General features: G+C 33.0%; 1 protein-coding gene, 2 long non-coding RNA genes and 1 pseudogene across 5 annotated transcripts; 2 read left to right on the forward strand and 2 right to left on the reverse strand.

Moving 5' to 3' along the window:
- The first annotated feature begins 3605 nt into the window (after nucleotides 1-3605).
- Nucleotides 3606-121082, forward strand: LOC126738026 (protein winged eye). Of its 3 annotated transcripts, none has more exons than XM_050443185.1 (14): nucleotides 3607-3986; nucleotides 33111-33253; nucleotides 42498-42650; nucleotides 50936-51213; nucleotides 53183-53372; nucleotides 56529-56669; nucleotides 69955-70113; nucleotides 76814-76936; nucleotides 76991-79305; nucleotides 98658-98886; nucleotides 98949-99499; nucleotides 108561-108740; nucleotides 116169-116330; nucleotides 117101-121082. In XM_050443185.1, the coding sequence occupies exons 2-14, from the start codon at nucleotides 33154-33156 to the stop codon at nucleotides 117329-117331; spliced, it is 4812 nt and encodes a 1603-aa protein (XP_050299142.1). In that variant the 5' UTR covers nucleotides 3607-3986; nucleotides 33111-33153; the 3' UTR covers nucleotides 117332-121082. The 3 variants fall into 3 exon arrangements, with proteins under 3 accessions (XP_050299144.1, XP_050299142.1, XP_050299143.1); XM_050443186.1 differs by having other exon boundaries at nucleotides 3608-3986; nucleotides 76994-79305; XM_050443187.1 differs by lacking the exon at nucleotides 69955-70113 and having other exon boundaries at nucleotides 3606-3986.
- On the reverse strand, nucleotides 3980-6002 carry LOC126738029 (uncharacterized). Its single transcript, XR_007661195.1, has 5 exons — nucleotides 5857-6002; nucleotides 5638-5798; nucleotides 5068-5184; nucleotides 4867-4971; nucleotides 3980-4805 (listed from the first exon to the last, which is right to left on the reverse strand). It is a non-coding gene; the product is annotated as an uncharacterized LOC126738029 (long non-coding RNA).
- LOC126738027 (uncharacterized) lies at nucleotides 16382-18396 on the reverse strand. Its single transcript, XR_007661194.1, has 2 exons — nucleotides 16994-18396; nucleotides 16382-16934 (listed from the first exon to the last, which is right to left on the reverse strand). It is a non-coding gene; the product is annotated as an uncharacterized LOC126738027 (long non-coding RNA).
- Nucleotides 98288-98438, forward strand: LOC126738074 (U1 spliceosomal RNA; annotated as a pseudogene).
- Nucleotides 121083-131506: the final 10424 nt, after the last annotated feature.

The following is a 131506-nucleotide window of genomic DNA, read 5'->3' on the forward strand; positions in this document are numbered from 1 at the left end:
GGCAAGAGCCTAAATTTAAAGAATGAGCACTACAGTGCACATATATTGCTGCTGGATATTTTTCTCTAATTATAGCCTGGACACCTTTAAAACTTTAAAAAGTAAATTAAAAAAAAAGAGTTATAGTTACCAGTCGTTTCAGTTTTCAAAAACCCCCCTCTAGATACGGCCCTGGATGCATACGTTTACAATGTTGCAAAGTCTTTAATGATTTCTAAACTACAGGCTAAAAAAATCACAAAACTTCATTCTTAGAAATATCGTTTAAATTGGAGAGTTTTACTGTATTTATAGTCATTTTTATTTTCTTTGAGAATATTTGCACGAATTAATTGGAATATTCTTAAACGGGTTTTGTGGGAAGAATATGCATTTCTTAGTCAATAGTTTCATATATGAACGTTCCTTGTACCTCTTCGCGAACTTCTTGTATGTACCTCCAAGTTATTGGGAATTTTGTCAACGGAATTAGAAGTCCTAGAGTCTAAATTGGACATTTTTGAACACAATATATCTACATCAAGATTTTTTCATTAGCGGACATTTGTGGGCATAACCTGGGAACCAGCCAAGATATTTAAGTTTTTTTTTTTAATTTTTGAATAGTGAAGGTTTTCTTATATGGATTTGGTTATTAAGTTTTAGTTGGACCATTATTTTTGCTAATAGTCATGCCAAAAGTTCACTATTCTTGAGAATATTTTCACGACTTAACTAATGGGAATATTCTTAAAAGGATTGAGGCAAGAAAGAGAATTTCTTAGAGACAATTTTGTCAACGAAGCTTGGACCTTCAAAACACTCATAATTCGCCAAGGATCACAATAGAGTGATACGTCTCATATAAATTACTCCACGCATTCCCAATGTTTTCAGAATTTATTTAATACAACAAATGCTCTATAGGCTATTTGACAAGTACATTTTTTATCTCTTCAATCGTATGTGAAAAGTCACGTTAATATGTTCTCTTACATATTTCTAGAAGTTTTCAATATTTTCGTTGAACACTTTCAAGGTCTTATTAATATACTTGATAACCTGGACACCAAACATTGACGCAATATTCAGGCTTTGCTCTTACTAGGGCATAATAAGAGTCTTTTGAATATGTCTAAGTGAAAATGAAAATACCTTATTGACCGCAATATAAACCCTTAAAACTTTTTGTAGCTACATCCTCGATGTGTGAAATAAATGAGAGCTTAGGATCGAGTATTATACCAAAAATCACAGATTATGTCTGGTCTATTAAGGATTCTATTATTTATTGAATACGGAAACTCTATTTTATTATATTATACTATCGAGGTTCCTCTGGAAATTTTCACGGTCTTGCAGCGTTTTAATCGAATAGTAAAGTTTAAAGTCATCAGCAAAGGCTAAGTAATCCACGGATTGATCCAGACCGAAGTTATTTACAACAACGTCAAAAAAGACCCTTTTGGGATGTCTGCTGTTGCTATAAATTTAATAGACATAGCTCCAAATACAAGCACATATCTTTTCCAGTCTTTGTTTTCCTGAGAATAGAGTGGTCAAGTCTGTCGAACGCCTTTGTAGAGTCTGTGTAAATGATGCCAGTCTGACTATGAGAAAGAAACAGAAGACGTATCTTGGCAGTAGTAACAGATTCCTGGCATTTGATGGAATCACCTGTCTTAAATTTCCCAGAGATTGTTAAGATCATTCTCTCTCTCTCTTCTTTAGTTCGTAGATGAGAGAGTTATAAATAATATTTTACTGATTCCAGGCAGTTGATGATTTACAGAATCAATTTTCTGATCCCCTGAAATTTCCCATTAAACGACGCTTGTTCAGACTTGTTCGTGTTTGGATCTCATTCTACTCAACTGCCTGTAAGCGATAAAAAATTTATATTAATTCAAGAAAGTTGATATAATCATTTCTTTTTGTTCTCTCTCTATATGTATCAAGTGCCTGAACGAGACAGAGATATTTCACTATTTCCAGAAAGTTGATAAAAGTGATTCTTCCAGCCCACCATTGGATTTCCAGGGGAAACAAGAATAAAGCCAAACAATCTTTTATGGCCTGTTACGTCTAGGGATCGTCCATAAATTATAATATGTCTCTCCTATTTTTTAATAAACACAGCACTTTTTTCAACACCTCTTCCTTTCTCCCTTTGAGATGCTCTATCTCTTTCTCAACTGCCTGGAAGAATTAAAAAATTTATACCAATTCCAGGCAGTTGGTACAATCATTTTTTAATCTCTATATCTCTCTCTGTTATAAAGATGTCTTTCAGGCCATTCTAGGCTGATGTCTCTTTCTTGTCTAACTGCCTGAAAGGGATAGAAATATTTACTCAATTACAAACAGTTGATGGAATTATTTTTCTGATCCTCCCAGAAATTTCTTAGAAAGATAGTCACTTTCAGGCTCATCTTAGGTTACTTTAGAAGAAGAAATGTCTTACAAATACCAGGCATTTGATGAGATCACCTTCCTTAAATTTCCCTGAATACCCAAAAGATGTTTAGATCATTCTCTCTTTATCTCTACTTCAAGTTCCTTGACGAGATAGTGATAAATAATATTTTACTTATTTCAGGCAGTTGATGGTTAACAAAATCACTTTTCTGATCCTCTGGAATTTTCCAGGAAACGACGCTTGTTCAGACTTGTTTGTGTTTGCATCTCCTTCTACTCAACTGCCTGGAAGAGATAAAAATTTTATATTAATTCAAGGAAGTTGATATAATCATTTTTTTGTTCTCTCTCTATATATTTCAAGTGCCTGGACGAGATAGAGATATTTCACTATTTCTAGGAATTTTCAGAGGAAACGAGAAAAAAGCCAACACTCTTTTATAGCCTGTTATGTCTATGGATCGTCCATGAATTGTATGACTCCTATTTTTTAATAAAATAAAAACCACGTCACAAATTTTTATCATTTCCCCCGTCCATTTGGATGCTCTATCTCTCTGTCTTTCTCTCAAGTACCTGGAATAAATATAAAATAATTGGCAATTTCCAGGCAGTCGTTCTTCTGCCATTTCCATCTTTCTCAGTCTTTCCAAGCAGTTGAAAGAGGACAACCGTCCCTCCCTCAACTATCTGGAAGTGATGCAGAGATGCTTTGACTTTTACTTGGAACATTTTTCACTAAATGAAAAGAAAATCACATCTGAAAGAGAGAGAAAAAGATACTGCTTGAGTAACATCAGAATTTCTGTTTTTCCCCCTTTAGTGTGTTTAGTTCTATAGAAAGGGCTGGATGTGTTCTACGTACTCATTATTTTATATTACCAAGTTAAGAATGCGATTGTGTGCGTTTCCAATTAGATTGCTCTGTTTACAAAAAAATTCTTATAATCTTAGTTTCTCTTCATAACTCATAAAACAAAAAACCATCATCAACAGAATTCCTTTAACGGAACTTCACTTTGGTCTCCAACAGTTGTTGTTCTACCATCACTTCTCTCTCTCTTTCTTACACGGTATACCAGCCGGTCCCCCGTCCCACCCTCCCCAATACACCCATAAACCCGACTTTATTCAGCTGTTTTGTTTTTACTGCTGTACGCTAGAGATGTAAAACCATAGTAAGAATCTACAGGCGGAGTTACACGAAACGACCCGATCGATTCCGGCTGCGAAGTTCGGCCCTCCGTTGTCGGTTTCGTCAGTGATCGAACGCCATGCCCGCGATACGACGACGGTTTACGTCGGTTTAAATGCGTTTTTTCTTCACCCTTTCAAATTTAAATCTAAATTGGCATTTTGTGAATTTAATATTGAACTATTTTTACGCGTTTGAGGATTTTCGAGGACAGCGTTATTCGTTGTTAAAAGCGCGTTTTACGGGATTTTTGAGGAACGTGTCGTCGGAAGATGTGACATCAGTTCCTAGTGGCAGTTGTATTTTTTTTAATTTTGTTAATGAGTGGTTCCAATAGTTTTGTGCGCTAGTGGATTAATTTATATCAAGGGGGTTTAGGAAAATCAGTTACAATGTAAGTCCAGGCACTATAAACCGTTTTATTTGGTGGAGGAATAGTTACTGTAGCGATTTATGGAGACAAATCGTTTTTGCATAACCCACTGATCATGTAGATTTTCCTCTGAAGTTAGTTATTGGGTGCCAAAAGTTTTATGTTGGGCGCCAAAAATGTTTAACTTAATTTAATTATATTAAGTCTTCCTTTTTTTGAACAATATATGCATGTATCATTGTTCTAATGATACTAACCCTTATAGCACAATTTATCTCATGAATTATCCAGGATCATTGAATGTCATGTTCTAGGTCATCACTGTTACCTCCTAAACTAAGATTCCAAGTTTATTCTGAAAGAAACATTCCAATAACAATTTCTACAAGGCTCAGAACATTCTGTTAATGTTCCTTAAACAATTTGTTATTAGGGGATAGACAAAAAAAATTATAAATTTCTTCTGATTTAAGGAAGGAGTTTTCCCGAAATTGCTTTATAAGCGAATATTTTGATCATTTAGGGTATGATCTGTGTCAGAAGCAATTTAAATATTCCTGGAATAAAGGAATGATGTCATATGTACTACCACTGTTATCTGCTAAGAAAGTACTTAGTTAAAAAAGTGACTTTTCCCCTGTTTGTATGACTCAGTGGCGTCAGATTTTCTGTATAATATGTTCAAAGTGTGTATTGAGAAAAATAAACACTCCTGGTCTATTCAGGGATTGTCAATAGCAATGATACCAAGGATATCCGTAAACAAACATTCCAGGAACAATTTCCTTAAAGCTCAGAACATTCTTTTACTGTTCCTTAAACAACTTGTCAGGGAATAGTCTAAAATAAGGAAGAAGTTTACCCAATAAGTCATATTGCACTTTCTTCTAACTTTATTTACCTAAGGTTTTATATAAACTTCCATATAAACCTGTATTCCTTTGTACATTAATTAGTATCATCTTCAGGGTTGCTGTGCAGCAATATACACATTTTTACTGCAATTCTTCATGTAGATTATTAAATTGAATTATATGAAGCATATAACAGATAAAAATAGTCTCTGTGTAACATAACAAACTCTATGTTAAAATGTACTTACCAACCAAAATATTAGAGCTCCTTTATTATATATTTAGCTTGATGTTTGGTGTTCTGATTGAATTATAAATGAATCTGTGAGTGTCATTACTTGCTATGAACTTAACTGCATATAATACTAAAAATAGATCACTTTCTAATTCCCTATATGATTGCCTACTTACCAACCAATATATTTGGAGTTACAACTCAATTATTTACTTAAGTCTACTCATGCTTGCATCAACCTCATGTTTTAACATCCTGTAAAACATTATTAGCATTACTTTAATGGTAATTTAACTTACAAGATGCCTAAACATGAAGGTTTCAGAGCCTTTCTGGCAAGAATTGTACAGATTTCAGCAATATTAGTGACAAACTGTGTATTTATTTATTATCTCAAACTTTTTGAGGTTATGTCCAAGGAAATGTAGGGTTATGTTTCTTCATGGTGTTTATTTATATGATTCTTCAGGTAGATTATTGAATTATAAAGGAATATTTCAGTTCTATCACTTTATGTGAATTTAACTGCATATAACACTAAAAATAGATCACTTTCTAGATCCCTATGTGATTATGTACTTACCAACCAAAATATTTGGCCATTAAAACTAGTTTATTGTATATGGCATATATTTTTGAGGTTATGTCTGTGCGGTTTCTTCATGGAGTTTATTATATAATTCTTCAGGTAGATTATTAAATTATTAAGCAATTTTTGAGTTCCATGACTTCATATGAATTTAACTGCATATAACAGTAAAAATTTATCACTTTCTAGATCCCTATATGATTATGTACTTACCATCTCATGTTTTTAGGCATTACAACTAGTTTACTATATATTTACATTATTAGCATTAAATTAATGGTAATTTAGCTTATAAAATACCTAAACAGGTCTTACTCAAGGTTTCAGAGCCTTTCTGGCAAGAATTATATAGATTTCAGCAATATTATCGACAAGTTATGTATATTACATTGAACATTTTAAACTTTTTGAGGTTATATAATATGACATTATGTGTGGTTATGTTTCTTCAGGGAGTTTATTATATCATTAGATAATTAGATTATTAAATTGTGAAGGAATCTTTGAGTTACATCACTTTATGTAAATTGAACTGCATAATATAACACTAAAAATAGATCAACTAGATCCCTATGTGATTATGTACTTACCGACCAATATATTTCGCCATTACAACTAGTCTATTATATATTTGTACATTATTAGCATTAATTTAGTAATGGAATTTATCTAATAAGATGCCTGAACAGGTCTTACTGAAGATTTCAAAGTTTTTCTCTCAAGAATTATTCAGATTTTAGCAATATTAGTGCCAAATTATGTATATATTTAATATCTCAAACCTTTTGAGGTTATGTCACAGGAAATATAGGGTTATGTTCCTTCATGGCGTTTATTATAATTATAATTAATTCTTTATGTAGACTATTAAATTATGAAGGAATCTTAAGTTCTACCACTTTATATGAATTTAACTGCATATAGCTCTAAAAATAGATCACTTTCTAGATCCCTATGTGATTATGTACTTACCAATCCAAATATTTGGCCATTACAACTAGTTAATTAAATATTTGCATTATTAGCATTACTTTAATGGTACTTTAGCTTATAAAATGCTTAAACATGTCTTACTGAAGGTTTTAGAGACTCTCTGGCAAGATTTATACAGACTTCAGCAATATTAGTTTAGTGACAAATTATGTATATATTTAAAACTTTTTTAGGTTATATCATACAAAATGTAGGGTTATAACTTAAGATAATATAACCCTGTAGATACTTGACATAAGTCACGTTGACAGCTGTCAAATTTGACAATAAATGTCCTGTTTTCCTTGTTTTTTTCAGGTTCTGAATAGTTTTTTAAATAATTAGTGAAACAAAGGTCCTTACCCTTTTTCTTGCTTCCTAATGTTCCAAGAGAGAACCCAGAAGCAAAAATATGAAACACCCCATAAAGGGTAGTTGCAGTAAAAAGTTAGTGGTGGTCACCTGAAACCCTCTAATTTAACAGAAAAATTTCCCTTACAAGGCTCCAAAATACCCTGTCGAGGAGGGTAATTTACCTTCACAACAAGAGTAATAAGGACCCAAGATAGTTTTCAAAGAAAGCAGCTTATCATTTAAATTCTTATATGGTCCTCCTTGTAAGGCAAGTAGAATTTGCAAAGTGCACCACTTATGACTATTATTATATTGAAATCAATGCAGATTTTTCTTTGACACTTTTCAAAATAGAAATTAAGTATAAAATTCCTGAAAAGAACCCTCTGTATTAAGCTAAAAAGCCCTCCAAACATAATAACAACCATTATGATAATGCTAAACCAATCAATGATACTGATACTTTGGTGGGAAAGTACTATTTAAAGTCATATTTACTTATCGGGCCTAAATATTTACTTAATAAATAATTTGTTTCTATAGAGCTTTCATTGAAAACGGTGATGTAACTCAAAAATGTTAATTTGATGTTTGGGTTCTGGGGGAGTGTAAGACACCAACCTCTATTTGATAGCACACTGATTTGTTGCTATAACAATAAGTTATTTATTAAAAATAAAATTACATTTATCCGGGACTAAATGGAATTTATTTCTAGTTTGGTAGGTAGGTATTTCTTGAATGGATTCATACTGATTCTCATAGTACAACAATAGGAATTCTTAGGAAGTACTTTAGCAACATACATTACATTTGAAATTCCCAAGTAGGTACTTAAATCCTCTATATTGACTGATCGGTTTTTAATCTTTAAACTACATCCTGAATATTAAAATCGAACAAAAATATCTCTGGTGGTCTGTCATCTTATCTTATCCCCATGAGAGACTTGTACAGTAGAACCATTAAAAAAACCGTCATTGCTGCTCCGCTTTATATTCATGACTGGTAGTATGGAATCTTTTGAGTCCTATATAATACTGGTTAAGGAATTTTAAATATCTTCAAAGGAGCTACTGATGCTACTTTTTTAGAACATGAAACAGCACTGTAATCTTTGGCTGTTTACATTGAAAACATACATGCTTTTTAGATAAATATGTTATCAAGTGAAATAATCTAAGGAGTGATTTTTGATTTAAAAAATGAAATAATTATGGTTTGACCTTAACTGAATTTCATAAAAAGAGGCCTTTAAATTGTTATAAAATGCAAGGTTAAAGACTAAAATTTAATCATGAAAATAATTGGAATTCTTAGTTTTTATAAGATTATTTCGGGTTTACTCTGAAATAGTTTATTGGAAAATGTTCACCACAAAAGCACTTTTATTCTGTATTTATTTAACTGTACAAAAATAGTCATTGTTTAATAGTCGGGGGGAAAATATGGGTAGCCCAAATATTTACAAAAAACCCCTGTCTATTGTTGATAAATAAAATTTTGTGGGGGAATTTAAATTTTAAAAATCGTTCAAACATTTTTTAATAATAACATTGAATGGGTTTAAAAATGTGCAGCATGCAACTTAGTAAATTTATAAATTTTTTGTTTCTCATCAAAATTCCAGACATTTTCCAATTATAATTGAACAGTTGAATAAGGGAATATCCTAATATGGAAGAAATATATACCTTCCAAATTAATAAAGAAAAGAAGTAAATAGAGACCTAATATATAGTGAAACCTTGATTCTGACTTTACATAAAGAAACTGGTACTGCAGGGTGCCATCTATTCTATGCAAGCAATTTGTGGTCTACTCATATTGTGGTCAACACATATTGGAATTTTAAAAAAATACTGATTCTCCTTACTATATAAGTGCGATTTATTGATTCAATTATTTCGTTCTTAGTTTTCAACTTACAGGGCCAAACTATTTAAAACGGAAAAACTGTTTAAAACATAATATATCCTTGTACGAATATCCCTCTTATTTATAGAAAAAAGTCACGTCGCGGGAGATTAGAAGGCTGCCACGGTCGTATGCTCAAAGTTGTTTTTTTTTTAATATACAGCAGTCATTATGACTGATAACTTTTAATTGGTATTATAAAACTGACTGTAACGATATACCCTCTCACATATGGTTAGTGAAAATGGTCGAAAATAAAACGTACTTTGTAGGAGGCGGCCCGATAACGACGACGAAAGTCGTTTTATATTGCGATAGTTTAATCATAGTCATTTATGTGTCTTGGAGTTGGCAGTTGTGTGATTTTTAGGCATTTGGTTGGTTTCTACTTGCACTTGGTTCAGAAATTGCCTTGACAGGTTACAATCAAAATATATTTGGTTTTAGAGCACATTAAAATTGAGGTATACCAATAAAAATCGTCGTGCTAATATTGAAAATAATACATACATTCAATTTGATAATAACCGGCTTGCTTTTGCTAAAAGCGTCAATATTCTGGGCTTAACTATTGATTCCAAGCACTTCCAGAGGTTTTATTTACAAGTATTCATTAACAAACCTATTTTAATTTTTAGGATAAGAAACAATTTCTCAGTATCATTAGTGTTATCTATTTTAAATTACTGATTTATCGTTTATTATTCTTGTCTGAATAAAATAACCCTGCAAAGCAAACGTGTCAAAATGTGTGTACAAGTCTAGGTATATTATAGGTATATATCCTATTGATTGCAGTGGCTAAAAACGTCATTTCTTTTTAAGTTGCATTTTCTTACATTTATGTATTGACTCTATAAAAATGAAAGACCAAAAAACCTGTTAGAGAAATTAATTCAAAGAAATGCTATTCATGATAGGAATATGAGACACAAAACTCGGATATTGCCACATCATACTACAGCCCTTTTATATTTTCTTATACATCTAATGCTGTAACAATTTATATATGACTTAGATCTAATTTTTCACTTTAAATAATTATAAAACTTTGTTGTTATAGGAACAATAATTGCACAATTACTGTTTTTTGTTAATTTTATCAAATTTGTTGTAATTGTAATTATTATTAAGCTTAAGAGATAAAAGTGGCTTTGGCTAATCTTCACCTTTTTGTACAAATGTAATAAAGACATATTTATTTATATTCCATAGAATATATGCAATTCTTAATACACTTAATGGCATATATAAAAATTTAGATATGAAAGGTAATGTGATGATTCTCGAGGACCACAATCTTATCAAAAGAGTTCAAATCTGTCTTGAAAAAATAAATTAGTACATATAACTAAAGGCCTGTGACTATGTTTCACATAATGTCCCTTTTTCCAAATTGCTCCAGTATAGTTTTTAGGCAGAAACTACCTAATAACTTCATACTTGTGAAGTCGCACATAGCCAGTCCATTTTAATGGCATTGTTTCAGATCCAGAACTAGTAAGACATGGATTGCCTCAAGGATCGGTCCTGGAGACTTATGTTTATGAACGACGTTGCTGAATTACTGGGAGTAGAGTATACCTTCTATTAATTCGTCATCCTAAATAAATAAGGAATTAATAGAAGGCTGCTGGTTTCTTGCAAAAAAAATGCAATCCATAAGTAGACCACCCTTTGCTGGAAAGCAGCTAAGAGGAGGTCAAAGCTCTTAGTGATTCCTTGGACTCGACAATGCCATGAGAGTGTCAGTATATTTAGCAAGTTTTCTAAGGCTGTGTAGTTACTGTGTGCAGTGTCCACTGAGGTTATGCAATTCTCAAAAGGAATCATTCCCTTCATACACACACAAGTTTTAAGTCAATTTCGTTTTATAAGGTTCAGAAGTGGCACTAGTTTCTATGACTTAATTTTTTTAAAAGTGCATCTAAGACTTTGAAGAAAAATACAGTTTTTTTTGGACTCCCCAGCACTTCATGGCCTAATTATTAAGGTCCAGGAAGATATTTTAACAATCTCAACAGCCTAGAATATAGCAGCATTTGAAAATCATCTATCTCGTCTATACCCGAAAGTTGTAGAAGAGATAGATGATTTTAGAGTAAAAATGGAGCGAGCGACATCTCTGGGCAACAGTGGTGTACCTAATATATAAGGTGCCCTCGCCGCTAGGAGGTCAGTTCAAATCTAAGGCGCGAATTTTAAATGGAAATAAAGAATAGGAAGCAAATATGGTGTAAATAAGTGATTCTAGTAGTCGTAAGTCATTGTGTTTAGTTTGTACGTGCATGTGTAATAAATCAGTTGATTATTTTTGTGTATTAAGTGTTTTAATTCACGCCTAAACCTACAGTAAAAACAGTACAATATACATTTTTTAATTAATAATTCAAAGCACTTTAAAACATCATATTTTAAAGTAATTACAGGCATTTGAAGAAACATTTCTCTATAAGGCGGTGAAAACAAATCTGCTGACAAAATGTGCATTATTTCTGTAACCTTTTATTGAATAAAATAAAATTTCAATACGACATATCATGATACAGGGAAAATATTAATTATTTACTACGCTGAGGAAGAACAAAGTAGACCACCCTTTGCTATAGAGCTGCCCTGATAAGGGTTAAATTTCTAGGTGTCTTCTTGGGCTCAACATTGACATGAGAGTTTCAGTACATTCAGCAACTTTGCAGCAAGTTTTCCAAGCCTGTGTCCACTGAGGCTACGCAATTCTCGAACGGGATCATTCCCCGCATACCACTGAAGTTTTAAGTCAATTTCGTTCTATAAGGTCCAAAAGTGGCACTAGTTTCTATGACTTAATTTTTTTAAAAGTGCATCTAAGACTTTGAAGAAAAATACAGTTTTTTTGGACTCCCCGGCACTTCATGGCCTAATTATTTAAGTCCAGGAAGATATTTTAACAATCTCAACAGCCCAGAATATAGCAACATTTGAAAATCATCTATCTCGCCTATACCCGAAGGTTCTAGAAGAGATAGATGATTTTATAGTAAGGATGGAGCGAGCGGCATCTCTGGGCAGACAGGGGTCTACCTAATATATAAGGAGCCCTCGCCCCTAGGAGGTCAGTTCAAATCTGAAGCGCGAATTTTAAATGGAAATAAAGAATAGGAAGCAAATACGGTGTAAATAAGTGATTCTAGTAGTCGTAAGTTATTGTGTTTAGTGTGTAATAAATCAGTTGACTATTTTTGTGTATTGAGTGTTTTAATTCACACCTAAACGTACAGTAAAAACGGTACAATATACATTTTTTAATTAATAATTCACATAATTCAAAGCGCCTTTAAACATCTTATTTTAAGGTAATTATAAAAAAAATTTCTATATTGGTGAAAAAAATTCTGCTGAAGAAAAACGTGGATTTCTGTAACCTTTTGTTGAATAAAATTAGATTCCAATACGACGTAGGAAACATATTAGTTACTTACTATGCAACCATAATATGTAGTAAAGATCAATGCATTTAGACGAGTCTATACAAGCATATGTGTAGAACGTAGACTAAACTTTCGAGAAGAGTGTCGAGTGCGTTAATAGCTTATGCGTAGACACTCCAATTTGTTGGTGTAAGTACCAAAACACACAGGAGATAAAGCATCACTCTTTAAAGAACACTACAAAGCAATCACTCCAGTATACAAAGTACTATATAATGATCTGCCCGCTTCAGGTAAAATTCAAGTTAAAGTTTCAAAGCAATAGTACCTAAAGTCTGTGGAACCTAAACCAACCTTCAATGAAAAACATGGCACTTGACTGTATACTGTAAACCTATGCGAAGTTACTGATGCTGCAAAAAAGACTCGATTGTCCTTGAAATAGTCCAGGAAACAGGAGCAAGGAGAGGAGTATGTTGTACCAAAGGGGAAAATATACAGTACAAAAAATCTGCGATATCCGTCGCAGTTTTTTCTTAAAAACAACCCGACGGATTGCTTTGGACTATCTATTTTTAATAATCATTTTTTTCAAAATGGTGCCATTACACTTTAAGAAAGAACTACTCTTTTATTCTATGCATCTCGATTTCCGAGGTACTTACAAGAATGCTCTACAGCCTCCATTTTGTATTCAAGAGTCGAGTCTATCAGTAGGCGGATGATATATCTATTATAATAATTAAGTAGCTGAGTTAGCTGAGGATTACAAGAATGACCACTGAATGTGAATATAGAGGATGAACTATCATATTGATTGTTGCACCTCTTAACTTAGTTAGAATTGGCCTCTTTTAGGTCTTGTGATTTACATTGTTCATAAAGCACACAGAAATATGTGGACATAAAATGCTTGCAAGAAGAGGTTTTCAAGGCTATATGAAACACTAGCTGCCTCTAGGATACAAGCATTGGTTAGTAAAAATGTGTAATTAGAGAAAGTTTTGAGGATTGAATAATATAGTTGTCCTTTATGTCTCAACAACCTTATCCCATTCCCTTGCTCCATCTTTTTTTGTCTTGTGCAGAAATATGATTCTGTTTTTAATCATTCCAAGTTGGCACAACAGTTTGACGTATCGACTTACGCAAAGCAAGCAACATTACGCGTATTAGGCAGAAAAGGTAATGTGATGATCTTTTACTAAATATGATCTCTTACTAAAAGGAATAATTAATACCATATTATGTTATAAGAAAGAACAATAATTTAAATATATCTAATAACAGGATCATCAATACAGAGAGAGACGTTCAAACCCCAGTGAAAATCCTAGATTTTTATTTATAACAGAACACTGGATAAGCCTCGAATGCAGAATAATTTTTTTAGGTGCTACACGCCTAAAACCATAACGTTCAAGGTTCCTCAGCAATATATCATTACTGACACAATTAGAAGCTTTGGCCAAGTCACAAAATACAGCTGCAAAGCACCATAGGTAATCGTTCAAAAAAGTAAATCGTCAGTAGTATTCCTACCTGATTATAACAAATTAATTAGTTATTCCAGGAAGTTGAAGTTAATATTAATTAAAGTGCCTGAGGGTTTAAAAAATCTAGGGCTCAACTATCTAGAATTTTAAGGTCATTCTAATTTAAATAATATTAATTAATTAATGTAGTTATTATTCCAGGCAGTTGAGACCTAGAGTAAATTTTAAAAAAATCTACGGCTTAACTGCCTAAAAAGGAGGAATCATGCCTGGAATTGTAAATCAATTATTATCATCAATTAATTATTCCTCATACGGATTCAGGAAGAAAGGAAGTCATGTCTTACTCAGAGTCTAGTTTTCCAGTATGAGGATGACACATCTATGAACCAGTTGCTGTATATATTAAGGATGAAATATTGCATTAATTGTTGCACTTTTTAAAATCAGAAATTAATGAACTTTCAATATTGATTGAGACCCAGTTATAGCGAATCTCTTTTGCTTCTTGAGATTGACATACTTCAAAGAGCACACAGGAGGATGTGAGTGGGTTTTCATGACAGTTATATGACACACTAGCTGCCTAAGGTACAGGCATGATCAGTTAGATTCATGCAACTATAAAGGAAAATACATGTGAGGTGTGTTATTTAATTAGTATTTGTGCGTAATAAGAGAATAGTTATTCTTTATGTCTCATTCCGTTGGTCTCCCATTGTTTCTCTTGTGGAGAAATCGTCTAGAGTGAAACGTGTGCCTGATCCAATATGATTCTGTTTTTAATCATTCCAAAGTTGGCACAACAGTTTGAAATATCCACTCCCCCAAAGCGAGCAACCCTAAGCGAAATGTGCCCCTTCAAATTGGTTTTCTCCCCCGAAATTATCAGCTAATTGTATTATAGTTAGACTCCCACTTCCCACTCGACAAGAAGATTTGATTTTTTCGCTCTCATTTTTCAAGTACCTTTGCCTCACGTTTATTAGGACTATTAGAGTTTACATTTCAAGAGCCTTTCAGACAATGAAGATGCAATTAAAAAAAAGCAATGTGGTAATAAGTTAATTATCGCTTACCAGTAAAATGCCATTTTAAACAGTAAGTCATTGTTTCCGACCATAAAATACGGTCAAAAATGGCCTGACCACGAGAACCTTCTTAGAAATCCACCCGATGGTATCGGATTGTACCTATAGAGGTAAGGAAAGGTGAAACCCACCTTTGTGGGTAGTGGTTACAGATAATGGCTTTTCCTTTCAATTTATCGAGAGGTATTCTCGGTTTTATGGGTCTTATGGCCTTTTGGCCCAATGTTTTAAATAATTTACTTGGAGATCTCTTAAGGGTCTTTGAGAGCCTTTCAAAATATTTAATTTTTTATCCGCATTTTGTTCCTCAATCTTTTGGAAATGCATGCGGTTTAGAAGCTGAAAATCCTACATTTTCTCTTCTTAGTTACTTAATTTATCTATTTATACACATTTAATTATTTCTCTTGCATTTTATTTGGTTCTTCCAGATACTTGAGGTCATTTTTATTCCTTCTTTGATTGCATGGAAGATTATTTAGGAAATCTTCAACTGCCTAGAATAAATTAAAGATTTTTCTCTTCCTCTTCCAGAATATATTCCCAGTTAGTAAAAATTCCTTTAAACTAGTTTTATTTGGTTCTTCCAGGCACTTCAGGTCATTTTTATTCCTTCTTTGATGCATGGAAGATTATTTAAGAAACCTTTTCTTGCCTGGAAAAATTAATTAATTAATTATTATTATTTAAATTAGAATTATCTTACAATTCTAGGTAGTTTGATTTTTTAAACCTTCAAGCACTGCTGGAAAAGTCGAATTTTCATTTACATATCTCTATTTCAGTCTGAAAATTCAAAGAGTATGAAAAAAATCTAATGGAGTTATATCCGGTGACCTTGGTGGCCACTCAATCGATCCTCTTCATCCAATTCGTTTATTAGAAAAAGTTGCATTAAGAAATTGTAGAATGGCAATGGCAAAGTGAGGAGGTGCCTCGTCAGCATCTTGTGAATTAGGGAATAAAACAAATAAAGCGGGGATAAGTTCAAACTGTAGAAAGTCCAACTAGCTTCCATCATGAGTATTTCAATTCATATTTCCTCAGATAAATGTGACAATTATACACACAAATGCATGACAAACCATTATTAAGTAGGTTTGAAAATTGGAAACTGTTTGAAAAAAATAAGGTCTGCTTACTTTTTAAGAAATTATATAAAAAATTTATGTTGGTGTCATAGTTTCTATTTGAGACACCCTGTAATGAAAATTTTCGATGACTGACATCACTCTTGCGATGATCATCACTAATCAACTTATCAACATCCCAAGGAACGATTTTGACACTTTCAAAGAATTCATCTTGCAATGGTGGGTCTGGAAATATCCCGAAAACTCATAAGTCCTCTAAAATTTCAATTGAATCAATTTATTTTATTCTTCCAGGCACTTGTGGTCATTTTTATCCGTTCTTCAACTGCCTGGAATAAATAAACGATTTTTCCTTCTAGAATCTGAAAATCCTCTCAGTTCTCAATCATTCAATAAAAAGCCCCTGAGCCAGTTATATAGAAAAATCTATTCCGCGACTAATTTAATAAGAAAAATTGCCAAAAAAATCACTTATAGGACCTATAACCGACGCCGTCGGCACAACCACTAAATTCACAACAAACATGATCATAAACACTTTAAGAATCATATAGATCCTCCCGGTTAATCTCTCCAATTCCTGAGTCAACTTTTCCAGTTTTTTCACACAATTTACAAACTCTTGCATCGAATTTCTCTTGGCGTCCTCCATACCGTCAACCATCCTGGGCCGAAAGAACTCTCCCAAAGTTAAATTAACCGTTCGGCCGATATTGTCGATGATATCCTTTATCCTGTGATGACTGATATCGCTCTCGTGATGGTCATCATCCAAAACCTGGATGTCATCACTAATCAACTCGTCAACATCCCAGTGGGCTATTTCGACGACTTCAAATGATTCGTCTTGTAATGGTGGGTCTGGAATTATCCCGAAAACCCTTAAGTCGTCCAGCTCCTGATCGTCTTGATCCGGTTTGGAGGGTTTCGGTCTCAGTCTGGTTATTTCCACCATCTTTGCTGCTCCTGCAAATAAAACAACTCAATCTTGAGACTGAAAACTGAGCCTCTCAGCTTACCACAAATCCTTCTTTAAAAAACTCCTTTTTTCCATACAAAATCGTAGCGATGATCCTCGGTTTGCGATCCTTTGCTGCACTTCACCGGTGCTACGGTCAAAGGATCTTCCTCGTCGTACGTTTGTTTCAAAATGTCTTCGATTATGTCCCGACAGACGGTCGCTATGTACTCCTTGGACCTGTAGTGAATTCGCTCTAAAGGTAGATGGTTCAGATTAACGGTTTTTGTGAAGTTTGCACTCATAGCCAGTCTAAATGGCCAACATTTAGGGGGGTGGTGGTAGTTAATGTGAGTTTTTATTTGACTGAAATTTTGACAATGACAGGTGTGTCATTTTTTGGTGTTGTGGAGAGAGTTTTTTTGCGCGAGGTGAGCAGGGGGAGGTTCAGGTATAGTTGGAATTTGAGAAGAATAGAAAAAAAGTCGTCTTAGATGCCTAAGAGGTGCAGTGCGTCAGTTTTTCCAAAATCTCAAAAGAGTTCCTTCTGTAGAATATTCCAATAAGAATTATTTGTTTATATTCTTTTTATAAACATCGAACGTTTTCTCTCAAAAACACGTACAAAATAAAAATTTGGCAACGTCCCAAGCAGCGAAAGCTCGCCTTACTCGCTTTATAGGCAGTTTGGAAGCTCGGTGGGACCTCGTAGATTTTCCTTGAGACGAGTGTACTATACCGGCTGTCCACGTAAATAAAATTATTTCTTTAAAATTAATTTAAATTAACTGTTAATGGTTATGGCGCCATCTGTATGAAATCCAAAAAAAAAAATTAATTTGGAAAACAATTTTTTGACCCAGGAGTCCAGATGGCATGCAGGCACAGGGTGGACCAGTTTAAACGTCATTTATACGTGATAGAGAATTTAAAAACAAATAGGCTTTCATTATAAAATTTTTCTCAGGAATGTTTAATAACAAAGATACAGGGTGTTAAAGTTAAGAATAATTAATTGTTTATTTATCGTAACTTTTAAGCTACCAGCTCAATTTTAATTAAATTTCGTATGCAGGTTATTGTAGTGAACTATCAATTACTGATGAAGCCAATTTAAAAAAATATTGCCAGTGGTGATGATACGGAGGGACTTGATCTGCGAGGTGATAGATTCTCCATTTAATTTGGCAAAAAAAGTTGCTCTTGCAAAAATATGATTTAAGGCACTGTTTTTAAAATATCTTAGTTTAATTGTACAGAAACGCCAGTTAAAATGCTAAATGGCGTAAAATTCATACAACGTGTAAAAAGCTTCATTTTGCAAAAATTCGTCCTAGACTTACGGTCACTTTCAGTAAAATAAATCAAGAGGTAAATGATTAAAAAGCTTCCTGCCGCCGTATATAAATAAGGTAGGGCCAGAGAAAATGTTTTACGAATATTGTATTCAGATGAAGAGTTAAATTGAACACTCGCTATATTATTGTGAGCTGATTAGAAGAAGTCAAAAGAAATAAAAACTTTCGTCCAGGAAGTCAAGTGAGAACCTGATGCTATGGATACCTTCTGTGAGGTGATTAATTGGACTCAACTGCCTGGAAGAAATAAAAAATGTCTTCCAGGTAAGCAAGTTGGAACCTATTGTTATCTATAACTGATGAAATGCAATTAAATACTTTGAAAAATTCCAAAATTCTTCGAAGGGAGTTAAAATGAACACTGCTGCTCTGTTTATACTATTGTCAACTGGTTAGGACAAGTCAAATGTGTACAAGTAATAAACACTTTCGTCCAGGAAGTCAAGTGAGAACCTAATGCTATGCATACCTTCTGTGAAGTAATAAACTGTACTCAACTGCCTGGAAGAAATAAAAAATATCTTCCAGGTAAGCAAGTTGGAACCAAGTGAATTGAACACTGCAATTAAATACTTTGAAAAGTTCCAAAATTCTTCGAAGGGAGTTAAAATGAACACTGCTGCTCTGTTTATACTATTGTCAACTGGTTAGGACAAGTCAAATGTGTACAAGTAATAAACACTTTCGTCTAGGAAGTCAAGTGAGAACCTGATGCTATGCATACCTTCTGTGAGGTGATTAATTGTACTTAACTGCCTGGAAGAAATAAAAAATGTCTTCCAGGTAAGCAAGTTGGAACCAAGTGAATTGAACACTGCAATTAAATACTTTGAAAAGTTCCAAAATTCTTCGAAGGGAGTTGAATTGAACACTGCTGCTCTGTTTATACTATTGTCAACTGGTTAGAACAAGTCAAACGTGTACAAGAAATAAACACTTTCGTCCAGGAAGTCAAGTGAGAACCTGATGCTATGCATACCTTTTCTGAAGTAATTAACTGTACTCAACTGCCTGGAAGAAATAAAAAAAGTATTTCAGGCAGTCGAGTTGAAACCCATTGCACTTAAACAAGTCTTTCAAGAAAGTCCATAACACGAGTTTTAACCAGTCCCTCTATTAGTTTGCCAAGAGTCCAAAGCAGAATTATTGGCCTAAAATTTGATGAACTATTGTGATTCTTCAAAAGAGTCAGGAAAAGATCCAAATCAGAAAGAAACATTATTTATAATAAACATTAATTTGTTGTGTTGTACATTAATTCTTTTTTCTTGGACTGAGATTGGCAATGCTAATTTCATTAATTTCTGTTTAAATTTCTTGCGTTCTTTTGGTTTGTGACTCAGTTATCACTTCAATTGTGGCTGAATTCGGATTAATTACGTATTTGTGAATAATTCTTTTGGGGTTTTATTAAAAGAGGGCTGTATTAAAGGTATCGAGGTGGGAATTGTTATGCAACTTATTATATTAATCTTTCTGGTAGGACATTTCTTTGGACATGTAAATTTTACTAGTTCTCTCTTAAATAATATGATTCTTGGTTGAAACTGTCTTCAAAAAGAACATGTCTTTTGACAGCAAAGAGCAAATTTATAGGATTATTTGTAAGAAATTGTGAATTTTTATTATTCGCTGATCATTTAAAATTGTTTTTTCTATTGATTCTAATGTTCAATGTCAATTGTTACAAGATGATTGCATAATCTCTATGAATGGTGCAACCTTAATGGTTTAGATTTAAATGTTCCGAAGTGTTATTCAATAACTTTTGGAAGAATTCGCAATCTTACATTGTATGATTATAGTATAGGGTTCCACTATTTTCAAAAGGGTAACGGAAGTTAGGGATTTCGGAGTAATTTTCGATTCTAACTTGACATTTGTGTCTCATGCTGAAAAGTTAGTTCATAAAGCGTATAGAACTCTAGGATTTATAACTAGATGCAGTCAAGACTTCTCATGCTCTGTCTATAAAGTTCTGTACTGTTCGTTAGTCCGTTCTGGTTTGGAGTATGCTAGTCCCATATGGTCTCCATTTTATAAATCGCATATTGAAAATATTGAGAAAGTCCAAAATAAATTCTTAAATTGTCTTTTAAACTTAAGGTTCCATTAGCTAATGGTCATACTAATTACAGGTCGGTCATGTCAGTTCTGTCTTTGGACCCATTTGAGTTAAGGCGTAATAAATCAGACTTGTGTTTTAATTTTAAATTAATATCTGGCATGACTGATTGTGATTATCTTTATCAAAAATTGACTAGACTGAAAAAACTCTTCTATGTAGATTTTGATAGAAGTTCTTATGGACAGCATAATCTATAATGCAACGTTCTTTCGATAGGTATAGTCTTGACTTGCACGTTTCTTTTAGTAGTTTTAGGAGTTCTCTTAAATTAATTAGTGACTCGTTACTTTAACAGGTTTCTTTAAATTAATTTGTAACTTTGATTGATTTATGTTTTACTATTATCTAGCTTAAGTTGTATTAATATTAGTATCTTTGTGTTATTTTATTTTTGTAAAATTGGTGGATACCGTTAAATAAAATAAATAAATAAATAGATACATCTTAGAATATCTGGCTGCTTTAATATAAAAACCGAATTCGAGGACGACCGGTATATTTAGTTCTTTAAAGGCGATAGAACGATCGCTTCGTGTGGGAACGAACGGTCGACTTTAAGCCGCCAGGATGGGGTCGAATATTCAGGCGGGGATCGGCATCGCGTAAGGCCACGCGTCCGTATTTTCGAAAATAATATTTTCACCGTAGGCACCATTAACTTATGTATCATTTTTTTTTGTTTCACTCAGAACTACCGTTACTGCGGTATACCACAAAAAATGATTTAAGTTTAAGTCGATTAGGTTCTACCGTCGGACTGCTCACATCACTAGCGAATTGTGAGAAAATATTCGATTGTATTGGCCTCAATAGGTAACTACTTATGGTTTTCGAATTATTCCTAGCATAAAGTCAGGAAAAATACAATTTTTAAATTAATTCCAGTTTTATAAAGAAATGAAAGGAGGATCCAGGAAATTAAGTGAAAAAAATTAATCGAAGAGCCTCGTTCAAAAGTAATACCATCTAGGTATTAGATATCCGTTGTAGAATCTGCATCCTGTGTATACAGGTTGCCTGCAAAAGGTTTAGCAATTTCAATTTTAAGACATGTGATCAAAATATATGAATCGATCCAAACATACCTTTAGTCCAAAACTTGACAGTTTGTGAGATATAGAGTGTCAAAGTTAAAATTTTATTTTCTATTATTATCTTCACCGTACGTACCCCAAGATGTATTATGTACTAAAGTCAAAATTATACCCATTTGTAGTTACGTCATCCAGGCGAGAAAAAACGTATGGCGTAGATATTTTTGCCAATCAATAGTAGGTTAGAAACTTTACCATCGCCTTCAGAAATTAACAGTCTGCTATGTATTTTTATACGTTCAGAAATTAACAAATGAATTATTTTAGCAGCATATTATTATATTTTTATATTTGTGTATATACTATCATTCCCAAAAAAATTAAAAAAATCTTGTAGTATTTATTGTATTATTAACCAAGTTAACAATTAACAAATATTATTATAATTAATCATAAATAATGGGACATGAACAAGTCCGAAACGGAATTGCACTTCAAACTGAGAATGTGATAGAGCGAGCCGCAGATGCAACAAAATTGAGCACAACAACGATCGCAAATATAAAGAAGAATAGGATAAAATCAGATCAGGATTACGCTGCTCATATATTTTCCAAGCAAGAGACCGCAAAAACCAAATCTACAACATATTTGAAAAGTAGAATTCGGCACGAGCAGTAGACGTAACAAAACCGAGCTTACAAAAATTGTGAATAATGGTATAAAATTATTTTAACTCACTGGGAAAAATTTAAATACTGACAATTTAATTTACTTGTTCATGAGAAAAAATGCTGCTTGAAGGAATATGTTAACACATTAAAATGAAAATACCATTCCAAAAAATAAAACATACAAACTCAAAAAAAACACGCCATATTGTATTACCAAGTTAATGAAATTACAACGATATGATTGAATACTTAAACGACGATCGTAAAATAAAATTTGCTAGAACAAAAAAAGCTTAATCAATCTCGTCAGTATTGTCAGAGTCAGAACTGAAATCAGAGATATTGTCTTCGTCAGTCGTAATCACAAGTGGCAGAATGTCATAGGCATCACACACTTGTATTGCCTCCCAAGCCTTTTCAATTACCTTTTCTGTGTGAAAAACATATTTTTGCCAATGATCTATAGAAATTTCGTTTATTACCCTTTCCCATGTAGTCAGAACTTCTGACCCCTTAAAATTGGAAATATATTGATCATATTTTCGTTTACATTCCGACCATACAATTTCAATTGCATTAAACTGGCAATGATATGGTGGCAGTCGCAAAATTTTGTGTCCTAAAGGTTTAACATATTCATCAAGGAACTACTTTTTTTCACTAGGGCAGTTTCTGCGTGCAATACTCCATATTTTATCTTTCATGGCTTTTTCTGGAAAGCCAATATTCTTTTTCTTCAACCATTCGGTCAGTCTCTGCTTTGTCCAAGATTTTCTCGGGATTTCTTCTAATAAACCAGAATGGTAACTTGCATTGTCCATGATTATAAATGACTTTGGGGGAAGATTTGGAACCAGCTGAGTTTTAAATCAGTTTTCGAAGTTTTTCCTGTTCATATTGTCATGATAATCTCCCGTCTTTAATCCACTCTTGAATATTAAATTTGCACCCTTGATGAAGCCATCTTTGGTTCCTTAAAAATAAAAGATAATTAAATTCTCTTCTTTTAGAAATCATTCTTCCAGAACATAAATTTAATATAATTAATAAGTAATGTTCCATGCACATACGAGTAGTGTATGGAGTTAAATTCCCTCATATTGTCTTAGAGAGAAATTATATGAAACTATGAAACAGATGAAATTATGAAGTTAGAGGACCCTTACAAGGGCAATAGTTTTTATTAAAAAAAAAATCTAAAAAGATAACCAGATAATTTTTACCTTCGCTGTTTTTCCTTGAATCCGTGTGCTTGGTGTCATCTTGCCAGCTACTACGAAATGATCCCTTGCTAAAAATCCACGTCTCGTCAATGAAAACTGGAGTAAATCCTTCCGGACCTACATTTCTATTTTTGATATACTCCCTTTAAAAATTGATTCTTTTATGAACAATATTTGGCAAGTCCATCAAATATTTTCTGTTATTTGATTTTTTCCACTTGAAGCCTATACTATTGATCCATCTTCTTAAGGAGTCAATGGAAAACTCAAAATATTAAATTTCTTCCCTGAACTTTTCTCTTATTGTTGCCAATATTACATATTCTTTCCTGGCGTGCATTGAATAAATTGTGTCCCGAATTCAATGTTTCAAATATGTTGTAATTTTGGTTTTTGCTCTCTTTTGCTTGGAAGATATATGGGCTGCGTAATCCTGATCTGATTTTATCCCATTCTTCTTTATATTTGCGATCGTTGTTGTGCTCAATTTTGTTGCATCTGCGGCTCTCTGTATCACATTCTCAATTTGAAGTGCAATTCCGTTTCGGACTTGTTCCTTTTCCAGTTGAAAAAAGCCAATATATTTAAAATCATCAGCTGCGATTGTTCATTATACCTATTATATCTTTTTTTCGAAAAGATAACACTTTTCGAAATACCTTTGACAAACCAATATTTTTGATTGACAGTGACGGATATTTCACATAACCTAGTATATAAAAGATGAATAATCATCAGACACCATTTTTTTTCAAAAGTTTGTTGTCGCCGCTGTTTGGAATATGCTAAACAAAGATAAACAAAAATGACGTCATTACAAATATGGGTATAATTTCGACTTTATCAGGACCACTTTCCGCAGGATTCTACATCATATTTTTTAGGACATTTTCGTTTATATATTGGACCTAATATGACTTATCCAGGATGTTTACACAACTCCTTTTCTTTTGTGCTAAAATGTATTTGGGAGAAAAGATAAATCATTTATAAAAACTGAAAATATATTGATTATAGAAAAAATATATAAAAATAGAAAGAAAAACACGTATATGTCTAAAAAATAAACGTTTAAGAAAATTTAAAAAAAAACATCGTTTGTTCTTCGCAACTATTGTGAAAACAGTGTTCAATTTGCTTTGTGCTTCCAATCCCTGCTTGTAGTGCTGCACCTTAAAATAAGCAAAAATATGCTCTTACCATGGGCTAGATCGTAAAAAATCCTTCCTATCACTGAGTGAACAGTAAAACTAAATTCAAAAGTATTAAGTAAATGTTATTATAAGCCGAATTTTGATAAATCCTAAATTATTCACAAGAGTGTAGACTTTTGACGTTATTACAAAGGGACAACCGAAAAAAAGTTAATATAAATTATTTACTCAAATAGTGCTGTAAGGGGCGACGCCCTTTAAATTTGGACAATGGGTTTTTTTTATATGGCAAGTGATAAAATAAATAAAAATTATGATTTTTTTTAGCAAATGATCGATATAACTTCCATTTATCTGAATACATTTTACTGATGAAAGATCGCCGAATTTTTGATAATAATTGCTCATTTAGAAATGACTTAGCAGCAGTTAAAATTCTTGTATCCCCATATGCAAAGATCTCATGGGTTAAGTCTGGACTTCGCGCAGGCCAATGTCATTGACTTCTCCGTAATAAGTAAGAAAAAATAATAATAGGAACGCAATAAAAGGTAATAAAATAAAGCTATTAAATATGTGAGTTTGAATTTATTTAACCACTAATCAAAGTAACTGACAAGAACATAAACCCTAACATAGACAATGACATTTGTAATAATTCGTCTTGTCAGCCTAATTGACAAATATTTTAACCTGAAGTAGGAAAATTAAATTTAATCTTGAGCGCATTGAAAACTTTAAATGTAAATATCTCAAAAAGGGTTAATCGTAACGAGATTTGTGACATGTACCTTTTTTAAGTAAAACTGTTTGAACAATCCATATTTTAAATAAAAAATTAAATTATGCCAACCCTAAAAAAGTTACGGAATTTACAAAAAAAATCGAAAGGCTGCTGGTGGTGTTTATGGTCAAAATTCAAGTTTATCAGCCTGTATCTTGGTTGTCTTTGATTTTCGGACTAAAAAAATTTAGCTTAACCTCATTTTTTTTTAAAGGAATCTGCTGTTAAATTATTAATGGGACACCCTGTATATATACTTGCTTGACTTGGCTTGGTTAACGATCACGCGCCTAAATTATAAATAATATTTATTACAATTTAAACAAATGTATATTTATTTATAGAGATGACAATTGTAAATTAGAACCTAGAAAAAAAAGATTAAATCACAAAAAATACAACAATGATTTTAATTAACAAATAAATAAAATATTATGTTTGATATATTAGGGGCTATTTGCTTTTACAGGGGGGCACTTAAATTTAAAAAGAAATATATAAAAAGAGAATAGAGAAAGATTTGCAGTTATAAATATGAACCCAACCCAATACCTTATCAAAATTCATCTTAATCTAAAGTAAAATTTATAGAAAAAAAACTGTATGTATACTCCGCTTGCTACTATTATTACTATTATGGTCACCCTCAACCCTTAATATAACCTAAAAACACGATTACTACTATTAATTTCATTATTTTCTTTATAAAAGGTGTAGGACTCGTGTATATTGTAGAGACAGTTTAATGTTTTAGTAATGTCTTGTTATTAAATTTAATTGTAGATAAAATCCTTATTTCTCTCGGCAGTTTATTTAAAAAGCTTGTGAGGATAATGTATGGTTACATTCCAGGAAGTTTTTAGTCTTGTTAAATAATTAGGTGATTCTATTGATGCTCAATAGTCTCATATTTTTGAATATTATTAAGGGCAATAAATGTGCTTCATAGGTATCAACCTGTATGCATATTGGAATTATCAATAAATTATTAAAATATGAATCGCCTTAGTTAAGAAATCCGTACACACCTACAAAGTGTACTAAAAAGTGATAAACCATTAAGCTACTCTAATTTCACAATAGGTATATTCCAGAAGCAAGATTTTTAAATATGACATGGACATGCCATTCAAAAGTCAAATTGAATCAATAAATCAGGGACGATCGCTATAAAATGATAATCTTCATCCGTACTATACTAAAAACGCACATTTTCCAGGAGATCCATGTCGTAAATAATAAATGAGAATGGATTGTTTAAATAGGGTAAAAAAACTCATTGATCATTCTTAGATCGTGATCTCAGTCTTAAAGAATGGTAATAAATTGATGTTGTCTCACTCACATTGGGTAAATTATACTAGAAAAGCACAATTTCCGGGAGATCTAGGCCATAAATAAGAAATGAGAATGGGATGCTTAAGCAAGGTAAAAAAATCATTGGTTTTTCTTACACCGCGCTCTCACTCGAGCATATCTTAAAGAACAGTAATTAATTGATGTTGTCTCACTCACATTGGGTAAACTATGGTAAAAAAAACACAACTACGTTAACTTTTCAAGGTGATCCTGGACGTAACTGAGGATAAAAATAAAGCAAAAACCCATAAATTGCACATTTTACCCACTTTTTGGCCTATATCTCCATCTCAGACCCACGAATCCAAGACGATAGCAATAAAATAATATTCATTGTCTGTCAGACTGTACAGACGAGATACTTCCTAATTTTGAACCGGTTCTCCTAACGTTTTAAGAGTCCTAACATGTTTTTCAATATTATCAACAAATCCCTGTAGCAATTTATGTGATTCCCTGTTAAATGAAGGTGTGTCAAAAAGTGATTTCAAATGATAATAGGCTTATTATAAAATCTCTTTTTTAGTAAATCTATCGCTACTACGTAATTATCATTGGTTATCTCTAAACATTCTAAAACTCTCCTAGCGTCTCCCTCTAGAGAATCCAATAAATAATAGAATTTTAATATTATCGATATTCTTCAAAGGTTTCAAGAAATTGCGGAAATTTACTATATTTATTACACTTCTTCTAAAAAAATATAAATTTCAAACATATTATTGTTTGATTAGATGCACGTTTATTTTTTAAACGATCTCTAGTTCTAATTGACACCAAAAGGCCATCATGGCTTAATTCTCCTCCTTGTACTGAAAATATTAATAATATAGCGTAATAATTATTTAATAGTTTTCAACCGTTTATAGCCGAAAAATAACAAAAACATCATTAAATAACCGAAACAAGTTTCTTAATTAAACTAAAAATTTAGAAATGAATCACTCCACAGTAGTGTTCCATGACCTCCAGAGGCACTAAAACCGAGTTTATAAGTTGAAAATATTATGTAAAAGATCGATGGCCTGACGTGCATTTATGTGCGCCAATCTATCAACTTCTTATCTGATGTGTGGCATTTTATATTCACTTAACAAGGTAAACAGTGAGGGCCCAACTTAGTATTATAATATGACGTATTTGTTTAATAGTTTATAAAAAGTAGGAAAATATCCTTGTATGTGTCATCTTCATCTTGAACAATTGAATTAAAAGGAGGTGGGCTTTATTGGAACTTTTACTAGCGCGGTGTCATCAGCAAATCATACTTGAGAGGTGGAATTTTAAGAGAATAGGTTCCAATACCGTCCTCTAAGGAAATTTTTTTTCTTCTAGAACCAATAAATAAAAAAAATCCTTATGAAAAAATTATGTTGCCAAGTTTTTCGTGCGATTTTAAAATTCCATCATCCTCGTGACAAAAGAGGTAAATTGCGTCAAAAAACAGACCGCGATAATCGACGGGTTTTTGTTATGAGTGAGTGAGTGAACGTTTTGTTTATGCCTATCGGATTTAAAAATCTGTCAAACGCAGAACGAAGCCCTTACGGTTGGGAATTAATCCGCTTAATAGAGACGGTGCTAAATACGTCACACCGTAGGCCATTTACACACACCTATTAAACGGTTTTTAATTGCGTTATTTTGATTAGGACAATAATAATAATAATAATATCTGCGTTTGATTTGTCCGGTAATTGAATAGAGATGGTAATTTAAAAGGTGTCCGCCATTCTTAATTATTAATAAATGAAAAATTTTAATGTCACTCGGTGCAACCAAATAAGGAAAACCCGACTCGTTTATCGGGCAAAAATGCACGATAAAAATCTTGGAAATAAAACGGAATTGAGGAAGAAGTTGGGCGATGTGCCTTTTAAGGTAATAATTAAAAAAAAAGAGGATGGAAATTAATTCCCCTTCGAGGAAGCGGGCGTGTACAAGTGGAACGGGGCACCTGTTGCTGAATTTTGTAATTTTTTGATTCATTGGGTCATTCGGGTTGATTATACGAAATATGCAATGGAACAACTGATTTATTAATTTATTTATTTATTATTACAGCATCAACAAACAAATAGGACTAAGTAGAAGCATTAAATAAACAATACAGAATTCTATAAATAGCTCTTAAATCCTGCATCTGAGAAGCATACAACCCATCATTTATAATTCTAGTTTAAACTCTTAAACTTTCTAAGCTTATCCAATCTATGTACGAGGGTGGTCCCAGAAGTACCCGTCCTGACCTAGACATGTCGGTAGTAGTTTTAAAAATATCAGTGTATTAGAAAGTATACAATCTATAAAGCCTATGTTTCAAGTTTGAAGACGCGACGTTGTTTAGTATTTGTTTGGCAGCCATCAATAGTGAACGTTTTCAGTGAATTTGTGAAAATGGAGAAAATGGGTCATCGTTATTACTTTTATATGAAAGGCCTCAGCCCAACCAATATAAAAGCTGAACTGGATTCTACTCTGGGTGAGTCTGCTCCTTACAGTAAAATATTAGGTACTAGCTAACGCAAGCGTTACGTTAGCGTTGCGTTAGCTAGTTAAATCTGTGGTTACATCCAGGATGGAGGTGAGCACTCAGTTTGAAGTCCAATCTAAAAAAATACTTGGAATATTCTTATGAAGCAAAAAGCATAGCATTCTTTATAAATGTTGTTCTATGCCCAGAATAGTCCAAGTAGTCCAGTGATATTTATCATTTTCAAGTTGAGGTCATACTTTAAAATCAAATATCTCAAAAACAGAATAAGAAGAATATTTCCTGCAATTGTTGTTTGTTGGGTCCAACTTAGTCCAAACAGGAATTCCAAAGATATTTACCGTTTTAGGCACTAATGACTCAAGGACAATGGCTGATCTTTAAAGTGAACCCTCAGTTTGAAGTCCAAAATCTAAAAAAATACTTGGAATATTTTTATGAAACAAGCAGCATATTATTCAGAGGAATATTCTTTACAAATGTTGTTTTATTTCTAACTTAGTCCAAGTAGGAAGTCCAGAGATATTCGTCATTTTAGGCAGCGGTGTCTAACAACACTGTTTGATCTTCAAGGTAACCTCACACTTGAAAGTCAAATAACTTAAAAACCAGTTTGACTATTTTTATGAAACACAAATCATGTTATTCATCAGAAGAATATTTTCTTCAAATGTTGTTTTGAGTCCAACTTAGTCCAAGCAGTAATTTCAGAGATACTTGCCGTTTTAGGCACCAAAGACAATGTGTGCACTAAATTTGAAGTCCAAAATCTGCAAAAATACTTGGACTATTCTTATGAAACAAAAAGTATGATACTCAACAGAATATTCTCTACAAATGCTATTCAGAGTCCAAATAAAATCTTTAACCAAAAATTTCGCCTCTTTTTTTGCTAAATGAGTTTTCGGAGAGATTTGAACTTCAGCAAAGAAATGGGACACCTGGGAGACTTACTATATACTAAAACTACATTACGCTTTATGTTCTACTAAATAAAAATAAGAAACCATCACTTTTTTATGAAGAAGATAAAAGAAGAGGGAAAAAACTACCGACAAACGAGCTTTTCTAACTTTAGAGAGTAGCTAACATTTTTTGGTTGTATCCCGATCGTTCACGATTTGTGGGTCTAAGATATAAATTAGCCCAAAAGGGAAACACGCTTAAACTCCCGAATTATAATTCCCCGAGTTACGTGAAATATTATTCGGGAACATGACACCCCAAAAAGTGGACAAAATGTCCAATTTCCACAGATTTTCATTCAATTTCTCCATAAACGAAGCTCATATATTACTGCAATAATATATGTAGGAGTCCCTGGAACCAAATACAATAAAAAGACATTTATTTTGTTTTTTAAATAATCAATTAGGCCTTGCCATTGCTTTACACCTTATAATAATTATTGTAATTCGCACTAAGATGCGGTTAAGGGTCTTCCAACTTCTTCACTCTCCTCTACACCTTTACCTCCTCAACCTCTCATGATTAATAAATTCTTATTTTAAAGAAAAATGACCCGATAAAAAAAAACGACCTTTTTAATCTATCAAAGAAAAACATCTGCTAAAAAACCAGTTACATAACGATTATTATACATTCTGAACATTCTTCACGAGAACGCCATTAAGAAAGAAAAAAGAAGGAGTTCGAGGAAACGCGATAATAACCATCGATGGTCTGTTTTCTTTTTGTATTTATTATTTTGTGTGTTAATTCGATGCTCTCTCTATTTTTAGAAGAGTTCTATATAGTCAGGGCATTATAATTAATTAATAATACATTGGGAGAGAGGTAATCAGGGTACATTATTTAAGACACAATTAAGAGTGGGTGAGTGTTGCACTGAATTGTACATTAAAAAGAAAAAGAAAAGGGATTAAAAAATATGAAAAACTTCTCTTTTTTAGTCACTACCCATATACAAATGTATACATTAAGTTTGGCTTAAAATAGCACTGAAATAATACTCTTTGAAGTGCGCTCGGTATATTTACTCTAAAGTCCATTATAAGGCGCCAGTCCTGCGGATTCTTTACGAACGAACCGAAAACATTTAGGAATTAACGTGATTTTTCTTTGGCGGGTTTTTCCCGGTCTCTAATTTGACAAGAGAGGCCTCATTTAAAAGGATAAATTGGAAAAACGTGTTTGGGAAATTTAATTTACTGTCAATCAATAGTTTATGCCTAAAAACGTTGTTTTCGGCACCATACCTAAAAATTGTGTTTTTCTTGCATAGTTTAAAAAGGAAAACCGTCATTTTTTACCATTCTTTGAATACGTCAAAGTGTTAAATAACAAAGCAAGGAGAAATAATGCACAGAATACAAAATTATTCACAAAAGATAAATCTAAATATATTTACGTTAAAAAGAAGAAGTGATAAATATAAAAGTAATAGCTAGCGAATTAGAGCAAAAGGTGTTAAAGGAGAAAGAAAATTAAATAAGAAAAATTCAGACAAAACACGAGGGACTATATTTACTTATAATGTATTAGATATAAACATTTTTTCCAGATCAAACCCTACAATGCCACAGATGGAACCAAATCCAGGACTTAAAAACAATCAACTAATTTATTTACACACTTATAGAAAATACGATCACGACTACTATCAATAGTTATTCTCACTGTATTTATTTAGATTTAAATTTCGCGCCAATATTCCGAACTTTAGTGCACTGAACTGACAACTGACTCCCAGCCACAGAACACAAATATAGAGAAATGCGTGTTGCCTAATGAACAGACAGAAATTCCGTTGACAGCTTTATTGTTGACAAAGACGGGGGCAACCATTTTGGGTGGCGTGTGGCGGGAAATTTAAGCCCGATCTATTGCCTAATATTTAAATTTGAAGTAATTTGCAGAATTACAAAAGTTGATGCGTTAACTGAGGGGTAATGAGAGACATATTTAAATAGAATTTTATTTTATTTTAAAATTAACAATACGCTTATCAGTTTACGCTTATCAGCTTGCCCACATTTAATTAAAATCGTTAATTTTAAATGTTGAGAAAAAAATAAAAATATTGCATCTCAGACATGTCTCATCTTAAAGTGATCGAGAATTAACACATCAATTAAAATATTATTTATTTAAATTTGGTTTTGAAGACATTGCTTATTTAGGACATTTAAGATATTTAGCTATAGATACTTATAGAGTAATATAAGATAATACCAAGAATTATAAATTGGCACGATAGGTATAATGGGAGCAAATTTTAAATAATAAAAAACAAAACTAAATTGTCTTTTAAATATTTTAATTTAAGATGAATTAAAATAAATTTAACAAACGATTTTAAAATGCATAGAAATAATTACAATATATTATAAATTAATTTTAATATATTGTAATTATTTAGTATAATTTTCCTTTTTTTTGTTTCCATAAGTGTATAAAACATTATAAAAAATTAAACATATATATTTTTTAACCATCTATACAATTGTAACAAAATAATATATATTCACATATTATGGAAAACAAAATATAAACTCTTATAATAACAGAAACTGAACCTATCTCTTGAAATAAATCTGGCTTCTCATTATAAATAACTTAATTAATAATGACTAGATAATTATAACACAAATACACATGTACAAGTTAATATGCATATCAATCAATCAATCAATCATTAGTTTAGTTTGTGACTGACTCTATATTATACAAATGTAATTAGAAATAACAATAATAGAACCGACCTTAAGCCTGAATCCACATTGATACGTAATTACAGAATTCAGGCTAAGAGTACCATAATTAATGTAACAAAATAATAAAAAAAAGTAGTCTTAGAATTAAAAATTAAACTTGTCCGCATTTTCTACATAACCCTCCGGACCTTCTGGAAATTGTACGTTTTCTGGCAAAATCTACGTTTTATTATAATTATCACGTTTTACGTCAGACCTAATCACGTCTCTAATAAAGTTTCCATTGATTCCAGATCGGATCCTATTTTCGCGGGGTGCTGGCCGGCATCAGCGAGCATGCTCGGCAGCCCCGCTGGGCCGGGGGGAGCCCCCCAAAGGGGGCTATGGCCCCTGGCCCCGGCACCCGCTCCTACCGCTACTACGTTTTCCACTGATGGTAAGTAACAATAATAATAAGTCATTTTATTGTTTCAAAATATTGACATATTAATATCAATACATTGAGGACGCGCAAGTTGGAACAAATTCATTTAAAATTCAGGAGTGTGTTCGAAAAAAAAAATTTTTTTGATGATGAATTCATGTATACAGGATGAACCAAAAATAAGCAACGACCAACAACTTCAATTTTTTAAATTTGAATTATGCATAGAATTCTAAGTATATTTTGTATACCATGTCTTATAGTTAATACTAACATTATTAATAAATTTACAACTGTTTGAGTCATTTCATATTCAAACATGTTTTTTCATAGTTTTTTAACAGGTATATTTGATTGTTGATTTATTGATACCTTGTCACCATTTAATCGCATAGAAACAGTATGTATTACTTTACGTAATTGTCAGTAAGTGCAGTTGCAAATTTTAAAAGTATGGCGTGTTTAACTGAAAAACAAAAAATTGAAATTTTGATGATGGTAGGATATATGGTATATATATATATATGGTAGACGCCACTAAGAAGCACCCGATTCCCGGCGGTGATCGTGTATCTTCGGAGAAAAATTCGGTCGTTTGACGTGAATGACAAGAATAACGACACGAATGTTCCCGCGTTTGTTAGTTGTTTACTTTCGTAAAAAAGCTCCAACTAATTTGATCATTTATTGCGGTTATACTGAACTTGTTTCTTTGTGAAATATTGACCATATTGTTGCTTATAGTGTTTTAAAATAATACCTGAAAAGCTGTATTAATTCCAATTCAGCGATTTTAGCTGTAAAGATGGACGGCCCTACTCAAAACTATCAGAATCAGGACCAAACTATCAACAAAAATTTGTGCCACTTATGCAGTAAAATGTTTTCTTCCATTTCAGCTAAGAACAAACATATTAAGGTTATTCATAAGCATCAGCTCCCAGATAACCCAAAGTCACACATTTCTTGTCCCTTATGCAAAGAGACTAAGTATTCTTGTGAGACTGATCAAAGACTAGAAGCTCATTTACAGGTCAAGTCATGATATCAAAATAGAGTCCTCAACTTTCCATTTTTCCAGCGAATGAGGAATGGTTAAGAGAGCATAAAATAAGCACAAAACTATGCACTTGTTCGCACAAGGAAAATTGAAGACAAAATTGAAAAAGTATATTGCAGTATATTGCGCAGCGATTTTAGAGGTAATTTGTAGCAATTTCAATTGTTCATTATGGTGTGTGAGCAAAGGAAGGGAAGCGATTCTGTTTTAGGTGAACTCCTTGGGGAATGTTCTTTCAATAATATTGAAGCTAGCCATAGTCTAGAAATTGAAACATTTGTTAATGAGAAGACGACTGAAAATCAACAAGTAGCAGTACAACGATTGAACAAGCAATCAACAAGAGAAATTGAAATTGAAAGTGTATCAAACTTTTTAAAATCTTTAAATGATGAAACTTATGATAAGTAAGTTATCTTTTTATAAAATTGTATAAGATATATTAACATATACCTGTAAATGTCTAGGTGCATGAAACAACTAACATCAATGATGGAACAGATAAATAAGACAAATACAAGTAAACGAAAAATGGACAAACAAGTTTATTTTCCATCAAAGAAGAAGAAGGAGCAGTAAATAAAAATAATTAATTGTATATTTTTTCTATTTATCAGTATTTTTTTTATATAATAGTAAGTATATTTTTATAGGTTTACTATATATGTATGTATATGTGTATTATAATTTTTTATGTAAGTTTTAGGCAAATATTTGAAAAAACATTACCATTGTCTCATAAGTTTCTTGCAGTTTCTTCTTATGAGTATTAATCGAAACTGCGAATTGTAAATTAGTATTTTAGCATAAAATAATTAAGTTTCTTTTCAAATCAGTCATATACATGTCTTTGCAGCATTTATAAAATAAAACTTGTTAATATATGATACATTTATATAACAGTATAACTAATTAAATCCATTGTGTTTTCACTTACCAAAATTACCTCTCTACCTTATAGGTATAAAAGTTATTTAAAAAAATAGGTACTTATTTCAAAAAGATTAATAACATTTATATATTTAAGATTAAAATTAAAGTACAATACTACAATATTTTATAAATTATGTTTTCCATTTATTTATTTCTTATAAATATACAATACCCTATTGTTTAAGTTGGGCTTTTCCTTTTGATATGTCCACATATAGAGAACTTAAAAAAATAATTGTTATTTGTATAACAAAAGGGAGCAAAGTGCATAATTTCCTTAAGTGGGTGAAGTTTGATCCAGCAAAAGCATCCACAGTGAGGAAATGACACTGCTCCTACAGTACTTCATTTTCTACTTTCATTCTTATTAATAAGCACAATTTAATGTAAAAAATTAATTTTATAAAAAATAATAAGCAAGATATAGTCAAATAAAAAAATTCAATTATGCAGGGAAATAAAATTAAAAATTTTCTTATAAGGTAGTAGAAAAATAAATTTTTAAAAATATTTATTCAAAAAAAAAAATTCAATTTCCATTCCATTGGATCGTTCAACCAAACTACATTTTTTTGATACTTACATTAGGGTATTATGTATAAAATTAATAATTCAATTTTCCTGTTTGCATCCTTTATTTATATTTAATTTATTTAAAGAATCAATAATTATTATTATTCTAGAAACGCTATTTTTTATTTTAATTAAATTATTATTTACATTAATTATTCTTATTGCCAGAAACCGTTGCTTCTAGCAGCAAACATTGCTCTTTTGTTGGTTGCCCGCCATTCACATAATATTTAAATATCCGAATGGTGACGGGAATCGGGTGCTTTTTAGTGGCGTCTGGATATGGTGACACGAGTCGAACACAGGCCGCAGTTTGCGATCTGTTTAGTACCCGGAGAGGCCTATTACACGTTATATGACCTAAACCGTCCCATGCACGCTTCCAACAGATAACTAGATATTTTGCTCGATTTACAAGAGAATCCACATAAATCAACTCGATAAAGTGCTTCAGATCAGTCGGTTAGTAAATCATGTGTTCTAAAATATTTGCATAGGAATAAATGGTTCTGTAAGTGGGCAAAATTTTCGTTATTGGGCACCAGAAAATCCACACTGGAGTATGAAAAGTCACACACAATTTCCCAAGAAGTTAAACGTATGGGCAAGAATTATTGTGGGCACGTCAATAATTGTGAATCCCTATTTTATTAAGAACGCACTTACGCTTTTGAGTTGCTTCACAATCAGATATAGTACCTAGTTTAATTGCACTTCATCGAAATGGTGAAAACTTATTTATACCGGCAGATTCGATATGGTTCCAACACTATTCGTGAACAGTACGAGATTACCTTACCAACATTTTCCAAAATAAATGGATTGGAATGGGAGGTTTGATTGAATGGCCAGCAAGGTCGCCAGATTTAACCCCATTGAATTTTTATCTATGGGGTTATCTGAAATCTAACGTTTATTTTGATAAACCTGAAAGAAGAATTAGAAAATAGAATTAGAGCCGAGATACAACAAATCCGGCCTAAATAAGTAAAGTATTACAAGAATTTGAATATCGACTTGGTTACTGTCAGGAAGTTAATGGTCAATAATTTAAACATTTATATAAAGAACAATATTATAAAGTTATTAAAGTTAGACAGATGTTGTCATTGGCGTAGTTTAAATTTTTTTTAAAAAATTTGGTCAGAATCTTTGAAAATTTTTAAAATTCGCTTATAAGTAAACATTTCACTAAGGTGATATATTGACATATTTCGATAATCCATAGGAAGACCTAACCCCAGTTAAAAGGTTTTACAAGTTCAACGGGACACCCTGTAAAACAAATGAGTCACTGTTGAGTCCAAGAAGTCATCTATAAATTTAACATCTTCAGACCAGTTCTTCAGCAAAGGGTGCTCTAAGGTCTCAATGGTTTTTTCGCTATTCAGACACAAATTATTTGCAAGAAACCATAGTCTTCGATCCACCAATATTATTTAGTATTTTTAAGTTTTTTGTTAGGAACAGTACATTACTGACCGAGGAAGGAAAGTGCCACTTTCGTCCCGTAAAGCAGAAAATCAACTCAATAACTCAACGTACCCGACCAATTTGTTGCAAAAGGCACCCATTTCACTCGCATGCATGTACATCCTCGATCTAATCTTAGTTGCTTTATGTACCGCGAATGGCCATACTTTTCATCAAAACCCTCCCATTATACTTTGGTTTCGAATTGCTTTTGCATCTGTCAACGCGGATGGTCGAACCCAACGAACGATTTTCGTGACTATCTGATGTACTCAGATCATTCCGTTTCTTTTGTCTGATGTTTTTGTATAAAAAGTAATAAGGGACTTATGGTGGAAATATTGTGGGGACAAAGAGAGAATGGTCCAGCTTAACTGGAAAAATAGAACGTAATTGGAAACTCTGCCTGGAAAAAAAGCTGCATTTGTGTTTTAGGCTTCACACCATATTTCTCCCATAAACCAATTAATATAATTAGTAACAGCTAATGAATGAATAACCCATACATTGAAATCTTCCTCTATTGATCCATTAAGTAAAATATTTGCCATTCTCATGCCATCCGGATTTAACTAGTGCATTTTTTTTTAAAGTAGACAGAGCAAACACAGTGAATTGAGAGAGACAAAACGAACGGCCGATGGGTACTTCACATCACATCGAACGTACATTTACATACGTAATGTGTGCATGTGTCTCCGTAAATTTATAATGCTGCCGCTCTCGAAATAATTCCATTTTCTGTCACGAAGAGCAATGGATTATGCAAGTGTCCAAGAGCAAAAAAATTGTGTGTGTCTATGTGTTGGTTGGTATTTCGACCGCTGGAGGACTAGAAGCTTTTCACGTATTGATAGATCTGGTTCATTATTCATTGCTCATTCCTGTAGGAGTAAATTGGACTGTTGAAGGAATCTATACCGATAGGTTTATGAATTATACTATTCGGGTAATTTTGCCTGTACTGGATAAAAATTTGGTGATATGAATCTTGAATATCAACTTGAAAAGTTACTGTTCTTACGTAGTTATGCCCACTACAGACAATCAACATCATTTTATGGAGATCGTCTAGGATTTGTGAGGAAATGTCCATATTTCTACCGCATTTCATTTCTCAGTTACGTACACGATCGCCTTGAAAAATATTTTTTTTCTGCAAATTTTTTTATTAACGTTAATTTTTTTATAAATTTACAATAGCAAAAATCCTTAAAACAGTGCAAACACACTGATACCAAGGATATACAGAGTCCTGCAACAGTGCCTCGGTCTTCTATAAAGTCTGAAAAAAAGGGTTCACTAATCTCTCAAAATTTGTTAGTGCGCATGTCTGGGAAATATTTGAAATATACAGGGTGCTTCAAAGAAGTGTGGCGATGTAAGCGGCATTTTTTTTTAAACAGACTGCCATTAGGCTACTTAGTATATAGGCTAAAGATGGCTACTTTGTCATGCGCAGTTTGATTGCAATATTTTTTTTACAAGAAAAATTAAAAAATCTGTTAGTTGACATCAGAAATGTTAATTTAATGTCAATATTAGGTTAAATTCGAATTCTTGAAAAATGGAGGATTACTTTAACTTAAATAGTTCCTTTCTGTCATATACAGGGTGTTCAAATTTTACGAATTTCAAAGCTTCATTTCTCGCTTTTTTCAAATGGCACACCCTATATATTTTTTATGCATTTAATAAAGAATTAAAAAATAAACATTTTTTATTATGTAAACATATTAGCTATCTTTAGTCGTTTTTATAATATTCAAGGTAATACTCAAACAAGCATATTAAAAATATAATTTTATTTATCATTTTATTAGTATTAAATCAAGAGTTCAATATGTCCTCCGTTTTGTTCAAAACATAAATTAATACATTCCTGACTCTCTCAAACTTCATGTAACATTTGTGGAGTTACTTGAGCAAACGCATCTCGTATTCTCTACTCCATGTCTACTGCGATTGTAGGTGGATTTCTATAAACAACTTCCTTTATAAAACCCTATAAGAAAAAATCTAATTTTTTTAAGTCAGGCGATCTGGCTGGCCAATTAATAGGTCGATTCCTTCCAATCCATTTTCCTGCAAAGGTCACATTCAAATGTTGAAGAAGTGGTCCATTCTTGAAGTGGAGTTAATGGGTAACTAAAAATACTTCGGTCATTCTCCACTAAATTTGTTTAAAAATTATTAATCCGACATGTTTCGGACATATAATATGTCCATCATCAGGGATAACAAATTAAGGGGTTCCGTCAATACATTTTATAGATGTAGTGCCTCACATAAATATGATATCTATATATCACACACATAATATTAGTTGCCCATTCACATTCAAATGTTCAGTGACAATTCGAAAAAAATGTGCAGATACTCCGTTTTGTTGAAACCACAGTCGGTTTCTAGTAATTAATGGAACATTTGCAAGTAATCTAGGCAGTTCATTTTGTAAGAATTTAAGGTTCATTTCTCCATTAAGATGACCATTAAAAAAAATAAGGACCGACAAAATAGTGCTTCCAATAATTTCACCCCGCACATATAATGACCATCTATCTGTCGCATGAAATTGAAGTTTTCGGATGAATGAAAAGTGAAAGTTATGTCTATTTACTGATCCATTTTTATGAAGTGTTGCCTCATCTGTAAATAGGATATAGTTTAAAAAGAAGGGATCATTTTGTAATGTATCGCTGCTCCAAGTACAACATTCAAGTCGGTTTTGTATATCCCTATCAAAAAATGCATGATGTTCATGGATGAAAATAGTTCATTTTTAAATTCGTTGTACTGACACATGTTTACCCTGTTCGAATAAAAGTAATTATTTTTAGTAACCATTTGGAATACTTTTCAAGATCTGTATTAACAATACGGCTTTCAAGTTCACTATCACTATACACCACAACTATGTCAAATGCAAAATATCGACCAGTCAAACCTCTAAGACTAAGCACATCTTCCTACACAAGTATATCTTCCTCTTTCTCTTGCGTATTCCTCATGGTAATGCTTCGCTTTCCTCTCTTCAAGCCAAAATGTCCAATAAGACACCTTTCACCTAACATTAACATAGTTTTTCTAATTTAATATAGTTATTTTAAAATTACACAAATTTAAGGAAACACGTTATGATATGTACCTTTCTGCCACTGCTTTACCTTCTGCGTTACATTATTCCCAAGAAGTCTCTAATTTTGGAATGTAAATTAAATCTTCTATTTGCTTAGACATGAGCACCTCGTCTAACGAGACGAGGAAGTCATTTATTATGAAAGTATAGGGGTATAGACTGATATCTCAGAGTCCTATAAACATCATGTTATAGCGGTCGTCTAGGCATTAGGCCATAAAGTAGGTAAAATGTAAATTTTTCCAGATTCTACTACATTTCATTTTTCAGTTACATCCAGGATCGTCTTGAAATTTTTTTTTCTGACGTAGTCAAGCGTACTACAGACGACCAACGTCATTTTATATCGATTGTTTAAGGGATTTGTGAGATAGAGATGGAGGATCAGACTCAAAATCTTATTAATTGACTATCTTCTGAGACATTTTGGAAGGTCTTAAGAAGGGACTTGATACCTCTATACCTGGATCTCACCAGGGCTGCTGTGGATTTTTTCCAAACTTTTACTTGGACTAATTTGATCCTTAAAGAACATTTCGAAAATAAAGAAAAATAAAGAACATTTATAATATGGTAGATTACATATGAAACATATACGCGCACTATGGATAAAATTTGTGCGTGCGCACTAACAACTTATATATTTTAATTTCTATATCATTGTTAAATTTCTTAAATTGTGTTGAAAAAGTAGTAGCAAGTAAACAAAAAAAGGTGTTTCTAGTAAATTATTTTAATATTCTCTCCATTAATTAAAAAAACAGTTGCTGAAAACGGCTTGCACTTGCACTTTGGTCAGTGCCAATAGTGGTCGATGTTTTCCAAATTCTTACTCAGACTGTTTTGAACCATTAACAACATTTCTAGGCAATACTCAACTAAATATCATGCCTCTTGTTTTATCGAAATCGTAAAATTAGTTTTCCAGATTTTGGACTTTGAAGTGAGTGGTCACTTTGAAGGACATACTTTCTTCTTGGGGTTCACTTAAAGGCGGATATTTCTCAAACTCCCACGTATTTACTAATTTGAATTCTAAACACAATTTTCAGCCAATACTCAACTGACTATTATGCTTTTTGTCTTATCGAAATCGTTCAATTACTTTTCGAGATTTTGGACATTGAATTGAGTGGTCATCTTGAAGGACATGCTAAGACTTACTTCTTGGGTTCCACTGTCAATGAAGGCAGATATTTACCAATTTTTTACTTGGACTATCTTAAAGTTCTAACACAAATTCTAGGCAATACTCTGTTGAATAGCATGCTTTTTTTTAATCCAAATTGTACAATTAGTTTTCCAGACTTTGAAGTAATCAGTCACTTTTAAGGACATACTTTCTTCTTGGGGTTCACTGTCAATAAAGGCGGATATTTTAAAAACTTTTACTTGGACTGATTTGATTCATAAAGAACATTTCCAGGCAATAGTCATCTGAATATCATGCTTTTTATTTTACCCAAATTGTTCAATTAATTTTCGAGATTTTGGATTATGAAGTGAGTAGTCACCTTGCGGGACATACTTCCTTTTTAAGTTTCACTGTCAATACAGTTACTTTTCCAGATTTTGGACTTTGAGTGTCCACTCTGAAGGAAATACTCCCTTCTTGGCCTAACTGTAAATAAAGACACACTATGGGGATATTCCAACGTTTTTCAAGATGAGGATATGTCTGAATATGATATATATAAATAATTCTCTCGCATTAAATCGAAATATAAAGGTATTGACGAAATGTTAAATAGAAAATATTGCACCCGTGTTGAATATCCAGTCATATGGAAAACTGTAGTGGTAAGACCTATTTCTAAAGCAGCAATGTTACTTTATTCCACAAACTTAGACCTATGAGCATTCTACCAATCCTTGGGAAAATATTAGACTACATCACCAGGGCATCTCCAAGAACATGGATGCCTTACTTATCTCCTGTCTTGTATTACTTTGTCTAAAGCAAGGCATTTCAACTCATCAATCATAAGACGCTAAAAATCCTATAAAATAATTTTTTCTTAATTGACGAAATTTGTTTATTTTATTTATTTTTTGTAATATCTCAATTTTCTTTTCAGGTATCAGTAAATACGGCGTATACTCGCTATTTCCCGGAGGGCCGACCTTCGGAAGCGCGCTTTACTCACACGCGAGCACGATCGGACGTTTCGCCAGCGGCCACATACAGCAATCATCATCAGGGAACGCTTTCCACCACGCGGCTCACAAAGGTAATTTTACTTTTAATCGCTTATAGATAGATGGGGGGCGATTTAACCGTGAAATCACCGGTTATACATACATTCGACTTTAATTATTATTCGTAAGTGCAAGTGGTACTTGTAAGATGAAGAATTACACTTTGATGGGAGCTATTGTCTTACCTGGTCCTAAAATAAGTAACCCTAGAGACTGTAGTCACTTTAGATCAATTAGTGTGCTACCAATTAGGTCCAAAATTCCTTAAACGAGGTTCGGACGTACAAGTGAGAGAACATGTTAATAAGTTCTAAATACCGAAGTATCTATAGTACCACAATAGCAAATGTTGTCGATGATATTTTTTATCACTACCTTGGTAGCACTCTACACGTTATCCAATGGATATCCCAATATTGGCCAAATGATATCCAACAGGATAGGAGAGTCAAACAATGACCTTTTAAATGTGTATTTGGAATCGATCATTTGTACCATAATGTACACTAGTTTTACGCATTTGGGATACTGAGAATTTCCTTAAAATTGAAAAAATTTAAACATTTAAGAATTTTTTAAAAAAATGACACTAAAAATCAAGATTTTGCTACGTTTCTCACTGAGTGCTTACACGAGAAAAAAATTCAATAATTTGTCTCTTATTGGCAACTGGTTTCTAGTGGCTAAAATGTTGTTATTATTGATTTATATAATGCTCCACTGAAGCAACTACTGAAAAAATTACATCAATTCTTTGCGATCGTAAATGATTCCTGGATCTCAGATGGGGTTTTCATGCCAAAAAGTGCCAAAAGTCGATTATCTGGATCTCTAGCGCATTTCACGTCTCTAATATGCCTTGAATCATCCTGAAATTTTACCTGTCGTACGTAATTGAATCGAATATAGACGAGAGCCATCATTCCATTGCGATCGTCAATGATTCCTGGGTGTCAGATGGGTTTTCATGCCAAAAAGTGAGTCAAAAGTCGATAATTTGGGTTTCTACCGCATCTCTCCTCTCTAATATGCCTTGAATCATTTTGAAATGTTACTTAATGTACGTAATTGAATCAAATACAGACGTGAAGCATCAATTCATTGCGATCGTGAATGATTTCTGGGTTTGCATGCCAAAAAGTGAGTCAAAAGTCGATTATTGGGTTTCTACCGCATCTCTATTCTCTAATATGCCTTGAATCATTTTGAAATGTTACTTTTCGTACGTAATTGAATCAAATGCAGACGTGAAGCATCAATTCATTGCAATCGTCAATGATTCCTGGGACTCAGATGGGTTTTCATGCCAAAAAGTGAGTCAAAAGTCGATTATTTGGGTTTCTACCGCATCTCACCTCTCTAATATGCCCTGAAACATTTTGAAATGTTACTTAATGTACGTATTTGAATCAAATACAGACGTGAAGCATCAATTTAGTGCGATCGTCAATGATTCCTGGGTGTCAGATGGGTTTTCATGCCAAAAAGTTAGTCAAAAGTCGATTATTTGGGTTTCTACCGCATCTCACGTCTTTAATATGCCTTGAATCATTTTGAAATGTTACTTTTCGTACGTAATTGAATCAAATGCAGACGTGAAGCATCAATTCATTGCAATCGTCAATGATTCCTGGGACTCAGATGGGTTTTCATGCCAAAAAGTGAGTCAAAAGTCGATTATTTGGGTTTCTACCGCATCTCACCTCTCTAATATGCCCTGAAACATTTTGAAATGTTACTTAATGTACGTATTTGAATCAAATACAGACATGAAGCATCAATTTAGTGCGATCGTCAATGATTCCTGGGTGTCAGATGGGTTTTCATGCCAAAAAGTTAGTCAAAAGTCGATTATTTGGGTTTCTACCGCATCTCACGTCTTTAATATGCCTTGAATCATTTTGAAATGTTACTTTTCGTACGTAATTGAATCAAATGCAGACGTGAAGCATCAATTCATTGCAATCGTCAATGATTCCTGGGACTCAGATGGGTTTTCATGCCAAAAAGTGAGTCAAAAGTCGATTATTTGGGTTTCTACCGCATCTCACGTCTCTAATATGCCTTGAAACATTTTGAAATGTTACTTATTGTACGTAATTGAATCAAATACAGACGTGAAGCATCAATTCATTGCAATCGTCAATGATTCCTGGGTGTCAGATGGGTTTTCATGCCAAAAAGTGAGTCAAAAGTCGATTATTTGGGTTTCTACCGCATCTCACGTCTCTAATATGCCTTGAAACATTTTGAAATGTTACTTAATGTACGTAATTGAATCAAGTACAGACGTAAAGCATCAATTTATTGCGATCGATAATGATTCCTGGGTGTCAGATGGGTTTTCATGCCAAAAAGTGGGTCAAAAGTCGATTACTTGGGTTTCTACCGCATCTCACGTCTCTAATATGCCTTGAATCATTTTGAAATGTTACTTAATTTACGTAATTGAATCAAATACAGACGTGAAGCATCAATTCATTGCGATCGTCAATGATTCCTGGGTGTCAAATGGGTTTTCATGTCAAAAAGTGAGTCAAAAGTCGATTATTTGGGTTTCTACCGCATCTCACCTCTCTAATATGCCCTGAAACATTTTGAAATGTTACTTAATGTACGTATTTGAATCAAATACAGACATGAAGCATCAATTTAGTGCGATCGTCAATGATTCCTGGGTGTCAGATGGGTTTTCATGCCAAAAAGTTAGTCAAAAGTCTATTATTTGGGTTTCTACCGCATCTCACGTCTTTAATATGCCTTGAATCATTTTGAAATGTTACTTTTCGTACGTAATTGAATCAAATGCAGACGTGAAGCATCAATTCATTGCAATCGTCAATGATTCTTGGGACTCAGATGGGTTTTCATGCCAAAAAGTGAGTCAAAAGTCGATTATTTGGGTTTCTACCGCATCTCACGTCTCTAATATGCCTTGAAACATTTTGAAATGTTACTTAATTTACGTAATTGAATCAAATACAGACGTGAAGCATCAATTCATTGCGATCGTCAATGATTCCTGGGTCTCAGATGGGTTTTCATACCAAAAAGTGAGTCAAAAGTCGACTATTTGGGTTTCTACCGCATCTCACCTCTCTAATATGCCTTGAAACATTTTGAAATGTTACTTAATGTACGTAATTGAATCAAGTACAGACGTAAAGCATTAATTCATTGCGATCGACAATGATTCCTGGGTGTCAGATGGGTTTTCATGCCAAAAAGTGGGTCCAAAGTCGATTACTTGGGTTTATACCGCATCTCACGTCTCTAATATGCCTTCAATCATTTTGAAATATTACTTAATTTACGTAATTGAATCAAATACAGACGTGAAGCATCAATTCATTGCGATCGTCAATGATTCCTGGGTGTCAAATGGGTTTTCATGCCAAAAAGTGAGTCAAAAGTCGATTATTTGGGTTTCTAACGCATCTCACCTCTCTAATATGCCTTGAATCATCTTGAAATGTTACTTTTCGAACGTAGTTCAATTAAATACAGACGTGAAGCATCAATTCATTGCGATCGTCAATGATTTCTGGGTGTCAGATGGGTTTTCATGTCAAAAAGTAAGTCAAAAGTCGGTTATTTGGGTTTCTACCGCATCTCACCTCTCTAATATGCCTTGAATCATCTTGAAATGTTACTTTTCGAACGTAATTCAATTAAATACAGACGTGAAGCATCAATTCATTGCGATCGTCAATGATTCCTGGGTGTCAGATGGGTTGTCATACCAAAAAGTGAGTCAAAAGTCGATTATTATTAAGCCGAGTACAGACGTGAAGCATATACATGTCGGGAAGAAATAAAATAATTTGTCTATTATTGGCAACATAATATCTTGATTTATAGTGGCTAAAATATTGTAATTATTAATTTTTGAGATATCCTAATGGCTGTTTTAGCACTTTTTGTACAGGGGCTTAAGAAAATATTGATTTTTGAAAAATTATTTTTTTTCCAAAAAACTCATAAAATGGTCGTAATTCAAAAACCACTTTTAAAAAATTTTTACACAGATTGCTTAATTAAATTTATTAGTCACCTATTTCAGGGTCTCCTAAAAAATATACAGGAGGCGAAGAAAAAATTAATGTTTGGAAATGTTTTTTTTTCTAAAAAATCACGCATAAGTTCTTTCCAGTGCATTATTTTAATATTGTCTAATATTGTCTATAAGGGCTCCCTTGGGATTAGCTATTGTCCATTCGATCCTGATTTTACATAATCTAGATTCATAGTAGAGTTAATTAAATAGAAGGTTTTCCAATACAGTTAGGCATCTAGAATAACACAAGTGCAACAGAATAAACCAGCAAGAGCGAGAAGGTATCCACTATAGGCGATGAATATGTAAATTACAATTTACTATCGCATTTTATTTTTCCCCTTGAAAAGTCACTATTTTAAGCAGTTAAGCCCAATATAAACGATGAACATTATTTTATAGCGATCGTGCAGGATTCGTGGATCTATGAAGGAGAAACATGCCCAAAAAAATTATAAAATGTTTATTTTCTACCGCATTTAATGTCTCAGTCAGCGTTTATTATCTTATATAAATTAGGTTTTTAAGTATAAAATCAAATAAGAGGGTCTTCCTGAAAGAAAACCCACATTCTTCTCAAGCCAGTCATAACTCGAAAAGTCTGTGTGAAAATGCTATTATTACCCATCCTGAAGTATGTCTTTTAAGTATGTCTCTGAGGGAGAAAACCATTAATTGTCTGGTCTCATCAGCAAAAACAGCGTAGTTTTCTTCCTAATAGAAGATCATTAATAAAAATTATGTTATATATAACTTTATCTAGAGTATATCGGCTGCTTTGTTTTTTGACTTTGTTTCGTCAATGTAATGGTTAATTGCCTTCAATTTTTAAGTTATAATTAATGACTTCCAGGACGTCACATAAATCCATGTACTATCTTAGTAATTTTTTTAAATTTGAATAATTATATTGAACAAAACGATGGCTTATTCAAACATTTTACATTTGGCATGCCGGCAGCTAATCGAACCGGAAGTTTATGGGCGTTTCCTAGTTTGTCGAACGGAAGTTTGCACACAATTACCGATTATGTCTGGACCCCGTCGTTCTTTCTCGGGTTTTGATGTTCGCCTACGGTTTACACTTAATAACAAAAAAAAGCGGCGATTTTCCAATTTTGAAACATTCGAAATCTTATTAATGAGAGCTGAACGTAAAATTTCCTCTTTTATCGTAATTATTTGGTGAATTTTATGGCAACAGTAAAATCATGAACATTTCTATTTATATTGATGCCTAAGCTTTTTACAGGGGTCTACCGCTTACCATAAATCATATAAAGTTGAGCCTTAGCCAGACTTTGGGTAAACGCGTAAACATCATAAAACTGGTATTACACCAGTATAACGTCCAATTTATGTCTGAAAAGTTATATACATATTTGAAGGTAGGTATCACCCTTGTCCAGTGGTTTTCACTAAAGGCGTGCAGAATTATTGCCAATGCTTTAAAAGCAACGTTATGAAAGATATTTGTTGCCTAGATATAAAATGAAAGATGACAATGCCTGAAAAGATATTTAATGGAAAAAGTTTAAACGATAAAACGCTTGAAAGAAATCAAAAGTAATTTTCATTAAAAACATGCCATCGAGGGTCTGTGCTGTATGTAATAAAATCGGTATCATCAAATACTATTTTCAGTGCATAAAAGATCGACATCAAATGAGAGGAAATTTCATTATCCGTTTTATCAATTTTTTGACCCAATTTTCCTGCTTAGAACCAGGACAAGTAGACGATCGCTATAAAATTTTATGCTTCGTCTGCAGGTGAAATAACTACGTAAGAAAAATTATTTTTTAAGTCGATCTTGGACGTAATTAAAACTCGACTTTTTATCCACTTTTACTAAACAAATTAAAACAAAAGATAAAATTTGCAAGAGCGAAAATATGGTAGTACACCACAATAATTCACCTATACTTTATCAGTTTATTGTACGTTGATTTCTTTTATTTTAAACTCTTGAAAAGGTAGTACATACCTGTATTTCCAGAAGAATTTTATTAGAAAAGGTGATACCTTAATATTCTGGATTATAATGACACCTCGTCAAGGGTTGGTAGGTAGGAACTAACCTATCCTTTAGTTTAATTTTATAGGCGTGAGTTTTTTAGTCACATCTATTTTTTCACCTAAAGTAAGTTTTAGAGAATGTATAAAGAAATGTCAGTCATTATAACAAGAGCTCTGTAAGCCTCCCTACAGCACTCTCTATATTCAAGAGCTCACTGAAATCTGCATTTTAAATATTCGACATGCTATAATTAAACTTTTGGCCAAGGGGTAGTTTGAACTTAGGAAGTGGAAAAAATCATTATCTAGTGATAATAATTACACGTTTCCTTGTCTCATGCATAAATACCCTGTTTCTTCATAGAGCCACAAACGGTCATTATAAAATGTTGTTCATAGAAAAAATACTTTTCAAGGCGATTCTGAATGTAACGAAGTAACGAGATCAAGAAACTTCTAATTATTCGGAAGAAATAAAAACATTTTTTCCAGGCAATTGAATTAGCGTAATCCGAAAGCCCCCAAGTGCCTGAAAGAAATAAAACCATTCTTTCAGGCAGTCGAATGGAAGCATGATGTTCTACAGCTAGCCTCATTTATTTGGAAGAAACATTTTTCAATCCACTTAAGTTGATGTCTAATGCTTTCTGTAATCCGAAACATCAAACTGCCTGAAAGAAATAAAAACTATTCTTCCAGGCAGTTGAATAGTGACCTGTGATTACTCAACTGCCTAGAAGAAATAAAACCCTACTTCCAGGCAGTTTAGCTGGAACCTGTACCTCTTCTATTTTTCACTATTTTTTGACTTGAATCTCCTTCTCAAGCCAGATATCGTGGTCGATCGCTATCACATATTATAAGTCATCTGCAGGGAAGATATATAACTATGTGAGAAAATGAATAATGAGATGCGGTAGAGCCCAATATGGGCGTCAAAAAAATAGCCTTTTTCAAAGTGCTCGTGTTCCCTTAGATCCGCTCATATCCCGTTATAACCCGGTAATTTCAGGATGTATGGGGAACAAAAATTTATGCTGAAGAAATCCATGCCTGAAGTTATGTAATACCGTTAAACCTTCAATAGATTACAAACTGTTTTTTTGTTACCCTTTCGGCGGTCAAATAAATACTTTCCCCGAGGCTCACGTTCACCTGAAATTATTCAGACCTTTATCACGTAAATCCTAATCGATTTGCTGAATTGCATCAATTACGAAATAACGTTCCGACCTGTACCGAATGCCAACCGCATAAACAGAGTTCTGCAAGTTTTCTTTGAAATATTACCACACATTTGCAAACAATGAGGACCAGTGAGGCTTTTGAGTGAACAGTTGATTGATCCAGAATTATCCTTAATTTACCCTCAAGAGGTAAACCTGGATTGATAAATCGACCCTTAATTGGACTCCTGACCGATAAAAAGGTGACCCTGAATAAAATTCCTCCCATTAACCATCAAATATTTATATGATGAATTTTGTTCCGAAAACTAAAGCTAATTACGAAACTGCGATAGAAGTTTCAAAATCCAGTGATACTTTAAATCCATCAGAATTCTCCAACTCTCCTGTTGTCGGGTCAAAACGTATTTATTTTGTCAAAGTTCAATAATCAAAGACCTGCTTTAAATTTATTAACTTGTGACCCACAGCCCTCTGCATCAACAACTTACTGTCAGCAATTAGAACCATCTATCCACGCTCCACAACCATCAACGTCATCGTCCATTAATTCATCGAGTGAAATTACAAGAATTTTTATGCCACCAGTCACCCATCAAAATCTTATTAATCTATATCTACATATTATATAAATTAATCTATAACCAGATTAAAGCAACATACTTATGGAGAGGTATTAACAACCAGTGAATTTTTGCAACGATTAAAGGAAGCAGAAGAGAAGAATAAAAATAAAGGAAAAAAAAGGTAATGTGAAAACTGATAATACAAAGTTACCACCAAAGTTGAAGTGAGCACAGTCTGAGAGTTCTCACTAAAAAGTGACAATGGTTTACAATTGCACTATACATTTTACTTATACAGTAAATAATTTAACAAAAATGTAAAATGATTAGATCCAAAATGCTAAAAATGGCCGACAATCTTAGAACATTACAAGTTAAACTTAAAAGTCCACAATTTCATTGACCAAAATTTGACCAACATTGACAATAATTTCAATATAAGCCCAATAAATGAAACCTTACTTTCCTCACTTTGACTTTTAAATTAGTTTCAGACTCTCTATTTTCGGCGACCGGTTACACTTTCGGCGCCCCAACACCACCCCCGGGGTCTCCTTACTCACCAATACCGGTCACCCAGCTGGAACTCCTCACCAAAGGTTACTCCACGAACAACATTATCATTCAACAATCACAAGACTACCACCCTGCGAGTCCCAAGAAGGTGCAAATAACCGAGAAACGATGCGACGAAAAATGCTGCTCGATCCAGAAGACCCAGAAAAGTTGCTTGTGCCCCATGTCGCCGGTGAAAAAGATAACCGAGGTAAGAGGTGGTACTAGTAGTGTATTTCATATCAAATTTTAATAAAAGGAAGTAGAAATGTATTAAAATCACTACCGGCCAATATCTTTAATTAGAATCATATCGAAACTGTTGGAGCTACTATTCTAAAAAGGCAACTTGATGCTTTGAGTAAAATAAAATCCTTAATAGCTTTTAATTTGGGTTTAGAGAAAAACAATCTATTGGATTGTATTTTGTTATAGAATTAGTTACCAGTGTAATATAATCTGTAAGTGCAAACAAATTAATTCAAATTGCTTGGAATTTCTATGAAACCCAATTGAAAAATCTTGATTTTGTAGATTGCTGGCCTTTTGGAATTGGAAACCTGAAATGCGGTAGAATCCCAAAGTTTTGTAAGAAAAATTTCTAAAGTTCCTACTTTTAATCCCTTAATTGACCATCTTGCCATGAAAAATATTTAAAAATCACCTCAAATGTCTGCTCATTGTCTACATTTACACAAAATAAATAAAAATTAAGCAGCGATAGGCAAATTGGCAATGCTTTAAAGGGAATATCGTCGTCCAAATGTTAAAACCTTGTACCCCAAAAAGCACACTTTTCAGGAAATGAACAAACTTATATCATATGTTTAGCGATTTTATGTTTGATTTAAAATTTTGCCAATTAGTTTAATATTACTAACTAAATGTACTTAAAATAAATACTCACATATTTTTTTACATCGAAAATATTTTGAAATACAAGTGTGATACGAGGATTTTAAAATAAATGTTGTTGGATTGAACGAGATACTTGTTACTAACTTTTAAATAATTAATAATTGACATTAAATATTGACATTCCTAAAAGGAAGATGATGAAAGCAAACTGATTTAAGTTATTGCTAAAAAAAAGTGGGTGTTCATGCCAAAAAGTGAGTCAAAAGTCGATTATTTAAGTTTCTACCGCATCTCACCTCTCTAATATGCCTTGAATCATTTTAAAATATTACTTAGTGTACGTAATTAAATCAAATACAGACGTGAAGCATCAATTCATTGCGATCGTCAATGATTCCTGGGTGTCAGATGGGTTTTATTGCCAAAAAATGAGTCAAAAGTCGATTATTTGGGTTTCTACCGCATTTCACGTCTCTAATATGTCTTGAATCATCTTGAAATGTTACTTTTTGTATGTAATTGAACTAATCATAGACGTCAACCATCAATTTATTGCGATCGTCAATGATTCCTGGGTGTCAGATGGGTTTTCAGGCCAAAAAGTGAGTCAAAAGTCGATTATTTGGGTTTCTACCGCATCTCACCTCTCTAATGCCTTGAATCATTTTAAAATGTTACTTAATGTACGTAATTGAATCAAATACAGACGTGAAGCATCAATTCATTGCGATCGTCAATGATTTCTGGGTGTCAGATGGGTTTTCATGCCAAAAAGTAAGTCAAACATCGATTATTTGGGTTTCTACCGCATCTCACCTCTCTAATATGCCTTGAATCATTTTGAAATGTTACTTAATGTACGTAATTGAATCAAATACAGAGGTGAAGCATCAATTCATTGCGATCGTCAATGAGTCCTGGGTGTCAGATGGGTTTTCATGCCAAAAAGTGAGTCAAAAGTCGATTATTCGGGTCTTTGATATAGGCAGGTCAGTTGACTGTAGAGTGCTGCTGTTTGCACACAAGCACAGTTAGTGTTGAAACACTAACTCATAAAAATAGATAGCAAGTGGATTGGCAAAGCATATTCATCTCCTCATACCGTGAATATTTTTTTTAATGGTTGAACATACTTTAATACATTCTAGCTGCAAGTATACGGTCGTTTAATCTGAGGTGATGCACCTCAGACTGCAAGAATCTTTAAATTCTAAAGAAGGGATTTGAGAGTTGTGGAAGACCTGGTGTTAGGGTTAATTATTATTTGATTGTCAGATTATATTTTTTTGTAAGCATGAATACATGTTTCTTCTTCTTTTCAGATAAGTGCGTCTGGTTGCTCCAGAACGAACCCGATCGAATGGACGGGGGTGAACGTGAAAAAGGAGCCGGGCACCCCCTGCCAAGTAGCGGAAATCACCACCAGTATGTCGCCGGTGGTGAAACTGGAGGTGACGTCACCGACCCAAAAAACCGGTGGGGACTTATCGGGGTCGATGATGGCCAACAATGGTACGTAATCGAATCAACTGCTCACAGGAAACTGTATGCGGTTTTTCAATATATGTATATTTATCGATAAAGGTCTTTTTTTTGGTTGGTTTTCGATAAATGTATCCGGCGTGTATAAACAGACATTTATCTGTAAAAGTTCTGTGGCGGTATAGAGAAGTAAATTGGCGTTCGGATTGTTTGAAGTCGATCTCGCCTTCGGGGCAGATTTGCTTGCCGACGAGATATAAAAAATTTTATTTCTTTGTATATAAACCCTGGGGGTAGTGTATCAGAAAGAACAGTATATCGTTCCCTTAAAGGTAATAAGGAAAAAGCATTTTTTTAATAAACATAAATTGACCCGAAATGTTACTTTTTGTGATGGTCAATGATTCCTGAGTCACTGATGTCAAAAAGTGGCTCAAAAGTCGATTATTTGTGTTTCTACCGCATCTCAAGTCTCTAATATGCCTTTAATCAACTTGAAATGTTACTTAGTATACCTAATTGAACTAAATACAGACGTCAAGCATCAATTAATTGCGATCGTCAATGATTCCTGGGTCTCAGATGGGTTTTCATGCTAAAAAGTGGGTCGAAAGTTGGTTATTTGGGTTTCTACCGTATCTCACGTCTCTAACATGCCTTAAATCATTTTGAAATGTTACTTATTGTGCGTAATTGGATCAAATACAGACGTGAAGCATCAATTCGTTGCGATCGTCAATGATTCCTGGATCTCAGATGGGTTTTCATGCCAAAAAGTGGGTAAAAAGTTGGTTATTTGAGTTTCTACCGCATCTCACGTCTCTAATATGCCTTTATTCAACTTGAAATGTTACTTTTTATACGTAATTGAACTAAATACAGACGTGAAGCATCAATTCACTGCGATCGTCAATGATTCCTGGGTGTCAGATCGGTTTTCATGCCAAAAAGTGGGTCAAAAGTCGATTATTTGGGTTTCTACCGCATCTCACGTCTCTAATATGCCTTGAATCATTTTGAAATGTTACTTAATGTACATAATTGAACTAAATACAGACGTGAAGCATCAATTCATTGCGATCGTTAATGATTCCTGGGTCTCAGATGGGTTTTCATGCCAAAAAGTGGGTAAAAAGTTCGTTATTTGAGTTTCTACCGCATCTCACGTCTCTAATATGCTTTGAATCATTTTGAAATGTTACTTAATGTACGTAATTAAATCAAATACAGACGTAAAGCATCAATTCATTGCGATCGTCAATGATTCCTGGGTCTCAGATGGGTTTTCATGCCAAAAAGTGGGTCAAAAGTTGGTTATTTGGGTTTCTACCGTATCTCACGTCTCTAATATGCCTTGAATCATTTTGAAATGTTACTTATTGTACGTAATTGGATCAAATACAGACGTAAAGCATCAATTCATTGCGATCGTCAATGATTCCTGGGTCTCAGATGGGTTTTCATGCCAAAAAGTGGGTAAAAAGTCGATTATTTGGGTTTCTACCGCATCTCACGTCTCTAATATGCCTTGAATCATTTTGAAATGTTACTTAATTTACGTAATTAAATCAAATACAGACGTAAAGCATCAATTCATTGCGATCGTCAATGATTCCTGGGTCTCAGATGGGTTTTCATGCCAAAAAGTGGGTAAAAAGTTGGTTATTTGAGTTTCTACCGCATTTCACGTCTCTAATATGCCTTTAATCAACTTGAAATGTTACTTAATGTACGTAATTGAACCAAATACAGACGTGAAGCATCAATTCATTGCGATCGTTAATGATTCCTGGGCCTCAGATGCGTTTTCATGCCAAAAAGTGAGTCAAAAGTCGATTATTTGAGTTTCTACCGCATCTCACGTCTCTAATATGCCTTGAATCATTTTGAAATGTTACTTAATGTACGTAATTAAATCAAATACAGACGTAAAGCATCAATTCATTGCGATCGTCAATGATTCCTGGGTGTCAGATGGGTTTTCATGCCAAAAAGTGGGTCAAAAGTCGATTATTTGGGTTTCAACCGCATCTCACGTCTCTAATATGTCTTTAATCAACTTGAAATGTTACTTAATGTACGTAATTGAACCAAATACAGACGTGAAGCATCAATTCATTGCGATCGTCAATGATTCCTGGGTGTCAGATGGGTTTTCATGCCAAAAAGTGGGTCAAAAGTCGATTATTTGGGTTTCAACCGCATCTCACGTCTCTAATATGTCTTTAATCAACTTGAAATGTTACTTAATGTACGTAATTGAACCAAATACAGACGTGAAGCATCAATTCATTGCGATCGTCAATGATTCCTGGGTGTCAGATGGGTTTTCATGCCAAAAAGTGAGTCAAAAGTCGATTATTTGGGTTTCTACCGCATCTCACCTCTCTAATATGCCTTGAATCATTTTGAAATGTTACTTAATATACGTAATTGAATCAAATACAGACGTGAAGCATCAATTCATTCCGATCGTCAATGATTCCTGGGTCTCAGATGGGTTTTCATGCTAAAAAGTGGATCAAAAGCTCACTTTCGGAGTATACTTCTAACACATCTCACCATCTTCTTCCAATTTAGGACCCAATGAATTTCCAATGGTTGGGGCGAAGGAAATTAACTAAGTGTCCTGCTGGATCTCCCGATTTGAGCCATTAGACTTAATCAGAGCCTGCTCTCTACACTCTTAAACCTTAAACATTCTCCATAGACACAAAAAGTATCTCCTCACAACCCTCTCTGTAATCGAACTACATGTAACAATAATTTTTCCAAAGGGATGTTACTTTACGTTTCATGTTCCAATTAATCCCAAAGGTATTTCCTCTCTAATCGTCTCAAAGGATCTTTAGGCGAGAGGCACATGTGCGCTCCCCGTCAGACCTTAATACGAAATAAATCACCCGCAAAGAATTGGATTTAAAATCTTTCGAGACAAGACGTTGGGTTGCCTCTTAAAGAGACAGACGTAGGCCTCATATCGGGCGTTTAATCTTATTAATAAAACCTAATTGTAATTAGGACTATACACATTAAATATATTTTTTTAGACCTATCTAAGGGCTGAAAATATTAACTGAACAATGGAAAAGTCCCTTATGATTCCTATGTTAGTTTTCGATAAAATTGAAAAATCAGTTTTTTCTGTATAAATTCGTTCTACATCCCTTATTTTGTCTTTTTTAGGGGCACAGATTCCGGTCGGAATCGCGGTCGCTAGACAGAGGGTGCAACAACACGAACTGGTCGCTTCGCCCTCTGTGCCCCCCGCAGGCCTTCTGGCAACTGTTGGTTCGGGGGGTGGAGGCGCGACAATTAAAGAATTGGGTAAGTGTTGACTACTAATAAGTCATTCATTTAACACACTAAATAGATATAACCTATATGGAAGGAAGGGTTATTGTCTTCTGAATCGATCGGTATGTTTGGGGGGGTCGTAGCTGTTCTGGGTGCTGAGATATGGCCCTTTGAAGTTACGGAGTAATGAAGGCGGGTGATGGATAATAAAGGATATTTTTGTTTTTTTTTCCTGAAAAAAACAGCAAGTTTCAACTTTCTTATTGCAAAGTTCCTGAAAGTTTAAGGTTTTCTCAATAAATTGGTATCATTAGGAAAGTCGTACTTCTTCTAGGTTCCAAAATGTAGCTCTTCAAAGGTAGTTAAATTTGGACATTTTGGTCAAAGAAGGTCATTTTTGTATTTTTTTTTCTGGAAAAGCTAAGAATACTCAACCTTTTTATTCTAGTGTGCCTGGAAGTTTGAAACCTGCTGAATCAATTAATACCATTGGAAAAGTCTTACCTCTTCTAGGGTTCAAAATATAGCCTTCCAAAGTAGTTAAATTTTGACTTTTTTTAGTCAAAGAAGGTCACTTTTGTATTTTTTTTCTGGAAAACTTAGAAAGATTCAACCTTTTTATTTTGATGTTCCTTGAATTTCAAAATCTTCGGAATCAATTGGTACCATTGGAATAGCGGCACCTCCTCTAGGTTCCAAGATATAGCCCTTTAAAGCTAGTTGAATCTGGATCTTTTTTGGTCAATGAAGGTCACTTTTGTATTTCTTTTCAGAAAAACTCAAAGAAACTCAACCTTCTTATTCTGACGATTCTGGAAATTCAAAGTCTTTTGAATCAATTGGTGCCATTGAAAAAGTCGTACCTCTTCTAGGTTCCAAGATATAGCCCCTTAAAGCTAGTTGAATTTGGACCTTTTGGGTGAAAGAAGGTCATTTTTGTTTTTTTTTTCTGAAAAACCCAAAAAGGTTCAACCTTTTTTTTCTGACGTTCCTGGAAGTTTAAAGTCTTCTAAATCAATTGGTACCATTGGAATAGCGGCACCTCCTCTAGGTTCCAAAATATGGCACTTTAAAGCTAGTTGAATCTGGATCTTTTTTGGTCAATGAAGGTCACTTTTGTATTTCTTTTCTGAAAAACTCAAAGAGACTCAACCTTCTTATTCTGACGATTCTGGAAATTCAAAGTCTTTTGAATCAATTGGTGCCATTGAAAAAGTCGTACCTCTTCTAGGTTCCAAGATATAGCCCCTTAAAGCTAGTTGAATTTGGACCTTTTGGGTGAAAGAAGGTCATTTTTGTTTTTTTTTTCTGAAAAATCCAAAAAGGTTCAACCTTTTTTTTCTGACGTTCCTGGAAGTTTAAAGTCTTCTAAATCAATTGGTACCATTGGAATAGCGGCACCTCTTCTAGGTTCCAAGATATAGCCCTTTAAAGCTAGTTGAATTTGGACCTTTTTGGTCAAAGAAGGTCATTTTTGTTTTTTTTTTTCTGGAAAACCCAAAAAGGTTCAACCTTTTTTTTCTGACGTTCCTGGAAGTTTAAAGTCTTCTAAATCGATTGGTACCATTGGAATAGCGGCACCTCCTCTAGGTTCCAAAATATGGCACTTTAAAGCTAGTTGAATCTGGATCTTTTTTGGTCAAAGAAGGTCACTTTTGTATTTCTTTTCTGAAAAACTCAAAGAGACTCAACCTTCTTATTCTGACGATTCTGGAAATTCAAAGTCTTTTGAATCAATTGGTGCCATTGAAAAAGTCGTACCTCTTCTAGGTTCCAAGATATAGCCCCTTAAAGCTAGTTGAATTTGGACCTTTTGGGTGAAAGAAGGTCATTTTTGTTTTTTTTTTCTGGAAAACCCAAAAAGGTTCAACCTTTTTCTTCTGACGTTCCTGGAAGTTTAAAGTCTTCTAAATCGATTGGTACCATTGGAATAGCGGTACCTCTTCTAGGTTCCAAGATATAGCCCTTTAAAGCTAGTTGAATTTGGACCTTTTGGGTCAAAGAAGGTCATTTTTGTTTTTTTTTTCTGGAAAACCCAAAAAGGTTAAACCTTTTTTTTCTGACGTTCCTGGAGGTTTAAAGTCTTCTAAATCGATTGGTACCATTGGAATAGCGGCACCTCCTCTAGGTTCCAAGATATGGCGCTTTAAAACTAGTTGAATCTGGATCTTTTTTGGTCAATGAAGGTCACTTTTGTATTTCTTTTCTGAAAAACTCAAAGAGACTCAACCTTCTTATTCTGACGATTCTGGAAATTCAAAGTCTTTTGAATCAATTGGTGCCATTGAAAAAGTCGTACCTCTTCTAGGTTCCAAGATATAGCCCCTTAAAGCTAGTTGAATTTGGACCTTTTGGGTGAAAGAAGGTCATTTTTGTTTTTTTTTTTCTGAAAAACCCAAAAAGGTTCAACCTTTTTTTTCTGACGTTCCTGGAAGTTTAAAGTCTTCTAAATCGATTGGTACCATTGGAATAGCGGCACTTCCTCTAGGTTCCAAAATATGGCACTTTAAAGCTAGTTGAATTTGGACCTTTTTGGTCAAAGAAGGTCATTTTTGTTATTTTTTTCAGGAAAACCCAAAAAGGTTCAACCTTTTTTTCTGACGTTTCTGGAAGCTTAAAGTCTTCTAAATCGATTGGTACCATTGGAATAGCGGCACCTCCTCTAGGTTCCAAATTATGGCACTTTAAAGCTAGTTGAATTTGGACCTTTTGGGTCAAAGAAGGTCATTTTTGTTTTTTTTTTCTGGAAAACCCAAAAAGGTTCAACCTTTTTTTTCTGACGTTCCTGGGGGTTTAAAGTCTTCTAAATCGATTGGTACCATTGGAATAGCGGCACCTCTTCTAGGTTCCAAGATATAGCGTTTTAAAGCTAGTTGAATTTGGACCTTTTTGGTCAAAGAAGGTCATTTTTGTTTTTTTTTTCTGGAAAACCCAAAAAGGTTCAACCTTTTTCTTCTGACGTTCGTGGAGGTTTAAAGTCTTCTAAATCGATTGGTACCATTGGAATAGCGGCACCTCCTCTAGGTTCCAAGATATGGCCCTTTAAACCTAGTTGAATTTGGACCTTTTGGGTCAAAGAAGGTCATTTTTGTGTTCTGGAAAACCCAAAAAGGTTCAACCTTTTTCTTCTGACGTTCGTGGAGGTTTAAAGTCTTCTAAATCGATTGGTACCATTGGAATAGCGGCACCTCCTCTAGGTTCCAAGATATAGCCCTTTAAAGCTAGTTGAATTTGGACCTTTTGGGTCAAAGAAGGTCATTTTTGTTTTTTTTTTCTGGAAAACCCAAAAAGGTTCAACCTTTTTTTTCTGACGTTCCTGGAAGTTTAAAGACTTCTAAATCGATTGGTACCATTGGAATAGCGGCACCTCCTCTAGGTTCCAAGATATAGCCCTTTAAAGCTAGTTGAATTTGGACCTTTTGGGTCAAACAAGGTCATTTTTGTTTTTTTTTTTCTGGAAAACCCAAAAAGGTTTAACCTTTTTCTTCTGACTTTCCTGGAGGTTTAAAGTCTTCTAAATCGATTGGTAGCATTGGAATAGCGGCACCTCCTCTAGGTTCCAAGATATGGCGCTTTAAAGCTAGTTGAATCTGGATCTTTTTTGGTCAATGAAGGTCACTTTTGTATTTCTTTTCTGAAAAACTCAAAGAGACTCAACCTTCTTATTCTGACGATTCTGGAAATTCAAAGTCTTTTGAATCAATTGGTGCCATTGAAAAAGTCGTACCTCTTCTAGGTTCCAAGATATAGCCCTTTAAAGCTAGTTGAATTTGGACCTTTTGGGTCAAAGAAGGTCATTTTTGGTTTTTTTTTCTGCAAAACCCAAAAAGTTTCAACCTTTTTTTTCTAACGTTCCTGGAGGTTTAAAGTCTTCTAAATCGACTGGTACCATTGGAATAGCGGCACCTCTTCTAGGTTCTAAGATATGGCCCTCCAAAGTTAGTTAATTTTGGACTTTGAAAAGTCAAACAGCAAACCAAATGTCAATGTGACAGGACGTAATATAAAACTGTTTGACAGTGTTACCAACCGCAGGAAATATTCCGCTGCTTATAGGGAGCATGCGTGCCTAGATAAGACAGGAACCCAATAAAATGAGAATTAATTACAGGAAGTCATAGTAGCGAGATAACCCTGTATCTTAATCGCAACGATTTACTGTCCTAAGAGTGTCTGTGACATAAATCCGAAATGTCAAACCAAACTTTTACGGCAAGTTTTACCAACCGCAGGGAATTTCAGACTTTTATGTAAAATGTTCGCCTTAATTTTTACTGTCTCGAGACTCAAGTTTTTGTGACAAGTGACAGATGCTTTGACACACAGTGTCGCCAATTACAGGGAATTTCAAACCTATAGATATGTCAAAGAATACCCTAAATTCTTATAGGAATGCATGCCTGTAAAGGTTCTATATATTTAATTAATATTAAGCAATTATGTGACAAATAAGTCCATACAGTCTTACCAACCGTAAGAAATTTAAAACTTTTTAGGCATAACGAGAATATTACGCCTTATTGTCTCAAGACTAAATAGGACAGCAATACAAAATGTCTAGCGACTGTGACAAGTGACAGTTGGTTTGACATACAGTGTTGCCAACTACACTTTACGAATTATCAATTAATATATTTATCCAAGTCAATTATAAATTTTAAAGGGAAAACTGGTTCGACTGACCGACACATCAATACACGCTTCAATTTTTAAGTTTGTAAGTTACTGCCTCGAACTTAAATATTACTTTCTAAACAAAAACCTAACTTTCCAATGTCACCAACTGTAAATAATTGTGTGCTCTTTAAGAGATCTCTTATAAGAGAACATGCCTGTGAAATTTCTATATATTTAAGTAGTCACGAACTGTTACTCTCTCGAGAGTGAATATGACAGATGGCTTAGCATACAGTTTTGCCAACAGCAGGGCATTTCAAGATATTATGACAAGTGACAGTTTAATACAGTGTTCCCAATCAAGAGGAATTTTATAAAATATTTCCTGTTAGGGCCAACTGACTCGACTTGTTGAAACCTGCTGCTGCTTTCTTACTGTCTTGAGGCAGAAACACAAAATTTCACTTTTTGTGACGAAACAGTGGTGCCAACTACAGAGATTTTCAACCTCTAACTGATTTAAAGTCTGATCCAAAGACCTAAATCAAGTATGCTTTTAAGGTTTCTTTAATTTCTCTCAGGCAATATCAAGAGACAATATAACTATTTGTGACAGGTGACAGATAAAACACACTGTTGCCAACTGCAGAGAATTTTACCAGATATAATGCTCTGTTTCTGGTTATTGCCTTTTTCAGGGCAAAAACAAAACAGCCTAACTGCGCCGAAGAAGCTGTCACATTTTACTGTCCCGAGACCGAAATATGACAGTGACACGCAGTGTTGCCAACTGCACGGCAATTCAAACCAATTTTAGACGTGACGAGAGTAGCTATATATATGATGCAAATTGTAACCCTGAACGGACGTTGAATGGAAACTCGCAACGATTTGTATAATAATATACTGCAGCACTATAAAGGTTACTCATAAATAACAGGCGGGCTGACATGTCAATTTGCATTGCATAGAATGTAGCGAAGCCTGTATAGGTATAGCCAACATTAAGAGATTAGGAATAAGACGCGATAATATTTTTTTTTTTTGAAACCTGTTTTAGTGTAACAGAGTATTTTTGCCATTAGAAGTGAAGGCATTTCAATTAAATGTGAAGTTTAGAGGATCATATCTTAGGATGTGGAAAAGGTACGAGTTCTCCAACGAAACCAATCGATTCAGGGAGTTTTAAAGTTGAGACTATTAGAACTTCAGTGGTATGAGTTGCTGGGTTATTGTTTTATCTAGGCACGCATGCTCCCTGTAAAAGAGAAACATTTCCTGCAGTTGGTACTAGTGTTAAACAACTTGACATTACGTTCTGTCATATTGACAATTGATTCGGTTCACATCTGTCACTTGTCACAGAAACTTCAATCTCGAGACAGTAAGGACCTTGTTAAGGTTTAGTGACACTAAAACGAAGCCCCGCATGTTATTTCCGGATAAGTTTATTATATAAATCTGATTAAAATAAAATAATGCAAAGTGGCTCAGCCGAACAATGCATTGCCTTTCATCAAATATATACAATACGACTTTCTCCCCCCTGGTTTAAGCCGAATATTCCGTTATTTGCTCGGTTATTTGTAACTTGCACCGGTATTTAAACAATTTAAGGATCTTTCGTCTATGTTTACAATTCTCCAACTCCCAGTTATACTGATGTGGCTCGTTATTTGGGCGACTACTTACTTATACAGGTAATAAAACTGATGGCAGCAGAATGATATGACCATAAAAAGATTTTCATATCTTTCTCTGTTTAAACACGGGCACGGCGGTAATGCCTATTAATTTATTATATTTAAATTTTTAAAGGAAAACAATCACTTTATTAATTTTTTTTGTTGAATTTTCGATGTAGATCCTCCAGTTATGAGAAGGCAATTGTGAAGTTTAAACGTGAGTTATCGAAGCATTTGATTAATAGGGATAATGATTGTATTGTACGTTCATGGTAAGTTAGATTAGGAATACATCAATAACCTCAAAACCTTATTTTCTTATAGTGTCTTTTTCGCAAAACATTCAATGTCATATTTAGTCGCAAGACAGTAAAAGAAAGCGTGACCATCTTACAGATAAGAAAACTTCTAAAGGGAACAATTTGTATTACAGTCCCTATAGTTGGCAACAATGACTAAGAAAATATCTGTCACTTGTCACAAGCAGTTGGGTACAAAAATAACTCCTGCGGTTGGCAACACTATGTTTTATACCATTTGTCATAAAAGTTAGGTTATTGTTTAGCTCTCAGTCTTGTCACAGTAAGGACTTTTAAATCATGGAATCTTCTGCAGTTGGCAACACTACTTCCAGAAATTTTACAATATGTCAAACGTTGATTTTGATGGCCACTTGTGACAAAAAATTATGTCAATAACAGAAATAGTAAATGCTGTCATAGTTACATATGCTTTGTTTCTTTCTATGTTAACAATTGCCACACATTTTTTTTTGCCTTTTAGTGTTCCAAAGCAGTTGGCAACACTGTGACTGACCTTGTCATAGTGACATTTACTTAGATCTGTCACTTGTTATAACTAGTTGGATTAACATTAACGGTTTATATAAGACAAGACTGCGCCTTAACACTACTTAATGTCAAACTTTAGACGTTTAATATCTGTCATTTGTCACAATAAGGTCGGTTCATATTTGACATTTTAACTTTCGCTATACAGTAAAGTTCTTCAGAGCTCTGTATTATGATTCTCGTGATAGTAAGGATAATGATTGCGCTACATTTAATGAAATTTGTAACATAACGTAACAAGGGTTTGTAATGGAGATTCCTGGGAATCTATATATTAAACTTCTTAGGAATCATAATACGAGCTACTTAAATCAAAACTCCCTAAAGTTGGCAAGACTGTGAGTAAACATGACTTTATGTCAAAACATTTGTAGTGACATTTGATTTGACATCTGTCACTTGTCATAAAAAATTGATATAATATTTCAGATTTTATGTCTGGAGACAGTAAAGTATTGTCACAGTTACGTGCTCCTCTACTCTTTGAAATACTCTCATATTATTCTCATAACAGTAAGGTGAGTTAGGGTTTCGCTATATAGTAAAACTTTAAAAATTGGACTCTATGATGTCTAACTTTTTCATAATTTCAATTGACCTATGCAACATAGACGGTGACGTTGTCGTAGCGGCATCTGTCATAATAAGTAGAGTCAACATTTGACATTTCGAGTTTCGAGACAGTAAAAATTCGTCGGTGTTGCCATGCATTTATATAGTTTCACATTTTGGGTTGCACAGTAATATAATGATTGTGCTATTTAATTAATTTTTTACTATATCTGGACGAGGCTACTTGTAGGATTTGTACCCAGGGTCTTCTGCACTGACATAAACCTTCTCAAGAAATTTTAGGCGGGTATATGCTGGTAAAATGGCAAGAATGTATTACTGACATTTGGTTTTATATCTGTCACTTGTCACAAGAAGTTGGGTTAATGTTTGACGTTTTAGGTCTCACGACAGTCCAAGTGCGTTTAATTATAAGTATATTAATATTCTCTTAATTAATTAATATTTTCTACAAAAGTGATCAAAAAGAAACGAAGCCTCGATGAGTATTTTGCTGAGTAAAGTCGGCTGAGAGTCCATTTCAGTAAAAACTTTGGACCTAACCAGTGACTTTCTTCATAATTTAAATTGACCTAGGCAATATAATCAGCATGACGGCTACTAGCCGTTGCACGTTATTTAACTAATACTTCTTAGTTAGGAAACTCCCATAAGAGCCAAAGAACATTGAACGTCGATTGACTGTTGCGCCCTCTGAATGTCGAGGAGTATATATCTAACCAGAAGTGAAAATGGGTTTGTCATAAATAGCGGGTAAATTAAAATTTATTTAAGGCGCCAAATTTGAATTCCACTCTACTATACTGTGTATTTAAAATTAGTGGAAAATCTGTGGTTCTTTTAGAAATTATACCTAGTGAGCAGATTGAAAAAGTGTCAAACTGGGACTTTTTTTTATCCCCATATTAAATGAAGTACTTCATTTATCACTTTTTCTATTTGAATACTAAAATTTTCGAAAGACTCATACATCTCGTACTAGATGTATAAACAAGTGATTAAGTTAATTTAATTAGAAATTTTGTTGTGTAAAGAACAAAGTTTGTAAAGTAAAATTTAGGTAATTCTGCAGTTTAGCGGCTTTTGTTAAAACTAACGAAAAATGGTCGGGTTTTTTGCAAAATGGGTGGATTTGGATATATATTTTTCACTAAGAGTGGCGGAAAGCCAAATTTTATCACGAAAAGGGTGTTATCACGCACTAAATCACTCACTATGGGACATGAATAGAATAACGTCATTGGAATAACCCTGTATTCGATTAGTTTTGACAACAAATAGGTTACAACTAAGGTGAGGTTAGGTGTGGTGTTGCCAGTTCTATCGTCTACTGCGTTTTGTATTATGCGTAAAACAAAAACTGTTTTTACCTTTTCTTGTAACTAAATCTGTTATTTTCGTGCAACAAACATACCGAAGACACCCATAATGTATTATTATTTTGGTAATTTTTAGATTTTGGTCCAAATTAAAAATAATATGATTCCGCAGTTTAGCGGCTTTTATCAAATTTGTGGTATTTTCACCGGTTTTCTTTTTTAAATAGCTTCATTTTATCTGGAAAAAACTAATAAAGTGGCGGAAGGTGAATTTTGCAAATAGTTTCTTTATAAACAATGTGAAGTACTCACAAGTAAACTGATTTATTTAAATTTTTTGCTGTTTTTTTTGCATAAATTAAATGACAGTCGCTATCTGTCAAATGGGTTGTCGACTCTGGGAGTATGTGTGCAGTGTTTTGGTTTGTTCCGTTTCTCTATCACCGCGAGAGAAACATAAGGCGCTGCGCACAGACCATAGATATACCCAACCCAACCCAACTCAATCCAACCCAGCTCAACGTAACCCAACCCAACCCAAACCTAACCCAACCCAAGCCTAAACCCAAACCCAACCCAACCCAACGGGGAGCTTACGCTCCCCGTTGGGAGGTTTATTAACACCCAAGAGTTCATCAACACCCAACGTGTTGGTGGAATGGGAGGGGATGGGATGGGTTGGGTTGGATTGGTTCTTAAATTGTTCAAGCACCGCTCATCAAATTTTGCGTATTTTTACAATTTTTTTAAATGGCCTAATTTTACCCAAAAAAAAATAAAAGGTGCGGAATGATACGATATAATTCGCCGCGAATATGTGAATTTTGATAGAACTTAAAAAATATTTCATTCATTCTATTCATCTAAAAGTAAAAATGTTCCACGCAAATTAGGCCGTATTTTCTCGGATAAAAATTTTTTACATTTTAGGCACCTTTGTCAATCAACTGACTGGAATATTCTCTTTGACGACGTTGATTCAGAATTCTCTAGATTTGTAAAAACGCCATCTAGTCTTTCTCACAAGTCCTTTCCTTTGAGACCTCTTAAAAAGAAGCAACATAACCCCTGGTCTACCCAAGGCTTGCGTACATCTGCTAAGAACATGCGCTTATTATCTCATCTTAAGAAATTTTCAGACAGCGCTTTTTTTCATGAGTACGTAAGACTTTACAAAAAGATTTAATAGAGAACTTTAAAAGCCGCCAAGGATATTTACTATAATAGGAGACTGGCTAAATCTAAAAATGTGGCTAAGGAAACATGGTCGATTGTTAATGCTTTGAGAAATAAGCCTTCTTTGTCGAATACTATCTCCACTTCATCTGAGAACCTTAATGATTATTTTGTAAATGTGGCAAATAATTTAATGAGTACCATAACTCCTTCCCATGATCCACTTTCATATCTTCCCATTGCAAATGAGAATTTCCACAGCTTCTTCTTTACGCCCGTAGTGTTACCAGAGCTTTGCAGTTCAATTAGGGAAATCAAAAACAAAGGCTCTTCTGGAATTGATGGAATTACTCTCAAAATGTTTTCAAATCTGCCCGAATGTACATTATGTCATCTTATTACTCTAATTAATCAGTCTTTTCAAAAAGGTGTTTTTCCTAACTGCCTTAAGTTGGCGATAATAATTCCACTACATAAAGGAGGAGACAAAGATCAGTCTTCCAACTATCGCCCTATTGCTCTTCTTCCCACACTTTCAAAAATTATTGAAAGATTGGTTAAAAAAAGACTTCAATCATTTTTGCTAAAATATAAAATACTTACTTCCCATCAATTTGGATTTTTAAATAACAAATGCACAAATGATGCTATGTTTTCTCTTTTTAATAATGTATACTCTAGCTTAAACAACCAACACCCTACAGCAACAATTTTCTGTGATTTTTCTAAAGCCTTTGATTGTGTTAATCATGACATCTTATTAAAAAAGTTGCAATATTACGGGTTCAGAGGAGCGCCTTTTGAATGGTTTAAGTCGTATCTCAGTAACAGAAGTCAAGCTGTGAGAATTGATTCGACTATGTCTTCTTGCAAGCCAATACAAAGTGGAGTGCCTCAAGGTTCTGTACTTGGCCCTATTTTGTTTCTTATCTTCATCAATGACATTGCTAATCTAAATATTAACGGTAAAGTCTGTCTATTTGCTGATGATACTAGTTTTACCTGGAGTGATCCGGATATTTCTAAACTTCATAGAACCGTATCAAGTGACTTAACTACTATCAAATCATGGTGCGACTCTAATCTCCTTTGTCTCAACATTTCCAAAACTAAAATGTTGTCCTATAAAAATACCTTGCAATCTTTTGTACTTGGTAATGCAACAATTGACGAAGTTGATTCTGTAAAGTTTTTAGGGCTAACTGTTGACAACTCGTTAAAATGGGACACACATATTGACTTTTTATCAAGAAAATTAAGTTCCGCTTGTTTTGCGTTAAGATCAATTTCTAAGGAGCTTAGCCTGTCTACTTCTAGAACAGTTTATTTTGCCCTTTTTGAATCGCACCTTCGATACGCCCTTCCATTCTGGGGTACATGTAGTGCAACTCAATTTGACCGTATTTTTAGACTACAAAAGAGAGCTTTACGTTATACACTGAGACTTAAATACAGAAGTCATTGCCAGCATTTCTTCAAAAAATTTCAAATATTAACTTTTCCATCTTTATTCATATTTGAGTCCCTTTGTCTAATACGCAAACACGCTTCAGCATCTGATAGGCCTTCCCATAGTTATCTACTTAGATACACGGAACATGATCTATACCTGCCTACCCCACATTCAGAGTTGGTCAAAAGTTCCATATTATATAATGCAAAAAAAATGCACAATCATCTGCCATTGGAAATTAAATCCATCACATCTTTTTTTGCATTTCGTAAAGCATTAAAAGCATTCTTACTGGAGAGAGCTTTTTACACAGTTAACGATTTTTTTTTGTAATGATTGATTTGAAATTTCGCACTAGCAGATTATGTATTTTTACTATCTGTACATGTTTAGGTATACTGCTTTTTGTAGCTATTTTAGGATTTTTTATAATTTTTTACTTTTTTAAACATTTTTTACATTTTTTTTAACGTAGAGAGATTTTTTAATGATCTTTTTTTTTGACATTGTATACATTAAATTGTATATTTTATAATAATATTTTTGACTACTTACAATTTCTAAATTGTATTAATCTGTATATATTGTAGATAATCTATTCTATTTATTTATTTATATTTTTTTTAAATTTTGTTTTGTTTTTCTTTTTTTTAATTGTGTTTTGTTTGCATTTTTGTGTCTTTTTTGTTTTACAGCTTTGTCTACAAATTGTAACAATTTCTTGACAATAAAGCATTGATTGATTGAAAAAAAAAGAAATCTTAAAAATGATGTACTCCTAAAAATAAATTTTCAATTCAATCAAATTTGTGTTTATTACATGTAATTGACATTTTAAGTGATATGTAATGAAACTAGTGTATAATGTTATGATTATACACTAGTTTCATTCATCATTTTTTATATGTTATGATAATGAATGACTAAAAAAACGGAGTGAATTCTCCACTTTAGAGAAAGCCAGACTGGAGACAAGGCTTCAGCTGCAGAGTGACAAAACGGAACAAAACTGGCAACACCACACCTAACCTCAACTCAATTGTCACTATATATTTGTGTTCGGTGTTGTCACTTATTTGTTGACAAAACTAATGGTATACAAGGTTATTCTAATGATTAATCGCGTCCTATAGTGAATGATTTAGTGCGTGATAACACCCTCTTCGTGATAAAATTTGGCTTTCCGCCACTCTTAGTGAAAAATATATATCGGAATCTACCCACTTTGCAAAAAACCCGACCATTTTTCGTTAGTTTTGACAAAAGCCGCTAAACTGCAGAATTACCAAAATTTATACAGTCTTTGAAAATTTCATAGACTCCAAGATTTGTATAGAATCCAAAATTGCTCATGAATTTGAAATTGGTGAAATTGCTCTTCTTTTGCCAAAGTTGGGTTAATACTATTTGGGGTTTTATGTCTCTAGACACTAGACAGTAAAGAGTCGTCACGATTACATGTGCCTCTACTGTTTGACATGCTGTCTGCTCGTGTCAATAAAGTTTCGCTACAGTAAAAGACTCTATGACGTCCAACTAGTGACTTCTTTCATAATTTCAATTGACCTAGACAATATAATCAGCCCGACGACGGCACCTCGCCGTCGCCGTTACGTAACTAATTCAGAAATGTCTTTTCAGACAATGCCGCGGCGATCTCTAGCATGGCTGCAGGCAGCCCGGCCGCAGGGGGCGGCCCCATCCTGCAATGTACCGAGGACCGCGGATTGGCCGCCTTTCAAATAGGCGGCGGCCACGGGCAGGCCGCCCTCGCCACGCCCACACTGTGGCAATATCCTGGTGAGTAGCGGCAGACCCCCCCGCCCTCGCGACTTGTGTGTCGGCCACTTTTTTTTCTAGTCAGTTTTTAACCGGTTTTATGTTGTTGAGTAACGCTTTTTTGCTTTGCGTTTCGCTCTCCGTAGTATTATTATATAGTTTGTATGTAGTTTTTGTTATAGTGCCGCGGCGTAGTTTCACGTAGTGTTTCGTTTAAACTGTGTTTTAAGAGTGTTTTATCATCGTTCGGCGAAAATGTTTTGGAGTATCGCCGATTCGTTTGTGATTAGCCATGGTAAGGATTTGGGTCGGGCGAGCACACGCACGCAACAGGTCCGTCCGTCCGATCACGTTCTGTTCAAATGTACGCGATCTGAAATGAAACATTAAATACTATTACTGTTTACTCTTAATAGGCAAAACATGCGATATTTTATCAGTGGTGAAATGAAATCTCCCAACAATCTATTTTTTATAAATAAAATTCCCTAAATTTTTGATTTTTTCAAACTAGCTTTAGACGGATGCGAAAATGATCTTAGGCGAGTTTTAAACAGATCATTATTCCAAAACAAAAAATCACTATAATGAGTGTGTCAGTTGTACGCTGTGTTTGATTAATAAATAAAATACACTACTTATTATTTATTATGCATTCAGCGTATTAAAGAAATTACTGCCTAGAGCTTTCGCATCTTCAGGACTTAAGACATTGTCAAAGCAACGACACTATTCAAAAAAAAAGGTGCACAACATATTGAATACTTAAGAAACCATATGATGATGGCCTACGGCCGAAAGCGCTAGGCAGCAATTTCTTAAGTTATTATACGCTGAATACTAGTAATGTGTGTTTGTTCATTGCGCTTCTCTGAACATTCGCGATTGAGAAGTTTAGTCTATACTGTTTATTCTGCCGTCTATTTGTCATCCTTTGTCCCTTTTTAGCTCCTACCATGAAATAAATTCTAAAACATAGGCTGGTTTGGTCCATGCAATACAATACAGTTGCAAACAAATTTCACTATCTCCAATATAAAAAAAGCCATAAGCCATAAAAATTGCTGCAAATGATGCTATTATAGTTTCCTCTAGTAATCCCATGAGAAGTATGTGGCAAATCATTAAAAATAATTCTAAAAATAAGGGTACTGAATCACAACACCTCACTTCAGATGAATTCAATGTTTATTTTCTGAATACTGTTGTCCAAAGCATGCCTAAGTTGGAAATAGATCCTTTGTTGATTCTTGGCACTCTAAATATTAGCTTTAAGGAAGTTCAAAAAGTCAGCTTAAAAATAAAAACAGCAGAGACATAATATATGTTAGAATAAGTTAGTATATACCTATACTTACCTTTAGTAAATCATTGAGTGTGTACCTACTTACCTTAAATATACCTATAGCGTGCAACCAATGTAGCATAGCCCAAGAACATCACTTCACATTTTTTTGGTTAGAATTTTGCTAGTAATTAGGATTTACGTTTTTGTAAAAAGAGGAAAATCTCTTTTGTGCTATTTTTATCTTCTTATAAATGTGTTTAATTTAAAACTCAGCAATTATCCATATTCATCAATATATGGCTTTAATGTAAAAATATTTAAATTTATTTAATAAATTCCTGTATTAGAAGGAAATTCCAGATGATGCTGGGAACTATAGACCCATTTCTCTTCTCCCAATCAAGTCCAAAGTTCTGGAAAAAATATCTGTCAGATCAGATGATACCTACACAGTATTTTGAGGAAAATAACCTATAGGTATTCAGTGGAAGTCAATTTGGGTTTATGAAGGACAAAAGCACAATACTGGGCATACTAAATATGTTGGTTGATGTCATGGATGCTTTTAATAAGCGATGCTATAATAGGGTCTTGTTCTGTGTTCTCAGCAAGCCTTCGACTGTGTTGACTATCGAAATCTTTTAGGGACGCTTCGGTCATATAACTTTAATAAGGATAGTATTAAATTCCTAGAATTATTCTTGACAGGCAGGTATCAGAGAGTCCGGTACAGGGGTGTAGTGTCCACAAAACAGGAAATAAAAATTGGTGTCCCACGGAGCTAAATTCTAGGTCCAATTTTATTTTTAATTTACATGATTTACCACTAGTGGATCCAAATGTAAAATGACACTACAATCTCGATTACTGGCAGAAAAGTGGTTCATTTCTAACAGGCTGGTGTTGAATGTGAGCAAAACTGAGAGAATGTTTTTTTTCTCTAAGGAGTGTTGATGACCTTAATGATCATGTATCACAGATTAAATTTTTTGGTGTTATTATGGATCCAAATGTACAAAGGGATCTGCACATTGAGTGGGTAGCCTCAAAGCTTAACAAATATCTGCAAATGATGCAAACTCGTTAAAATTTGGGCGTTTGTACCTATAATGTTAGTCTAATTTTAATCCATATTAATTTGTTCTATTAAGATCGAATATGTTATTTTCTATCAAAACCGTAGTTCCAAAGCACTACCTATTTATTTGCAAAAGTTATTGTGTTGTTAAACCATGTCCCAGTAACTCCTATAACATCCTTTTTCTCTTCAACAATTAGGTAAATCCTTTAATTCAGTAAAATATACAACTAGGTATCTGACATTTATGTAACCCAACTTAAGAGCGTTCATTAAGACAGTTTATTCAAGCAAAGAAAAATCATATACATTTATTAGTATAAAACAGAAATAAAATAAAATATAAATTCCAAAGTACTACTAATAATAGCACAAGTCCACATAAAATAGAAAAACAAGTTACCTAATACCTACGTATTATTTTCTATATAAAATGGTATGATCTTATTATCATTTTAGAAAAAGAGTACTCTTCTTATAAAATTATGTTAATAAATAATAATGTTATTTACGACTAATCTTTTGTGTACATTTTTTTTTCAATTATTAGTTTTTCATTCATCAGATTCATTAGTTAAATGTATCCGACCTGAAACGAAAAAAGAAATGCCTACTTACTCTTAATAGTCCATGGAAGAGTTTATACTATTACAGCCTACAGCACTTATCCTATGAAATAATTCCAAGTTTCACTAGAAAATCAGGAAAGGACACTCACGCAATTTATGGAGCAATTGTTCAACACACAAATTAATTAAACAGATTCACTTTGACGCCAAAAGTAATTGTTTCCATTTTCCAGGGATTTCTTGTCATGAGCCGCATTTATTTTGTAATTATAAAGATTTTTTCAAGAATTTCTATTGCAGCCACTTAGACCAATTTTTTTTCAACTTTATTCCAGGCATTTATATTATATTGCCTCTTCCTATTCAAGATGTTTGACATCTTTTCATTTCAATTGCAAGTCTTTGCAGCCATTTTCCATTTTATTCCAGACAGTTGGAGCTATTTTCATATTTCTTCCAAAGTTTTCCATTTATTCCCAGGCCTATCAAGCCATATACAATTTTCTTCCTATAGGTATTTTAATAATTTCTTACAAATTGCAAATTTTTCAAATTTCTCATACCCATTCTTGTTATATTTTGGAGTCATATTTCATTTTATTCAAGGCATATAAACCCAGAATATATTTATTTTAAGTAATTTGAGTAATATTCTAGATTTATTTGAAGAGATATTTTCAATTTTATAGGTACTAGACTTTTGAATTAAATTTTAAACGCGTGGAGGTCATTTCTGATATTTGAGACCATTTTTTATTTATCTTGTATTGTTTGACTGTTTATTGGTGTTTAGGGTCTTTTCGTTTATAATCCAGACATTTGCAGTGATTTCTTATATATTCCAGCCTTTTAGGCTATCAATCTATTCCAAGTATTTAGTAATTTTAAGATTCTTCATTTTCATTTCGTCCAGACAGTTAAAGTTCTTACAGTGCAAAAGTTAGAAAAAACAATTTTTAAGAATGTAACGGATAAAAATGACTTGAAGTGCCTGGAAGTAAAAAATATATAAACTTACCTGTTAAAAAAAAAATAAGGCAATTACCTAAGTCACTTTATTTCCTATTTAAGTGCACTAAAAGTTCCATAACTGGCCTGGAAAAACGTGAGAAAATTAGGTACTATCTAATTAATGGATTCAACTGTTAATAATACTGTCAATAATTTCTATACTTTTTCCAGGGAGTTGATATAGGACCTAAAAAGTGCCTTCCAATGGACTGAAGGAATAACGAATTACTTTAGATACCTATAATTTTAACGGTCTAGGAATACCTGGAAAAAACCTAAAATTCTACAAAAAAAATAAATTAGCCCTGTGTTGAGTTGATCTGAAGTTCGTTCCCATGCAGTTAATGTGTTAATACTTGTCTCATTATTAATTTTTTCCTGAAAACATGAAAAAAATTGGAAACAGTTAAATTCATCTTCCAGGCATTTGATCATGATCATTTGATTTGAAATTATTTATTATATATAGAAGTCATAGTAAATACATAATAAAGAAAAAAAATACATTATTTTATGGGGATCATTGACCCAACCGCCATTTGACAATAATACCCCAAGTTATTTACATAAAAACTCCCCAAATAAACCATCAGGTTTCACTATCGCAACACAAACAATCCGAAATTCTATATAAATATCTTGAAAGACTGATAACCATATTGTCAATAAAACTCTCAATCAATGAAACATTCCACAGTTTATCATCTCTCTTTGAACTATTGCCTCCCCCCTTCGTCTCTCTCTCTCTCTAAAACTCTTCCATTCACAATGAGCCTCACATACACTTAATTACGACAACGTCAGGGCCAATTATTCATCCGGGGTATCGCGTTCATAAATGCCTTTTTCAAGATTTCGAAGCCTGTTATCAGCTGCTGGTGCAAATATCAGCCAGTTGGGAACTGTGTCAGCCTTTTGTTTGTTTATTGCCCACTGCATGCATGCCCGATCGATATTTTATTTATTCAGTCGGTATAACAACAGGAAAAAATATTAATAAACAACGACGTTTAATGCGGTCGTTTTTAGACCAGGAAATAATGGGAATTTAACTTGTTTTAGTAATATAGATGTTTAAGTCATTGGCATGTTGTTGCTTTCAAGTCCATCCTCAGGGATCTCATTGTTTTGGTGTGAAAACAGAATGGAGATATATGAAGTGGTTCCTAAGTTATGTTCAATTTAGTCTGATTATAGGTAAAAATCTTGAGGTTTAATTATGGGCTTGAGAAGCTCTAAATTTGGTGGCTCTCGGGACTTGTGTGACAAAATTGGCTCTAACTCGGTGAGTTTTTGAGTTACAGAAATCGTTCTCATATGGAATTGCTAGGTAAGAAATGCGCTTTCTTCCATTTAAAGCCTTTTAAAGATATTCCCATTGTTTCCTGACATATGGATGAAAAAAGTAAAATTTGTAAAAAAAATTAGGTAAAAAAAATGCCCCAACCAAAATTGCCTTTACTACTTGAAACCTTAATACAGAACCATGTTTTTGCCCTCAAATTCTTCCTCGGGAATTTTCCTACATTAACGTGAAAAAATTATGAAAATATTTCCAGTGGTTCCCAAGTTATGCCCAAAAATGTCTGGCAATGAAATGTTGCAATATCTGTTTCAAAAGTTGCAAATTCGGTGACTTTCGGACCTTGTCTGACAAAATCCTTTTTAACTCAACAAGTTTTTCAAATACAAAAATCGTTCTCATATGAACTTATTGGGGAAGAAATGCCCTTTCTTATTTTTAAATCCTTTTAAAAATATTTCAATTATTTCCTGATATATTGATAAGCAAAGTGAAATTTATTAGAAAAAATTAGGCAAAAAAGTGCTCTAATCAAAACTGCCGTTACTACCAAAATTTTTTACTCAGGAGCACGTTTTTACCCTCAAATCCATCCTCAGGAAATCCCCTATATGAATGTGAAAGAATTATAAAAATATTTTCAGTGGTTCTCAAGTTATGCCCAAAAATGTCTGCCAATGAAAAAAATTTTAATGTTGCAATGTGCGCTTCAAAAGTTGAAAATTCGGTGCCTCTCGGACCATGGTTGACAAAATTGCCTCTAACTCAAAAAGTTCTTGAGGTACAAAAATCGTTCTCGTATGAAATTGTTGGAGAAGAAATTCCCTTTCTTCCCTTTAAACCCTTTTAAAAATATTCCAATTATTTCATGATATATTAATGAGGAAAGTGAAATTTCTTTAAAAAATTAGGCAACTGCCCTTACTACCTAAAACCTTAACCCGGAATCACGTTTTTGCCCTCAAGTCCATCCTCAGGAATTTCTCTAGATTAATGTGAAAGAATTATGATAATATTACTAGAGGTTCTCAAGTTATGACCAAGTTATGCCTACCAATGAAAAAAATGTTAAATGTTGTAAATTCGGTGTCTCTCGGACCTTGGTTGACAAAATTGTCTCTAACTCAAAATGTTTTTGAGGTACAAAAATCGTTTTCATTTTAAAATATTGGGGAAGAAGTGCTCTTTCCTACCTTGGAACCCTTTTAAGAATATTCCAATTATTTCCTGATATATTGACAAGCAAAGTGAAATTTGTTAAAATAATTAGGCAAAAAAAATGCCCCAACTAAAACTGCCCTTGCTATCCAAATCCTTAACCCAGAACCATGTTACTACCCTCAAATCCATCCTGAAGAACTACGTTATATGAGTGTCAAATAATTATGAAAATATTTCCAGTGGTTCCTAATTCACGCCCAAAAATGTCCACTAATGATATTTATTTAACATTTAACTAATTTTTTTTCTAGCGCCGGTTCCTATGGAACCAATGGTCCCTTTACCAGTACCAACCATGCCCCCGGTGGGCTTCCAACTGGTACGCGACCCAACCACCGGAGGGCTCCTACTTCTACCCACCACCACCGGAATCGGTAAGCCCTGCCCGATTCCCTCTCACTCTTAACCATTATTAAACTTCATTTCAGCAGAACCACTACAACAGACCGTCGTATGGCCGAGCTACCCACAAACCTCATCAGTTCTTCTACCGTCGTTATCCTCCATGCAACCTCCACCTCTTCAGTTATTAAGTTCGGCATCGTCCGATTACCTCTCGAGCAGTACCACTCTGCACCAACACACCCAAACCCACAGTACAAGACTCGTGGCGGTAACCACCGATGCCAAAAGGAAAATGTTACCCGCCACCACTTTGATCAAAATCGAAACCGACGGTACCACCTTGGACCAAGCGAAAGCTTTGCAGGCGGTTAGCACCATTGCCAGCAATAACAGTACGGTTTTCACCGATCAAACTGTACAACCCCTCGTGACCACTCACGTGATATACCAGCACCCCACGACGAATCTAATTGTGTCCCAGACCCCCATGTCCAACAATGATTCTAGCACCACCTGTAGGTCACAAGCCACATCTCCCGTAACCTCTTGCCTAACTCCTCCACCGGATTCTGTACAGATCCAAGAGGAAGAAATGGTTGTTAATACAGCATCAAACGTACAGGATGCCAACATACAAACCGATACTCCCATTTGTAGCGAAGACGACAATAGTACTTATACCATGTGCGATGTTATCGCAGAAGAAAAGCCTAAGGAGGTGATGACGATTGAAAGTGAGAAAGTCTTAGAAGAAGTCAGAGAAGAAGGGCGCGTGACCATCACAGAACTACCTGAGGAGGCGGTTTTAACTGAGCAGGATAAACCGAAGCCTGACCTAAGCGGCCTGGAACTCTTGTCCAATAGCATTGTGGAGTTTGAAAACCACCGCACAGAACCAGTGGTAGCAACGGAACAAGGAACTGCTTCTTCTCACACAGAAGATTCCTCAAACACCTCCCCAGAAGATTCCATAGAAGAGGCAAAAGAAGTGCAACCGGTGGTCCTGGATGACAACCTGGGAGGGTTAGATCTGCTCTGTGCCCTGGCCGAGCAAAGAATCCTAGAGGAAAACATCGAGAAACCGGAAAAGAAAGAGCGATCCACCAAACATCACAAGGACCGAGAACGCAGACGGGAAAAGAGAAAGTCCAAGAAGCACTCCTCGGATGAGCCTAAGAGGAAAAAAATGAAACATCGATCCAAAGAGAGGGAGCACCGAAAGAGGTCCGATAAAACCTTAAAGAAAACTGAACCGGCATGCGCCTGCAACTATAAACACTATAAGACCCCGCAGTCCGAGCAGGAAGTGAAGAAGTTCCTGGAAAGCAAAGCGCCGCCGAGCTACTGCTGCCAAGGTGATTGGCCCTGCATGAACGCCATCGAACTAGACATGAGAATGAAACTGGCAGAGCTCCAAAGGGAGTACAAAGAAAAACAGAAGGAACTGAGCAAATTAAAGCCGAAGAAACACCATCACTCGGACTGCACCAAAAAAGCCCATAAGAAATCCGAAAGGAGCGACACGCCGCCGCCACCACATTTGGATAAAATCTCAGAAAATGACCCGAGGAACCGCGAGGATCTCCTGAAACCCCCCAAGTTATCTGCCATGCCCAAACTGGCTGAACTTAAAAGGAGAGCTTCCGAAACAGACTCTTCACCTGAAAAAACCTCCTCATCGTCTTCAAAGAAACGAAAAGTGGGCAGACCCAAGAGGATCATGACCCCCCTAGGGGAGATCGTCGGCACCGAAACGATTGTCGCAAAAAAACTGAAAAACAACTTCGTCAACTGTTTGCTGGCCGCCAAAGAGAAGATCAAACAGAAGAACCACGGGGATACCACTCCGCCGCGTTTTATCGAGGAACCTTACACGCATAAACTGAAAAAAGTGAAAAACAACAACAACAACAACAATACAATTGTCATTATGGACGAGGAGAGTAAATCCTCGAAAATGCGGCCTAAACTGAGAGCCGAGGCCACCGTTAAGGTGCAAGAAGATGACGACGAAGTGATCGATCATATCGACGAAGATATCGATGAGGTGAACACTTCAAATGAGAGTTTCAGCGAGGGATTGTTGCATGATAGCAGCATTAGCAGCAGAACTGAGGAAAGTTCGCTTGAGGTTGAAGAGGAGGTTGCGAGAGTGGATGATGATGATGATGAAGAAGAAGAGGCGACTGGTGGTAAAGAGGAGATGCCCAACTTGTGCGCTTTGACTGAGGATCTGCTGGGAACTGATAAGTTGCGGGTGTTGACTGCTATGGGAGGACTCTTTTATGCTGGGAGGCTGAACGCGGTCGAGCCTCCAGATGTTTATTCTATAACGCTTGATGGGGAGAGGGGGAATAGGCCGCATATTATGTCGAGGGAGGAGATATTGAGAGATGCGGTAAGTACTGTGATTTTTTCAACTTTCAAGGTTGGTTTCTTTATTTTTAGTCGCTTTTGAACAAAATACTCAATAAGATATCCAATGATTTTATTGGAGGAATCTGTGGTCCAATTTTCAAGTTTCTAACTCTCTTAGGTTCAGAGATATGAGCATTTTATCCCTAAGAATTTTAACTTTTTTTCAGAATTTATTTTTAACTTCCAAGACTGATTTATTGGTTTTTAATAATTGTTGGGAAAAATGCTGAAATAGGTGTTCAATGATTTTATTCGATGAATATGTGGTCCAAATTTCAAGTTTCTAACTTTCTTCAGAAATATGAGCATTGTGCTCCTGGGACTACCAATAAAAAAAAAATTAACTTCCAAGGCTAATTTCTTCATTTTTAATAATTTTTGGGAAAAATGCTGAAATAGGTGTCTGATGATTTTATTAAAGGAATCTGTGGTCCAATTTTGAAGTCTCTACCTTTCTTAGGTTTAGAGCTGTGCAATCTTCTCTGAATAAAACTTTAGCAATAAAAATCAAATCTTATATTCATGCAAAATTAATTGAACTAGCTTCTCATCTATTTTGGTTAAGGGACAGGTGGAGTTAAATGATAGACCACCACCTGAAAATTATTGTTTTTTTTAATAAGGAAAGTTAATAAAACACTAATTTTGCAAGTTTTTCTCAGTGTTTCTAGATTTTTATTTATAGAGATAAACAGTATATGGTGGTAATTAATTATTGGTTTTATGTAAATAATGTTATTCCTACCTTGAAATATATAGGTATTTGGCTTCCTTTTATTGAGCCTAATCCCAACACTTTCCAATTCCTTTTCCAGCAATTCTCTATGAACATCTTTTTTAGTTGCATTTTAACTTTTTTTCAGAATTTATTTTCAACTTCCAAGACTGATTTATTGGTTTTTAATAATTGTTGGAAAAAATGCTGAAATAGGTGTCCAATAATTTTATTGGAGGAATCTGTGGTCCAAATTTCCGATCTCTAACTCTTATAGGTTCAAAGATAATTTTGTCCTGGAGAATATCAATTAAAAAAATAAAAATTCAACTTCCAAGGCTGATTTTTTAAATTTTACTAATTTTTTGAAAAAATGCTGAAATAGGTGTTCAATGAATTTACTGAAGGAATCTGTGGTCTAATTTTCAAGTCTCTAATTCTCTTAGGTTCAAAATTATGAACATTTTGTCCCCGACAATGTCAATTTAAAAAAAAAATCAACTTCCAAGGCTAATTTCTTAATTTTTAATAATTTTTGGAAAGAATGCTGAAATAGGTGTTCAATGAATTTATTGGAGGAGTATGTAGTTCAAATTTCAAGTCTCTAACTCTTTTAGGTTCAGAAATATGAGCATTTTGTCCGCAAGAATGTCAATTTAAAAAAAAAATTAAACTTCGAAGGCTAATTTCTAAATTTTTAATAATTTTTGGAAAGAATGCTGAAATAGGTGTTCAATGAATTTATTGGAGGAATATGTGGTCCCAATTTTAAGTCTCTAACTCTTTTAGGTTCACAAATATGAGCATTTTGTCCCTAAGAATATTAATTTAAAAAAAATAAAAATTTCAACTTCCAAGGCTGATTTCTCAATTTATAATAAATTTTGGAAAAAATGCTAAAATAGGTGTTCAATGATTTTATTGGAGGAGTATGTAGTTTAAATTTCAAGCCTCTAACTCACTTAGGCTCAGAAATATGAGTGTTTTGTTCCTGGGAATATCAATTTAAAAAAAAAGCTTTTTCAACTTTTAAGGCTGATTTCTCAATTTTTAATAATTTTTGGAAAAATGCTGAAATAGCTGTTCAATAATTTTATTAAAGAAATATGTGGTCCAAATTTTCTATCTATAACTCTTTTAGGTTCAAAGATATAAACATTTTGTCCTGGAGAATATCAATTAAAAAAATAAAATTTCAACTTCCGAGGCTGATTTTATTAATTTTTACTAATTTTTTGAAAAAATGCTGAAATAGGTGTTCAATGAATTTATTGGAGGAATATGTGGTCCAAATTTCAAGCCTCTAACTCTCTTAGGTTCGGAGATATCAGCATTTTCTCCTTGAGAATGTCAACTAAAAATAAAAATCAGTTTCCAAGGCTAATTTCTTAAATTCTAATAATTTTTAGAAAAAATGCTGAAATATAGGTGTATGTAGTTCAAATTTCAAGCCTTTAGTTCTCTTAGGTTCAGAAATATGAGAAATTTGTCCCTGGGACTACCAATTAAAATAAATTCAACTTCCAAGGCTAATTTCTTCATTTTTAATAATTTTTGGAAAAAATGACGAAATAAGAGTCCAATTTTCAAGTCTCAAGCTTTCTTAGGTTCAGAGATATGAGCATTTTGCCCCTGAGAATATCAATTAACAAAAAATCTACTTTCAAATAGGTAGCCAAATGACTTTGATTGCTTTCAAGTATTCTTACGCTTCTTCCACTTACTTAAAGGTAAGCTAAGAATCTATTCCAAGATTTTGACTCTCTTTGGCTGTCTCCAAGAGCCCTTTAAGTACTCCTTAACTTATGCAAGGCACTTCATTATTTGTGCGTATATTATAGAAATCTGAGTTACTTTTCACTGCCTTTTAAGTATTCCTAACGTTATAGCACTCTTTTAGGTAAACATAAACTTCTTCCAGGAACTTGAAGGTGATTTGACATCCGTCTCAGAAATTTGACTGCCTAGAAGAGTCTTCTAAGAGTTAGTAAGCCTCTTTCAGGAGGGGGTCTGTCGAAGGAATATGAGCCACTTTGACTGCCTGCAGATGTCATTTAAGTATTGTTAAGTTTCTTCCACGAACCCGAAGATAACTGATAATCTATTCCCATAATATGTTCGTAAGATTTACTTTAACGATCTAATCAAAATCTCGGTAATACGAAATGTAGTTCAAAAATTCGAAGGAAATTTTCGTAACGTTTTTCCAAAATTAACAATTGGTGGTCTCACTTGGAATCTATGGTCCAATTTTCAAGACTAATTGTTTTAGGTTTAGTGATATGAGCATTCTGTCCCTAGGAATTTACAATTAAAAAAAAATCAACTTCCACGGCTGATTTCTTCACTTTTTAGAAGTCTAATGATTTTATTAGAAAAAATTGTGGTGCAAATTTCAAGTCTCTAACTTTTTTAGGTTCTTAGAAACTTTAGATACCTAGTCATATTAATTTAATAAATATAAGTTTGATGGAAACAGAAAAAATACACTTTTTGGCATAAAAACCTCATTTTAGACTCATTGACGATCAAAGGAACAGTTGATTTCTTATTGGAAATAGATAGGAAAAACTAAAGAAAAAATAGAAATATTTCAAAAAGAAGTAGAGATATTTTACTTCAATTCAAAAAAATTATTTCAACTGCGTGAAAAAAAAATGTAAATTTTGTCTAGGCAGTTGAACCCACTCATTGCAGGTACATATTGAAGAAACAAACCTAACTGCCTGGAAGGAATTTAAAAAGTCACTACTTGGAAAAACAAGGTTTTTTAAAAAATTTCCAGGCAGTTGATGAACAAACACGTTTAAACAATCCACTACAATCATGAATTTAAATTGAAACGCGGTAGAAACAGGAAAATAATTTTTTTCGCCCAAAAACACCCATTTTAGACCTTTTTAAGAATCATTGATGATCGTGGTGAAATGATGCTTCTCGTCTATAATGGGATTAACTACGTCAGAAAAATTGACATTTCAACGTGATTCAAGACACGACTTGAAATGTGATATAACAGTTTTATTTCATTAAGTCCATTTTGCCGTTTAAATTAACTGCAAAAAACGAATTTTTTGAAGCTTCGAACGATTTTACCCCTCGTGTTTTCACCACTTGGACATGGTCTGAACTCACATTAATGAGGTGGATTGTAGCAAAAACGATAGGAACAAATTATATGTTCCATTTTAAAGCGAGATTTATCATGTAAAATATGATCAATTTTCGGTAATTTTTTGAATAAATAAAAAACAACTGAGCTTAAGTTCAACAATCCAAAACCAGAAAAGTCCATCGCAACTCGCGGAACTAAATTTAAATAGGGGCCATGATGGTGTGTACACGCGAAGATACCATCGGCCACCAGCCACTTATCAGGGATCCCATATCGAAAATTATTATCTTTCATTACACGAGGGCCCTCGGACCATGTCCCGCGTGTTGAATAATAGTAATTACCGCAATGGATAATAACTGGGTTTAATCTAACCATGCTACGTTAGAAATACTTGTACATAGTTTCATGTAAAATTTTTTTGATGAAGGTGCTAGGAAACACAAGAGTTTTTTTTTTTAATTTATGTAATGTTCACTTGATTTTGTAATATGAGCCTATCAACTTTCCAAGCTTTTATTGATTTTATATGAATATTTGTTAATGGTTAATGTATTTGCTTTAGAGTAAAGAAGAACCAGACAGGGTAGGACTAGGCACTCCCTAAATTATTCCTGCAAACTGTTTCATCTTATCAGATCGAGATATATTTATATGAAGTACAACTCAATTGGGCCTATCCAGCAATATCTCTTAACTCGCTTGACTATTAAGATTCTCATCTACTGAAGGTATGGGTAGTATAATACAAGCTGGAATTTATTTATTTATTGAAAAATTCCAAACTTTGAAGGTATTTCGATATCTCGGCTTCTATGGGAGCTATCGGAAAAATTCCAACGGTTTTGTCTTAGTTTCGTCGTTCTAAATCCAACGAGACCATCCGCAAGGTCGTAGCTCTTCGAATAGCTGAGATATGGCATTTTTGATGCCCATTTTTTGCCTCAAAAACGGACGTCGAAAACGACTTTTTCAGGATTTTCAAAGTGCTCTCATTCCCTTAGTTCTGCTCGCATCCTGTTATAACCCGATGTTTTCGTAATCTAGGTGACCCAAATAAGACGCTGGTATACTTAGTTTGATTTCGAAAAAAATCAATTTTTGGTGAAAAAATTCGATACGGGGGGGTATACCCGAAAAATGAAAAATTCCAAACTTTGAAGGTCGATATCTCGGCTTCTATAGGAGCTATCGGGAAAATTCCAACGGTTTTGTCTTAGTTTCGTCGTTCTGAATCCAACGAGAACATCCAGGTAGTTACCTGGAAAAGTTAACAAAAATTAAGTGAACTGCCTGGAAAATAAAAAAAAGACAAATAATGTACCCAACAGCCTGAAAAAATGCCAAAAATCATAATTCAACTTTTTTGAAAGAGGCTAAAGGTTAATTTATCTTTCTGGAAAGGCCTAGAAGTATTAACTTATTTAAGAAAAGATAAAAAAAGCATTTAACTGTCCGGAAAAGCGCTAAAAATTAATTCAACTATCTTAAAAACGTCCAAAATATGCAGGTTTCTAAAAAAAGACCAAAAATGTGATTAGTTGTTTGAAAAATGCAAAAAATTTAGCTCAACTGTCTGGCAAAAAGGCAAAAATTAACTCAATGGGAAAATTTTTTTCTGAAATGTCCAAAAAAGGCCAAAAATCGTCTCTAATTGTTTTGTTTCCCTACTATTGGCACAACCCCTAGTAGTAGTCATTAACTTTTCATTGAATTGGCAGTCCAGGTATATGTATAAACTGACACCATGTGTAAAGGAGTAAAGGACAAGGATAAACAAGAAAATCAAGGGAGGACGCCACTGACGAGAGTTTTATTTACTAGGGCCATCTTTCATTTCTATAACCTTGTCGGACGCACTCGATGTGGTACGGGCAGGCTCTCTTATCTGATCTCGTGCCGGCCTATCGCTCTTTTTTCGTTTGTCAGGGACAAGATCGGATCGTTCCCTCTCGCTCTGTTACATTGCCCGTCATGCCCGGTCATAATGACGAGAGCTTTATTACATTTACGGTGCTTTTGATGTATAAGAGCGAGAGAGGGGTACACACGGTCTGAAATTGGAAATCGGTTCTGCTGGTGGTGTTCTTTTACTACTATTGTATGCACGTTTAACTGCGGTTTTTTTCGTCCAGAAAATTGATGATTATTTATATTATATTACATACGTCATTTATTAGTCGAATATGTATACGTGAAAAAGTTGCGTTTCAAATCATCGCAAATTAAGTGATACCGAAAAATGCACTTTTTAGCATAAAAAAAGCCACCTTGTTTGTTCCCAGTTAATTTTATTCAAAACTCTTGTATGTGCAACATCAATCCTAATTATTAATAATAAGATAACTTCTGTTGCTTCAATTTACAAACCATTTATTATTAAGACTAGTTATAATGATCAGAAAAATATAGTTCAACAAATTGGTTCACAAAAAAATTATTTGGTAATTCAGTTTGTTTAAAAGATAAATGTAATATGGTTATTTTAAATGATGGATCACCCACTAGGAAAACAAGGCCAAATGAACTAGACTCTGCCTTTGATCTAAGTGTAATATCACCAGGCTTAAGGACTAAAGTACAATGCAAGGTCCATAATGACTCTGTCTGTTGGATCGGATCATTATCCTATTTTATTAAAACTAGAATGTAATCAATAAATACCAAAGCCAACTGGTATGAACATACTATATAGAAAATCAAATTTTTAATAGCCCAGGTCCTTCCAACACATCAGATAAATACACATTTTTAGTTAGGGTCAATTGGGGTAAATGTAAACTGGGGTAATTGTAGACACATCTAAAATAAGAAACACAACAACATTTAGATTTCAAATTTGGCGCGAAGCTCACTATTCGAGTCGTGCTGACGTCGGGCGAACTTGGTTTCCCTCGAAATTTTACTCCTGTTTGTGCTCTTCTTGCATTAGTTGGCTGCATACCCCCTCAATATTATTCTATGGTTGGCTGATGCAATTTGATGTGTTTGGTGATTTTATGTTGAATTTCGGCACTGAAGTTTTCGAATGCAAATCATCGAGGTAAGTTAGATATTTCATTTGGACATTGTTTGTTATACTATTGTGTCTATTTTACGCCTAAATGTCTGTCGACAAATTTTATAATCACTAAAATAATTCAGTGTTTACATTTCCCCCTAATAAATTTGTTCTTGGGGGAAATGTATACACACTTTTGGGGTAATTGTAAACATAATAAAATTAGTGTCTCGCCGATAATTTATGTAAAATGAGTAATTTCTTTGTCTTGTTGCAGTGTAAAGGCGCCTCGTACTTATGTAAGGAAAAAAGAAGCACCTTCTTATACAACTGAAGATGTTGCGAATGCCGTTGCAGATGTCCAAAATAAAAATAAAACGTATCGTCAAGCAGAAACGTTCTATGGTGTTCCCAGATGAGTTATTTACCAAAGGATAGGAGGAAGAAAGACTCCATTAAATGTGACAAAGGGTGGATGTTCCCAAGTTTTATCCTCAGATATCGAAAATGAAATAGTGAAATGTTTATTGGCACGTACTGCGATGGGTCTACTATGTGACAAAGCAGAACTTAGACAACTGGTTGGAGAGTATGTTAATGCAAAAGGTTTAAGAACACCATTTAAAAATGGAGTACCGGGAGAAGACTGGTTTTCTTGGCATTCATGAGAAGACATCCTGAACTGTCTCTTAAGAAACCGGAATATGCAAAAACTGCGGAAGGATGCTAGAAAACCTGAGATCGTCTACCATTTTTTTGATGAACTGAAAATAATCATTGATGAAAATAATTTAGATGGTAAAGGAAGCTTTATTTTTAATGCTGACGAGTCAGGTTTTAATAATGATCCCTATCATATTAGGGCAATTGGAGAGAAAGGAAAGGCCCTGTGCCGGATATCTGAAGGCTCTGGAAGAGAATCGACGACAGTCTTAGGATGTGTTTCTGCTGATGGAAAAGCATTTCCACCGCTCATCGTATTCAAGGGAGCTGGAGTTCAGGCTCGTTGGACAACCTTCTAGATCAAGCAGCTCTACTGTTGTATGATGGTCACAGCAGTCATATGAGCGTCAGAATTATTGAAGAGGCAATGCACATCAATATTATTTTGATAAAGTTTCCAAGCCATCTTACGGATAAGCTTCAGCCTTTGGACAAGTGTGTCTGGACCCTTAAAGGTGAACTGAAATAAACAATTGGTGAAGTTTGGTAAGGAACAAATGGGACGAGGGTGTGGACGGCTAACTAAGGAAGAATTTACCGAATTACTTGGCATTACTTGGCAAGAGTCTATGGTTTCTAGTAATATAATATCTGGATTTAAAAATACTGGCGTATACCCAGTTGATCGAAACAAATTCCCACAAAATGAATTTACACCAGAAGACTTGGCCAAATACGAAGCTTCCCTCAAAGCTCCGGAATCTGTAACATCCGATGCTATTATTATCCAACCAGTATCCTCTAAATCAACTGTTGCAATTTCTGAACCAAACCCACTTCTACCCACGGTCGGCGATCAAATGCCTTTAACTTCATCATATTGTAGTCAACATCATTCAGTGTCATCAGCTGAAAGCCGACAGCAGCCTTCTACATCGTCAACTGACTACCAAAAATTATTAGTGGCATCTACCTATAGTCCACAACCATCGACGTCATCGTCTATCAGTAAATCGACAGAAATTACCAACATTTTCTTGCCACTCAGCCGCCATGAAGATATTGTTGAAGAGAAAAAACAAGTCATACCGAGATTAAAGCAACAAAGATATGGAGAGGTATTAACAACCAACCAAGTCTTGAAAAGACTAAGAGAAGCAGAAGAGAAGAAGAAAAATAAAGGAAAAAAAAAGGCTAATCCGAAAACGGACAGCAAAAAGTTAGAGCCGAAATTGAAAAAAATTAGAAGTGAACCAGTTGCAGAGTCGGAAAGTTCTGATGGAGAAATAAGTCTAGGTGATACTGATGATGAAATGATTGGGCAGAACCGTAAAAACAAGATATAGAGCTTAAAACAGTCGAGAGTTCAGACTTGTCCACAGGGAAATTTATTCTTGTGCAGTTCAAAGGTGGAAAGAGAAAGACTACTCTTTTTAAATATGTGTGTTTAATTGAAGCTGTGGATGAAAAATTAACGGAAATCAAAGTGACTGGTCTTAAATCCTGGGATGCATCAAAAATGCTTTTCAACATTGTTGAAACTGATGTCAGTTATATAACCTTGAATCAAATCATTGGTGTGCTTCCCAATTCTGGCATTCAAATGAAGGGAGAAAGAATACTATCCAACTTTCCAGCAATAGTTCCTGTTTATGAGCAAAACTAATTTTTTATACCTATAATATTATTATATTTACATACTTAGAATAAATTTCTTTTATTAGCGTTCTCAAAAATAGTTTAGTTTTAGTTAAAATAAACAGAACTGTTGGAAAATATTTACTTTTATCTCGATTTTTCATTTATATTGCAAGCAAAACCTTTAAGGTCACATTATTTTGGGGTAAACGTAAACACGACTTATATCAAAAAATATTTTGCTACACAGCGACTTTAATAGTTTGTTTACATTTGCTCCAGGTTTTCTTCTGGTAGAGTAAATGTGTCAAGAGATGCTTGTTTACAATTACCCCTAAAAAGTAGGGGCAAATGTAAACGGACAACCATGTTGAATATATTTTTTTTATCTTAATGTGCCTTGTAATTACAGAAAACCACTAGTAATTATCAAAGAAGATACTATGAGCATGAGACTGCTAATTTACATATATAACATAATGCGTGATTTCAACAAAAATCGTTTAGCAAGTCAAAACATTAAAAATCGTCCACAATTTCCCCAATTGACCCTAATAGTATAAATGATAATGCTATATTGCCATAAATAAACCCCATTGCCCATTGCTGAAAACGACCACTGGATCACACTATAATAAAATCCAATAATAAAAAAAAGAAGAAAAAGGCACTTTTACAATACAAAAATTACCTCTAGAAAATTTCTGAAGCAAAAGGTCTGACAATTATGCTCAAAATTAAATAAACACATCAAATTCACCTAAAATAGATCAAAAGTAGTTCCGGTAAACAAATTTTTTGCTTTTTACATTTACACTTTTCCAGGCAGTGACCCTTTAAGTGAGTTTTTTTGGTCTTTTTCTAGTCAATTCGGGACATTTTTGGTCTTTTTTTTTAATTTTCCAGGCAGTTGAATTAATTTTTGGTCCTTTTCCAGGCAATTAAGTAGTTTTTTTTCCGCTAAGTTAATTTTTGCCTTTTCCCAGAAATGGGAATTAACTTTTAGCCTCTTTCAAAAAAGTGAAACAAATTTTTGGTAGTTCAGCACTTTTGTTATTCAGTGAGTTTACGTTTTTTTCCAGACAGTTGAGTTAAAATTTCTGCATTTTCTAGAGAGTTAAATACATTTTTGACCTTTTTTTCAGGAAGCTGCGTTAATTTTTCTTCCCTTTTCAGAATTTCTCACTCAGTTTTTCGAATTTTTTCATAGACTTAAGTATCCTTTTTAGATAAATAAAAAAACTTGTAACCTCTTTATTTCTCTCTATATTTATTTTTGCATTTTTTTCAGTGTACACGTTTGGGTCTTTCCAGAAAAGTAAATTAACTTTTAACTTCTTTAAAGAATCTTGAATTAATTTTTAGAATACATCTGTAGGCTTTTTCAGGCAGTTCATTTAATTTTTGGTCTTTTTCCTAGACAGTTCAGCACATTTCTTCCCAGTGAGTTAATTTTTGGCTTTTTTTCACACAGTTCAATACATTTTTCTCATTGGATTTTTTCCAGATAGTTGACTTAATTTTTTTACATTTTGCAGGCAATTAATTACATTTACAAAACTGAGTTTTTTGCACTCTTTTAAGGAAATCGAGTTAATTTTTGGCCTTTATTTAAAGGATTCTGCACATTTTTCCCATTGAGATAATTTTTTATTTTTTTTCGGATAGTTGAGTCAAATATTTTGCATTTTCATATAGCTAAATACATTGTTGGTCCTTTTCCAGGAAGCTGAATTAATTTTTAATTTGCTTAAATGCAGTTGAATTGCTTTTTGGCTTTTTCCACAAATTTTAGCACATTTTTATCTATTGAATTAATTTTTGTTCTTTTTCCAGGCAGTTGAGTTAAAATTTCTGCATTTTCTAGAGAGTTAAATACATTTTTGACTTTTTTTTCAGGAACAATTGAGTACACTTCTGGGTCTTTTCAGAAAAGTAATTTAACTTTTAGCCTCTAAAGAATCTTGAATTAATTTTCAGGTAGGTCGTTACATCCTTAGTCTTTTTTGATAGTTGAGTTAATTTTTCTGTATTTTTCAGACAGTTAACTAGATTTATGGTCTTTTTCTGGGTAGTTAAATTTTTTAAACTCTTCTAAGGAAGTTCATTTAATTTTTGCGTTTTTTCCAGACAGTTTAATTCTTTTTTGATCTTTACCAGGAAGCTGACTTATTTTTTGTGTCCTTTTAAGAAAGTTCAGTTAATTTATGACATTATTGTCATACAGTTAATACTTCTAGGCCTTTCCAGAAAGATAAATTAACCTTTAGGCTTGTATAACACTTTTCCAGGCAGTGACCCTTTAAGTGAGTTTTTTTGGTCTTTTTCTAGTCAATTCGGGACATTTTTGGTCTTTTTTTTTTAATTTTCCAGGCAGTTGAATTAATTTTTGGTCCTTTTTCAGGCAATTAAGTAGTTTTTTTACCGGTAAGTTAATTTTTGCAATTTCCCAGAAATGGAAATTAACTTTTAGCCTCTTTCAAAAAAGTGAAACAAATTTTTGGTATTTTTCCAGACAGTTCGATACATCTTCGGTCTTTTTTTATTTCTTAGGCAGTTATTTTAATTTTTAGCACTTTTCCAGATAATTAGGTAAATTTTGTACTGGTGAATTAATTTTTGCATTTTTTCCAGGCAGTTAAATTTATTTTTGGTCCTTTTCCAGGAAGCTAAATTAATTTTTCATTTGAATTACTTTTAGCACATTTTTATCTATTCAGTTGATTTTTATTACTTTTTCCAGGCAGTTCAGCACTTTTGTTATTCAGTGAGTTTACGTTTTTTTCCAGACAGTTGAGTTAAAATTTCTGCATTTCCTAGAGAGTTAAATACATTTTTGACCTTTTTTTCAGGAAGCTGCGTTAATTTTTGTTCCCTTTTCAGAATTTCTCACTCAGTTTTTCGAATTTTTTCATAGACTTGAGTATACTTCTATCCTTTTTAGATAAATAAAAAAACTTGTAACCTCTTTATTTCTCTCTATATTTATTTTTGCATTTTTTTCAGTGTACACGTTTGGGTCTTTCCAGAAAAGTAAATTAACTTTTAACTTCTTTAAAGAATCTTGAATTAATTTTTAGAATACATCTTTAGTCTTTTTCAGGCAGTTCATTTAATTTTTGGTCTTTTTTCTAGACAGTTCAGCACATTTCTTCCCAGTGAGATAATTTTTGGCTTTTTTTCACACAGTTCAATACATTTTTCTCATTGGATTTTTTCCAGATAGTTGACTTAATTTTTTTACATTTTGCAGGCAATTAATTACATTTACAAAACTGAGTTTTTTGCACTCTTTTAAGGAAATCGAGTTAATTTTTGGCCTTTATTTAAAGGATTCTGCACATTTTTCCCATTGAGATATTTTTTTATTTTTTTTCGGATAGTTGAGTCGAATATTTTGCATTTTCATATAGCTAAATACATTGTTGGTCCTTTTCCAGGAAGCTGAATTAATTTTTAATTTGCTTAAATGCAGTTGAATTGCTTTTTAACTTTTTCCACAAATTTTAGCACATTTTTATCTATTGAGTTAATTTTTGTTCTTTTTCCAGGCAGTTGAGTTAAAATTTCTGCATTTTCTAGAGAGTTAAATACATTTTTGACTTTTTTTTCAGGAAGTGAATTTTTGTTCTCTTTTCAGAATTTCTCAGTTAGATTTTGGAATTTTTTCATAGACTTCTACACTTTTCAAAAAACTAAAATAACTTTTAACCTCATTATTTATCTTTATATTTATTTTTGCATTTTTTCCAGACAATTGAGTACACTTCTGGGTCTTTTCAGAAAAGTAATTTAACTTTTAGCCTCTAAAGAATCTTGAATTAATTTTCAGGTAGGTCGTTACATCCTTAGTCTTTTTTGATAGTTGAGTTAATTTTTCTGTAATTTTCAGACAGTTAACTAGATTTATGGTCTTTTTCTGGGTAGTTAAATTTTTTAAACTCTTCTAAGGAAGTTCATTTAATTTTTGCGTTTTTTCCAGACAGTTAAATTCTTTTTTGATCTTTACCAGGAAGCTGACTTATTTTTTGTGTCCTTTTAAGAAAGTTCAGTTAATTTATGACATTTTTGTCATACAGTTAATACTTCTAGGCCTTTCCAGAAAGATAAATTAACCTTTAGGCTTGTATAACACTTTTCCAGGCAGTGACCCTTTAAGTGAGTTTTTTTGGTCGTTTTCTAGTAAATTTTCCAGGCAGTTGAATTAATTTTTGGTCCTTTTCCAGGCAATTAAGTAGTTTTTTTGCCGGTAAGTTAATTTTTGCAATTTCCCAGAAATGGGAATTAACTTTTAGCCTCTTTCAAAAAAGTGAAAGAAATTTTTGGTATTTTTTCAGACAGTTCAATACATTTTTGGTCTGTTTTTATTTTTTAGGCAGTTATTTTGATTTTTAGCACTTTTCCAGATAATTAGGTAAATTTTGTACTGGTGAATTAATTTTTGCATTTTTTTCCAGGCAGTTGGGTAAATTTTTGCCACCTTTCCAGGCAGTTAAATTTATTTTTGGTCCTTTTTCTAAATTAATTTTTCATTTGAATTACTTTTAGCAAATTTTTTTCTATTGAGTTGATTTTTATTACTTTTTCCAGGCAGTTTAGCACTTTTGTTATTCAGTGAGTTTACGTTTTTTTCCAGACAGTTTAGTTAAAATTTCTGCATTTTCTAGAGAGTTAAATACATTTTTGACCTTTTTTTCAGGAAGCTGCGTTAATTTTTCTTCCCTTTTCAGAATTTCTCACTCAGTTTTTCGAATTTTTTCATAGACTTAAGTATACTTCTATCCTTTTTAGATAAATAAAAAAACTTGTAACCTCTTTATTTCTCTCTATATTTATTTTTGCATTTTTTTCAGTGTACACGTTTGGGTCTTTCCAGAAAAGTAAATTAACTTTTAACTTCTTTAAAGAATCTTGAATTAATTTTTAGAATACATCTTTAGTCTTTTTCAGGCAGTTCATTTAATTTTTGGTCTTTTTCCTAGACAGTTCAGCACATTTCTTCCCAGTGAGTTAATTTTTGGCTTTTTTTCACACAGTTCAATACATTTTTCTCATTGGATTTTTTCCAGATAGTTGACTTAATTTTTTTACATTTTGCAGGCAATTAATTACATTTACAAAACTGAGTTTTTTGCACTCTTTTAAGGAAATCGAGTTAATTTTTGGCCTTTGTTTAAAGGATTCTGCACATTTTTCCCATTGAGATAATTTTTTATTTTTTTTCGGATGGTTGAGTCGAATATTTTGCATTTTCATATAGCTAAATACATTGTTGGTCCTTTTCCAGGAAGCTGAATTAATTTTTAATTTGCTTAAATGCAGTTGAATTGCTTTTTGGCTTTTTCCACAAATTTTAGCACATTTTTATCTATTGAATTAATTTTTGTTCTTTTTCCAGGCAGTTGAGTTAAAATTTCTGCATTTTCTAGAGAGTTAAATACATTTTTGACTTTTTTTTCAGGAACAATTGAGTACACTTCTGGGTCTTTTCAGAAAAGTAATTTAACTTTTAGCCTCTAAAGAATCTTGAATTAATTTTCAGGTAGGTCGTTACATCCTTAGTCTTTTTTGATAGTTGAGTTAATTTTTCTGTATTTTTCAGACAGTTAACTAGATTTATGGTCTTTTTCTGGGTAGTTAAATTTTTTAAACTCTTCTAAGGAAGTTCATTTAATTTTTGCGTTTTTTCCAGACAGTTAAATTCTTTTTTGATCTTTACCAGGAAGCTGACTTATTTTTTGTGTCCTTTTAAGAAAGTTCAGTTAATTTATGACATTTTTGTCATACAGTTAATACTTCTAGGCCTTTCCAGAAAGATAAATTAACCTTTAGGCTTGTATAACACTTTTCCAGGCAGTGACCCTTTAAGTGAGTTTTCTTGGTCTTTTTCTAGTCAATTCGGGACATTTTCGGTCTTTTTTTTAAATTTTCCAGGCAGCTGAATTAATTTTTGGTCCTTTTCCAGGCAGTTAAATTTATTTTTGGTCCTTTTCCAGGAAGCTAAATTAATTTTTCATTTGAATTACTTTTAGCACATTTTTATCTATTAAGTTGATTTTTATTACTTTTTCCAGGCAGTTCAGCACTTTTGTTATTCAGTGAGTTTACGTTTTTTTCCAGACAGTTGAGTTAAAATTTCTGCATTTCCTAGAGAGTTAAATACATTTTTGACCTTTTTTTCAGGAAGCTGCGTTAATTTTTGTTCCCTTTTCAGAATTTCTCACTCAGTTTTTCGAATTTTTTCATAGACTTGAGTATACTTCTATCCTTTTTAGATAAATAAAAAAACTTGTAACCTCTTTATTTCTCTGTATATTTATTTTTGCATTTTTTTCAGTGTACACGTTTGGGTCTTTCCAGAAAAGTAAATTAACTTTTAACTTCTTTAAAGAATCTTGAATTAATTTTTAGAATACATCTTTAGGCTTTTTCAGGCAGTTCATTTAATTTTTGGTCTTTTTTCTAGACAGTGAGTTAATTTTTGGCTTTTTTTCACACAGTTCAATACATTTTTCTCATTGGATTTTTTCCAGATAGTTGACTTAATTTTTTTACATTTTGCAGGCAATTAATTACATTTACAAAACTGAGTTTTTTGCACTCTTTTAAGGAAATCGAGTTAATTTTTGGCCTTTATTTAAAGGATTCTGCACATTTTTCCCATTGAGATAATTTTTTATTTTTTTTCGGATAGTTGAGTCAAATATTTTGCATTTTCATATAGCTAAATACATTGTTGGTCCTTTTCCAGGAAGCTGAATTAATTTTTAATTTGCTTAAATGCAGTTGAATTGCTTTTTGGCTTTTTCCACAAATTTTAGCACATTTTTATCTATTGAATTAATTTTTGTTCTTTTTCCAGGCAGTTGAGTTAAAATTTCTGCATTTTCTAGAGAGTTAAATACATTTTTGACTTTTTTTTCAGGAACAATTGAGTACACTTCTGGGTCTTTTCAGAAAAGTAATTTAACTTTTAGCCTCTAAAGAATCTTGAATTAATTTTCAGGTAGGTCGTTACATCCTTAGTCTTTTTTGATAGTTGAGTTAATTTTTCTGTATTTTTCAGACAGTTAACTAGATTTATGGTCTTTTTCTGGGTAGTTAAATTTTTTAAACTCTTCTAAGGAAGTTCATTTAATTTTTGCGTTTTTTCCAGACAGTTTAATTCTTTTTTGATCTTTACCAGGAAGCTGACTTATTTTTTGTGTCCTTTTAAGAAAGTTCAGTTAATTTATGACATTATTGTCATACAGTTAATACTTCTAGGCCTTTCCAGAAAGATAAATTAACCTTTAGGCTTGTATAACACTTTTCCAGGCAGTGACCCTTTAAGTGAGTTTTTTTGGTCTTTTTCTAGTCAATTCGGGACATTTTTGGTCTTTTTTTTTTAATTTTCCAGGCAGTTGAATTAATTTTTGGTCCTTTTTCAGGCAATTAAGTAGTTTTTTTACCGGTAAGTTAATTTTTGCAATTTCCCAGAAATGGAAATTAACTTTTAGCCTCTTTCAAAAAAGTGAAACAAATTTTTGGTATTTTTCCAGACAGTTCGATACATCTTCGGTCTTTTTTTATTTCTTAGGCAGTTATTTTAATTTTTAGCACTTTTCCAGATAATTAGGTAAATTTTGTACTGGTGAATTAATTTTTGCATTTTTTCCAGGCAGTTAAATTTATTTTTGGTCCTTTTCCAGGAAGCTAAATTAATTTTTCATTTGAATTACTTTTAGCACATTTTTATCTATTCAGTTGATTTTTATTACTTTTTCCAGGCAGTTCAGCACTTTTGTTATTCAGTGAGTTTACGTTTTTTTCCAGACAGTTTAGTTAAAATTTCTGCATTTTCTAGAGAGTTAAATACATTTTTGACCTTTTTTTCAGGAAGCTGCGTTAATTTTTCTTCCCTTTTCAGAATTTCTCACTCAGTTTTTCGAATTTTTTCATAGACTTGAGTATACTTCTATCCTTTTTAGATAAATAAAAAAACTTGTAACCTCTTTATTTCTCTCTATATTTATTTTTGCATTTTTTTCAGTGTACACGTTTGGGTCTTTCCAGAAAAGTAAATTAACTTTTAACTTCTTTAAAGAATCTTGAATTAATTTTTAGAATACATCTTTAGTCTTTTTCAGGCAGTTCATTTAATTTTTGGTCTTTTTTCTAGACAGTTTAGCACATTTCTTCCCAGTGAGTTAATTTTTGGCTTTTTTTCACACAGTTCAATACATTTTTCTCATTGGATTTTTTCCAGATAGTTGACTTAATTTTTTTACATTTTGCAGGCAATTAATTACATTTACAAAACTGAGTTTTTTGCACTCTTTTAAGGAAATCGAGTTAATTTTTGGCCTTTATTTAAAGGATTCTGCACATTTTTCCCATTGAGATATTTTTTTATTTTTTTTCGGATAGTTGAGTCGAATATTTTGCATTTTCATATAGCTAAATACATTGTTGGTCCTTTTCCAGGAAGCTGAATTAATTTTTAATTTGCTTAAATGCAGTTGAATTGCTTTTTAACTTTTTCCACAAATTTTAGCACATTTTTATCTATTGAGTTAATTTTTGTTCTTTTTCCAGGCAGTTGAGTTAAAATTTCTGCATTTTCTAGAGAGTTAAATACATTTTTGACTTTTTTTTCAGGAAGTGAATTTTTGTTCTCTTTTCAGAATTTCTCAGTTAGATTTTGGAATTTTTTCATAGACTTCTACACTTTTCAAAAAATTAAAATAACTTTTAACCTCATTATTTATCTTTATATTTATTTTTGCATTTTTTCCAGACAATTGAGTACACTTCTGGGTCTTTTCAGAAAAGTAATTTAACTTTTAGCCTCTAAAGAATCTTGAATTAATTTTCAGGTAGGTCGTTACATCCTTAGTCTTTTTTGATAGTTGAGTTAATTTTTCTGTATTTTTCAGACAGTTAACTAGATTTATGGTCTTTTTCTGGGTAGTTAAATTTTTTAAACTCTTCTAAGGAAGTTCATTTAATTTTTGCGTTTTTTCCAGACAGTTTAATTCTTTTTTGATCTTTACCAGGAAGCTGACTTATTTTTTGTGTCCTTTTAAGAAAGTTCAGTTAATTTATGACATTATTGTCATACAGTTAATACTTCTAGGCCTTTCCAGAAAGATAAATTAACCTTTAGGCTTGTATAACACTTTTCCAGGCAGTGACCCTTTAAGTGAGTTTTTTTGGTCTTTTTCTAGTCAATTCGGGACATTTTTGGTCTTTTTTTTAAATTTTCCAGGCAGTTGAATTAATTTTTGGTATTTTTTCGGGCAGTTGAGTAGTTTTTTTACCGGTAAGTTAATTTTTGCCTTTTTCTAGAAATGGGAATTAACTTTTAGCCTCTTTCAAAAAAGTGAAACTAATTTTTGGTATTTTTCCAGAGTACACGTTTGGGTCTTTCCAGAAAAGTAAATTAACTTTTAGCTTCTGTAAAGAATCTTGAATTAATTTTTAGGTTACATCTTTGGTCTTTTCCAGGCAGTTCTTTTAATTTTTGGTCTTTTTTTCAGATAGTTGAGTTAAATTTTTAGTATTTTTCAGACAGTTAACTAGATTTATGGTTTTTACTGGGTAATTGAATTCTTTGAACTCTTTTAATGAAGTTCTTTTTAATTTTTGGCCCTTTTTTTGGCAGTTCAATACATTTTTCTCATTGGATTTTTTCCAGATAGTTGACTTAATTTTTTTACATTTTCCAGGCAATTAATTACATTTACAAAACTGAGTTTTTTGCACTCTATTAAGGAAGTTGAGTTAATTTTTGGCCTTTTTTTAAAGGATTTGGCACATTTTTCCCATTAAATTCACTTTTAATTTTTATACTTACCTGGCGTAGAGGTTACCGTGATCAACAAGGCGGTTCCTCCGGAGTGAGGCCCTTCCATTGCACTACGGTTGGGCTGACCTCTGCGATTATCCCTAATGCGGATAAACTGGATAAATTTCGGACTCTTTTAAGGAAGTTCCATTAATTTTTGGTGTTTTTTCAATCAGTTCAGCACATTTTTTATCAAGCGAGTTAATCTTTGCGGTTTTTTGTTACATTTTCCAGACAGCCGATCTTTCCCACTATTCCAGACTGTTAAATACATTTTCGACCTTGTTCTCGAAAGGTTAATTTTTTGAAGCCCTTTAAGTTCAGCTAACACATATGGAAAACGTACTGTATTATCCATTTTTTTTTCGTAGATCGTTGAAGTATCACCTAAAACAACCGAAGACTTACCAGCCGGCACCCGTTTATGCGCCTACTGGAGCCAACAGTACCGTTGCCTCTATCCAGGAAGTGCGGCGGAACCGGGAACCCCAGACCCCCAACTGGACGGCAAATTCGTCTCGGTAGAGTTTGACGACGGTGACAGCGGACGAATCGCTCTACAAGACATCCGACTGTTACCCCCCAACTACCCCATCATGGGTAACTCTACTCTACCTTGAACACTCCCTTTGAATAAACCGATTTATCATTTTTTAATATAGAATACGACCCCAATCCCTTGCTGAGCCTTTGCAAGCGACGACGCAGAACCTCCACAAGCATTTCCACCGAGGAGAAACAACTCCAGGAAACCTTGGCTCCGATCCTGGAAGTACCCAAGAAACCAGTTGTGGACCCCCTGGAGCATCACAAAGAGAAAAAACGCCTCAAGAAAAAGAAAAAAGAGAAAATCAAGGAGAAACTGTTGAAGAGCGGCGACGACAAGAAGAAGAAGCGTAAACACAAGTGCGCGGACGAGTTTTGTAAGCACAAGAGGCACCACAAGAAGCACAAAAAGCACCGCAGGCACCACGATAAATCGAAGACTGACTCGGAAGAGTCTTCGGGGCGGCCAGAGTTTATTTGCGAAATAATCAGCGGGGAAACCGAGGTGGGAAATGCGGTCGAGGCCTCTACAGTTCAAACTGTAGGAGAGGAGGACAATGACGAATCGTCTCAGCAGAGCGTAGATGACTTTCCTAATTATGAAGCTCCCGCGAATCCTGACGACGAGGTTACCATGGACGATATTTTGGAAGCCACCGGAGAAAAGGTACTTAGGTTTCTTTCTTATTTATTGGTGAAAAAAGTGCAAGTTTGGAAAGACTTTGATACTGTCAGAGGCATTTTAAAAATCTTGAAAACTCAGGGATAGATTTTAGTGATTTTGGTTTCATATGATAGCTGATGAGTTTCTTTACCAAAAAGGTCTCTATAGGATTCCTAGTAAATATAACTGTTTTGATGTTATTAACTGATTTTTCAAGGGATTAAAAAATCCTGATACTGTCAAATTATTATTAAGTGTGGTTTTAAAATGGTGATTACTTAAGGTACTTGAGAAAAGTGGAATTTTAAGATGGGCAGAGCTTAGTAGAGGAGCGAAATGCGGTAGGGAAAAAAAAGTCGAAAGAATTTCCTGTTATTAGCCTAAAAACCACTCTCAGACTTAAGTATCATTGACGATCGTAAAAAAAATTAAGTTTCCCCTATAAAGAGGATGAAACTACGTAAGAAAAGCGCAATTTTAAGACGATTCTGGCCGTAAGAGAGACAAAATGCGATACAAAGGGATAAAAGTTGAATTTATTCAGCATTAAATAATTCACTCTTAAGATAGATCAGGCTGAATTCAGGTCAATGAAATAACTTGGAGGATCAACTAATTATTATAACAGACGTTTCGAGCAATTTGTGATCATCTTCAAGGTCTTAGAAAATGTTTTCAAAGTCTTTTTGATAGATAATAAATGTCTGTATCGCGAGAACCACAAGGTAGGGACGAATTAACATTTTTTTTGCTTCTCTATGTTTCAAAAGTTAAAAAAAATAAATTTTTTACATTTTTAATGGTGCTATCAGCAAAAATTGACAAAATGCTCATTTCCAATTGATATTAGCCCTTGGTCTTTCAAAAACGAAAAAATAGGAGAAAAGGAATATTTTTAACCCTATAGAGTGATAATATCTTGCTTCTCAGTGGAACTAACCTATTAAAGCTTAGATAAACCTGATGGTAGTGTGTAAACACGTCATATTTTAATTGTAAAAAAGAAAAAAAAACTTAAAAATTTAATAGTGATAAGGTGTTTCCAGATGTTTTGGAATACCAATTAATCTGGAAAGGTGTCTTACTATCATATTTAGAACAGAATCTCAGTGGCAGCATATAAAGTGTTAATTGCTAAATGATCCTTGCTAAGGATATACCGACAAGGGAAGGAAAAACTTACAAAAGGGGGAAAGAAGTACCTTGAACCAAAGATAGCATGATGGCATAAAAATTGAAACAAATATTCGTCTAATAAAATTAATAAACATCTATTTTGAGGGTTTATTAGTTACCTATCAAACTAGACACCTATTTAAGCGTTTTCCCAAAAATATACAGGGTGTTGCGAAAAACGTGGCTTTTTGGAAATGGCGATTTTTTATTCTTAAAATTGCACAAAATGCCCATAACTCAACAACGACTAAAAAGAAAAATTTGAAAATTCGTACACGTATTCTCCGGACAATTTGACTAGACACGTGTTTTAGCGTTTTTCCAAAAATGTACAGGGTGTTAAAAAAAAGGTGGATTTTTAAAAGTAACGATTATTTTAATTAAAAATTCCACAACTCCACAAAATACCCATAACTCGAAAATTACTTAAAATAGCAATTTGAAAAATCGTATACAAATTCTTCAGAACAATTGACTTGACACCTATTTCAGCGTTTTCCCAAAAGTGTACAGGATCTTGAGAAAAAAGTAGATTTTTGAAAAGGGTAATTTTTTTAAATTCCAGGAACCACTGACAATAAAATTTTGAAATTTCGACTATTTCTTCAAAAAATGTGACTAAATATCCTTACAGTTAAAGAAAAATAAAGGTAAAGAAAAAAACAAAATAAAATAGAGAAACAATAAAGAAATTAAAGAAACGCACGGAGAAACGTGACAGCCCTTAAGGAAAAACCTTAATAAACTTGTAAATAAAGCCTGTAAAGCGACACTATTTATGTTTCTGGATAGTTCTAGGTTGTAAGGACAATTACAACTAAATAATGTAAAGAAACATTGAAGAAACACATCTTTAAATTATGTTTTTAAAAGTTTAACAGAAAATTTTTAAAAAATGGGAGATAACTCACGTAAAGTAACGCTTTTTATGTTTGTGTGCATCCAGGGAAAAATCTATCATATTCACTTTTAGATTTAAAAAGATACCATTGAAGGGAGTTATACGATAAGACTTATTGACAAAGATAAGAAACAAGGCATAAAAGCGTGTAAAGAATGATTAATTTTCAAAAAACAACATTTTTTTTTTAATATCATATGCCTGTATTTCGAGAACCAGAAGGTCTAAAGGGATGAAAATTGAAATACAAGTTTGTCTAATAAAATAATTGGACACGTATTTCAGGATTTTTTCAAAAATAATTTTTTACCAGGAAAAACTGGGTTGAAAGTTTTAAAAATGAATGTTCCAAAAGGTTAATTTTGTTTTTAACATATGTCTGTATCTCGAAAACTAGAAGGGCTAAAGGGCTGAAAATTGAAATACAATTGCGTGTAATAAAATAATTGGACACGTGTTTCAGGGATTTTCTCAAAAATAATTTTTTACCAGGAAAAATTAGGTTCGAAGTTTCGAAAATTGAATGTTTCAAAAAGTAATTTTGTTTTTAACATATCCCTATATCTCGAGAACTACAAGGGCTAAAGGGCTGAAAATTGAATTACAAATTGGCCTAATAAAATAATTGGACACGTATTTCAGGGATTTTTTCAAAAATAATTTTTTATTTGAAAAAACTGGATTCAAAAATGCATGAATTAATTTTTAAAAAATTAATTTTTTTTAATATCATATGCCTGTATCTCGAAAACTACAAGGGCTACAGGGTTGAAAATTAGAATACATATTCATAAAATAAAATAATTAGACACCGACTTTTAATTTAGTTTAGACCTTACGATGTTTATTTCCAAATTTATTAACGACCTTCTTAAATGTTGTGAGGTTTCTATATGCGTTTCTTTAATTTCTTTATTGATTGTGTACTTTAATCAGTTTTTTTTCTTTTATTTTTGTTATTGTTTGACTCTTGTAAGATATAATTTCTGAAAAGAATAATGCTGCCAAAGGACTAGTTGCGACCATATAACTAGTTCCTTTCATAACCTTAAAAAGGTTAAGGCTTTACAAAAATCTAAAAATCTTGAAAATTGTTGAATAGAATTTAATGAATTTAGTTTCATATAAAAGCCGATGAGTTTCCTTATCAAAAAGGTTCTTACAAATTTCCTTATAAATTCAACCATTTTCGAGTTATTGAGTAATTTTTCAACGGATTGAAAAAATCTTGATATAATCAAAGGCTTTACAAAAATCAACATATTTAGAAAAGTCGTGTATAGATTTTAGTTTCATACGAAAGCTGATAAGTCTCTTCACCAAAAAGTTCTTCACAAGTTTTCTGTGAGTACAACATTTCTCGAGTTATTGTGTCATTTTTCAAAGAATTGAAAAAAAAAACTTGATACAGTCAAAGGCTTTACAAAAATCCAAATATTTTGAAAACTCGTGGATAGATTTTTAGGATTTTAGTTTCATATAATAGTCAATGAGTTTCTTTCCCAAAAAAGTCTTACAAGTCTTACAAGTCCCCAAAAAGTCTTATTGATTTTGGTTTTATATGAAAGCCAATGAGTTTTTTACCAAAAGGACCCTTACAAGTTTCCTGTGAGTACAACGTTTCTTGAGTTATTAAATCATATTTTAGTAGATTAAAAAGCCCTTGATACCGTCAAAGGCATTACAAAACTCAACATATTTTGAAAACCCATGCATAGAATTTCTTTATTTTAGTCTCATATGAAAGCCGATAAGTTTCTTTATCAAAAAAGTCCTTACAAATTTCCTTGTATATTCAACCATTTCCGAGTTATTGAGTAATTTTTCAAGGGATTGAAAAAAAACGTTGATACCGTCAAAGGTTTTACACAAATCAGAAAATCCTACAGTCTTCTTATTTTTTAAACATCATTCAGTTTTGACACAGCGGTGTCCATCATCAGGAAATAAAAAGTTTAAAATTGGTGTAAGTTATACAGACCACGGTTTCAGCCCATAACAAAAAAAGCCCTTTATTTATTATTATTATTATTATTAGTTTTTTATTTATTTACATTCTATTGTTTACCTCATTTTGCCTTAATCTTCTCCTCCACTGCAAGTATGGACTTATTTCTTCACAACAAATAGAGTACAACATTCCTTGAGTTATTGTATAATTTTTCAAAGAATTAAAAAAACTTGATATAAATCAAAAGACAACAACACAAAGTCTCGGTCTCGAAAATGTTCTTTTATGAGTCAAACTGGTGACACGTGTTTCGCTCCTGAGAGCATCATCAGACCTTAAAAAGGTTAAACACGACTTATGCACACACATTTTGACTCATAAAATAAAATTTTCGAGACCGAGACTTTGTGTTGTTGTCTTTTGACTTATTTATGTCGAGGTCTCTTTGAGAATATGAACTTATTGATATAGTTAAAGGCTTTACAAAAATCCAAATATTTTGAAAACTTGTTGATAGATTTTTATGATTTTAGTTTCGTGTGATAGCCGATGAGTTGCTTTACCAAAAAGGTCTTTACAAGTTTCTTTGTAAATACAAACGTTACGGAGTTATTGAATAGTTTCTCAATGGACTGAAAAAAAATTTGATACCGTCAGAGGCTTTACAAAAATCCAAATATTTTGAAAACTTGTTAATAGATTTTTAAGATTTTAATTTCATATGAAAGCTGATGAGTTTCTTCATCATAAAGGTCTTTACAAGTTTGCTTGTAAATACAACGTTTCTTGAGTTATTGAGTAATTTTTCAAGAGATTGAGAACATCTTGATACTGTCAGAGGCTTTACAAAAATCAAAATATTTTGAAAACCCATGGATAGATTTTTATGATTTTAGTTTCATATGATAGCCAATGAGTTGCTTTACCAAAAAGGTCTTTACAAGTTTCTTTATGAATACAAACGTTACGTAGTTATTGAATAGTTTTTTAATGGATTGAAAAAATCTTGATACCGTCAAAGGCTTTACAAAAATCAACATATTTTGAAAACTTGTTGATAGATTTTTATGATTTTAATTTCATATGAAAGCTGATGAGTTTCTTCATCATAAAGGTCTTTACAAGTTTGCTTGTAAATACAACGTTTCTTGAGTTATTGAATAATTTTTCAAGGGATTGAGAAAATCTTGATACTGTCAGAGGCTTTACAAAAATCCAAATATTTTGAAAACTCGTGTATAGATTTTTTTTGATTTTAGTTTCATGTGATAGCCGATGAGTTTCTTTACCAAAAAGGTATTTACAAGTTTCTTTGTAAATACAAACGTTACGGAGTTATTGAATAGTTTCTCAATGGACTGAAAAAAATCTTGATACCGTCAAAGACTTTACAAAAATCAACATATTTTGAAAACTCATGGATAGATTTTTATGATTTTAGTTTCATATGATAGCCAATGAGTTACTTTACCAAAAAGGTCTTTACAAGTTTCTTTATAAATACAAACGTTACGGAGTTATTTAATAGTTTTTCAATGTATTGAAAAAAATCTTGATACCGTCAAAGGCTTTACAAAAATCTACATATTTTGAAAATTTGTGTATAGATTTTATTGATTTTGGTTTTATATGAAAGCTGATGAGTTTCTTCATCAAAAGGTCTTTACAAGTTTACTTGTAAATACAACGTTTCTTGAGTTATTGAGTCATTTTTCAAGGGATTGAGAAAATCTTGATACTGTCAGAGGCTTTACAAAAATCAAAATATTTTGAAAACCCGTGGATAGATTTTTATGATTTTAGTTTCATATGATAGCCAATGAGTTACTTTACCAAAAAGGTCTTTACAAGTTTCTTTATAAATACAAACGTTACGGAGTTATTTAATAGTTTTTCAATGTATTGAAAAAAATCTTGATACCGTCAAAGGCTTTACAAAAATCTACATATTTTGAAAATTTGTGTATAGATTTTATTGATTTTGGTTTTATATGAAAGCTGATGAGTTTCTTCATCAAAAGGTCTTTACAAGTTTACTTGTAAATACAACGTTTCTTGAGTTATTGAGTCATTTTTCAAGGGATTGAGAAAATCTTGATACTGTCAGAGGCTTTACAAAAATCCAAATATTTTGAAAACTTGTTGATAGATTTTTATGATTTTAGTTTCGTGTGATAGCCGATGAGTTGCTTTACCAAAAAGGTCTTTACAAGTTTCTTTGTAAATACAAACGTTACGGAGTTATTGAATGGTTTCTCAATGGACTGAAAAAAATCCTGATACCGTCAAAGGCTTTACAAAAATCTACATATTTTGAAAACTCGTGTATATATTTTATTGATTTTAGTTTCATATGAAAGCTGATGAGTTTCTTCATCAAAAAGGTCTTTACAAGTTTACTTATAAATACAACGTTTCTTGAGTTATTGAGTAATTTTTCAAGGAATTGAGAAAATCTTGATATTGTCAGAGGCTTCACAAAAATCAAAATATTTTGAAAACTCGTAGATAGATTTTTATGATTTTAGTTTCATATAATAGTCAATGAGTTTCTTTACCAAAAAGGTCTTTACAAATTTCTTTGTAAATACAAACGTTACGGAGTTATTGAATAGTTTCTCAATGGACTGAAAAAAATCCTGATACCGTCAAAGGCTTTACAAAAATCCAAATATTTTGAAAACTTGTTGATAGATTTTTATGATTTTAATTTCATATGAAAGCTGATGAGTTTCTTCATCATAAAGGTCTTTACAAGTTTGCTTGTAAATACAACGTTTCTTGAGTTATTGAATAATTTTTCAAGGGATTGAGAAAATCTTGATACTGTCAGAGGCTTTACAAAAATCCAAATATTTTGAAAACTCGTGTATAGATTTTTTTTGATTTTAGTTTCATGTGATAGCCGATGAGTTTCTTTACCAAAAAGGTATTTACAAGTTTCTTTGTAAATACAAACGTTACGGAGTTATTGAATAGTTTCTCAATGGACTGAAAAAAATCTTGATACCGTCAAAGACTTTACAAAAATCAACATATTTTGAAAACTCATGGATAGATTTTTATGATTTTAGTTTCATATGATAGCCAATGAGTTACTTTACCAAAAAGGTCTTTACAAGTTTCTTTATAAATACAAACGTTACGGAGTTATTTAATAGTTTTTCAATGTATTGAAAAAAATCTTGATACCGTCAAAGGCTTTACAAAAATCTACATATTTTGAAAATTTGTGTATAGATTTTATTGATTTTGGTTTTATATGAAAGCTGATGAGTTTCTTCATCAAAAGGTCTTTACAAGTTTACTTGTAAATACAACGTTTCTTGAGTTATTGAGTCATTTTTCAAGGGATTGAGAAAATCTTGATACTGTCAGAGGCTTTACAAAAATCAAAATATTTTGAAAACCCGTGGATAGATTTTTATGATTTTAGTTTCATATGATAGCCAATGAGTTACTTTACCAAAAAGGTCTTTACAAGTTTCTTTATAAATACAAACGTTACGGAGTTGTTGAATAGTTTTTCAATGTATTGAAAAAAATCCTGATACCGTCAAAGGCTTTACAAAAATCCAAATATTTTGAAAACCTGTTGATAGATTTTTATGATTTTAATTTCATATGATAGCCAATGAGTTTCTTCATCATAAAGGTCTTTACAAGTTTGCTTGTAAATACAACGTTTCTTGAGTTATTGAGTCATTTTTCAAGGGATTGAGAAAATCTTGATACTGTCAGAGGCTTTACAAAAATCCACATATTTTGAAAACTCGTCTATAGATTTTATCGATTTTAATTTCATATAAAAGCTGATGAGTTTCTTAATGAAAAAAGCCTTTACAAGTTTTCTTGTAAATGCAACGTTTCTTGAGTTATTCAGCCGTTTTTCAAGGAATTGAAAAAATCTTGATACTGTCAAAGGCTTTACAAAAATCATTATATTTTGAAAGCTCCTGGATAGATTTTATTGATTTTAGTTTCATATGAAAGCTGATGAGTTTCTTTCCCAAAAAGGTTCTTACAACTTTCCTTCTAGATACAACCATTTCAGAGTGATTGAGTCATCTTTCCATATATTAAATTATTAATATATTTATTTATTTGAAGCCTTTTTAGATCAATAATTTTTTTCAGTCCGAATTAATTAGATGATTATACTTCTTTTTTATACTGTTAAAGTATATGCTTATTTAAGTTCATTAATTAATGATTAAAAATTAAATAATCTCTGAATTTAGCAATAATTGGATTTAGTATAAAATAAGAAAAATATATTACTGTTAAAATTTAAGGGTCTTCTACTAGTCAAGCTCCAATTCAAGTTAACAATTGAAATTTATGATTAAAATATAATTTTATTTATTGGGTAAAGTTGAACTCTTGAATAGAAAATAGCAATTGAAAGAACTAAAGCAATCACTCCTCCTAATTTATTAGAAAACCTTCGTAGAATTGCATAAGCAAATAAAAAATCATTCAGGTTGAATTTGAACTTGTGTTTACATTATTAGGCTTTACAAAAATCTTAATATTTGGAAAACCCATAGATAGATTTTATTGATTTTGCTTTTATATAAAACCTGATGAATTTCTTTATCAAAAAAGTCCTTACAAATTTCCTTGTAAATTCAACCATTTTCGAGTTATTGAGTAATTTTTCAAGGGATTGAAAAAATCTTGATACAGTCAAAGGCTTTACCAAAATCAAAATATTTTGAATACTCATGTACCGATTTCATTGATTTTAGTGTCATATGAAAGCCAATGAGTTTCTTTACCAGAAAGGTCCTTAAAAGTTTCCTCGTAAACACAACCATTTGTGAGTTATTGAATAGGTTCTCAATATAAGTAAGTTGTCTATAATATATCTCAATAAGTTGAAAAAATTCTGATACCCTGACAAAAATCAAGATATCTCGAAAATTTATGCACAGATTTTTTAGTGATTTTAGCTTCATATGAAACCAGATGAGTTTCTTTACAATAATTTCAATATATCCTGTACGTAAATTAAAAAATCCGTATTCTATTAGAAATCAAAGAAATTCCGGGACCGACAAGAATCTTGCGAGAGCAGAAGTAAAATGAGCGCCTTCTTACCAGCTAGACAGCTCTGGCATTGGGCCGGCAAAGGCTATAAACGACCAAGGGCCAAAGGGAAATCTAAAAAATGCTTCTACAAGGCCATAGAGAGAGGAAAAGAATCGATTACAGTAAGTACCTCCGTAAAAATACTATATTGAAATACTTAGTAACCCCTAAAAATATTCATGTTTTATCCATTTATTAATCTATGATTGCCAATTTGTTTAGAACACGCACTAGTAAAGTAAAAGATCTATTTTAATATAAAAAAAATATTGAAATAGCGGTTTAACTCGGTTAAAATGACGGTATGTATGTATGTGATAGAATAGACTAAAGTAGAGTAGAATAGAATAGATGTTTATTTGCAAATCGATAATAAATAGTTCAACACCCTTTTTTATCTATACAGTGGTGGCCAACTAATTAGAAACAGTGTGAATAAATTAATAAAAATCATAAATCTTTTGTAAATAAAATTGTTTATTCTTAAATTTCTCGCCCATTGTCGTAACTTAACATTTACCTTTAATATTACCATAAATTTAGTGGATTTGTCTTCACATATATACTTTTAAAAAAAAGTTAATTTTTATACAAATATTGAATTGGACAACTAATTAGAAACCAAAGAATTATCAATTTAAAAAACCAAAATACGAACTCTAAACCCTAAATAAATCAATATTTTGTAGCAAATCCCTTATTTTCAATGACAGCTCTACATCTCCTGGGCATTGACTCCACCAGATGTTGACATCTGCTTCTTCCGCCAGATCTTTAAGGTTTTTAATATTTTTATGTTCTAAAAGTTTTTTCAGGTCTCATGGTCTCAAGGTCTCATGCTCTCATCAACATGGTTATCGTCAAACCATTTTTTTACAGACTTAGCCGTGTGCTTGGGATCATTGTCTTGTTGCAAAACCCAAGACACCGGCAAAATTTCATTAGCAAACGGCAACATGTGGTTCTCCTTAATATCTTTATATTTTTCTTGGTCAAGAATACCGTCAATTTTCACTAATGGACCTACACCACGCCACGAAAAACATCCCCATAATTTTATATTTCCACCTCCATGTTTGGCTGTGCTGGTTGTATACTTCGGATTATTTTCCGCACTCCTTGGTCTTCTCACAAATATTCTACCATTACCTGTTTGTCTCATCAGACCATAATACTTTTTTCCACTCTTTTATGGTCCAATTAATATGGTCCTTAGCGAATTTTAATCTAGCCTGGCGATTTTTCTTCTTTAGCAGTGGTTTCTTGCGGGATACTCGTCCAAATAGGTTGGCCTCATTAGGTCGTCGTCTTATAGTTCGTGATGATATCGCGATAGCTGGAGAAAGTTCTTCTTTAATCTGGTTGGAGGTTAAAAATGGATTCATTTTAGCCCTTCGAACAATAGTTTCATCAGTTCGTTGGCTGGTTTTTTTAGATCTTCTCTTGCGTGGAATATTTTCGTATGTTTTATGTGTTTGAATTTTTTTTTCTTCTCATTTTGAACTGTGGAAGACCCAAAGACAAGGCTTGTAGATACAAAAAACACAAATTGTTACCAGTACAAAGATTTGAAATAAACTATATGCGCGTTTATTTTCGTCGTTTCTAAGTAGATGGCCAACTGTGTTATCTATAAATTTTGTTTATATTCTGTATTCCTTACAAATTTCTTAGTGGAATATCTATAAATAAATTATATACTATTGCTGTTGTGATGAACAATCAAAATTTTACAACAACTTGGACATTGAAACATTAAATAAAGTATTTTTTTAAAATCGTTTCTAATTAGTTGGCCACCACTGTTGTACATCAGACAATAAATCAGATTTTAAAGGAAAGACATATTATACAGTATTGAAGAAAATAAGTGCCAAATATTATTTATAGTTTTTTTTTTAAATATTGAGGTCCTCAATATCATTGTACTGAGTAGATTTTGAATGCACGCACCTCCACCAATACATCAAGAATCTCTCATAATCATCTGTTACATCTCTTTCCTTTAATTAGCTTCTAAGAAAATGATCTCTCTATTACTTTGGAACACCATCATTCTTATATATTATACAACTATACACTTACGGTACATATTACAGATATACAGGGTGTCTCGAGATTGCCTTACCAAAGGATTTCTTTGATTCAGAATGAGACGAGATTATACATTAATTAGGATTTTGCACGATAAAATATTTCTGATATGTTGGTGAATGCTCGTGCGTTATTTTAAAGAGGAAAAAGAAACACAGTGTTATTTTATGTGGTCAATGTTACTTTGAGGTTTTTACTGTACCTTGTAGATTTGGAATGCATGCACGTTGACCAACATATCAAGAATTTTGTAGTTTATTTATTATTTATTAATATGCATGTTTCGTAATATGGAAAATAAATGGACTGTGTATAAAACTTTGTTTTAAATTTTTGTAATAGCACTTAATATGTCTGACAATATACCAGGACTAATCAAGATGGATAATCCATTCTGCGAAATTAAATAAATATTTCAAGAATTCTAAACGTTCCCACCCACCTTTTAAATGTGCAATCATTTAAAAGTAAAACAGAAAAAATATTTAGAGAATAATAAAAATTGTCCATCCATTCTAATCTATGTCTAATTACTCAAAAGGCAATGGATATAATTTGACCAAGGGTCTTGTCAAATTGCCATCAGGAGTACGCACAGTAGCTATCGATTATTCGGACAATTTGCCAAAACATAGGAGAATATATTGAATATATTTTACTATCCAAATAATTAAAAAGTAACTAAAAAAAAAGTTTTTGCTGACCACTAATTTTAAACGACCCCTACGAACTTTAAACGAACCTCTATACATTTTAGCATAAAATGTTATAAACTCAGTTAGTAAGAATACCAGTAATATACGATAAAAATTTCGAAAAATAACGACCACGCGTTTCGAAAATATTAACAAAAAACCATCTTTAATAGGAATTATAAAACAGCCTGTAATATGAAAACGATTCACTTTTCAAGATTCCTGTATATGAAGTTTTTGTCTTATTTTTAGATAAAGATGCGGCTGGTAAAATATTGCGATGTAATTTCGGGACACCCTGTTGTATATACGATATTTTTTATTAAATTAATTTTTTTTCTTTATTAACTCTTAATCTGTTTGATCTGTATGATGCAGAAAAGTGTTTCTTAATTAAATAATTCAACAGAACATTGTAAAGATTTATAATTCGTAATGCCTGTAACTTTACTATTTTAAAGACCATTACTACTCTCTGTAATGTATATGTTCGCAGCATATTGGAAAATGCCTCGATTGTTTGGTGTCCATTCTATTCGGTTTACGAACAAATGTTGGAAAAAGTTCAAAAAAGGTTTTTGCGGTATTTGTACTATAAAAAACATGGTGCGTATCTGATGGATATATCTTATGAAAACCTTTTGACAGAATTTAATTAAAAAAAATTTACTTCCAGAAGAACTGTGGCCTTTTTGTTGTTTACACATAAGATCCTTCATAATAATATAAATTATTCATTTCTTCTCGAAAAACTGCTGTTAACGGTAAATATTCATAACAATAGAGATTTAGGAACTTTTTATATAAAAAAAAAAATACCAATTTAGGTAAAAGGTCGCCAATTTTTCGAATGTCCAGTGCCGCCAACCTACTATTTCATATTGACATATTTTCGAACCATTTGGGAAATTTAAAAAAAAATATATCTAATGTAGAATATTTTAAAGTTTTCTTTTCTTTTTCGTTTTTTTTTGAGTTACCTAATGTGTTATCTGAGGGGCAAAGAATCTATTTTTTTTTTTAATTTTGTAATATGTAGTGCTTACTTACTATGCTTATTAGTCAGTAAGGACCAATTTACTTCAGATAATGTCTGTTTTATTTCCAAATAGTCAGCCTTTGTAAAACTAAAAAAAAGGTTTTCTTATTAAAGGGTAGTTTATTATTACACATTTAATTAAATTTAAAAGTTTATTTATACAGGATTAAATTGCATCAAAATTATGATATGATAATTAATTTAAAAGCAAACTGTAATATTAATGTTTAATTAATTCTTCAGATATAGATACACGTTTGTAGCCTACATATCATAGTGTAAACTGCATTTTAAATAATCTAATAACAAGTCTTAATCTTAAAATAAAAAAATAAATCAATACAAAATGTGTAGAAATTTTTTGATAATTTTCGTTGAATCTTTTTTGAATTGCATAGTAGGGGCTCCAAATAACAAAAACGTAATCAAGTTTAAACGGTACAAAACCCCAGCAATTGCGTATAAAATCTACCACCTGTTATACCACAAACCCCAATACCTTACTTGATCCACATAAGTGAAGTTAAGGTCAAAACGTACACTCAAAAACACTTTGAAATTCAATACGATTTTTGCATTTCGAGATATTAAATTTTAATTAATTATCAGTGCTCCATAACCTCTACAAAGAAGAATAATCACTGATGTCACAGTTATGGCTAACGATTGCACTATAGCACCACTTTATCAAGACTAGTGTGCCAATATTTACAGGTGAATGTTGGTGATTCCATTTAGACCAGGAATCATTGACGATCGTAATGAATTGATGGTTTACGTCTATGAACAGTTCAATTACATACGAAAAGTAACATTTCAAGATGATTCAAGGCATATTAGAGACGTGAGATGCGGTAGAAACCCGAAAAAGTGACTTTTGACCCACTTTTTGGCATGAAAACCCATCTGAGACCCAGGAATCATTGACGATCGTAATGAATTGATGCTTTACGTCTGTGTTCTGCTTATTTACGTACGAAAAGTAACACTTCCAGATTATTCAAGGCATATTAGAGACGTAAGATGTGGTAGAAACCCAAATAATCGACTTTTGACCTACTTTTTGGCATAAAAACCCATCTGAGACCCAGGAATCATTGACGATCGTAATGAATTAATGCTTTACGTCTGTGTTTTGCTTATTTACGTACGAAAAGTAACATTTCATGATGATTCAAGGCATATCAGAGACGTGAGATGCGGTAGAAGCCCAAACAATCGACTTTTGACCCACTTTTTGGCAAGAAAACCCATCTGAGACTCAGGAATCATTGACGATCGTAATGAATTAATTCTTTACGTCTGTGTTCGGCTTATTTACATACGAAAAGTAACATTTCAAGATGATTCAAGGCATATCAGAGACGTAAGATGCATTAGAAACCCAAATAATCGCCTTTGGACCCACTTTTTGGCATGAAAACCCATCAGAGACCCAGGAATCATTGACGATCGCAATTAATTGATGCTTTACGTCTATGAACAGTTCAATTACATACGAAAAGTAACATTTCATGATGATTCAAGGCATATCAGAGACGTGAGATGCGGTAGAACCCCAAGTAATCGACTTTTGACCCACTTTTTGGCATGAAAACCCATCTGAAACCCAGAAATCATTGACGATCGTAAAGAATTAATTCTTTACGTCTGTGTTCAGCTTATTTACGTACGAAAAGTAACATTTCCAGATTATTTAAGGCATATCAGAGACGTAAGATGCGGTAGAAACCCAAATAATCGACTTTTGACCCACTTTTTGGCATGAAAACCGATCTGAGACCCAAGAATCATTAACGATCACAATGAATTGATGGTTTACGTCTATGAACAGTTCAATTACATACGAAAAGTATCATTTCAAGATGATTCAAGGCATATTAGAGACGTAAGATGCGGTAGAAACCCAAATAATCGACTTTTGACTGACTTTTTGGCATGAAAACCCATCTGAAACCCAAGAATCAGTGACGATCGTAATGAATTAATGCTTTACGTCTATGTTCGGCTTATTTACATGCGAAAAGTAACATTTCATGATGATTCAAGGCATATTAGAGACGTAAGATGCGGTAGAAATCCAAGTAATCGACTTTTGACCCACTTTTTGGCATGAAAACCCATCTGAGACCCAGGAATCATTGACGATCGCAATAAATTAATGGTTTACGTCTGTGAACAGTTCAATTACATACGAAAAGTAACATTTCAAGATGATTCAAGGCATATTAGAGACGTGAGATGCGGTAGAAACCCGAAAAAGTGACTTTTAACCCACCTTAAGGCATGAAAACCGATCTAAGATCCAGGAATTATTGACGATCGCAATGAATTTATGCTTCACGTCTTTAATTGGTTTAATTACATATGAAAAATAACATTTCAAGATGATCCAGAGCATAATAGAGACGTGACATGCGGTAGAAACTTAAATAATCGACTTGTGAAGTGAGTGAAGCCTTTGCAGTAATTGTCAGCGGTTAAGTCTATTTATTTCTTCTAAATTAGGATCTGGTAAGACAGAGAGCGCGCAGTTGAAGGGTGAGAAAGTATGCTGGGGTTATAACTAAGAAATCGTTAGGGTCTAAAGGGCACAAGGGTCGTGAGTTCAATAAACTTTCCATTTGTGTACAAACAGTCAATATTTCCTCAAATGTTAAAATTTGTGCACCTACAACTCGACAAAATTCGAAATGAATTTTAAAACGTTTAACAATACTTTCCATTAAAATAAATTGACTTATTATAAGGGTGGCCTATAGGTACACTTATCTTTTAACCTTTTTCTAATTTTAATGACATTAAATTGCACCGTAGATCTAATTTAAACATTACATCTCGCTTCAACGACTTTTTGTTCCAAATCAGAAAAATGCACGCACCTTCACCAACATAGCCAGAATATTGGCGTTAATGTGCACTGTAGATTTCGTGACTTAATTTAATATAGTTCACATTCAATTTATTGAGTATTCTGTAAACACCTTAAATTAGCTTCGACAATGTAAAGTGATACTGTAGGTTTAAAATGGCGCAAGCGCCTGCACCAATATAATAAAACCACCAGGTAGATGTATTAAATTTCAAATATTACAAAATTCCACTAAATATTAAGTATTTCACCATTTACCAAAAAAAAAAGAAGAAGAAGAAGAATTTATAACTAAATAAAAGAGCTAATAATGCAAGGTGACCAACAGGCCATAATAGCCAGATTTACAGAGATATCCGTTACACAAAAGACTCCCTGAAGGATAATATGTTAAAAATGTAATAATAAATATTCTACTAAAAAAGAAAGAACATACCTAACGGGAGCATGGAAGGAGGATCAGGATATGAAAGAAAATATGAGGGGAAGGGAAGATGAAGGAAGTTATATTAACAATTTATGGCAAATTTATGAAATCATGAACAATATTATACACAAAAACGTTAAAAAAAAATTTACTTATACACAAAATTAACCAAGGAGAAGCAGCTTAATGTTAACTTTAAAAATTTGTTCTGTCAATGTAAAATCATTTATTTTAAACATGTAGTGTGCAATCAAGTATGAAAATGACTTTTTAAATAATTCCTTAATCAACAACAATTTTATCATTTTATACTTCTAGAGACACCCTGTATATAAAATCCCACCCGACCTCAGTTTGTATTACAGACATATTTGTACATACAAACTACTTCGTATGTCCCATAAAGATAATTTTGTTTTATAGGTGGGAGATGCTGCGGTGTTCTTGTCAACGGGAAGACCGGACAGGCCGTACATCGGTAGGATCGAGGCGATGTGGGAAATGTGCGGCACGATGGCGGTGAAAGTGAAGTGGTTTTACCATCCGGAAGAGACGGTCGGTTGTCCGGCGAATCTTCAATATCCCGTAAGATTTGTTCAGTATATAGTCAAAAGTCAAGTCAAAGTCAAAAAGTGATTTATTATTTAAAAAAATATACATTTTTGTTAACAAAGCATGATATATGTACTGATACTCAAAATATAGCTTAACAAGATGAATGAAAATAAATATACCTTAATAAAGGAGTAAAATATACAAAGTAGTGGTAAAACATATGATTTAAGTTATAAAACCAATTATGAAATAGTAAAACAGAAAAAAATATCGCTATCTGGCAAAACTTAAAGTATAAAAAATAAAAGGTATAAAAACTAATAGGGATATTTATAAACTATAAAACCAATCAAAAAACATATATAAATAAAACTTTAGCCTCATTCACAAAAAAAACCCTTTAAAATCGTCATTTACCCTATTTGGACAACATAGAGGTCACAAGGCAAGAATAAGTGAAGAATTCAAAAAATATATAAATTATTGACACCTCTATTGTCATAACTAATACTTCAAAAACCTTAGGCCTTATTTAAAGTAATTAAAGCGTATAGCGTTCTTAAACTTATCTATAACTAAATAAAAGTCCTGTGATCAAGTTGACTCTCATAGAATTCCAAAAATTGCAAATTGGATCCCTATTTTCGTACATTTACTTTTGTAACTCTGTCATGAAAAGTAATAACTTTTGTTTATTATTATTATTATCATCAACACTACTGACACGGTTTCTAAAGACTAATATAATATCACCATTAAGTAAACAGATCTATTATTATTGATCAAATATATTGTTTTAGGGTGCCCTCTTCGAGTCTCCCCACATCGACGAAAACGACGTGCAAACAATATCCCACAAATGCGAGGTACTGCCGTTAAAAGACTACGTGAAAAGACTGGGCAACGATCCGGCTCGGTACGCCACCATTTACGATAACAACGACATCTATTATTTAGCGGGACATTACGATCCCACCGTGCACACCCTCAGGATGGAGTCCGGAATACCATTTTCATCAAAAAGTGACTGACGATAATCGAAAGTTGTTGTTGTTGTCATAAGGCGTAGATGAATCCAGTCGAGATATGACTGACTGACTATAAAGAGGTTTGGGAGCTTGATAATACAAATCTAAAAGAGCAATATTTAGATGTTTTTTGAAAATCTAGTGATTTTTGGTGCTATGTTAAATTTGTTTGTTGTTTTTGAGTTGTTTTGTTGGAACCGTATTGTTTTTTATTGAGAGAGCTTCACATCAAAGTTACTTAAAGATCCGTTTAGTGTGGTTGCGATTTAATAATAATGACGATGTTATTAATAGTAGTTTTTATCTGTCAATTATGAAAAATGTTTGTTTAATCAACCGGGGGTGGATACTGTTAAGAAAAGTGGATTTTCTTTTGATTAAGTAAAATCTCTGTGTCTCCAAATAGCCTTACCGCGGCGATTTTTGATTAAAAGTGAGAAAATTGTGCATGAATGAAGTTTTGGGGATTTTTTATGCAACATTCCTGCTTTTTTGGTGAATGCGCGTGCGCCATTTTAAACACAGAGAAATATTTCTTAAAATATTGAAATTTTTATCACTGTACTTCTTAGATTCGGTAAATGTCTCTCAATTAAATCACACGCTATAGTCTGTTTATTTATTTTCAAAAGAATGCACGCGCCTTCAACAACATATCAAAAATTTTATAATGCAACGTTGCCGTATTGCCTGGAATTTTCGCAGGTTTAGCTACTTTTTATTTTATTTTACAAATGCAGACAGGCCAGGAATTCCATTTTCCAAAGTTTCTTATAAAACCGAGTAGTTTTTGAAATTAAGAAAAATAAGTCAATATCAAGAGAAATCTGATAGGCTGGCAACATCGACAAGTTAAATATGAAAGTTTTCGAAAAAAAAAATCAAAATGCAACGTTGCTAAAGTGCCTGTAAGTTTTCCAAAGTCTTTCTTGAAACTGTGTAATTTTTTAAATGAAACAAAATGGGTCAAAATTAAGAAAAATCAGATGAACTGGCAACAATGACAAGATAGATACAAAAAACTTTGGGAAAAAATGCAACGTTGCCAAATTACCTGAAATTATCCTTGTTTCAACTACCTTTTATGTTATTTTAAAATTAAAACCAGGTTAGTTGCAAGTTTTGTTGTGAAATAGGTGAAAAATGATCAAAAACTTATTAGCTGGCAACATGGCTAAGCTGGATTGACCGAACTAATAAAATCAAACGTTGATAACAGTAAAATTTGCAAAAATAATCTAAATGCAATGTTGCCAAAGTGTCTAAAATATTTGGAAAGGCACGATTTTGGTTTATAAAGGTAATTGAAAAAAATATTTTCTTGAGAAATGAGGTTTTTTTTGTCAGTATCAACAATGTTGCCAATTTTAAGTAAAGATTTATTGAAATCACTTTTCATAGGAGTAGGGTAATGCGACCTTGCCAGAGTGCCTATAAATATAAAAGTTTTAGGCACGCCTTAATTATTCCAAAAACTAACCATAAAAATAAACTAAAATATTTGTGATATAGGTATGAGGTTACATTTTGCCATTGTTGCCATATACTTTGTTAACCAATCTTTTGGATTTTTTTTTCCTTGGAAACAAAAAATGCCAGGTTGCCAACACGCCTTAATTTGTCAAAGTTTCAACTACTTTATGTCTTAACAAAAACCTGAATCAAAAACAAAATCAATAAAATGGTAATTTTAACTGTTAGGGAGCAGTTTGTCATTATAAATGATGAAGCAACGTTGCCAATTTTAAGAAAAATTCAAAACTTTTTAAAGCATTTTTCCTTGAGGAATGATTATGCGACGTTGCCGATATACTTAAAGTGGCCAACGATCAACAACTACTTTTTAATTTATTTTGATATAAATAATTAATTTTTCATAGGCAGGAAGAAGATCATGGTTAGATTTCGCCATAATAAATTATCTACAACGTTGCCAATTTTTGTTTAAAAATCCAATATATTTTTTCTTGAAAACAGATAGTGCCACGTTGCCGACCTGCCTAAAATTACCTAAAATGCAACGACTTTCTATGCAATGAAATTAAATCATCGATGAAATTAAGATAAGAGAACCGTATCGTTTGTATGTGAGCAACAAAGAAATCGCGTTTTCGGCAAATGTCTCCTTCAAATGCTTTGATTCAAAGTGAGACAATAATATTATTAGTCTTAGAGGATAGATATACAAAACATTCCTGACAGATTGGTGAAGGCGCGTAAGGAGTTTTGTACATTAAATAGCAAAACCGTCTTGTATCATTTGATAAAAAATAATTTAAGCTTAGAAGGGATTATTGGAGTATAGTCAAAGTACGAACAAAACCATTTAACTCATATGTCGACGTTTCTGTTTATTTTAAATGATCCTCAAGGCACTTCAATGGACAATCATTGTCGTCACTTATATCGCATGAAAATTTGAGTTTAAATAAATAAACCATTACTAATAAAATTTATTTTTTGTACCCTCTAGATTCAGATTTTGTCATTAACCTTAACCAAAAATCTATTTCTTCATAAACAAAAGAGTGCACGCGCCTTCACCAACACATCAAGACTTTTTTCATATCTTTCGAGATTACCTAATTAATTTGGCTCTTATTTGCTTCATTAATTCTCAAAATTAATATAGAAATTAGCCGCAGTTGGACAAAACCTTGAATATTCATAATAATTATAGTAAATCTCCTTAAATGACATTAACAAATTAATATTCAAATCCTGCCTATTATTCTAGCAAAAATAAAGCCGAGTAACTTGTCGCATTTATGACTTAAAATAAGATCGACTGCCTGGAATAGTGAAATTCTTTTGATTCAAATTTAAACCATGACCATTTCATATACGAAAACCTTCTCTCTGCTTTCCCTCTTAATTTGCATACTATTCAAGCAAAATTAAATAAATGAATTATGACAGTTGCTGTTGCTGCTTTATTATACCTTCATTCCTTTTGATTTATTACACATTTGCCTGCACAGATTCTCCAGTAGTTCCTTGTTGAGTTCTAGATTTTTATCTCTTTCCAAAGCTGACTGTTCAACTCTCCCTCTGTCATCACATTTGACTGCCGAGACATGGATAGTATTCGATATTCAATATTTATGTTTTAATAATATTTACCTTTTTTTACAGGATTCCCTGGACTAACAGTCTAAAAAATGAACCTTTTCCCCAAACAACAAAAAACCTCTTTTCTAAACTGCTTGCCCAATTAAAATAATTGCCTGGAATATAATATAATATGCGCCTATTTTTGGTCTACCATTGGCTAAAATGGAGGAAATGTTAAAAAATTTATTTATTAACTGTTATATTCATTACAGTAGATGTTATAGTTGAACCTTTAATTTAAAAGAAGAACATTATTCTAAGCTAAATTTCTTTTAATAACAGTTAACGAGAATCTCGTGTGTTGCAACTTTATAAAACCAGTTAAGCAAAAAAATTATTTAGCAGATACATAGTTTGATTTGACGTTATTTTATATTCGCCAAAATTCGAACTTACTTAAGCTTCCGTCCACCCTTTGTTGATTAATCAAACTAAAACAAAAAGCTACCAGAACCACCCTGAATATTGACGGTAATAAAAAAATTTCGATAATAAATCTCCTTACGAGCCGACAAAAATTCACATTTTTAGCCGATAAGTTGTACAGTTTTTGTAAATATTCAAACCAGTAGACGTAGTACTTATATAAAACAGATATATATAATTATGTGGAAAATATATATATATTTTGATATTCCGACCAATAGCACGGCGGTCATTGCGGTCTTTTTTTTCTAAATAACGGTGTACTAAAAATTCTCGGACGGAAAAAAAAAACGTATTTACCCCAAAAAAAAAGATATTTTTGCAATCACCCAATTTCGTAACTTTTGGACTGTATTAATGGTGCCTATATTTATATTATACACGTTTTGGACCTAAAATGACTGAAAACTATTGGACTATAATTTTTTGTATTCTAGTGAGTAACGTTTAAGATAGTTTTACAGGGTTTAAGAGAAAACCACTCTGTAGACGCACCACGTGTGTAACTCCACACCGGCATTTTAATGAAAAGTGGAGTTGGGCGCACGCAAAAAAAAAACATGGAAATCCATTGAACGTTAAAACGTGTCTGAGGGTTAATTAGGTTTAGACTTTTTTTTGGTTTAGTTTTTATTGAATTAGTACCAGTTGATTGCTTGCCAGTTGATATCAGCAAAACAGCCAATGTTGCCTAAATAATCCATATTTCTTGGGTAGAAATCAGTTTGCAGTAATCACTATTGTAGAAGAAACAATTACTACAGAAAAGTCTTTAAGATAAGCCTGTTTTCTCAAATATTATTTTAAAGACATTACTTGCCTTCCCAGTTTCTGACCCAATTTTATAAAAATCTTGTGTTGTAGTAATTTTGCTTCAGTATCCATGCTATTAGGGGAGACTGGGGTCAATTGAACCAATTTTTTTTTCTGGCTAGATAAATACTATATAATATGATCAAAAAATAGGTAACATATAGATAGGAACTTGACATACTTGACCTAGTAGTTAAATTTGACTATAGATAAGCGAAAAAAAATATGCAAATAAAAATAAGTGGTGGAGCATAATGTTTTGAACGACCCCGATCAAGGGTCAATTGAAACACATTATGGGGATAGTTGTAACAAAAGCAATATAAATTAAATAAAAAACACATTTCTTTTTATTTTCTTTTATTATTCAAAAAAGACTCAAAATCATATAGAAACTGTAAAAAATGCCTCATAAAAACAAAAAAAAAAATAACAGAAGCTTATGAGGAGGAACATTAAACAGAAACGTAGGAACATAAAATAAAACTTAGGAAAAAGTTTAAAAACAACTGGTGGTTCTTATAATATAGATGTGTAACACTTAACTTTCAATTTTTGGTCAGTCACTTTGACAATTATGGCAAACATAATATGTAAGCTCTTGTGGTGTGCATGCTTCATGCGACCACATTTTGCAGTTAGTACATCGGATCCACTGTTCTGTCGTTCTACGTCAGAACGCGTCAGAACGCATCTACAGAAAAGTTAATTTGAAATAAAATCAAAAAAACAGTTAATATGTCATGTTTTCTGAACTAAAAATGTTGTAAAGAAAGTTTTTGGACAGATAAGCAAAAAATAAGCTAATTTATATTAATTAATAATAAAAACATGTATTTAAAAAATATAACAAATTTTGGAGCACATGCCATATTATTTTTTTCAGAATTCTAGAAAATTACTTAAATAAAACCTGGTATCTGTAGCAGATCATGTAAATACGTGGTTTATATTAAGTATTTCATATTGTTACAAAGTAATTTATATGGTTTTCCTTCAATTGAATGGAAGTTGTTAACTTTTCATTTGGGGTACTGAAATTAAATAAAAAACTGGTTACTAAAGAAAACATTTATTCTTATTTCAGTAACATTTCAAAGTTACAAATTTTAATAAGGCTGATATTTGCAGTTATTACAAGCATTGTTACATAATAATAAACCGATACAAATAATATTACAAATCAATATTTTAACAAAAAAACAACACACCTTTGTGGTACAAAAAACAATGATTTTGAAAGATGTCAAAATCTTAAATTTATCTATCACAAGGTAGATTTTCCCAGAAGTGAAAACGCTCTTTTGGAATTATACTCTTTAATTTTTTAAATATATTTTCCTTTTTTTCTTTTGTCACGCCTCTTGGTTCTTTTTGAAAAGCTGGTAAAGTTATACCCATCTTAATTTTACTATTTTGCAAGCAATCTAGCTCATGCAAATTGTTGTCCTTTGATGAAATATACTGAAGTTTAAATAGGCCTTTTCTGGCAATTATTTGTGTAATATTACTCAAATATGGACCGGGATTCGTTTTTCTAAGCTTTTGTTGTGATGCAAAATCTGGCCACAAATAAAAATCTGTTGGATTCATTGATTTTACAGTTACACGACCAGAATTGGCCATTTCAACTGCTCTTACAAAATCTTGGAAATCGTATGTTTTTTTTTTGACGTTTCAGTGAAAGCTCCACTTGATGGTGGAAACTATCCGCTGACATGAGCCAGTATAACAAAGTTTTTATAATCTCTATTATGCAAGAAAAAGGAATAAAAACAACTTATAATGTTTTCTTTAGACCGACCGGACACAGCTTCATGCCAAAGTACAGCATGTGGTGATGGTTGTTTCCTTTTTTTACCTATCGGGACAAAACTTTCATTATATGCAATTAATCTCTGGAAAAATATAGCCTTTTTGAACATCTCAATCCTGGGTAACATTATTATTTTTGTAAGTCAACTGAGACTCTTAAAGTGTCATTTGTCTCTGGTTTTTCACAATCTTGTTTATACAATTCCCTTGATCGTTTGGCTTGAAGAATATGTGTATTCCATTTATCACAATTTTCACAGTCCAGTTTAAGTGATTCAGAATTGTTGCGGATTGTGAAGTTTAAATTCTTCGCAGAGTTCACATTCCTCGTGACCAAACTGGGTAAAAGAAATTTTGTTTAATTATCTTCCTGTACACTTCATATGAGCACGTATTTTGAGGATATTTCTCCAAGAAATCTTTATGCATAAAAGTAGCATTTATATCACTTGGAAGAGAGCGGCGATTTGGGGCGTGCTCTCGCCGATAATGGGAAATGGTTGGGTGGAAGCTTTCTATATGTTCTTTGATAAATTTCCTATCAATTTTTTTCTCTGATGGTCTACGACCTCGTCCATCAAGTTTGGGTTGGGACAGGTTACTCATCGGAGAGTTTTCTTTTCCAATTAAAAAACTTTGAATGGCCCAATCATTACTTCTTTTGTATCCCAGGGTTGTAAGGAAAAAAATTTTACACACATTATGTTTTTCCCCTTTACTGTCTTTATAATAATATTTAAGGAAATTTTGTCTCACAGGATTTTCTACAAGAGTAGTTCTTCTTTTTACGTTCGTGCGCGAAATCGAATTTAAAATAAACGTTTTCTTTTCAATCCAGGTTAAATTCCAGTAGTTATTATTAATTTCCTTTCGTCTTTCATCGTCTATAGAAGAGATACATTGTTTTTTACATTTAGTAAAATATCCATTAAAAAATACACACAAAATAATAGCAAACCTCACTAACATAAAATCACAACTAACGCACATGCCTGCCTGATTAAAACTAAATAAATATTTCTAGACTCCCGCGAATTTTGTTGTTATTGCCTAGTTAAAACCTGGCAGCTACATCCGTATCAAGACCGAAGCTTAGGAAAAACCTGGCATGTGCATAATGCTTAGAAATAACCACGGAACTACTCGCCCGCGCCGTGCATTTGCCAGGTTCTATCTAAGGAATTCTAGGATGCCAGTTTTTTGCTTAGGATGTTGGCTATTTTATGCAGTTACGGTGTATTATTTTTTAAATTTTACTCAATTTTAAATGAAAATTACGGGGTTTAACAGATTAACGGGATTTACAGATAAGAAAAAAACCACTACCAGTTCACTTTTGCTGATAACTCAATTTAAAAAAAAAAATGTAGATACGGGGTTCTGACTTAGGACGGCAGTGTTCACCTGGCTTACTTTTATTAAATGGTTCCACACACCAAACAAAAACATTTCCTTTCGTCGTCAGTAGAATTTTCAGATGACTTCTTTCTTGTTCTCACGGGTGCTTTTTTTGGGATTTTCTTTGGACCCTTCTTTTCGGTTTCCAGATTCCGTTTGACCTTTTGTGTTTTCTTATTAGCTTCTCTCTCTATTTCCTCCTTTTCCGGTGTATCGGTGTACACGGTTGACTGCCTCTTTTTCTTACCTCTTGCGTTTATTTTTCTTGGTGAAGCTTTTCCGAAAGGCCCAACAACTTCTGGTGAAAACGTGTTATTTTGGGTGTTTTCGGAAATTTCACAATTTTTTAGGTCCCGAGAAGTTGATGGCGTTGGGTTTTGAAACTCATCTTCTAAGGTTGGTACAGTCAGATTGTTTCCTGGATTTGAACTAGGATGATCATTTGGAGGTTCGGTTGAAGGCAACCTACTGGTAACAGACGTAGATGAGGTAGGATTATCAAATGTATCTTCCAAAGTAGGATCTGTCAGATTCAGATTGTTGCCTGGATCTAAAGCAGGTGAAACTGAAGGTTCGATTGGAGGCAACCTATCTGTGACAAAAGATGGCGAGAAATCTGTCTCCGTAAAAATATCTCTGTTAAAAGCATATATCCCTGTACACTTAAATCCGGCTTGGATATTGCTTTGTGTAAGAGCTAAGGGCAATGTTGTTGCGGCAATTCCGGGTAAATCATATACAGTGAAATCTCCCATTAGCGGACATTGACGGTACCAAGTTTATTGTCCGCTAATAAGAAAACTGAAATATGTAAATGTATGTACATAATTTTTATTAACTAACATTTGTTTTATTAATATCATAATTTTTATTAACTAACATGTATTGATGAAAATTACACGTATAAACAAACAAAGGTACATTGCTACCTTAAATACCAGAAAAAGAAAACTGAAATTTAAAATCCTTAAAAATTTGTTGCAAATTTCAGATCTTATACCTTAAAAAAGTCAGATATTTTTGCCTGCTTCTTCTTTTTCATTTTTTCCTGAAAAGGCAGGTTTGAAAATGCGATTCGATATTTTTAAGGTGTTCAAAAGCGACAAAATCATTTTTTGTAAATTTTTTTAGATCATCAACACATTTTATTGCATCGGCATAAGAATTAACAGTACTCAAAGCTTCTTCCCTTTCTTCCTCTTCGTCCTTTTCTTCACTATCACTTTCCAGCAAAATTGTATTTTGTACCTCATCAGCAATGGTTTCTAGACCTCCTTCAAATGTTTCCTCCGTATGAAGTTCTTGGTCCAATATAATAAAGTCATTATCTAATGCCTTAGAAATTTGGCCAACTTCCTGACAGTTTTTCCAGAATTCCGCTAAAGTTGCCAAAGGTAAGTGATCTTCTGGATCGTAGTCTTCTGCTTGGAAACCAGCTTTGACAAAACAATTTTGTATAGTGCGTGGGGTAACCTTATTCCAGGCGTTCTTATTAAAATATAATGCCTCCAAAATGTTAATCGATTTTGATAAATCTGAAGCAGACGATACATCATCCATTTTTGATAGGATGTGCTTTAAAATCTGGCTTCTATAAAATAATTTACAATTTTGTATTATACCTTGGTCCATGGGCTGACATACAGAAGTTGTGTTGGGAGGTAAAAAAAGTATTTTAATATTTTTAAGGTTAAGTTCTCTTGGGTGTGAACCGGCATTATCAAGAAAAAGTAAAATTTTTCGTTTTTGACAACCCATTCTTTTATCGATATCCAAAAGCCAGTCTGTCATGACAATTCTTGTCATCCAAGCTTTTTTATTTGATGTCCATGTAGCCGGCAAACTCTTAAGTGGTAAATTTTTTAAGGCTCGTGGGCGCGCAGCAACATTTTCCTATAACCAAAAGCTTTTATTTGTCACCAGCCATATTGGCGCACAATAGTATTATTAATCGTTCTTTTGACATTTTGCCCCCTGTGCACTTCTCACCTTTAAACATTAAAGTTTTATCTGGCAAAGCTCTAAAAAATAAACCGCTCTCATCTGCGTTATAGATGTCCTCTGGCATATATCCTAGCAACATTCCTGGTAGCCTCTCTAAGAACTGATTCACATCTTCTTGGTTTACATCTGCCTGACTCCCCTGAGATGCACTTAAAGCTTATATTATGCCTTCTCCACTTATTCAGCCAGCCATCAGATGCGCTGAAATTGCGATGCCCCAATTCAATTGCTACTTCTTTCGCCTTCGTTTTTATTAGAGGCCCTGAGATGGGAATTTTTTTATTTCTTGCGCGGGCAAACCACTCAAATCAAACTCGGTCTATTTGGGCACCTTCTTTCTTTATTTTTTCTAATTTCTTTATTTTTTACTCCGCCGCTTGACTTTTACTTATATTAAACCTAGAATAATATGTACATTGTGATCACAAAATACAAAAATTAAAATCCTAAACCCATACCTTTCTCCCAGTTTACGGACATTTAAACTTTCCTGTTCTGCAATATTTACAACCTCCATTTTTTGCCTCAGCATTAAAAAGTTTTTAACGGGCGCCATGTCACCTGCTTCAATTACAAGACGGTACTAAAACAATACATACGTGGATACTAAAGTGGCGTGATTTTTTTCCTGGAGTAACGTAACGGTCATTTTTGTCCGCTTTCGGAGATCCGTGTCCGTTGTTGGGGAATTTTGCGCGTTTTGGCGTTGAAAATTGTTGTCCTTGTCCGTCCGACAGAGCGTCCGCTAATGAGAATTTATTTTATAGGAAATTGTTCTTTAAAATCTCGTGACAAAAAATACTGTCCATTAATAGGACATGTCCAGTATTGAGAGCTGTCCGCTAAGAGAAATTTCACTGTATAGACATCGGTTTACCAGGGTGACTACGAATCCAACCATCACAAGCAGAGTTTATTGCTTTCTTAAGAGGACCGAAAACTGTTCTATCGAGGGGCTGACATTTATGCGAGCAGTGGGGTGAGAAAGAAAGCATTACTATTCCATGACTTTTACAATACTCTAGAGCTTCTATACCAATATGGGATGAGTGGTTATCCAGTGTGAGTATAGAACCTTATGAGCTTGTGAAGAATTTGTGTGCTTTTGAAAGTGTTTTAAGAACAAGACGAACTCTTTTTCTTGCATCCATCCTGACCCGTGTCCAGCCCCAATACACCCTGGTGGACCATCACGAATAAAATGATCCTGAAACCGCAGTCGAGGAAAAATAAAAATGGGCGGAATCGAATTGCCTAGTGCGTTTATTGCCACTGTAACTGTTACGAGTGTACCACGTTCTTGTGAGGTAATTGCACCCACTTGTTTCATGCCTCTTTTTGCTACAATTCGATTTGGTTTCTGGACTGTTGTCACACCAGTTTCGTCTACGTTGTAAATATCCTTTGCTTCAAATTTGTCTCGATCCAAAACTTTGGCAAGATTATTAAAAAAATTTAGAAACATTTGCACAATTGAAGCTGGTTGCTTGTGGTGCTCTTATTGATAAGTCACGGTGTCTTGACATAAAACCGGAAAACCAGTCTTCTCCTGCCATGCCGTTTTTAATCCAAGTGTCCGGTTTATCTATATCATATTTAAGGGTTTATTCTAACGCAAGTCTCCGAATATCTCTGGTTGACAGACCTTGATAAATTGTCTGCAGCTTTTTTTATGTACTTTACCATTTCGGTTTCTTGAAGTTCATTAAAAACTTTATTTGCAGGTTTATAGCCCATTGTAACAGGTGGTTGACCTTCAGTATTCCCCGCAGCTTCTTTCTTTCGCTTGTATCTCAACAAAGACACATGAGAGATCCCAAATTGGTCGGCAGCTAAGCGTAGAGAACTTCCATTTTTGAGCTCTGCATATGCAGATTCATATAAAGATATATCTCGACTTGAACGATCAGTTTTCGGGACTCTTTTACGGGGCATCTGAAATGAAATAAACTAATTAATTTACCAGATTAATGTCCTAACTAGACAAACAAACTAAACACACTACATACTCAATTACAATTTATTTAATTTTAAAAAATGAACGGCGGAGTCAGTTGAAACGTTACAAACGTCCCCGTTACAACTGACCCCAAACGACTTTTTTAAATAAATGACACCATATTTACTACAAACAAAATGAATTTAAAATTTAAACCAAAGTAAAATAAAGCTAAATAGTTAATGGCCTAACTAATAAAAACCGACAAACTAACCAAATACACATACAGACTCATTTACACATGCATAAGAAATATAGCAAACACTTACTTTGGATACGTGAAAACACAAAATCTCGCACTAGGTACGTATACTTTGTTTAATGGCTGGCGGCGTACTGCCAGAAAATAGTTGTCGATATTATGGTCTATATTACGCGCGCAATTTGTTTCTATTTTGTAGCGGAAGAAAGTTTTGATTACTGTTTCAATTGACCCCAGTCTCCCCTACCAGAATCACCATAAAAAAAAATTACTATTACATTTACATGTATACTCTTGCTATGTCAAGCTGATTGATAATCTTTGGACTATATACACACCAAAAGTCATCAACTGAAGTACTTCAATTCAAAAAACAAAAATTAACCTAAAATCCTCTCGTTGACAAAATTGCGGATCAGACATATCTAGAAAGACGCCAATACTCCTAAAGGACTGTGTTAAACTATCAAAGCTGAATTTTGTCTTTCTGGGATTTTGCTTTGTAAAAAAAAACTATTATAAGTCAGTATCGTGCAATGTATTCCAACGTAAATATAGCCTATAGAAGAATCAAAAGTATCTTATTTAGGTTTACGATAGAGTATAACGGAAAGTATTATTTTATTATTCGACTTCTTGTTACGATAGGCTAAGTAGAGAGACACAACTGAAATTGTTGAACAATTTGGTTGTATGATAATATATATTTCAAGTTGCATTAATGTTAATTAAATATTTCTATTCCAGTGGCACTCGTATACGACGTTTATTTTCCGTAAGCTTTTTTGTGCCATTATGGTGACTAATTTGTGTATTTCTTTTTCACGATATCTTTACGCTTAATTTATTTTTTTATTAGAAAACGTAGCATCTACGTATTATAAAACAAACGTATACTTCATTCGTAGCTTTTAGTTTCTAATTTATATTTAATAAATTAGTTTGTAAGTCAAAGATGTCCTACTGTGTATATTTTTTTTATGTTATTCGTACTAAAACTCTCTTGCTTTTTTGTATTAAAAAAAACCGACATGATGATGCTTTTTTTAACTTTAAGATTAAAGATAGAAAAGTATATTTTTTTGGCATTTCTACCCCAGTTAGTTGTAGACAGACATTTCAAAAAAATTAAATAAATCAGGGTAAGTTACAAATTAATTTTATTTTTTTTTATTTGTAAATATCCCCGGCATGTATATATACATATATAAAGGCTTTTGCAGTCGCTCTCTTTAACTTTCTCTTAGTAAATATTATTCATTAGTAAAGGTGTTTTATTTATTTGCTTCCTGATATATTGGTGAATGAGCCGTATATACACGTCCGGCAAATTTCTTTCTTGGATGCCTGCATTTTTTTATATAGCTCTTAAACATTTTTAGGACAAATTGCCTCCTTGAGGTTTTCGGTAGGTAGCTGAAGATATTTAATAGAGAATTGTGGTCTTAGTTAGTATTGGATGCTGATTTTTCTGTTGCTGAGTAAGATATCTCGGATTAACCGTCATGAATATATGTCTATTGTATGTAAAGGCAGAAGATAGATAGTGTGCCAAGAAGGGTCGTATCGTCGGCCAGTAATTTAAATTTCTGTACATCGTTAAAGGTTCGTTAGATCATGAGGCTGGACCTAAAACGGATGAGTGAGAAAGTGATATTGGGAGTACTCACAACCTACACGTTGGCATTATGGTAAAGAGAGATCGAAAATGCTTTCGCGACTAAAATTGGTCACCTGGTTATTCCAAGTTGCCAGTATGGACTGCCTTATGTTCTACATTTTCGAAAAAAAAAGTGACTTATTCCAGGCAATTGAAGCATCTGACGGTTAATTTTAAATACTCATAAGAAACGATCAAACTGAACTTCTAGGCAGTCAAAGGACATGTATAAATAATTAAAAAAGGGTTCTCAGCTATCCTAACCTAAAAAATCTGTATTTTTCTCGAAATAACCATATCCATATTCTGATGAATTGGTGAAGGAACCATTATATGTGATTTACCTGCAAGTGCCTAGAAAAGTGTTTTCAACTGGAAAAATTGGAAAAATTCCAGGCAGTCAAAGGGCATAAGATAATAATAAAAGAATTGCAAAAAGATTTCTCAACTGTTTTAACATAAAAAGTTGAATTTTTCTCAAAATAATTGTCTTATTCTGATAAATTGGTGAAAGACCCTTATGTACCTTACCGCACCCAAGGCCTTCGTTGGCCAAGTCAGTATATTCGAACGGACTGTGCTAAGTACATTTTTCGGTTTTGCTGAATTAAACCCAGTTTCTGTAGGGTTTCTCAAATTTTCTTTTGGTTAACCAATGTCTGCTTTGCATTTGTTGGAATGATAGAGAGAATTATGCAATTCTATGGAGATCCATGGTTTTAAATGCCAGGAATAAAGACAATGAAA

Source organism: Anthonomus grandis, chromosome 6 (assembly GCF_022605725.1).
Source record: "Anthonomus grandis grandis chromosome 6, icAntGran1.3, whole genome shotgun sequence".
In the NCBI taxonomy this organism is placed as follows: Eukaryota; Metazoa; Arthropoda; class Insecta; order Coleoptera; family Curculionidae; genus Anthonomus; species Anthonomus grandis.

Bases quoted from the DNA above. Each gene is read 5' to 3' on its own strand.
- LOC126738026 (XM_050443185.1), top strand. From the start codon at position 33,154: ATGCTCGGCAGCCCCGCTGGGCCGGGGGGAGCCCCCCAAAGGGGGCTA. The intron at 79,306-98,657 runs GTAAGTACTGTG...TTTTTTTCGTAG, and splicing joins AGGAGATATTGAGAGATGCG to ATCGTTGAAGTATCACCTAA. The intron at 116,331-117,100 runs GTAAGATTTGTT...ATATTGTTTTAG, and splicing joins CGGCGAATCTTCAATATCCC to GGTGCCCTCTTCGAGTCTCC.